This window comes from Anomaloglossus baeobatrachus, chromosome 8 (genome assembly GCF_048569485.1).
Source record: "Anomaloglossus baeobatrachus isolate aAnoBae1 chromosome 8, aAnoBae1.hap1, whole genome shotgun sequence".
Lineage (NCBI taxonomy): Eukaryota > Metazoa > Chordata > Amphibia > Anura > Aromobatidae > Anomaloglossus > Anomaloglossus baeobatrachus.
This window is the reverse complement of record NC_134360.1, coordinates 154731631-154875809: the sequence shown is the minus strand read 5'-3', so window position 1 is coordinate 154875809 and position 144179 is coordinate 154731631.

Below are 144179 nucleotides of genomic sequence, written 5' to 3'. Positions count from 1 at the left end.
CCCGAAGGACAACAGGGCGGGTGCTGGGTCTCCCAATAAGAGCTAGAAGAAAAGGAATTTACGGTAAGTAACAAAATTCCCTTCTTCTTCAGCGCTCTATTGGGAGACCCAGACGATTGGGACGTCCAAAAGCTGTCCCAGGGTGGGTAAAGAAATACCTCATGTTAGAGCTGCAAAACAGCCCTCCCCTACGGGGATGTCACTGCCGCCTGCAGGACTCTTCTACCTAAGCTGGCATCCGCCGAAGCATAGGTATGCACCTGATAATGTTTGGTGAAAGTGTGCAGACTCGACCAGGTAGCTGCCTGGCAGACCTGTTGAGCCGAAGCCTGGTGCCGCAAAGCCCAGGACGCACCCACGGCTCTGGTTGAGTGGGCTTTTAGCCCTGAAGGAACCGGAAGTCCAGCAGAACGGTAGGCTTCCAGAATTGGTTCTTTGATCCATCGAGCCAGGGTGGCTTTAGAAGCCTGCAACCCCTTGCGCTGGCCAGCGACAAGGACAAAAAGTGCATCTGAACGGCGGATGGGCGCCGTGCGAGAAATGTAGATTCTGAGTGCTCTCACCAGATCTAGCGAACGTAAGTCTTTCTCATACCGGTGAACCGGATGAGGACAAAAGGAAGGCAAGGATATATCCTGATTAAGATGAAACGAGGATACGACCTTAGGGAGAAACTCCGGAATGGGGCGCAGCACTACCTTGTCCTGGTGGAACACCAGGAACGGAGCCTTGGATGACAGAGCTGCCAGCTCAGACACTCGCCGAAGCGATGTGATCGCAACAAGAAACGCCACTTTCTGTGACAGGCGAGAAAAGGAAACGTCCTTTAGAGGCTCGAAGGGCGGCTTTTGCAGAGCAACTAGTACTCTGTTCAGATCCCATGGATCTAACGGCCGCTTGTACGGGGGCACAATATGACAGACCCCCTGTAGGAACGTGCGCACCTTAGGAAGACGTGCTAGACGCTTCTGAAAAAACACAGATAATGCCGAGACTTGTCCTTTAAGAGAGCTGAGCGACAAGCCCTTTTCCAACCCCGATTGCAGGAAGGAAAGAAAGGTGGGCAATGCAAATGGCCAAGGGGATACTCTCTGTGCAGAGCACCAGGATAAGAAAATCTTCCACGTTCTGTGGTAGATCTTAGCAGACGTTGACTTCCTAGCTTGTCTCATTGTGGCTACGACTCTTTGAGATAAACCTGCGGACGCTAGGATCCAGGACTCAATGGCCACACAGTCAGGTTCAGGGCCGCAGAATTCTGATGGAAAAACGGCCCTTGGGACAGTAAGTCTGGTCGGTCTGGCAGTGACCACGGTCGCCCGACCGTGAGATGCCACAGATCCGGATACCACGATCTCCTCGGCCAGTCTGGGGCGACGAGTAAGACGCGGCTGCAATCGGATCTGATCTTGCGTAACACTCTGGGCAAGAGTGCCAGAGGTGGGAAGACGTATGGGAGCCGGAACTGCGACCAATCTTGAACCAAGGCGTCTGCCGCCAGAGCTCTTTGATCGCGCGACCTCGCCATGAATGCCGGGACCTTGTTGTTGTGCCGGGACGCCATTAGGTCGACGTCCGGCACTCCCCATCGGCGACAGATTTCCTGAAACACGTCCGGGTGAAGGGACCATTCCCCTGCGTCCATGCCCTGGCGACTGAGGAAGTCTGCTTCCCAGTTTTCTACGCCTGGGATGTGAACCGCGGATATGGTGGATGCTGTGTCCTCCACCCACATTAGAATGCGCCGGACTTCTTGGAAGGCTTGCCGACTGCGCGTCCCTCCTTGGTGGTTGATGTATGCCACCGCTGTGGAGTTGTCCGACTGGATTCGGATCTGCTTTCCTTCCAGCCACTGTTGGAAGGCTAGTAGGGCAAGATACACTGCCCTGATCTCCAGAACATTGATCTGAAGGGTGGACTCCTGCGGAGTCCACGTCCCCTGAGCCCTGTGGTGTAGAAACACTGCTCCCCACCCTGACAGACTCGCATCTGTCGTGACCACTGCCCAGGATGGGGGCAGGAAGGATCTTCCCTGAGACAATGAGGTTGGCAGAAGCCACCATTGTAGAGAGTCCTTGGCCGTCTGGGAAAGAGAGACTTTCCTGTCCAGGGACGTTGACTTCCCGTCCCATTGGCGGAGAATGTCCCATTGAAGTGGGCGCAGATGAAACTGCGCAAAGGGAACTGCTTCCATGGCTGCCACCATCTTCCCGAGGAAGTGCATGAGGCGCCGTAAGGGGTGCGACTGGCCCTGAAGGAGGGATTGCACCCCTGTCTGTAGGTCCCGCTGCTTGTTCAACGGAAGCTTCACTCTCGCTGCTCGAGTATGGAACTCCATGCCAAGATACGTTAGTGACTGTGACGGCGACAGATTCGACTTTGGAAAGTTGATGATCCATCCGAACGTCTGTAGAGTCTCCAGCGTAGCAAGTAGACTGAGTTGGCATGCCTCTTGAGAGGGTGCCTTGACAAGTAGATCGTCTAGGTAAGGGATCACCGAGTGTCCCTGAGAGTGCAAGACTGCTACCACCGCCGCCATGACCTTGGTGAAGACCCGGGGGGCTGTCGCCAGGCCGAATGGCAGAGCTACGAACTGAAGATGGTCGTTTCCTATCACAAAACGTAGAAAACGTTGATGTTCTGTAGCAATTGGCACGTGGAGATAAGCATCTTTGATGTCTATTGAGGCAAGGAAGTCTCCTTGAGACATTGAGGCAACGACAGAGCGGAGGGTTTCCATCCGGAACCGCCTGGCGTGCACATGTTTGTTGAGCAGCTTTAGATCCAGAACAGGACGGAACGAGCCGTCCTTTTTTGGAACCACAAAGAGATTGGAGTAAAACCCTCGCCCTTGTTCCTGAGGCGGTACAGGAACCACTACTCCTTCCGCTCTTAGGGAGTCCACCGCCTGCAGCAGGGCATCTGCTCGGTCTGGATGTGGGGAGGTTCTGAAGAACCGAGCTGGAGGACGAGAACTGAACTCGATTCTGTACCCGCGAGACAAAATGTTTGTCACCCACCGGTCTTTGACCTGTGACATCCAAATGTCGGAAAAGCGGGAGAGCCTGCCCCCGACCGGAGATGCGGAGGGGGGGGGCTGGAAGTCATGAGGTAGCCGCTTTGGAAGCGGTTCCTCCATTTGCTTTCTTGGGGCGTGCGTGAGCCCGCCAGGAATCTGAGACTCTTTGCGTCCTCTGAGTCCCTTTGGACGAGGAGAATTGTGTCTTGCCCGAACCTCGAAAGGACTGAAACTTCTGCTGCCATTTTTTCTGCTGAGGTTTGCTTGATCTGGGCTGGGGTAAGGAAGAGTCTTTACCCTTGGACTGTTTAATGATGTCAGCCAATGGCTCGCCAAACAGTCTATCTCTAGATAAAGGCAGGCTGGTTAAACATTTTTTGGAACCAGCATCTGCTTTCCAGTCCTTTAACCACAAGGCTCTGCGCAAAACTACCGAATTGGCGGACGCCATTGAGGTGCGGCTGGTAGATTCTAGCACCGCATTGATAGCGTAAGACGCAAACATCTGTAAGGGACGCCACTTGCGGCCCCGCTGGATGTATGATAGCATCCACTTTTGCTAAACCAGCTGAAATAGCTTGGAGTGCCCATACGGCTGCGAATGCTGGAGCAAACGACGCGCCGATAGCTTCATAGACAGATTTTAACCAAAGGTCCATCTGTCTGTCATTGGCATCCTTAAGTGAAGCGCCATCCTCCACTGCAACTATGGATCTAGCTGCAAGCTTGGAAATCGGGGGGTCTACCTTTGGACACTGGGTCCAGCGCTTGACCACATCAGGGGGAAAAGGAAAACGTGTATCCTTAGAACGTTTAGAGAAACGCCTTTCTGGATGAGCGTCGTGTTTCTGGATTGACTCTCTGAAATCAGAGTGATCCAAAAAAGCACTCAATTTACGCTTGGGATATAGGAAACGAAACTTCTCCTGCTCTGCAGCTGCCTCCTCTGCAGAAGGGGCTGGGGGAGAAATATCTAACAGTCTATTGATGGCTGAGATAAGATCGTTTACCATGGCGTCCCCATCCGGGGTATCCTGATTGAGAGGGGTTCCAGGATAAGACTCCTGATCACTCTCTTCAGACGCATCACAGAGCGACTGATTGCGCTGAGACCCTGAACAGTGTGATGACGTTGAGGGTCTTTCCCAGCGAGCTCGCTTAGGGTGGCTGGGGCCATCATCTGAGTCATAATACTCAGCCTGGGAAGCCGGGGACCCCCTTGCAGTCTGGATTAAATCCAACTGAGGGGGATTAGAGGACAGAGACCTCGCCGTGTCCATAGACTGAGCCCCAGGCATGGATTGCAAGGATTCAAGGATTTTTGTCATAGTCACAGACATTCTATCAGCAAAAACTGCAAAGTCTGTCCCTGACACCGGGGCAGGACTTACAAGCGTCTCAGCCTGGGTCACTACCTCTCCGGACTCCGGCTGGCGAAGCAGCACCGGATCTGAGCATTGCACACAATGGGGGTCTTTGGAACCTGCTGGTAGAGCAGCCCCACATGCAGCACACGCAGTGTACACAGCCCTAGCCTTGGCAGCCTTGCGTTTTGTGGATGACATGTTGCTGCCTCCTCAGAGCGATCTGGGGTATCCAGCCAGGAAGCGACCTCACAGTGCAAGAAATAAATAAATATATATATATCTGGTGACACAGTACACCAATACACACTGAGGCACTAGAGGGGCCAGCTGAAATGCCGCTTACCGCCCGCTTAAGAGCGGGTGTGTGATCTCCAAAAGCCCCCTAGTCCAGGTCTCCCAGAGCCTTGCGTCCTTCCTCCAGCCAGACCGCACGTGTAATGGCTGCCGGCGTCCTGGAGAGGAGGGGGGGCGGGCCCTGGGCGTTCCTGGCTAAGAGCGGGAAGCCTGCTTCCCTCTGTGCCAAGTGAGAGGGCTGGAGCATGTAAATCAGGCTCCAGCCCTCGTCGCTGCCGTGAAACAGCGTCTCTCCCCTACCCTGATTGACAGGGTGGGGGCGGGAACGAAGCGGCACTAGGCCGCAAAAGCCGGGGACTGGATTTATAAACGCCGCCGCCGTAAAAGCGCGGTCGGCGTGTCCCCGGCGCACTACAAGTCACAGCAGCGCCGCCGGTCCAGTGGAGGTCGGCGCTGCGTTCCCACAACACAAAAGTCCCCCAGTAAACTGCAGGAACACCAACTCCATCGTTACGGTCCCCGGCGCACTACAACACCCAGCCAGCCCGGAGTGTGTCTGTGCCTGCCGGGGACACAGAGTACCTGTATGATGCAGGGCCATGTCCCTGATTGTACTCCTGCTCCGAATCCATCAGGTGCTATGGGTCTGTGGATGGAGCCCGGCGTCAGAGCTTAGAGGCCGGCAGGATCCCACTTCCACAGAGCCCTACAAGGGGATGTGGAAGGAAAACAGCATGTGGGGCTCCAGCCCCTGTACCAGCAATAGGTACCTCAACCTTACAACACCATCCACGGGTGAGAAGGGAGCATGCTGGGGGCCCTATATGGGCCCTCTTTTCTTCCATCCGAAATAGTCAGCAGCTACTGCTGACTAAAATCTGTGGAGCTATGCGTGGATGTCTGACCTCCTTCGCACAAAGCTTGAAAACTGGAGAACCCGTGATACCACGGGGGGGTATAGCCAGAAGGGGAGGGGCCTTGCACTTTTTAGTGTAGTGCTTTGTGTGGCCTCCGGAGGGCAGTAGCTATACCCCAATCGTCTGGGTCTCCCAATAGAGCGCTGAAGAAACGCACGCGTTTTGCCGCGATTTGGTGCGTTTTTTTGCTGCGTTTTTGCTCACTGCGTCCTTATGCATTTTTTATCAGTGAACAAAAAAAAAAAAAGGTCTGATGTCATTTCCTTCTTCAATGTGTTCTTCATTCTCCACTAGTGTATGCAGAAGAGCAGACAGCTGCAGAACTACAAGGCTCAGCATCCTCGATCCAATAGTGTATGCAGGACAGCAGACAGCAGCTGTCGAACTACAAGGCTCAGCATCCTCCATCCAATAGTGTATGCAGGAGAGCAGACAGCAGCTGTCGAACTACAAGGCTCAGCATCCTCCTTCCAGGACTGTATGCAGGATTTCTTTGCCCCTCCAAAAAAAAAAAATGACGTGGGCTTCGCCATATTTTTGTATGCTAGCCGGGTACAGCAGGCAGGTACGGGCTGCCCCCAACCCCCAGCTGCCTATTTGTACCCAGCTGGGAACCAAAAATATAGGGAAGCCCTTTTTTTTTAAATTATTTCATGAACTTCATGAAATAATTTTAAAAAAAAAATGACGTGAGCTTCACCCCATTTTTGAGTCCAGCCGGGTACAACTAGGCAGCTGGGGATTGGAATCCACAGTGCAGGGTGCCCATGCTTTCTGGGCACCCCCGCTGTGAATTGCAGTCCCGCAGCCACCCCAGAAAATGGCGCTTTCATAGAAGCGCCATCTTCTGGCGCTGTATCCAACTCTTCCGGCTGCCCTGATGCCGGGTGGCTAGCCAGGTAATAAATGGAGTTAGGGCTAGCTGTATATTATCAGCTAGCCCTAAGCCCGAAATTCATGGTGTCACGCCGATATTAGACATGGCCAACATGAATTTCTAGTAAAGATAAAAAAAAAACACAACACAGAAAGAAGGGAATTTTGTTACTTACCGTAAATTCCTTTTCTTCTAGCTCCAATTGGGAGACCCAGACGATTGGGTGTATAGCTACTGCCTCCGGAGGCCACACAAAGCATTACACTAAAAAGTGTAAGGCCCCTCCCCTTCTGGCTATACACCCCCCGTGGGAACACGGGATGCTCAGTTTTAGTGCCAAAGCAAGAAGGAGGAAAGCCAATAACTGGTTTAAACAAATTCAATCCGAAGAACATCGGAGAACTGAAAACCGTTCAACATGAACAACATGTGTACCCGAAAAAACCAAAAATCCCGAAGGAAACAGGGCGGGTGCTGGGTCTCCCAATTGGAGCTAGAAGAAAAGGAATTTACGGTAAGTAACAAAATTCCCTTCTTCTTCGGCGCTCCATTGGGAGACCCAGACGATTGGGACGTCCAAAAGCAGTCCCTGGGTGGGTAAATTAATACCTCATGTTAGAGCTGCAAAAACAGCCCTTCCCTACGAGGAGGCAACCGCCGCCTGCAGGACTCTTCTACCTAGGCTGGCGTCCGCCGAAGCATAGGTATGCACCTGATAATGTTTGGTGAAAGTGTGCAGACTCGACCAGGTAGCTGCCTGGCACACCTGTTGAGCCGTAGCCTGGTGTCGTAATGCCCAGGACGCACCCACGGCTCTGGTAGAATGGGCCTTCAGCCCTGAAGGAACCGGAAGCCCGGCAGAACGGTAGGCTTCAAGGATTGGTTCCTTGATCCATCGAGCCAGGGTGGATTTGGAAGCCTGCGACCCTTTGCGCTGACCGGCGACAAGGACAAAGAGTGCATCCGAGCGGCGCAGGGGCGGCGTGCGGGAAATGTAGATTCTGAGTGCTCTCACCAGATCTAACAAATGCAAATCCTTTTCATACTGATGAACTGGATGAGTACAAAGAGAAGGTAAGGAGATATCCTGATTGAGATGAAAGGAGGATACCACCTTAGGGAGAAACTCCGGGATCGGGCGCAGCACTACCTTGTCCTGGTGAAACACCAGGAAGGGAGCTTTAGATGACAGCGCTGCCAGTTCGGACACCCTCCGAAGAGACGTGATCGCTACCAGAAAGGCCACTTTCTGTGAGAGTCGAGACAGTGAAACATCCCTCAGAGGCTCGAAGGGCGGCTTCTGGAGAGCAACTAGTACCCTGTTCAGATCCCATGGGTCTAACGGCCGTTTGTACGGAGGGACGATGTGACGAACCCCCTGTAGGAACGTGCGTACCTGACGAAGTCGTGCTAGACGCTTTTGAAAAAATACAGATAGCGCTGAGACTTGCCCTTTAAGGGAGCCGAGCGACAAACCTTTTTCCAACCCAGACTGCAGGAAGGAAAGAAACGTAGGCAATGCAAATGGCCAGGGGGACACTCCCTGAGCAGAGCACCAGGATAAGAATATCTTCCACGTTCTGTGGTAGATCTTAGCAGACGTGGGCTTCCTAGCTTGTCTCATGGTGGCAACAACGCCTTGAGATAATCCTGAAAACGCTAGGATCCAGGACTCAATGGCCACACAGTCAGGTTCAGGGCCGAAGAATTCAGGTGGAAAAACGGCCCTTGTGACAGCAAGTCTGGTCGATCTGGCAGCGTCCACGGTTGTCCGACCGTGAGATGCCACAGATCCGGGTACCACGACCTCCTCGGCCAGTCTGGGGCGACGAGTATGACGCGGCGGCAATCGGACCTGATCTTGCGTAGCACTCTGGGCAAGAGTGCCAGAGGTGGGAACACATAGGGCAGCTGGAACTGGGACCAATCCTGCACTAAGGCGTCTGCCGCCAGAGCTCTTTGATCGCGAGACCGCGCCATGAAGGCCGGAACCTTGTTGTTGTGCCGAGACGCCATTAGGTCGACGTCCGGCATTCCCCAGCGGCGACAGATTTCCTGAAACACGTCCGGGTGAAGGGACCATTCCCCTGCATCCATACCCTGGCGACTGAGAAAGTCTGCTTCCCAGTTTTCTACGCCCGGGATGTGAACTGCGGATATGGTGGAGGCCGTGGCTTCCACCCACAGCAGAATCCGCCGGACTTCCTGGAAGGCTTGCCGACTGCGTGTCCCGCCTTGGTGGTTGATGTATGCCACCGCTGTTGAGTTGTCCGACTGAATTCGGATCTGCTTTCCTTCCAGCCACTGTTGGAAGGCCAGTAGGGCTAGATACACTGCCCTGATTTCCAGAACATTGATCTGAAGAGTGGACTCCTGCTGAGTCCACGTACCCTGAGCCCTGTGGAGAAAAACTGCTCCCCACCCTGACAGACTCGCGTCTGTCGTGACCACCTCCCAGGAAGGGGGTAGGAAGGACCTTCCCTGTGATAATGAGGTGGGAAGAAGCCACCACTGAAGCGAGTCCTTGGCCGTCTGGGAGAGGAGGACTTTCCTGTCTAAGGACGTCGACCTCCCGTCCCATTGGCGGAGAATGTCCCATTGAAGTGGGCGCAGATGAAACTGGGCAAACGGGACTGCTTCCATTGCTGCCACCATCTTCCCCAGGAAGTGCATGAGGCGTCTTAAGGGGTGCGATTGACCTTGAAGGAGAAACTTCAACCCTGTCTGTAGTGACCGCTGCTTGTCCAGCGGAAGCTTCACTACCGCTGAGAGAGTATGAAACTCCATGCCAAGGTATGTCAGTGATTGGGTCGGTGACAGGTTTGACTTTGAAAAGTTGATGATCCACCCAAAAGTCTGGAGAGTCTCCAGCGCAACGTTTAGGCTGTGTTGGCATGCCTCTTGAGAGGGTGCCTTGACAAGCAGATCGTCTAAGTAAGGTATCACCGAGTGTCCTTGAGAGTGCAAGACTGCTACCACTGCTGCCATGACCTTGGTGAAAACCCGTGGGGCTGTCGCCAGACCGAAGGGCAGGGATACGAACTGAAGATGTTCGTCTTCTACCACGAAGCGTAGAAAACGCTGGTGCTCTGGAGCAATCGGCACGTGGAGATAAGCATCTTTGATGTCTATTGACGCTAGAAAATCTCCTTGAGACATTGAGGCAATGACAGAGCGGAGGGATTCCATCCGGAACCGCCTGGTTTTTACGTGCTTGTTGAGCAGTTTTAGGTCCAGAACAGGACGGAACGAGCCGTCCTTTTTTGGCACCACAAACAGATTGGAGTAAAAACCTTGACCTCGTTCCTGAAGAGGAACAGGGATCACCACTCCTTCTGCCCTTAGAGAGCATACCGCCTGCAGAAGGGCATCGGTTCGGTCGGGAGGTGGAGAAGTTCTGAAGAACCGAGGCGGAGGACGAGAACTGAACTCTATCCTGTACCCGTGGGACAAAACGTCTGTTACCCACCGGTCTTTGACCTGTGGCAGCCAAATGTCGCAAAAGCGGGAGAGTCTGCCACCGACCGATGATGCGGAGGGAGGAGGCCGAAAGTCATGAGGTAGCCGCCTTGGAAGCGGTTCCTCCGGTTGCTTTCTTTGGGCGTGAGTGAGCCCGCCAGGAATCTGAGCTTCTCTGCTCCTTCTGAGTCCCCTTGGACGAGGAGAATTGGGCCCTGCCCGAGCCTCGAAAGGACCGAAACCTCGACTGTCCTCTCCTCTGTTGAGGTTTGCTTGATCTGGGCTGGGGTAAGGAAGAATCCTTACCTTTGGACTGTTTAATGATTTCAGCCAATTGCTCACCAAACAGTCTGTCTCCAGATAATGGCAAACTGGTTAAGCATTTTTTGGAAGCAGAATCTGCTTTCCATTCCTTTAACCACAAGGCTCTGCGCAAAACCACAGAGTTGGCGGACGCCATTGAGGTACGGCTCGTGGAGTCTAGGACCGCATTGATAGCGTAAGTCGCAAACGCAGACATCTGCGAGGTTAAGGACGCCACTTGCGGCACTGATGGACGTATGAAAGAGTCCACCTGCTCCAGACCAGCTGAAATAGCTTGGAGTGCCCACACGGCCGCGAATGCTGGAGCAAACGACGCGCCGATAGCTTCATAGACAGATTTCAACCAAAGGTCCATCTGTCTGTCATTGGCATCTTTTAGTGAAGCCCCATCTTCCACTGCAACTATGGACCTAGCCGCAAGCCTGGAGATTGGGGGGTCCACTTTTGGACACTGGGTCCAGCGTTTGACCACGTCAGGGGGAAAGGGATAACGTGTATCCTTAAGACGTTTGGAGAAACGCTTGTCTGGATGAGTATGGTGTTTCTGGACTGCTTCTCTGAAGTCAGAGTGGTCCAGAAAAGTACTCAATTTACGCTTGGGATACCTGAAATGGAATTTCTCCTGCTGTGCAGCTGCCTCCTCCGCTGAAGGGGCTGGGGGAGAAATATCCAACAGTCTATTGATGGCCGCTATAAGATCATTTACCATAGCGTCACCATCAGGAGTATCCAGGTTGAGAGCGGTCTCAGGATTAGACTCCTGATCAGCTACCTCTGCCTCATCATACAGAGAAGCCTCTCGCTGAGACCCTGACCAGTGTGATGACGTCGAGGGTCTTTCCCAGCGAGCTCGCTTAGGCTGCCTGGGACTGTCGTCCGAGTCAGAGCCTTCAGCCTGTGACGCCTGAGACCCCCTTGTAGCTTGGACTAGTTCCAACTGAGGGGGACCGGGGAACATTGCATCAACAGTGTCCATGGTCTGAGTGACCGGCCTGGACTGCAAAGTTTCAAGAATTTTTGACATAGTCACAGACAACTTATCAGCAAAAACTGAAAACTCTGTCCCCGTCACTGGGGCAGGGTTCACAGGCGTCTCTGCCTGGGCCACTACCACCATAGGCTCTGGCTGACGAAGTGGCACAGGGACCGAACATTGCACACAATGGGGGTCAGTGGAACCTGCCGGTAGATCAGCCCCACATGCGGTACAAGCAGCATATAAAGCCTGTGCCTTGGCACCCTTGCTTTTTGCGGATGACATGCTGTTGTCTCCTCAGAGCAATAGGGTATAAGCCAAGAAGCGACCGTACAGTGCAATATATAGGTACAGACAAAAAGTACACTAAATAACACTGTGGCACTAGTGGGGTCAGCACTTTTGTGCTGCTTACCGCCCGCTAAACAGCGGGTGTGTGGTCGCCAGAATCCCTTGTCTGGGTCTCCCAGGGCTATGTCCGTTCTCCAGCTCAGACTGCATGCAGGAATGGCTGCCAGCGTCCTGTGAAGAGGGGCGGGCCGTGGGCGTGCTGCAGACAAAAAGCGGGAAACTGGCGTCCCACTGTGCCCAGTGAGAGGGCTGGAGTATGTAAATAAGACTCCAGCCCTCGGCGCTGACTATTGTACAGCGTCTCTCCCCTTCCGTGATTGACAGGGTTGGGGGGCGGGAACGAAGCGGAGCTAGGCCGCAAAAGCCGGGGACTAGATTTATGAGCGCTGCCGCCGTAAAAGCGCGGTCAGCGCGAGTCCCCGGCGCACTACAAGTCTCAGCCGCGCCGCCGCTCCAGGGGCGGTCGGCGCGGTAGTTCCCAACACAGAAAAGTCACTCAGCAAAGCTGTAGTGACTACGACCCATGCGCACAGCGCTAGTGTCCCCGGCGCACTAGTACACCCAGCAACTCTGGCGTGTGTCTGTGCCTGTCTGTACGGGGACACAGAGTACCTGAATGTTGCAGGGCCATGTCCCTGACGGCACTCAGCTCCGTATCCAGCAGGATCTCCGGGTCTGTGGATGGAGCCCGGCCTCAGAGTCTAGAGGCCGTTAAGATCCCACTTCCCCAGAGCCCTTCAGTGGGATGGGGAAGGAAAGCAGCATGTGGGCTCCAGCCTCCGTACCCGCAATGGGTACCTCAACCTTAACAAACACCGCCGACACAAAGTGGGGTGAGAAGGGAGCATGCTGGGGGCCCTAGTATGGGCCCTCTTTTCTTCCATCCGACATAGTCAGCAGCTACTGCTGACTAAACAGTGGAGCTATGCGTGGATGTCTGACCTCCTTCGCACAAAGCTTGAAAACTGAGCATCCCGTGTTCCCACGGGGGGTGTATAGCCAGAAGGGGAGGGGCCTTACACTTTTTAGTGTAATGCTTTGTGTGGCCTCCGGAGGCAGTAGCTATACACCCAATCGTCTGGGTCTCCCAATGGAGCGCCGAAGAAAATATTTTTATTAGAAATAAAACACAACACAATTAGTGACTCCATCTTTATTGAAATAAACCCCCCTCCGCAGTAATCCTGGGTCAGGGTCCCGCGCCGTCCAATCCGGATCCAATATCATCTGATCGGTTTGCTGGAAGGCAAAGCGATCAGATGATGTGTCAGGTTAAAGGATGTGAATCCCATCACACATCAGCTGATTGTATAAAAGCCGATTATACAATCAGCTGATGCATCAGTAGAAAAAAAAAAAATAATACTCACTTATGTGCTGAATTACCGGCAGCTCCCGGAGCGATTGGAGGAGTCTGATCCTGTCCGATCGCTGCAGCAGCTGCTGGTAATCAGGGATGAAGTCTCCTGACGCATCCGCTGATACCGGCCGGGCGCTCGCGTCAGCCCGAGACTCGATCAGCTGATGCGTCAGGTGACTGCATCAGGTGATCCATCGCCAGGTCCTGCAAGCAAGGTCCTGCCCCGGGGAGACTGCACACAGCCGGAGCGGGAGCGGCGATACCGTGACAGGAGCTGGGAGCGGGCATGGCACCGGGAGGCTGCACACAGGTGAGTATAACTTTTTTTTTTTTTTATTCTACTGTTAACTTTTCTTTTCGCAGCCGCTTCCACCTCCTGCCTGTACATGGCGCCGCACGGCAGCATACATGCACAGGACGGGAGATGGACGCGGCGGTGACGGTACCGGGAGGATTCACGCTTCTGTCTATACTGACAGAAGGAATCCTCTTCCTGTACACGTCACTTTACTACCCACCTCCTGCGCTTATAGCTGCGTTTTTGGTCTTAGAAACGCACCAAAACGCAGCTATTTGCGTTTCTCATTGCGTCTTTCAACATCCCATTGAACTCAATGGATGAAAAGCGCAGTGAAAAACGCGGGAATAATTGACATGCTGCGTTTTTGTGGTCACCACAAAAACGCAGCTGAAAAAAAACGCTGTGTGGGGACAGCAAAAATGAAAACTCATAGACTTTGCTGGGGAAGCAAAGTCATGCAGTTTTGAGGCCAAAAACGCACCCGAAAAACGCGCAAAAACGCCGAGAAAAACGCACCGTGTGCACATAGCCTTACTGTGTACTGCTATCCAGGCTCAAAGCAGTTTAGCAGCGTCTACCCCACTTATCCTGGACTCAGAAGCACAAGATACCAGTGGGGGATGGGAGGGTGAGAGTCTTGGGGAAATGATCCTGATAAATAGCCCTGCTGTGCCCCCTCCCCCTCCAGTGCAGAGTCTCGGGAATCAGCAGCAGGGGACAACCACTTACACCAGGCCTGCAGCCCTAGCAACCACAGCAAGCTGTACTGATGCTGATAATTCATGTGCCTCACCTGTCTTGACTTCCCAGGGGATGGAAGTCCTGTCCGAATTAAAAGACCTCCGAGCCCGCATCAATACCATCCCCTCTAGGGAAGAAATGGACATGATTGTAGCAAGGCCTGAAAAAGCGTACCGCGCAGAACTCTCTACTTTACGCGCCAATGTGCAGAAAATTGATAGCCAGGTCCAGTCTCAAGCCAATAAAATACAATCCATCCAGAGCGACGTTTTCTCTCACCAGCAAAGTCTAGATGCGCATGCTCAGCAAATACATTATCTCACAGAAGCATTAGATGATGCCGAGAATCGGGGCCGCCGCAATAACCTCAGAATCCGAGGCCTTCCTGAGGAGGTAGACTCCAGAGATCTCCCACGAGTTCTACAACGAGTGTTTAACAAAATTCTGGATGCTCCCCCTGCTAATGAGATAGAGCTGGATAGGGCTCACAGAGCTTTGGGGCCCAGATCGTCTGACCCTAACCATCCCCGGGACGTCATTTGCAGGATCCATCACTACGTGCAAAAAGAGGCCATCCAGCAAAAGCTCAGAGACGGCGCCTCAGCTCTCTTTCAAAAGGTCAAGCTCCAGATCCTGCCGGACCTATCCCGCCTCACCCTTCAGAGGAGACGAGCAATAAGACCACTTCTGGATCTGCTTAGGGCACACAACCTCATTTACAGCTGGGGATTCCCGTTCCGCCTGCAGGTACGACATGACGGCCAAATGCATATTCTTCGTTCCCCTTGGGACATTGATTCCTTCACAGCGGCCCTCCGCATCCCGCGGATTGAGATCATGGACTGGCCGGGCATCCCTCTGGAGCCCGAGGGAGGCCCGCCGCGACATCGTTCCAGAGACCGCCGTCAATGAGATAGATTAACTTTCGTCAAAAGAATCCCTGCTTCTCAGTTCCGTATAAATCTGGTTGTTTTCCTGAGTTATGGGGTGGGGGGGTCTATCTCAGGGACATTTCATTTTACAGTTTTGCCAATTGAGGTTGTGGCGTTCTACATTTGCCTGATTTTCACTGATGTCGATTAACTTTTTCTTTTAGGCTCTATGCTCTGCTGGTGTGTGGAGACTCTTATGCAGTATGAGCCCGGGGAGTCCACCTTAAGGTCCCCCTGGCCCATAAACTTGGGGACCCAGATTCGAAGCTTGACAAGATGTCTTTCTCCTGATTCTCCCTTTCTCTATGCTTTCTCTCTCAATTCTGCTTCTAGGCCATGGCTAGTGGGCTTTCACTTCTGTATCGAACACCTTAATCCGGGGCAGTAAGGGGGGCCCCTCTCCCCTTGGTAGAAAGCCTAGCCCCCCACAGGGGTCCAACGTCTTTAGGACGTTTAACTTCTTTATCCCAGCTAGTGGACTGAGTCCATTAGTCCACATCTTTTTAGTGTTCTACTCTATCTCTATCTCCTCGATCCTCCTCTCATTTAACCTCTAATCCTTCCTTCTTTCCCTTTGTTTGTTTCCTGCTCTCTCTTCCTCCTTTCAATCCTAGCTCCCTCCCCTTCCTCTCTCATCCCTCTTTTCTCTCTCCCACCCTCCTTGCCTCCCCCGTCCCTAGACTAAATACCTCATATCGTGGAGCAATGGCGCAGATTAATGTTGCCTCTTACAACACCAGGGGTCTCAACTCGCCTCGGAAGAGATCGCAAATTTTATTTGAAATGCACAAAAAACGGATCCACATACTTATGTTGCAGGAGACTCACTTCAAGGAAGGCCATCTCCCTGCACTGAAGGACAGGAACTACACCTCCTGGTTCCACAGCCCCAACCCGGCTTCCAGGTCTGGGGGGGTCTCTATTACCCTTCACAGGTCTTTGACCCACACGATTGTGGATTCCTTGGCCGACCCTGGAGGTAGGTTTCTTTTTCTGAAATTATGTATTGGCTCCACCGTATATACAATTGCCAACTGGTATCTCCCCAACAGGGATCCCTCTCGGGCCTGCGCCTCTATTCTGTCCCGTCTGGCTGAATTTTCTGAGGGCGTGTTAGTAGCTGGTGGAGACTTTAACCTCACACTGGACCCAGACATAGACACCTCGTCAGGGCGTCATTTTATACCACGCAGAAAACTTAAAGGCCCTTAAACGTGACATTCAAAATATGCAGTTGGTGGATGTATGGCGTGCCCTATACCCCACCACAAAAGATTACTCCTACTACTCCCCAGCCCATTCATCATATAGCCGCCTCGACATGATCCTCCTGAGCCAACATGTCCTGACGTGTCAGGTTGGAGCGTCTATTGGGAACCTTTCTCTCTCCGATCACGCCCCGGTCTTTGCTCACTTCACTCCTCCAAATAGCTCACAGCGCCCATGGACTTGGCGCCTCAATGAAAATTTGCTTAATGATCAATTGTGCTGTAGTGAAATACGGAGCCACATAGCTGAATTCTTGGAAAATCATGCCAGTGACCCGACTCCTCTTCCGACACAATGGGAGGCGCTAAAGTGTGTAGTTCGAGGTTTATTAATTAAACATGGCTCTAGATTGAAGAAGGAGAGGTCTTCCCTTATCACAGAGCTCCTACAGCAGATTGCCTCTTTGGAAGCCGCACACAAGCAATCCCTTTCCGCCACGGTTTATGCGGACCTCACAAAGGCTAGGGAGGGGCTGAGGGACCTTCTCGATTAAAGGTACAGGAGACAAAGGGCCAAGTTAAGTCGATATTTAGATGAGCATTCAGACAAGTGTGGGAGAGCCTCGGCTCGTTTTCTGCACCCCAGAAATGCTACTGGCCATGTTCCAAAAATCCAGACCAGGGGGGGGCCCCGACCCAAGATCCCATCCAAATTGCAAACCTGTTCCGTTCGTTCTATGATGACCTCTATAATTTGAAGGGGCAGTTTAGAGATATGCCGCCACAATCTTTCAAGCGTAAAGTTAACGAATATGTGCAGCAAACTGCACTCCCTCGGATCTCTGAAAGGGATGCGGTAGCCTTGGAAGAGGACTTTTCCACAGAAGAGATCCTCGCCATAATTAAAGCCTCCCCGAATAGTAAGAGTCCGGGTCCGGACGGATTTACCTCCAAATTTTATAAGATATTTGGTGACCAAATTGTCCCTTTCCTCACGAGGGTTTTTGGCTCTGTATCTGGAGACTCCCCCTTTGTCGCCCAGTCCCTAGAAGCACATATTAGTGTTCTACCCAAACCGGGGAAGGATCATTCATCTGTCTCTAACTACAGACCCATCTCCCTCATCAATGCTGACATCAAAATTTTTGCCAAGGCTCTCGCCAATAGACTGGCTCTACTTCTCCTCCTGCGGCCTTTTTCTCCAGCCTGCAGTCAGTTATCACGCGCTTCGTGTGGGGAGGTAAGCACCCAAGGATAGGCTTCACTACCCTTTGCAGACTTAAAAGCCAGGGGGGTGCTGGATTGCCCAACCTTAAACTCTATCATAAAGCGGCTCTACTGATGCGATTACTAGATTGGCAATATCATGGGGCCACAAAGCAGTGGGTAAGCCTAGAAGAAATGGACCACGAGATCCCCTTGCGCTACCTCCCTTGGATTAGCTCGGGCTCCAGGGGCCAGCCTCTCTCTGAGGCTGATCTCTTGAGGGCGACATTGAGGACGTGGGATTTAGAAACCAAAAGGGGTCGTCTGTCCAGGGGGCGTGGTCCCCTCTCCCCTATCTTTTCAAACCCAGATTTTGCCCCGGCAGTTGGGGCCGATGTTTTCCTGTGCCGGAGGAGGAGCGGGGACGTGCGCTTCTTTCACATACTTCAGGGATCCCCATTGCCCACATACGACTTGTTCTCTGCCTCCGCCTTGGGAGGGGCCATACCCTGGTTTGAATACTTTCAGATCAGGTCTTTCTTCACCGGATCAAGACGGGAGGCACTTTATGCTGCCCCCCCCTCCTCGTTTGAAAAGCTCTTTCTTTTGGAAGAGGCTCCGGGACATACCCGGTCCCTTATCTATAACCTTTTGATCCAGAAGGGGGATGTGGACGAGCTCAAATTTGTGGGGGGATGGAGTAGAGACTTGGGCGTGACTATCCGGGTTGAGGAATGGAGGACTTCTTTTCTTTTCACTCACAAATTTTCTAGGGCTTGTTCGGTCCAGGAAGAGTTATAAAATTCTCACCCGCTGGTACCGCTGCACTCATGCCCTACACGCAATCTTCCCTTCAGTGTCAGACAGATGTTGGCGGTGTAATCACGAGAGGGGGGATATGTTGCATATATGGTGGAGCTGTAGCCTCATTAAGCCTTTTTGGAGTGGGGTCTTCTCGGCATACAATAGCATTAGTGGGGAGGCCCTCTCTGGTTCTCCACAAATCGCTTTCTTATCTATCCTACCGGGGTCTGTTAAATCTCAGAAAATGGGACTATTGCGGTTTTGCCTAGCGGCTGCCCGAGCCGTGATCCCCAGACACTGGAGGTCCACCCGTGCCCCCGCCTTGGATGAGTGGCTTGAGGAGATGGCCTCCCTTTACAGAATGGAGAGTCTCACTGCTGAAATTCAGGATGCTACTGAAAAAGTTATTAAGATCTGGAGTCCCTGGGTCATTTTTTTGGATTCTCCGGACTTCAGGTCCCTCTTTGGGGCGAGTTGAGACTCTACCTAGATTTTTCCTGCTAGTTATTCCCAGCCCTTTCTTGCCCTTCCCCATAATCCTTTTCCCCGTCATCATTCACTTTGTCTACTTCCCTCTTTCTTTCTCTTTTTGTTTCTTTTCCTTCGACTGACCATTATGTGCCTCTATGGTATGAATGGTAAATCTTTGCTGTTTATGGTACAGCTTATGGATTTTATACTTTTATAATGGTTCAAGACAGAATGATATAAATGTTCTTAAATGTTCTTTATTGTAACAAATTGTATATGGCTACAACCATGCAAAGCCTTTCATGTTTCATTGCATTCTTGGGGGTTTTTTTTGTTTTGTATCTATTTGGGGGTTTGCCTTGGTCTGTAGCCCTGTTTATTGTAACCAACCTTAATTTTTCAATAAAAAAGAGATTAAACATAAAAATCATTGCATGTTCTACGTGGTCGCTTGCAACCCCCATAAAAAAATTTGAAAACGTAACGACTGTTGTCTCACAAATACAGTGGGGAAAATCAGTACACTGATACACTGCCAATTTAGCAATTTTTCCTACTTACAAAGAATGGAGAGGTCTTTAATTTTTATTGTAGGTACACTTCAACTGTGGGAGAATTCCCCTCAAAATCCCCCCCAAAAAGCCAGAATATTTAATAATAATTAATTTGCATTTTATTGCATGAAATAAATATTTTGATCACCTACCAACCAGCAGGAATTCTGGCTCTCACAGATCTGTAATTCTCCTGTCAGCTTCCGATGTAGCAGAGCTGAAAGCGTCGTGGGACCTTGCGTGGATTACGTCGGACCTGGAGATGTTTTCGAGGGGTTAATAAAGTGGTGAAAGAGGGTGTTTTTTTGTCTTTCATTCCAAATAAAGAAAATAAACACACATCCAAAAAATCCTTTAACTTACAGGTAAATCATGGAAGGTATCTCGAGGAGACGCCTGCCATGATTAATCTAGGACTTAGTGGCAGCTATGAATATTTCAAAAAACTGACCCGCACATCCTACAAGTGTGTATAGGTGCCAGCTGAAAAAACCTAGCAAATACAAAATGGATACAGCCGCACACTAAATGCCATCAATGTATAAGGGAACTCTGGTAGTGCATTACTGCTATATGAAAAAATGAGATTTTTAGTTTATGAATTGGCCAATGCATGTAAGCCCGGACACCAACGGCAAGGTAAATCTCAATTGCGGGTCAGTTTTTTTAAATATTTGCAGTGAGTTTCTTTGTGACTGAGCACTCCGCCCTATAAACCAGGCTGTGTTCATAATCCTTATACCAGGAGTCCTAGCTTCTCAGACATGGAGGTTAGTCCAGATAGTGGCATTTCAAGTTAGATTTTGAGTCTAGCTGCCCAGACATGGATGTTTTTAACCTAGATAGTGGCATTTTAGTTAGGGACCCGGAATATTGAGAGTTACCTTGCCGTTGGTTTCTGGGCTTACATGCATTGGCCAATTCATAAACTAAAAATCTCATTTTTTCATATAGCAGTAATGCAGTACCAGAGTTCCCTTATACATTGATGGTATTTAGTGTGTGGCTGTATCCATTTTGTATTAGTGGCAGCTATGGGCTGCTGCCATTAACTCCTTATTACCTCGATTGCCACCACACCAGGGCAATTCGGGATGAGCCGGGTAGGGTCCCGGGACTGTCGCATCTAATGGATGCGGCAATTCCGGGCGGCTGCTGGCTGATATTTTTAGGCTGGGGGGCTCCCCATAACGTGGGGCTCCCCATCCTGAGAATACCAGCCTTCAGCCGTGTGGCTTTACCTTGGCTGGTATCAAAATTGGGGGGAACCGCTTGTCGTTTTTTTTTCAATATTTTTTTTTTTTTACTGCTCGATGTAGACACGCCCGCCGGCGGCTGTGATTGGTTGCAGTGACACAGCTGTCACTCAGCGTGGGGGCGAGTCTGACTGCAAACAATCATGGGCGCCGGTGGGCGGGGGAAGCAGGGAATACGTGATGGATTAATGAGCGGCCGGCATTTTCAAAAGAGAAGAAGCCGCCACAGTGTGAACGCCGTGCAGCGCTGTGCCGGTGATCGTGGATCGGTGAGTATGAGAGAGGGGGTGGGAGGGAGAGACCGACATGGACAGAGAGAGAGAGATCGAGACAGAAATAGAGAGAGACCGACAGACCGACGAGAGAAAGACGAAAGATCTGCCTTTGTTATGTTAAAAAAACATGTGGATCGCAACAATAATGCAGTGCAAACACACTGCTTAACATTTTGGCAGCGATTTTCTACAACTCATTGATTTCAATGGGTGTAGAACGCAGCCAAAATGGCAAAAACAATTGACATGTTGCTTCTTCAAACGCAGAGTTTTTGACAAATTTTAAGCAACTAAAACGCTGCGTTTGTAAAAGCATCGTGCGCACAAGAAAGCCCTATTTTCCATAGACTTTGCCTGGAAATCAAAACGCAAGCAATTTGGCATTAACCCCTTCACGACCGGCAGATTTTTTGCTTTCCGTTTTTTTTTTTCGCCATTCTTTTTTTGAGAGACGTAACTTTTTTATTTTTCAGTCAATATGGTCATGTGAGGGCTTATTTTTTGCGGAACCAGCTGTACTTTTAAATGAAACCATAAGTTTTACCATACAGTGTACTGGAAAACGGCAAAAAAATTCCAAATGCAGAAAAATTGCAAAAAAAGTGCGCTAGCACTATTGTTTTTGAGAAATTTTATTCAATGTGTTCACTATATGGTAAAACTGATGTGTGGGTGTGATGCCTCAGGTCAGTGCGAGTTCGTAGACACCAAACATGTATAGGTTTACTTTTATATAAGGGGTTAAAAAAAAAATCGGAAGTTTGACCGAAAAAAGTGGCGCACGTTTTATGCCATATTCCGTGACCCGTAGCGTTCTCCTTTTTCGGGATCTATGGCGCAGTGATGGCTTATTTTTTGCGACTCGAGCTGATATTTTTAACGGTACCATTTTTGCACAGATGCTACGTTTTGATTGCCTCTTATAGCATTGTGCGCAAAAGTTGTGGCGACAAAAAACGTCATTTTGGCGTTTGGAATTTTTTTGCCGCTACGCCGTATACTGATCAGATTAATTGATTTTATATTTTGATAGATTGGGCGTTTCTGAACGCGGCGATACCAAATGTGTGTATATTTTTTATTTTTTTTAACCCTTTAATTTTCAATGGGGCGAATGGGGGGTGATTTGAACTTTTAGGTTTTTTTGTTTTTTTTTTATTTAAAACTTTTTTTTTTAACTTTTTTTTTTTTTACTAGTCCCCCTAGGGGGCTATTGCGATCAGCATTCCGATCGCTCTGCACTATCTGCTGATCACAGCTATACAGCTGTAAACAGCAGATACGCTCTCTATCTCTTTTGCTGTGCCGCTGGCACAGCGAAAGTGAAAGCAATTCATGTGTAGTACAGGAGTCATGTGCTACCATGACAACTAACGTAAGTCACGTGATCGCGTCACGTGACTTCCGGTATCGGGCGGTAAGTAAAAGTTTACCGCGATCGCGCTTATAATGGCGCTGTCACATATTGACAGCGCCATTTAAGGGGTTAAACGGCACGAGCTGATAACGATTCTGCTCGTGCCTAGGAGGCACACATCTCAGCTGTGAAAATCAGCTGAGATGTGTGCCGATCGCGGCATGCTGCCGCCAGCAGACCGCGGGCAGTAACATTATGACCGCTAGGACGTAATTTTACGGACCGCGGTCGTTAAGGGGTTAAAACGCTTCAGAAATGCAGGAAAAAAAATGAAAAGTGCGCACATAGCCTTAAACTATATTCGTGGCCACTGGTGCAAAAAGCTTGTGCCAAATTACTGCAGCAGTGTTATTTCTGGACCCACATCATCTTGCTGTCTCCTGAAGTTGCTCTATTCCTTCCATTCTAAGGGTGGCTTTACATGCTTCGATATTTGTCCCGATATCGCTAGCATGTGACCCGCCCCCATTGTTTGTGCGAAACGGGTATATCGCTGCCCGTCGCGCTCAAAATCGCGCACCCGCGTCACACATACTTACCTGCATAGCGACGTCGCTGTGACCGGCGTACCGCCTCCTTTCTAAGGGGGCGGTCCGCTCGGCGTCACAGCTACGTCACTGAGCGGCCGCCCAATGAAAGCGGAGGGGTGGAGATGAGCGGGACGAACATCCCGCCCCCCTCCTTCCTTCCGCATTATGGCCGGCGGCAGGTAGGAGATGTTCCTCGTTCCTACAGGGGTCACACACAGCGATGTGCACTGCCGCAGGAACGAGGAACAACAACGGGAAAGCGATAGTATCGATAATTGGGAGCGGACCCCCATGTCAACGAGGAGCGATTTTAAACGATTTTGCAACGATCCAAAATCGCTCCTTGGAATCACACACTACGAGATCGCTACAGCGGCCGGATGTGGATCACAAAATCCGTGACCCCAACGAGATTGCTGTAGCAAAATCGTAGCGTGTAAAGCCCGCTTAACTTTTATCTCCTTAAGGTGAAACAAGTCAATACCTGTCAGGCTATGTGCCCACGGGACTCTGTATCTGCGGATTTTTCTGCATCAAAATCCGCAGCTTTCCCCCGGAATCCGCACCTTTTCATAGGTGCGGATTTGATGCGGATTTCACGCAGATTTGACGCGGATTTTGCGTTTTTTTTTTTAACCCTAGAACGCATACCTGGGGCCTCGCAGGCCTGCTAGGTCATTTGTTTTCTATGGTAGATTGAATTGCTTGCGCGTTCTAGGGTTAATTGAATTGAATAGGCAAAATCTGCACGAAAATCCGCAACAATAATTGACATGCTGCAGATTTTTCCGCACAAAAATCCGCACGATTTCCGCTGCGGAAAAATCCGCTGCGAAGGCACAGCATTTCCCAAATGCCATAGAAATGGCTGGGGGATAGCTGTGCTGCAGATTTCTGGAAAATCCGCGGCTTTGCCGCGAGAAATCCGCGGCAAAATCCGCGCATTTTCCGCAGCGTGGGCACATAGCTTCAAACATTGTCAGTAGACTTCTTGAATTTTTCTAGCATTTGGTACAAATTAAGAGGAACGTTCTCTTTTTCTCCTGTACAATATGTCCTCAGTACCGAATGCTGTAAAAGGCCAGTGCAGGTGCCCAGCCATATTATTCACTGCTCCAACTACACGAATATTGTCTGTCCATCCAAAAAAAGCCAAAAACTATTCTCCAATTTCTCTTTCCAAAGCTCGATTTGCCACAATTTGGAATAATTCTACCAATATCAATTTCTCCTGTCACCCCATATTCTTCCAAACCTTGGGCCCAACTCCATCTCCCTTCAAAAAAAAAAAAAAAAAGATCAAAACCCACTGAACTCGAGGGATGCATGGATAAATTAGAGCACTAATCCACACAGAAACTTTGTAAAAATCTGTTAATTTTCCTCTTTTTTTAAAAATGTATAACCCTGATTTGTTGAAAAATTTTCTTCACCCTTAAGGCTATGTGCCCACGGGGAAAGTGTCCTGCGGATATATCCGCAGGACATTCCGCAGGGGCTCCCAGAAAACCGCAGCACAACTTTGTTTGTTTACATGCTGCGGTTTTATTGCAGAATGTCCTGCGGATATGCTGCGGTCATTCTGCATTGAGGATACAGTACCATGGCTTCGGCACTGCATCCTCAATGCAGAACAAGTGCTGAGTGATCGAGGAGTTCATACTTACCTCCATCAGGAAGCACTTCACTCTCCGGCTGTGTCTGTCTCCACATTCCCGGAGAAGGTGGGCGGGCCTGAACTAGCTCCGGCTGTCACATGACCGGAGCTCATGCAGGCCCCGCCCACCTCCTGCTTCCTGCTCCTGGCTCCAACGTGCTCCTCTGCACTGGAGGAAGTGACTCTGGTGTCTGCTATCAAGGCAGGTAATTATGGGACCCTGCGGAGAAATCCGCAGGAATAATTGACATGCTGCAAATTTTTCCGAAGCAAAATCTGTATTATTTCCGCTGCGTGGGCACAGCACTCCCCAAATGCCATAGAAATGGCTGGGGACTTGCTGTACTGCGGATTTTTGAAAAATCCGCGGAATTTCCGCGAAAAAATCGCGGCAAATTCCGTGAATTTTCCGCAACGTAGGCACATAGCTTAATTCAGCTAAGCTTCAGTTGCCTGAAGAAAATCTTCAATGGACTCACTGTCTGCAAAATTCAGGCAACCTAACAAAAACTACATATTTTGTCACCATCACAACCCTTTAACCCCTTAACGACCGTGGGCAGTAATATGTCCTAGCAGTCAGCGTTACTGCCTGCGGTCTGCTGCCGGCAGCATGCCGCGATCGGCGCACATCTCAGCTGATATTTACAGCTGAGATGTGTGCCTGCCAGACAAGAGCAGAATAGTTATCTGCTCGTGCCGTTTAACCCCTTAAACGGCGCTGTTAATAAGTGATAGCGCCATTATAACGACATCGGCGGTAAACATTTACTTACCGCCCGATACCGGAAGTCACGTGATCACGTGACTTCCGGTGGTTGTCATGGTAGCGCAGGGTCATCTATTGACTCCTGTAGCTCACATAAATTACTTTCGGTTTCCCTCGGCCCGGAGCCGAGTGAGGCAGAAAATTAGCATATCTGCTGTTTACAGAAATAAAAAAAAAAGAAGAAAAAGAAGAAGAAAAAGAAGAAAAAGAAGAAGAAAAAGAAGTTTTAAAAAATTAAAAAAAAAAAAAAAACTAAAAGTTAAAATCACCCCCCTTTCGCCCCACTGAAAATTAAAAAGGGTTAAAAAAAAAACCACACACATTTTGTATCGCCGTGTTTAGAAACGCCCGATCTATCAAAATATAAAATCAATTAATCTGATCAGTGAACGGCGTAGCGGCAAAAAAATCCAAACGCTAAGATTACATTTTTTGGTCACCACAAATTTTGCGCAAAATGAAAAACAGGTGATCAAAACGTAGCATCTGCGCAAAAATAGTACCGTTAAAAACGTCAGCTCGAGACGCAAAAAATAAACCATCACTGAGCCATAGATCCCAAAAAATGAGAACGCTACAAGTCACGGAATATAGCGTAAAATTTGCGCCACTTTTTTCGGACAAACTTCAGATTTTTTTTAACCCCTTATATAAAAGTAAACCTATAAATGTTTGGTGGCTACGAACTCGCACTGACCTGAGGCATCACACCCACACATTAGTTTTACCATATAGTGAACACATTGAATAAAATATCTCAAAAACAATAGTGCTATTGCACTTTTTTTGCAATTTTTCTGCATTTGGAATTTTTTTTACCATTTTCCAGTACACTATATGTTAAAATGTATGGATTCATTTAAAAGTACAGCTTGTTCCACACAAAAAATGAGCCCTCACATGACCATATTGACTGTAAAGAAGGGAATTTTGTTACTTACCGTAAATTCCTTTTCTTCTAGCTCCAATTGGGAGACCCAGACGATTGGGTGTATAGCTACTGCCTCCGGAGGCCACACAAAGTATTACACTAAAAAGTGTAAGGCCCCTCCCCTTCTGCATATACACCCCCCGTGGATCACGGGCTGCTTCAGTTTTAGTGCAAAAGCAAGAAGGAGGAAAGCCAATAACTGGTCAAACAATTCAATCCGAAGGAACATCGGAGAACCGAAACCATTCAACATGAACAACATGTGTACCCGAACAACCAAAAAAATCCCGAAGGAACAGGGGCGGGTGCTGGGTCTCCCAATTGGAGCTAGAAGAAAAGGAATTTACGGTAAGTAACAAAATTCCCTTCTTCTTCGGCGCTCCATTGGGAGACCCAGACGATTGGGACGTCCAAAAGCAGTCCCTGGGTGGGTAAATTAATACCTCAAGTTTGGACTGTAAAAACAGCCCTTCCCTACATGGAGGCAACCGCCGCCTGCAGGACTCTTCTACTTAGGCTGGCATCCGCCTAAGCGTAGGCATGCACCTGATAACGCTTGGTGAAGGTGTGCAGACTCGCCCAGGTAGCCGTCTGGCACACCTGCTGAGCCGTAGCCTGGTGCCGTAATATCCAGGACGCACCCATGGCTCTGGTAGAATGGGCCTTCAGCCCTGATGGAACCGGAAGCCCAGCAGAACGGTAGGCTTCAAAAATTGGTTCCTTGATACATCGAGCCAGGGTGGATTTGGAAGCCTGCGACCCTTTGCGCTGACCAGCGACAAGTACCAAGGGTGCATCCGAGCGACGCAGGGGCGTCGTGCGGGAAATGTAGATTCTGAGCGCTCTCATCAGATCCAACAAATACAAATCCAATTCATATCGATGAACTGGATGAGGACAAAAGGAAGGTAAGGAGATATCCTGACTGAGATGAAAAGGGGGATACCACCTTAGGGAGAAACCCCGGAATCAGGCGCAGCACTACCTTGTCTTGGTGAAACACCAAGAAGGGAACTTTGGATGACCGCGCTGCGAGCTCGGACACTCTCTGAAGAGACGTGACCGCTACCAAAAAGGCCACTTTCTGTGAAAGTCGAGAAAGTGAAACATCCCTCAGAGGCTCAAAGGGCGGCTCCTGGAGAGCAATTAGTACCCTGTGCAGATCCCATGGGTCTAACGGCCTCTTGTACGGAGGGACAATGTGACAAACCCCCTGCAGGAACGTGCGTACCTGAGGAAGTCGCCCTATGCGCTTCTGAAAGAATACAGACAGCGCTGGGACTCGTCCGTTAAGGGAGCCGAGCGACAAACCTTTTCCCAAACCAGATTGCAGGAAGGAAGGAAAAGTAGGCAATGCAAATGTCCAGGGAGACACTCCCTGAGCAGAGCACTAAGATAAGAATATCTTCCACGTCTTGTGGTGGATCACGGCAGACGTCGGCTTCCTAGCCCGTCTCATGGTGACAATGACGTCTTGAGATAATCCTGAAGACGCTAGGATCCAGGACTCAATGGCCACCAGTCAGGTTCAGGGCTGTAGAATTCAGATGGAAAAAACGGCCCTTGGGACAGTAAGTCTGGCCGGTCTGGTAGTGCCCACAGTTGGCCGACCGTGAGATGCCACAGATGCAGGTACCACGACCTCCTCGGCCATTCTGGGGCGACGAGGATGGCGCGGTGGCAATCGGAGCTGATCTTGCGTAGCCCTCTGGGCAACAGTGTCAGAGGGGGAAACACATAGGGTAGCTGGAAATGCGACCAATCCTGAACTAAGGCGCCTGCCGCCAGAGCTCTTTGATCGTGAGACCGCGCCATGAAAATCGGGCCCTTGTTGTTGTGCCGAGACGCCATTAGGGCGACGTCCGGCCTCCCCCAGCGGCTACAGATTTCTTGAGACCCGTCCGGGTGCAGAGACCATTCCCCTGCGTCCATGCCCTGGCGACTGAGGAAGTCTGCTTCCCAGTTTTCTACGCCCGGGATGTGAACTGCGGATATGGTGTATGCTCTGTCTTCCACCCACATCAGAATCCGCCGGACTTCCTGGGAGGCTTGCCGACTGCGTGTTCTGCCTTGGTGGTTGATGTATGCCACCGCTGCGAAGTCGTCCGACTGAATTCGGATCTGTTTGCCTTCCAGCCTCTGCTGGAAGGCTTGCAGGGCAAGATACCCTGCCCAGATTTCCAGAACATTGATCTGAAGGGTGGACTCCTCTGAAGAGAGTCCTTGCCCGTCTGAGAAAGGGGTACGTTCCTGTCTAGGGACGTTGACTTCCCATCCCATTGGCGAAGAATGTCCTATAGAAGTGGACGCAGATGAAACTGCGCGAAAAGGACTGCCTCTGCATGAGGCGTCTTAAGGGGTGTGACTGGCCTTGAAGGAGAGACTGCACCCCCGTCTGTAGTGAACGCTGTATGTCCAGCGGGAGCTGCACTATCGCTGAGAGAGTGTGAAGCTCCATGCCAAGATATGTCAGCGATTGGGTCGGTGTCAGATTTAACTTTGAAAAGTTTCTGATCCACCCGAAACTGGAGAGTCTCCAGCGCCACGTTCAGGCTGTGTCGGCATGCCTCTTGAGAGGGTGCCTTGACAAGTAGATCGTCCAAGTAAGGGATCACAGAGTGACCCTGAGAGTGCAGGATTACTCCCACTGCTGCCATGAACTTGGTGAAAAGCCGTGGGGCTGTCGCCAGACCGAAGGGCAGGGTTACGAACTGAAGATGCTCGTCTTCAATAACGAATCGTAGCCAACACCGGTGCTCTGGAGCAATCGGCACGTGGAGATAAGCATCCTGATGTCTATTGACGCTAGGAAATCTCCTTGAGATATGGAGGCAATGACGGAGCGGAGGGATTCCATCCGGAACCGCCTGGTTTTCACGTGCTTGTTGAGCAGGTTTAGGTCCAAAACGGAACGGAAGAGCCGTCGTTTTTTGGTACCACAACCAGATTGGAGTAAAAACCGTATCTTGTTCCTGAGGAGGAACAGGGATTACCACTCCTTCTGCCTGCAGAAGAGCATCGGCTCGGTCGGGAGGTGAGGAAGTTCTGAAAATCTAGTCGGAGGACGAGAACAGAACTCTATCCTGTACACGTGAGACAAAATGTCTCTCACCCACCGGTCTTTGACCTGTGGCAGCTAAATGTCGCCAAAGCGGGAGAGTCTGCCACCGACCGCGGATGCGGAGAGAGAGAGTTGAACGTCATGAGGAAACCGCCTTGGTAGCGGTTCCTCCGGCTGCCTTCCTTGGGCGTGATTGAGCCTGCCAGGAATCTGCGCCTCTCTGAGCCTTTTGAGTCCTTTTGGACGAGGACAATTGGGACCTGCCCGAGCCTGGGAAGGACCGAAACCTCGACTGTCCCTTCCTCTTGTTGTTTGATCTGGGCTGGTGTAAGGACGAGTCCTTACCCTTGGACTGTTTAATGATTTCATCCAATCGCTCACCAACAGTCTGTCACCAGATAACGGCAAACTGGTTAAGCACTTTTTTGGAAGCAGAATCTGCTTTCCATTCCCTCAACCACAAGGCTCTGCGTAAAACCACGGAGTTGGCGGACGCCACTGACGTACGGCTCGTAGAGTGCAGGACAGCATTAATAGCGTAAGTCGCAATGCAGACATTGCGAGGTTAAGGACGCCATCTGCGGCACAGATGTACATGTGACAGTGTCCACGTGCGCAAGACCAGCTGAAAAAGCTTGGAATGCCCATACGGCTGCGAATGCCGGAGCAACCGACACGCCGATAGCTTCATAGACAGAATTCAACCAGAGGACCATCTGTCTGTCAATGGCATCTTTAAGTGAAGTCCCATCTTCCACTGCAACTATGGATCTAGCCGCAAGCCTGGAGATAGGGGAATCCACCTTTGGACACTGGGTCCAGCGCTTGACCACGTCAGGGAGAAAAAAGGATAACGTGTATCCTTAATACGATTGGAGAACGCTTATCTGGATAAGTGTGGTGTTTCCGGATTGCTTCTCTGAAGTCAGAGTGGCCAGAAAAGTACTCAATATACATTTGAGATACTGAAAAGGGATTTCTCCTGCTGTGAGGCTGAGTCCTCCACCGGAGGAGCTGAGGGAGAAATATCCAACATTCCCTTGATGGACGCTAGAAGATCATTCACTATGGCGTAAACATCCGGAGTATCCGGATTGAGAGCGGTCTCAGGAGCAGAGTCCTGATCAGCTACGTCTGCCTTATCATACAGAGAGTCCCGCTGGGACCCTAACCAGTGATGAAGCCGAGTGCCGCTCCCAGCGAGCTCACTTAGGCTGTCTGGGACTGTCGTCCGTGTCAGAGCCTGCGCCCTGGGATGCATGGGACCCCCCCGGAGCACTGATTTGTTCCAAATGAGGGCGTATCAACATTGCCCATGGTCCGTCTGGACTGCAAAGTCTCTAAGATGTTAGTCACAGACACAGACCTATCAGCCGAAACTGCAACTCCGTCCCTGTCCCTGGACAGGGTTCACAGGTGGTTCCTTTAGCCACCTCTAGCAGAGACCCCGGCTGACCAAATGCTACGGGGGAGCATTGCACACAATGGGGACAGTGGAGCCTGCCGTGTGGAACAGTATCACGTGCAGTACAAGCAGCATAGAAAGCCTGCGCCTTGGCACCCTTTCTTTTTTGCTGCTGTTGTCTAGCCATCTAGAAGCATATAGCCAAGAATAGCGACCGTACAGTGCAATGTATAGCATACAAGCAGAAAGTACAAATGAACACTTCAGCACATGCAGTACAAGCAGCATAGAAAGCCTGTGCCTTAGCACCCTTGCTTTTTTGCTGCTGTTGTCCAGCCATCTAGGAGTATATAGCCAAGAATAGCGACCGTACAGTGCAGTGTATAGCATACCAGCATAAAGTACAAATGAACACTTCAGCACATGCAATACAAGCAGCCTAGAAAGCCTGTGCCTTAGCACCCTTGCTTTTTGCTGCTGTAGTCTAGCCATCTAGGCATAAAGTACAAATGGCATTAGTGGGGTCAGCACTTCAGGTGCTGCTTACCGCCCGCCCAAAGGCGGGTGTGTGGTCGCCCGATCCTGTAACTGGTTGCCCAGAGCTTGTCTCCCTTCTCCAGCCCAGACTGCGTGCAGGAATGGCTGCCGGCGTCCTGTGAAGAGGGGCGGGCCCTGGGCGTGCCCCAGCCAAGAGCGGGAAACTGGCGTCCCACTGTGTCCAGTGAAGGGGGCTGGAGAATGCAAAGCAGACTCCAGCTCTCGGCGCTGACTTTCTGTACAGCGTCCCGCCCCTTCCCTGACTGACAGGGCTGGGGGCGGGAACGAAGCGAAAACTAGGCCGCAAAGCCGGGGACTCGAGTAATAAGCGCGGCCGTCCTATGTGCACGGCCAGCGCGGAAGTCCCCGGCGCACCACAAGTCCCAGCCGCGCCACAGTGAAAAACACCCCGCAGCGGCCGGCGCGGCAGTTTCTAACACATAAATTCACTCAGCTAAGCTGCAGTGAATAATAGCACAAGCGCTCCGCGCTGTTGTCCCCGGCGCACTAGCACTCCCAGCAATGCTGGTGTGTGTGTGCGCGATGTGTACGGGGACACAGAGTACCTTAATGTAGCAGGGCCCTTTCCCTGACGATACCCAGCTCCATATCCAGCAGGATCTCCGGGTCTGTGGATGGAGCCCGGTCTCAGTGCCTGGAGACCGGTAAGATCCCACTTCACCCAGAGCCCCGAGGGGGGATGGGGAAGGAAAACAGCATGTGGGCTCCAGCCTCCGTACCCGCAATGGATACCTCAACCTTACAAACACCGCCGACAGAAAGTGGGGTGAGAAGGGAGCATGCTGGGGGCCCTAGTATGGGCCCTCTTTTCTTCCATCCGACATAGTCAGCAGCTGCTGCTGACTAAAACAGTGGAGCTATGCGTGGATGTCTGACCTCCTTCGCACAAAGCATAAAACTGAAGCAGCCCGTGATCCACGGGGGGTGTATATGCAGAAGGGGAGGGGCCTTACACTTTTTAGTGTAATACTTTGTGTGGCCTCCGGAGGCAGTAGCTATACACCCAATCGTCTGGGTCTCCCAATGGAGCGCCGAAGAAATAAAAAAGTTAAGTCTCTCGGAAGAATAGCGAAAAAAAAAATGGAAAGCGAAAAGTCGGCCGGTTGTGAAGGGGTTAAAGGAGCATCACTTTGACTACACATATTGAGCCCGCTTTTTTTTCCTTCCAATTTTACTTGATTCAATAATTTCTCCTCCAAAATGTTTGGCAGATCCTGATCGCCAGAACTTGTAGAAAACCCCCTTTCTTTCCGGTTTTCCCTCCATAGCTTTCAGACACTGCAGAATTAACATGTTAAATATATTTCCTTACTTACTGCATCCCTATTCATCTGATCATACATCCCCATCTAAAGAATCACTATCAGACTTACTCGACTGTTGCGGTGCTTCTTAGATTGTTGTCTTTCTGTGACTTGTGTCGCTGCTTACAGAGATTGACGCCTGTCTTCAACCCCTTCCTGCTGCTCAGTGTCCACATCTTGTTGCACTCTATCGTTGTGTTGATTCCTGCAACAAGAGGCACTGTGCGAGTATGGGTTCAAATGTGGCTTTTCCAAAATTTTGTCACTGTATTACAACTAAACTTAGAAACCTGTACATTTTTTGCCAGCTACATTAACTACTCGTCCTCATCCATCATACTAGGGTCCCTAGTGACTTGACCCTCTTGGTGTCCTCTAGAAAATCCTGGTGGCTATGCACCTGGCTACTTATCTAGTTGCCAAAGTTGGAGACTCATAACTGAAAGAATCCTTGTTTGCTAAACTGTTGGGGTGCCAATCTACCACAGACCACTTTGTGTGCTAAAAAGGGTTGTGACATAATTAACGCCAGAGTGATTCCCAGTATAATTCCTTCCTGGTGTCCACCTTATTTCCACTGAATGCTACATGCATTTCCAGCCCTATCAGAAGTGAGTGATCTTAGTTCCTATGGACACATGATGCCACCACTGCTTGTGAGGCTCTGACTGCTATCTTCCACTTTTATCTTCAATCAAAGGTTCCATGGATCTTTGCCAGTGTGCTGGGGTCACCTGCCTGTGCTGAAGACTGCACACGGTTCCTTTTTTCCCTCCTTTGATTACTCCTGGACACTGTTTCCTGGCATCTCCCAGGTCTGATTCTGTGATCTTGAATGCAGCTACAGGTAATGTACTAGTACTGTGCTTACAGTGCCTACAAGTAGTATTCAACCCCCTGCAGATTTAGCAGATTTACACATTCGGAATTAACTTGGCATTGTGACATTTGGACTGTAGATCAGCCTGGAAGTGTGAAATGCACTGCAGCAAAAAAGAATGTTATTTTTTTTTTTTTTTTTTTTTAAATTGTGAAAAGTTTATTCAGAGGGTCATTTATTATTCAACCCCTCAAACCACAAGAATTCTGTTTGGTTCCCCTAAAGTATTAAGAAGTATTTCAGGCACAAAGAACAATGAGCTTCACATGTTTGCATTAATTATCTCTTTTTCCAGCCTTTTCTGACTAATTAAGACCCTCCCCAAACTTGTGAACAGCACTCATACTTGGTCAACATGGGAAAGACAAAGGAGCATTCCAAGGCCATCAGAGACAAGATCGTGGAGGGTCACAAGGCTGGCAAGGGGTACAAAACCCTTTCCAAGGAGTTGGGCCTACCTGTCTCCACTGTTGGGAGCATCATCCAGAAGTGGAAGGCTTATGGAACTACTGTTAGCCTTCCATGGCCTGGACAGCCTTTGACAGTTTCCACCCGTGCCGAGGCCAGGCTTGTCCGAAGAGTCAAGGCTAACCCAAGGACAACAAGGAAGGTGCTCCTGGAAGATCTCATGGCAGTGGGGACATTGGTTTCAGTCAATACCATAAGTAACGTACTCCACCGCAATGGTCTCCGTTCCAGACGAGCCCATAAGGTACCTTTACTTTCAAAGCGTCATGTCAAGGCTCGTCTACAGTTTGCTCATGATCACTTGGAGGACTCTGAGACAGACTGGTTCAAGGTTCTCTGGTCTGATGAGACCAAGATCGAGATCTTTGGTGCCAACCACACACGTGACGTTTGGAGACTGGATGGCACTGCATACGAACCCAAGAATACCATCCCTACAGTCAAGCATGGTGGTGGCAGCATCATGCTGTGGGGCTGTTTCTCAGCCAAGGGGCCTGGCCATCTGGTCCGCATCCATGGAAAGATGGATAGCACGGCCTACCTGGAGATTTTGGCCAAGAACCTCCGCTCCTCCATCAAGGATCTTAAGATGGGTCGTCATTTCATCTTCCAACAAGACAACGACCCAAAGCACACAGTCAAGAAAACCAAGGCTTGGTTCAAGAGGGAAAAAATCAAGGTGTTGCAGTGGCCTAGTTAGTCTCCTGACCTTAACCCAATTGAAAACTTGTGGAAGGAGCTCAAGATTAAAGTCCACATGAGACACGCAAAGAACCTAGATAACTTGGAGAAGATCTGCATGGAGGAGTGGGCCAAGATAACTCCAGAGACCTGTGCCGGCCTGATCAGGTCTTATAAAAGATGATTATTAGCTGTAATTGCAAACAAGGGTTATTCCACAAAATATTAAACCTAGGGGTTGAATAATAATTGACCCACACTTTTATGTTGAAAATTTATTAAAATTTAACTGAGCAACATAACTTGTTGGTTTGTAAGATTTATGCATCTGTTAATAAATCCTGCTCTTGTTTGAAGTTTGCAGGCTCTAACTTATTTGCATCTTATCAAGCCTGCTAAATCTGCAGGGGGTTGAATACTACTTGTAGGCACTAAAAAAGGAGGGGAGCCAGCACTGCTTATGAATGGCATGCAACAATTTATAATATAGCGTTAGGGACCTCCCTTTAGAGATTTGCCGTGATGGGGCAGGGGGGCTCAAATCATTGATCAATCATTTGCAAAAAATCTCATTGAATTGTTACAGTAGGAATGAATTTGTGAATATTACACTTTTTATTTCTTCATTGTTTCATGCCATTCATAAGCAGTGCTGGCTCCCCTCCTTTTTTCGTTTACTTATGTTGTATGTTAGCAGTTTTTGGCAATGTCCTTGGTGCCTGAAATCCTGATTTCATCTCATGAATATGTTTATGGAGCTTGGGATCCTGGATACATCTCCTAGCAATCAATGGTGTCCATGATACTGACTACTGCTCTTGCATGTATCACGAGTGAAGATCACCCTGGTTTCATCTTCTGGCCGTGTTCATCATGAATGTCATCCTGCTGCAAATCCTGACCATCTCTAATGTCCATCATCCTAATTGCTACTCCCTGCAGAACACAATCCTGGTTTCAGCTTCTGGCCATGTTTCCAGTACCTCATTGCCTTTAGTGTGACCAATACACACCCTTTACCATGCCGTGCCACTGAAACACACTGTTTACATCAGCATGCTACCAGAGCAAACCCTTTCCCGCTGGCCTATTTGGAAGCCAAAGGAACACACACTTTCCCGCTGGCATTCTTGTGGGCCACCGGAATCCGCCCTTTCCCAATGGCGGCCCACCGGAGGCCACCATTACACATTTGCGGGCCACCGGAGCCCTCCGTTCCCAGTTGGCGGACCACCGGAGCCATCCGTTACCCGTTGGCGAGCAAATGGAGTCCTCAATTACACGTTGGCAGGCAAACGGAGTCCTCCGTTACCCGCTGGCGGGCCACCGGAGACCTCCGTTACCCGTTGGCGGGCCAAAGGCACACAACATTTCCCGTTGGCGGGCCACCGGAGCCCTACGTTAGCCGTTGGCGGGCCACCGGAGCCCTTCAGTACTAGTTGGCGGGCCACCGGAGCCCTCCAGTACCCGTTGGCGGGCCACCGGAGTCCTCCAGTACCCGTTGGCGGGCCACCGGAGCCCTCCAGTACCCGTTGGCGGGCCACCGGAGCCCTCCAGTACCCGTTGGCGGGCCACCGGAGCCCATCAACAACCGTTGGCGGGCTAAAGGCACACACCATTACCCGTTGGCGGGCCACCAGAGCCCTCCGTTACCCGTTGGCGGGCCACCGGAGCCCTCCGTTACCCGTTGGCGGGCCACCGGAGCCCTCCATTACCTGTTGGCGGGCTAAAAGCACACACCATTTCCCGTTGGCGGGCCACCAGAGCCCTCCATTACCTGTTGGCGGACCACCGGAGCCCTCCATTACCCGTTGGCGGGCCAAAGGCACACACCATTTCCCGTTGGCGGGTCACCGGAGCCCTCCATTACCTGTTGGCGGGCCAAAAGCACACACCATTTCCTGTTGGCGGGCCACCGGAGCCCTCCATTACCCGTTGGCGGGCCACCGGAACCCTCCATTACCCGTTGGCGGGCCACCGGAGCCCTCCATTACGCATTGGCGGGCCACCGAAGCCCTCCATTACCCGTTGGCGGGCCACCGGAGCCCTCCATTAGCCGTTGGCGGGCCACCGGAGCCCTCCATTAGCCGTTGGCGGGCCACCGGAGCCCTCCATTAGCCGTTGGCGGGCCACCGGAGCCCTCCATTACCCGTTGGCGGGCCAAAAGCACACACCATTTCCCGTTGGCGGGCCACCGGAGCCCTCCATTACCCGTTGGCGGGCCACCGGAGCCCTCCATTACCCGTTGGCGGGCCAAAGGCACACACCATTTCCCGTTGGCGGGCCACCGGAGCCCTCCATTACCCGTTGGCGGGCCAAAGGCACACACCATTTCCAGTTGGCGGGCCACCGGAGCCCTCCATTACCCGTTGGCGGGCCACCGGAGCCCTCCATTACCCGTTGGCGAGCCACCGGAGCCCTCCATTACCCGTTGGCGGGCCACCGGAGCCCTCCGTTACCCGTTGGCGGGCCAAAGGCACACACCTTTTTCCATTGGCGGGCCACCGGAGCCCTCCATTACCCGTTGGCGGGCCAAAGACACACACCATTTCCCGTTGGCGGGCCACCGGAGCCCTCCATTACCCGTTGGCGGGCCACCGGAACCCTCCATTACCCGCTGGCGGGCCACCGGAGCCCTCCATTACCCGTTGGCGGGCCAAAGGCACACACCTTTTCCCATTGGCGGGCCACCGGAGCCCTCCATTACCCGTTGGCGGGCCAAAGACACACACCATTTCCCGTTGGCGGACCACCGGAGCCCTCCATTACCCGTTGGCGGGCCACCGGAACCCTCCATTACCCGCTGGCGGGCCACCGGAGCCCTCCATTACCCGTTGGCGGGCCACCGGAGCCCTCCATTACCCGTTAACGGGCCAAAGGCACACAACATTTCCCGTTGGCGGGCCCCCGGAGCCCTCCATTACCCGTTGGCGGGCCACCGGAGCCCTCCATTACCCGTTGGCGGGCCAAAAGCACACACCATTTCCCGTTGGCGGGCCACCGGAGCCCTCCATTACCCGTTGGCGGGCCACCGGAACCCTCCATTACCCGCTGGCGGGCCACCGGAGACCTCCATTACCCGCTGGCGGGCCACCGGAGCCCTCCATTACCCGTTGGCGGGCCACCGGAGTCCGCCGTTACCCGTTGGCGGGCCAAAGGCACACACCTTTTTCCATTGGCGGGCCACCGGAGCCCTCCATTACCCGTTGGCGGGCCAAAGACACACACCATTTCCCGTTGGCGGGCCACCGGAGCCCTCCATTACCCGTTGGCGGGCCACCGGAACCCTCCATTACCCGCTGGCGGGCCACCGGAACCCTCCATTACCCGTTAACGGGCCAAAGGCACACAACATTTCCCGTTGGCGGGCCACCGGAGCCCTCCATTACCCGTTGGCGGGCCACCGGAGCCCTCCATTACCCGTTGGCGGGCCACCGGAGCCCTCCATTACCCGTTGGCGGGCCACCGGAGTCCGCCGTTACCCGTTGGCGGGCCAAAGGCACACACCTTTTTCCATTGGCGGGCCACCGGAGCCCTCCATTACCCGTTGGCGGGCCAAAGGCACACACCTTTTCCCATTGGCGGGCCACCGGAGCCCTCAATTACCCGTTGGCGGGCCAAAGACACACACCATTTCCCGTTGGCGGGCCACCGGAGCCCTCCATTACCCGTTGGCGGGCCACCGGAGCCCTCCATTACCCGTTGGCGGGCCACCGGAGCCCTCCATTACCCGTTGGCGGGCCAAAGACACACACCATTTCCCGTTGGCGGACCACCGGAGCCCTCCATTACCCGTTGGCGGGCCACCGGAACCCTCCATTACCCGCTGGCGGGCCACGGGAGCCCTCCATTACCCGTTGGCGGGCCACCGGAGCCCTCCATTACCCGTTAACGGGCCAAAGGCACACAACATTTCCCGTTGGCGGGCCACCGGAGCCCTCCATTACCCGTTGGCGGGCCACCGGAGCCCTCCATTACCCGTTGGCGAGCCACCAGAGCCCTCCATTACCCGTTGGCGGGCCACCGGAGCCCTCCATTACCCGTTGGCGGGCCACCGGAGCCCTCCATTACCCGTTGGCGGGCCACCGGAGCCCTCCATTACCTGTTGGCGGGCCAAAAGCACACACCATTTCCCGTTGGCGGGCCACCGGAGCTCTCCATTACCCGTTGGCGGGCCACCGGAGCCCTCCATTACCCGTTGGCGGGCCAAAGGCACACACCATTTCCCGTTGGCGGGCCACCGGAGCCCTCTATTACCCGTTGGCGGGCCACCGGAGCCCTCCATTACCCGTTGGCGGGCCACCGGAGCCCTCCATTACCCGTTGGCGGGCCAAAGGCACACACCATTTCCCGTTGGCGGGCCACCGGAGCCCTCCATTACCCGTTGGCGGGCCATCGGAGCCCTCCATTACCTGTTGGCGGGCCAAAAGCACACACCATTTCCCGTTGGTGGGCCACCGGAGCCCTCCATTACCCGTTGGCGGGCCAAAGGCACACACCATTTCCCGTTGGCGGGCCACCGGAGCCCTCCATTACCCGTTGGCGGGCCACCGAAACCCTCCATTACCCGCTGGCGGGCCCCCGGAGCCCTCCATTACCCGTTGGCGGGCCACCGGAGCCCTCCATTACCCGTTGGCGGGCCAAAAGCACACACCATTTCCCGTTGGCGGGCCACCGGAGCCCTCCATTACCCGTTGGCGGGCCACCGGAACCCTCCATTACCCGCAGGCGGGCCACCGGAGCCCTCCATTACCCGCTGGCGGGCCACCGGAGCCCTCCATTACCCGTTGGCGGGCCACCGGAGTCCGCCGTTACCCGTTGGCGGGCCAAAGACACACACCATTTCCCGTTGGCGGGCCACCGGAGCCCTCCATTACCCGTTGGCGGGCCACCGGAACCCTCCATTACCCGCTGGCGGGCCACCGGAGCCCTCCATTACCCGTTGGCGGGCCAAAGGCACACACCTTTTCCCATTGGCGGGCCACCGGAGCCCTCCATTACCCGTTGGCGGGCCAAAGACACACACCGTTTCCCGTTGGCGGACCACCGGAGCCCTCCATTACCCGTTGGCGGGCCACCGGAACCCTCCATTACCCGCTGGCGGGCCATCGGAGCCCTCCATTACCCGTTGGCGGGCCACCGGAGCCCTCCATTACCCGTTGGCGGGCCACCGGAGTCTGCCGTTACCCGTTGGCGGGCCAAAGGCACACACCTTTTTCCATTGGCGGGACACCGGAGCCCTCCATTACCCGTTGGCGGGCCACCGGAACCCTCCATTACCCGCTGGCGGGCCACGGGAGCCCTCCATTACCCGTTGGCGGGCCACCGGAGCCCTCCATTACCCGTTAACGGGCCAAAGGCACACAACATTTCCCGTTGGCGGGCCACCGGAGCCCTCCATTACCCGTTGGCGGGCCAAAAGCACACACCATTTCCCGTTGGCGGGCCACCGGAGCTCTCCATTACCCGTTGGCGGGCCACCGGAGCCCTCCATTACCCGTTGGCGGGCCACCGGAGCCCTCCATTACCCGTTGGCGGGCCAAAGGCACACACCATTTCCCGTTGGCGGGCCACCGGAGCCCTCCATTACCCGTTGGCGGGCCACCGGAGCCCTCCATTACCCGTTGGCGAGCCACCAGAGCCCTCCATTACCCGTTGGCGGGCCACCGGAGCCCTCCATTACCCGTTGGCGGGCCACCGGAGCCCTCCATTACCCGTTGGCGGGCCACCGGAGCCCTCCATTACCTGTTGGCGGGCCAAAAGCACACACCATTTCCCGTTGGCGGGCCACCGGAGCTCTCCATTACCCGTTGGCGGGCCACCGGAGCCCTCCATTACCCGTTGGCGGGCCAAAGGCACACACCATTTCCCGTTGGCGGGCCACCGGAGCCCTCTATTACCCGTTGGCGGGCCACCGGAGCCCTCCATTACCCGTTGGCGGGCCACCGGAGCCCTCCATTACCCGTTGGCGGGCCAAAGGCACACACCATTTCCCGTTGGCGGGCCACCGGAGCCCTCCATTACCCGTTGGCGGGCCATCGGAGCCCTCCATTACCTGTTGGCGGGCCAAAAGCACACACCATTTCCCGTTGGTGGGCCACCGGAGCCCTCCATTACCCGTTGGCGGGCCAAAGGCACACACCATTTCCCGTTGGCGGGCCACCGGAGCCCTCCATTACCCGTTGGCGGGCCACCGAAACCCTCCATTACCCGCTGGCGGGCCCCCGGAGCCCTCCATTACCCGTTGGCGGGCCACCGGAGCCCTCCATTACCCGTTGGCGGGCCAAAAGCACACACCATTTCCCGTTGGCGGGCCACCGGAGCCCTCCATTACCCGTTGGCGGGCCACCGGAACCCTCCATTACCCGCAGGCGGGCCACCGGAGCCCTCCATTACCCGCTGGCGGGCCACCGGAGCCCTCCATTACCCGTTGGCGGGCCACCGGAGTCCGCCGTTACCCGTTGGCGGGCCAAAGACACACACCATTTCCCGTTGGCGGGCCACCGGAGCCCTCCATTACCCGTTGGCGGGCCACCGGAACCCTCCATTACCCGCTGGCGGGCCACCGGAGCCCTCCATTACCCGTTGGCGGGCCAAAGGCACACACCTTTTCCCATTGGCGGGCCACCGGAGCCCTCCATTACCCGTTGGCGGGCCAAAGACACACACCATTTCCCGTTGGCGGACCACCGGAGCCCTCCATTACCCGTTGGCGGGCCACCGGAACCCTCCATTACCCGCTGGCGGGCCATCGGAGCCCTCTATTACCCGTTGGCGGGCCACCGGAGCCCTCCATTACCCGTTGGCGGGCCACCGGAGTCTGCCGTTACCCGTTGGCGGGCCAAAGGCACACACCTTTTTCCATTGGCGGGACACCGGAGCCCTCCATTACCCGTTGGCGGGCCAAAGACACACAACATTTCCCGTTGGCGGGCCACCGGAGCCCTCCATTACCCGTTGGCGGGCCACCGTAGTCCGCCGTTACCCGTTGGCGGGCCAAAGGCACACACCTTTTTCCATTGGCGGGCCACCGGAGCCCTCCATTACCCGTTGGCGGACAAAAGACACACCATTTCCCGTTGGCGGGCCACCGGAGCCCTCCATTACCCGCTGGCGGGCCACCGGAGCCCTCCATTACCCGTTGGCGGGCCAAAGGCACACACCTTTTCCCATTGGCGGGCCACCGGAGCCCTCCATTACCCGTTGGCGGGCCACCGGAGCCCTCCATTACCCGTTGGCGGGCCACCGGAGCCCTCCATTACCCGTTGGCGGGCCACCGGAGTCCGCCGTTACCCGTTGGCGGGCCAAAGGCACACACCTTTTTCCATTGGCGGGCCACTGGAGCCCTCCATTACCCGTTGGCCCGCCACCGGAACCCTCCATTACCCGCTGGCGGGCCACCGGAGCCCTCCATTACCCGTTGGCGGGCCAAAGGCACACACCTTTTCCCATTGGCGGGCCACCGGAGCCCTCAATTACCCGTTGGCGGGCCAAAGACACACACCATTTCCCGTTGGCGGGCCACCGGAGCCCTCCATTACCCGTTGGCGGGCCACCGGAGCCCTCCATTACCCGTTGGCGGGCCAAAGACACACACCATTTCCCGTTGGCGGACCACCGGAGCCCTCCATTACCCGTTGGCGGGCCACCGGAACCCTCCATTACCCGCTGGCGGGCCACCGGAGCCCTCCATTACCCGTTGGCGGGCCACCGGAACCCTCCATTACCCGTTAACGGGCCAAAGGCACACAACATTTCCCGTTGGCGGGCCACCGGAGCCCTCCATTACCCGTTGGCGGGCCAAAAGCACACACCATTTCCCGTTGGCGGGCCACCGGAGCCCTCCATTACCCGTTGGCGGGCCACCGAAACCCTCCATTACCCGCTGGCGGGCCACCGGAGCCCTCCATTACCCGTTGGCGGGCCAAAGACACACACCATTTCCCGTTGGCGGACCACCGGAGCCCTCCATTACCCGTTGGCGGGCCACCGGAACCCTCCATTACCCGCTGGCGGGCCACCGGAGCCCTCCATTACCCGTTGGCGGGCCACCGGAGCCCTCCATTACCTGTTGGCGGGCCAAAAGCACACACCATTTCCCGTTGGTGGGCCACCGGAGCCCTCCATTACCCGTTGGCGGGCCAAAGGCACACACCATTTCCCGTTGGCGGGCCACCGGAGCCCTCCATTACCCGTTGGCGGGCCACCGAAACCCTCCATTACCCGCTGGCGGGCCACCGGAGCCCTCCATTACCCGTTGGCGGGCCAAAGGCACACACCATTTCCCGTTGGCGGGCCACCGGAGCCCTCCATTACCCGTTGGCGGACCACCGGAGCCCTCCATTACCCGTTGGCGGACCACCGGAGCCCTCCATTACCCGTTGGCGGGCCACCAGAGCCCTCCATTACCTGTTGGCGGGCCAAAAGCACACACCATTTCCCGTTGGTGGGCCACCGGAGCCCTCCATTACCCGTTGGCGGGCCAAAGGCACACACCATTTCCCGTTGGCGGGCCACCGGAGCCCTCCATTACCCGTTGGCGGGCCACCGAAACCCTCCATTACCCGCTGGCGGGCCCCCGGAGCCCTCCATTACCCGTTGGCGGGCCACCGGAGCCCTCCATTACCCGTTGGCGGGCCAAAAGCACACACCATTTCCCGTTGGCGGGCCACCGGAGCCCTCCATTACCCGTTGGCGGGCCACCGGAACCCTCCATTACCCGCTGGCGGGCCACCGGAGCCCTCCATTACCCGCTGGCGGGCCACCGGAGCCCTCCATTACCCGTTGGCGGGCCACCGGAGTCCGCCGTTACCCGTTGGCGGGCCAAAGGCACACACCTTTTTCCATTGGCGGGCCACCGGAGCCCTCCATTACCCGTTGGCGGGCCAAAGACACACACCATTTCCCGTTGGCGGGCCACCGGAGCCCTCCATTACCCGTTGGCGGGCCACCGGAACCCTCCATTACCCGCTGGCGGGCCACCGGAGCCCTCCATTACCCGTTGGCGGGCCAAAGGCACACACCTTTTCCCATTGGCGGGCCACCGGAGCCCTCCATTTCCCGTTGGCGGACCACCGGAGCCCTCCATTACCCGTTGGCGGGCCACCGGAACCCTCCATTACCCGCTGGCGGGCCACCGGAGCCCTCCATTACCCGTTGGCGGGCCACCGGAGCCCTCCATTACCCGTTAACGGGCCAAAGGCACACAACATTTCCCGTTGGCGGGCCACCGGAGCCCTCCATTACCCGTTGGCGGGCCAAAAGCACACACCATTTCCCGTTGGCGGGCCACCGGAGCTCTCCATTACCCGTTGGCGGGCCACCGGAGCCCTCCATTACCCGTTGGCGGGCCACCGGAGCCCTCCATTACCCGTTGGCGGGCCAAAGGCACACACCATTTCCCGTTGGCGGGCCACCGGAGCCCTCCATTACCCGTTGGCGGGCCACCGGAGCCCTCCATTACCCGTTGGCGAGCCACCAGAGCCCTCCATTACCCGTTGGCGGGCCACCGGAGCCCTCCATTACCCATTGGCGGGCCACCGGAGCCCTCCATTACCCGTTGGCGGGCCAAAGGCACACACCTTTTTCCATTGGCGGGCCACCGGAGCCCTCCATTACCCGTTGGCGGGCCAAAGACACACACCATTTCCCGTTGGCGGGCCACCGGAGCCCTCCATTACCCGTTGGCGGGCCAACGGAACCCTCCATTACCCGCTGGCGGGCCACCGGAGCCCTCCATTACCCGTTGGCGGGCCAAAGGCACACACCTTTTCCCATTGGCGGGCCACCGGAGCCCTCCATTACCCGTTGGCGGGCCAAAGGCACACACCATTTCCCGTTGGCGGGCCACCGGAGCCCTCCATTACCCGTTGGCGGGCCACCGGAGCCCTCCATTACCCGTTGGCGGGCCACCGGAGCCCTCCATTACCCGTTGGCGGGCCAAAGGCACACACCATTTCCCGTTGGCGGGCCACCGGAGCCCTCCATTACCCGTTGGCGGGCCATCGGAGCCCTCCATTACCCGTTGGCGGGCCACCGGAGCCCTCCATTTCCTGTTGGCGGGCCAAAAGCACACACCATTTCCCGTTGGTGGGCCACCGGAGCCCTCCATTACCCGTTGGCGGGCCAAAGGCACACACCATTTCCCGTTGGCGGGCCACCGGAGCCCTCCATTACCCGTTGGCGGGCCACCGAAACCCTCCATTACCCGCTGGCGGGCCCCCGGAGCCCTCCATTACCCGTTGGCGGGCCACCGGAGCCCTCCATTACCCGTTGGCGGGCCAAAAGCACACACCATTTCCCGTTGGCGGGCCACCGGAGCCCTCCATTACCCGTTGGCGGGCCACCGGAACCCTCCATTACCCGCTGGCGGGCCATCGGAGCCCTCCATTACCCGCTGGCGGGCCACCGGAGCCCTCCATTACCCGTTGGCGGGCCACCGGAGTCCGCCGTTACCCGTTGGCGGGCCAAAGGCACACACCTTTTTCCATTGGCGGGCCACCGGAGCCCTCCATTACCCGTTGGCGGGCCAAAGACACACCATTTCCCGTTGGCGGGCCACCGGAGCCCTCCATTACCCGTTGGCGGGCCACCGGAACCCTCCATTACCCGCTGGCGGGCCACCGGAGCCCTCCATTACCTGTTGGCGGGCCAAAGGCACACACCTTTTCCCATTGGCGGGTCACCGGAGCCCTCCATTACCCGTTGGCGGGCCACCGGAGCCCTCCATTACCCGTTGGCGGGCCACCGGAGCCCTCCATTACCCGTTGGCGGGCCACCGGAGTCCGCCGTTACCCGTTGGCGGGCCAAAGGCACACACCTTTTTCCATTGGCGGGCCACCGGAGCCCTCCATTACCCGTTGGCGGGCCAAAGACACACACCATTTCCCGATGGCGGGCCACCGGAGCCCTCCATTGCCCGTTGGCGGGCCACCGGAACCCTCCATTACCCGCTGGCGGGCCACCGGAGCCCTCCATTACCCGTTGGCGGGCCAAAGGCACACACCTTTTCCCATTGGCGGGCCACCGAACCCTCAATTACCCGTTGGCGGGCCAAAGACACACACCATTTCCCGTTGGCGGGCCACCGGAGCCCTACATTACCCGTTGGCGGGCCACCGGAGCCCTTCATTACCCGTTGGCGGGCCACCGGAGCCCTCCATTACCCGTTGGCGGGCCAAAGACACACACCATTTCCCGTTGGCGGACCACCGGAGCCCTCCATTACCCGTTGGCGGGCCACCGGAACCCTCCATTACCCGCTGGCGGGCCACCGGAGCCCTCCATTACCCGTTGGCGGGCCACCGGAGCCCTCCATTACCCGTTAACGGGCCAAAGGCACACAACATTTCCCGTTGGCGAGCCACCGGAGCCCTCCATTACCCGTTGGCGGGCCAAAAGCACACACCATTTCCCGTTGGCGGGCCACCGGAGCTCTCCATTACCCGTTGGCGGGCCACCGGAGCCCTCCATTACCCGTTGGCGGGCCAAAGGCACACACCATTTCCCGTTGGCGGGCCACCGGAGCCCTCCATTACCCGTTGGCGGGCCACCGGAGCCCTCCATTACCCGTTGGCGGGCCACCGGAGCCCTCCATTACCCGTTGGCGGGCCAAAGGCACACACCATTTCCCGTTGGCGGGCCACCGGAGCCCTTCATTACCCGTTGGCGGGCCAAAAGCACACACCATTTCCCGTTGGCGGGCCACCGGAGCTCTCCATTACCCGTTGGCGGGCCACCGGAGCCCTCCATTACCCGTTGGCGGGCCACCGGAGCCCTCCATTACCCGTTGGCGGGCCACCGGAGCCCTCAATTACCTGTTGGCGGGCCAAAGGCACACACCATTTCCCGTTAGCGGGCCACCGGAGCCCTCCATTACCCGTTGGCGGACCACCGGAGCCCTCCATTACCCGTTGGAGGGCCACCGGAGCCCTCCATTACCCGTTGGCGGACCACCGGAGCCCTCCATTACCCGTTGGCGGGCCACCGGAGCCCTCCATTACCTGTTGGCGGGCCAAAAGCACACACCATTTCCCGTTGGTGGGCCACCGGAGCCCTCCATTACCCATTGGCGGGCCAAAGGCACACACCATTTCCCGTTGGCGGGCCACCGGAGCCCTCCATTACCCGTTGGCGGGCCACCGAAACCCTCCATTACCCGCTGGCGGGCCACCGGAGCCCTCCATTACCCGTTGGCGGGCCAAAGGCACACACCATTTCCCGTTGGCGGGCCACCGGAGCCCTCCATTACCCGTTGGCGGGCCACCGGAGCCCTCCATTACCCGTTGGCGGACCACCGGAGCCCTCCATTACCCGTTGGCGGGCCAAAGGCACACACCTTTTCCCATTGGCGGGCCACCGGAGCCCTCAATTACCCGTTGGCGGGCCAAAGACACACACCATTTCCCGTTGGCGGGCCACCGGAGCCCTCCATTACCCGTTGGCGGGCCACCGGAGCCCTCCATTACCCGTTGGCGGGCCACCGGAGCCCTCCATTACCCGTTGGCGGGCCAAAGACACACACCATTTCCCGTTGGCGGACCACCGGAGCCCTCCATTACCTGTTGGCGGGCCACCGGAACCCTCCATTACCCGCTGGCGGGCCACCGGAGCCCTCCATTACCCGTTGGCGGGCCACCGGAGCCCTCCATTACCCGTTAACGGGCCAAAGGCACACAACATTTCCCGTTGGCGGGCCACCGGAGCCCTCCATTACCCGTTGGCGGGCCAAAAGCACACACCATTTCCCGTTGGCGGGCCACCGGAGCTCTCCATTACCCGTTGGCGGGCCACCGGAGCCCTCCATTACCCGTTGGCGGACCACCGGAGCCCTCCATTACCCGTTGGCGGGCCACCGGAGCCCTCCATTACCCGTTGGCGGACCACCGGAGCCCTCCATTACCCGTTGGCGGGCCACCGGAGCCCTCCATTACCTGTTGGCGGGCCAAAAGCACACACCATTTCCCGTTGGTGGGCCACCGGAGCCCTCCATTACCCGTTGGCGGGCCAAAGGCACACACCATTTCCCGTTGGCGGGCCACCGGAGCCCTCCATTACCCGTTGGCGGGCCACCGAAACCCTCCATTACCCGCTGGCGGGCCACCGGAGCCCTCCATTACCCGTTGGCGGGCCAAAGGCACACACCATTTCCCGTTGGCGGGCCACCGGAGCCCTCCATTACCCGTTGGCGGACCACCGGAGCCCTCCATTACCCGTTGGCGGGCCACCGGAGCCCTCCATTACCCGTTGGCGGACCACCGGAGCCCTCCATTACCCGTTGGCGGGCCACCGGAGCCCTCCATTACCCGTTGGCGGACCACCGGAGCCCTCCATTACCCGTTGGCGGGCCACCGGAGCCCTCCATTACCTGTTGGCGGGCCAAAAGCACACACCATTTCCCGTTGGTGGGCCACCGGAGCCCTCCATTACCCGTTGGCGGGCCAAAGGCACACACCATTTCCCGTTGGCGGGCCACCGGAGCCCTCCATTACCCGTTGGCGGGCCACCGAAACCCTCCATTACCCGCTGGCGGGCCCCCGGAGCCCTCCATTACCCGTTGGCGGGCCACCGGAGCCCTCCATTACCCGTTGGCGGGCCAAAAGCACACACCATTTCCCGTTGGCGGGCCACCGGAGCCCTCCATTACCCGTTGGCGGGCCACCGGAACCCTCCATTACCCGCTGGCGGGCCACCGGAGCCCTCCATTACCCGCTGGCGGGCCACCGGAGCCCTCCATTACCCGTTGGCGGGCCACCGGAGTCCGCCGTTACCCGTTGGCGGGCCAAAGGCACACACCTTTTTCCATTGGCGGGCCACCGGAGCCCTCCATTACCCGTTGGCGGGCCAAAGACACACACCATTTCCCGTTGGCGGGCCACCGGAGCCCTCCATTACCCGTTGGCGGGCCACCGGAACCCTCCATTACCCGCTGGCGGGCCACCGGAGCCCTCCATTACCCGTTGGCGGGCCAAAGGCACACACCTTTTCCCATTGGCGGGCCACCGGAGCCCTCCATTTCCCGTTGGCGGACCACCGGAGCCCTCCATTACCCGTTGGCGGGCCACCGGAACCCTCCATTACCCGCTGGCGGGCCACCGGAGCCCTCCATTACCCGTTGGCGGGCCACCGGAGCCCTCCATTACCCGTTAACGGGCCAAAGGCACACAACATTTCCCGTTGGCGGGCCACCGGAGCCCTCCATTACCCGTTGGCGGGCCAAAAGCACACACCATTTCCCGTTGGCGGGCCACCGGAGCTCTCCATTACCCGTTGGCGGGCCACCGGAGCCCTCCATTACCCGTTGGCGGGCCACCAAAGCCCTCCATTACCCGTTGGCGGGCCAAAGGCACACACCATTTCCCGTTGGCGGGCCACCGGAGCCCTCCATTACCCGTTGGCGGGCCACCGGAGCCCTCCATTACCCGTTGGCGAGCCACCAGAGCCCTCCATTACCCGTTGGCGGGCCACCGGAGCCCTCCATTACCCGTTGGCGGGCCACCGGAGCCCTCCATTACCCGTTGGCGGGCCACCGGAGCCCTCCATTACCCGTTGGCGGGCCACCGGAGCCCTCCATTACCCGTTGGCGGGCCAAAGGCACACACCATTTCCCGTTGGCGGGCCACCGGAGCCCTCCATTACCCGTTGGCGGGCCATCGGAGCCCTCCATTACCCGTTGGCGGGCCACCGGAGCCCTCCATTACCTGTTGGCGGGCCAAAAGCACACACCATTTCCCGTTGGTGGGCCACCGGAGCCCTCCATTACCCGTTGGCGGGCCAAAGGCACACACCATTTCCCGTTGGCGGGCCACCGGAGCCCTCCATTACCCGTTGGCGGGCCACCGAAACCCTCCATTACCCGCTGGCGGGCCCCCGGAGCCCTCCATTACCCGTTGGCGGGCCACCGGAGCCCTCCATTACCCGTTGGCGGGCCAAAAGCACACACCATTTCCCATTGGCGGGCCACCGGAGCCCTCCATTACCCGTTGGCGGGCCACCGGAACCCTCCATTACCCGCTGGCGGGCCACCGGAGCCCTCCATTACCCGCTGGCGGGCCACCGGAGCCCTCCATTACCCGTTGGCGGGCCACCGGAGTCCGCCGTTACCCGTTGGCGGGCCAAAGACACACACCATTTCCCGTTGGCGGGCCACCGGAGCCCTCCATTACCCGTTGGCGGGCCACCGGAACCCTCCATTACCCGCTGGCGGGCCACCGGAGCCCTCCATTACCCACTGGCGGGCCAAAGGCACACACCTTTTCCCATTGGCGGGCCACCGGAGCCCTCCATTACCCGTTGGCGGGCCAAAGACACACACCATTTCCCGTTGGCGGACCACCGGAGCCCTCCATTACCCGTTGGCGGGCCACCGGAACCCTCCATTACCCGCTGGCGGGCCACCGGAGCCCTCCATTACCCGTTGGCGGGCCACCGGAGCCCTCCATTACCCGTTGGCGGGCCACCGGAGTCCGCCGTTACCCGTTGGCGGGCCAAAGGCACACACCTTTTTCCATTGGCGGGCCACCGGAGCCCTCCATTACCCGTTGGCGGGCCACCGGAGCCCTCCATTACCCGTTGGCGGGCCACCGGAACCCTCCATTACCCGCTGGCGGGCCACCGGAGCCCTCCATTACCCGTTGGCGGGCCAAAGGCACACACCTTTTCCCATTGGCGGGCCACCGGAGCCCTCCATTACCCGTTGGCGGGCCAAAGGCACACACCATTTCCCGTTGGCGGGCCACCGGAGCCCTCCATTACCCGTTGGCGGGCCACCGGAGCCCTCCATTACCCGTTGGCGGGCCACCGGAGCCCTCCATTACCCGTTGGCGGGCCAAAGGCACACACCATTTCCCGTTGGCGGGCCACCGGAGCCCTCCATTACCCGTTGGCGGGCCATCGGAGCCCTCCATTACCCGTTGGCGGGCCACCGGAGCCCTCCATTACCTGTTGGCGGGCCAAAAGCACACACCATTTCCCGTTGGTGGGCCACCGGAGCCCTCCATTACCCGTTAACGGGCCAAAGGCACACAACATTTCCCGTTGGCGGGCCACCGGAGCCCTCCATTACCCGTTGGCGGGCCACCGGAGCCCTCCATTACCCGTTGGCGGGCCAAAGGCACACACCATTTCCCGTTGGCGGGCCACCGGAGCCCTCCATCACCCGTTGGCGGGCCACCGGAGCCCTCCATTACCCGTTGGCGGGCCAAAGGCACACACCATTTCCCATTGGCGGGCCACCGGAGCCCTCCATTACCCGTTGGCGGGCCATCGGAGCCCTCCATTACCCGTTGGCGGGCCACCGGAGCCCTTCATTACCTGTTGGCGGGCCAAAAGCACACACCATTTCCCGTTGGTGGGCCACCGGAGCCCTCCATTACCCGTTGGCGGGCCACCGAAACCCTCCATTACCCGCTGGCGGGCCCCCGGAGCCCTCCATTACCCGTTGGCCGGCCACCGGAGCCCTCCAGTACCCGTTGGCGGGCCAAAAGCACACACCATTTCCCGTTGGCGGGCCACCGGAGCCCTCCATTACCCGTTGGCGGGCCACCGGAACCCTCCATTACCCGCTGGCGGGCCACCGGAGCCCTCCATTACCCGCTGGCGGGCCACCGGAGCCCTCCATTACCCGTTGACGGGCCACCGGAGTCCGTCGTTACCCGTTGGCGGGCCAAAGGCACACACCTTTTTCCATTGGCGGGCCACCGGAGCCCTCCATTACCCGTTGGCGGGCCACCGGAACCCTCCATTACCCGCTGGCGGGCCACCGGAGCCCTCCATTACCCGTTGGCGGGCCAAAGGCACACACCTTTTCCCATTGGCGGGCCACCGGAGCCCTCCATTACCCGTTGGCGGGCCAAAGACACACACCATTTCCCGTTGGCGGACCACCGGAGCCCTCCATTACCCGTTGGCGGGCCACCGGAACCCTCCATTACCCGCTGGCGGGCCACCGGAGCCCTCCATTACCCGTTGGCGGGCCACCGGAGCCCTCCATTACCCGTTAACGGGCCAAAAGCACACACCATTTCCCGTTGGCGAGCCACCGGAGCCCTCCATTACCCGTTGGCGGGCCAAAAGCACACACCATTTCCCGTTGGCGGGCCACCGGAGCTCTCCATTACCCGTTGGCGGGCCACCGGAGCCCTCCATTACCCGTTGGCGGGCCAAAGGCACACACCATTTCCCGTTGGCGGGCCACCGGAGCCCTCCATTACCCGTTGGCGGGCCACCGGAGCCCTCCATTACCCGTTGGCGGACCACCGGAGCCCTCCATTACCCGTTGGCGGGCCAAAGGCACACACCATTTCCCGTTGGCGGGCCACCGGAGCCCTTCATTACCCGTTGGCGGGCCAAAAGCACACACCATTTCCCGTTGGCGGGCCACCGGAGCTCTCCATTACCCGTTGGCGGGCCACCGGAGCCCTCCATTACCCGTTGGCGGGCCACCGGAGCCCTCCATTACCCGTTGGCGGGCCACCGGAGCCCTCCATTACCCGTTGGCGGGCCACCGGAGCCCTCAATTACCTGTTGGCGGGCCAAAGGCACACACCATTTCCCGTTAGCGGGCCACCGGAGCCCTCCATTACCCGTTGGCGGACAACCGGAGCCCTCCATTACCCGTTGGCGGGCCACCGGAGCCCTCCATTACCCGTTGGCGGACCACCGGAGCCCTCCATTACCCGTTGGCGGGCCACCGGAGCCCTCCATTACCTGTTGGCGGGCCAAAAGCACACACCATTTCCCGTTGGTGGGCCACCGGAGCCCTCCATTACCCATTGGCGGGCCAAAGGCACACACCATTTCCCGTTGGCGGGCCACCGGAGCCCTCCATTACCCGTTGGCGGGCCACCGAAACCCTCCAATACCCGCTGGCGGGCCACCGGAGCCCTACATTACCCGTTGGCGGGCCAAAGGCACACACCATTTCCCGTTGGCGGGCCACCGGAGCCCTCCATTACCCGTTGGCGGGCCACCGGAGCCCTCCATTACCCGTTGGCGGACCACCGGAGCCCTCCATTACCCGTTGGCGGGCCAAAGGCACACACCTTTTCCCATTGGCGGGCCACCGGAGCCCTCAATTACCCGTTGGCGGGCCAAAGACACACACCATTTCCCGTTGGCGGGCCACCGGAGCCCTCCATTACCCGTTGGCGGGCCACCGGAGCCCTCCATTACCCGTTGGCGGGCCACCGGAGCCCTCCATTACCCGTTGGCGGGCCAAAGACACACACCATTTCCCGTTGGCGGACCACCGGAGCCCTCCATTACCTGTTGGCGGGCCACCGGAACCCTCCATTACCCGCTGGCGGGCCACCGGAGCCCTCCATTACCCGTTGGCGGGCCACCGGAGCTCTCCATTACCCGTTAACGGGCCAAAGGCACACAACATTTCCCGTTGGCGGGCCACCGGAGCCCTCCATTACCCGTTGGCGGGCCAAAAGCACACACCATTTCCCGTTGGCGGGCCACCGGAGCTCTCCATTACCCGTTGGCGGGCCACCGGAGCCCTCCATTACCCGTTGGCGGACCACCGGAGCCCTCCATTACCCGTTGGCGGGCCACCGGAGCCCTCCATTACCCGTTGGCGGACCACCGGAGCCCTCCATTACCCGTTGGCGGGCCACCGGAGCCCTCCATTACCTGTTGGCGGGCCAAAAGCACACACCATTTCCCGTTGGTGGGCCACCGGAGCCCTCCATTACCCGTTGGCGGGCCAAAGGCACACACCATTTCCCGTTGGCGGGCCACCGGAGCCCTCCATTACCCGTTGGCGGGCCACCGAAACCCTCCATTACCCGCTGGCGGGCCACCGGAGCCCTCCATTACCCGTTGGCGGGCCAAAGGCACACACCATTTCCCGTTGGCGGGCCACCGGAGCCCTCCATTACCCGTTGGCGGACCACCGGAGCCCTCCATTACCCGTTGGCGGGCCACCGGAGCCCTCCATTACCCGTTGGCGGACCACTGGAGCCCTCCATTACCCGTTGGCGGGCCACCGGAGCCCTCCATTACCTATTGGCGGGCCAAAAGCACACACCATTTCCCGTTGGTGGGCCACCGGAGCCCTCCATTACCCGTTGGCGGGCCAAAGGCACACACCATTTCCCGTTGGCGGGCCACCGGAGCCCTCCATTACCCGTTGGCGGGCCACCGAAACCCTCCATTACCCGCTGGCGGGCCCCCGGAGCCCTCCATTACCCGTTGGCGAGCCACCGGAGCCCTCCATTACCCGTTGGCGGGCCACCGAAACCCTCCATTACCCGTTGGCGGGCCACCGGAGCCCTCCATTACCCGTTGGCGGGCCACCGGAGCCCTCCATTACCCGTTGGCGGGCCACCGGAGCCCTCAATTACCTGTTGGCGGGCCAAAGGCACACACCATTTCCCGTTAGCGGGCCACCGGAGCCCTCCATTACCCGTTGGCGGACCACCGGAGCCCTCCATTACCCGTTGGCGGGCCACCGGAGCCCTCCATTACCCGTTGGCGGACCACCGGAGCCCTCCATTACCCGTTGGCGGGCCACCGGAGCCCTCCATTACCTGTTGGCGGGCCAAAAGCACACACCATTTCCCGTTGGTGGGCCACCGGAGCCCTCCATTACCCATTGGCGGGCCAAAGGCACACACCATTTCCCGTTGGCGGGCCACCGGAGCCCTCCATTACCCGTTGGCGGGCCACCGAAACCCCTATTACCCGCTGGCGGGCCACCGGAGCCCTACATTACCCGTTGGCGGGCCAAAGGCACACACCATTTCCCGTTGGCGGGCCACCGGAGCCCTCCATTACCCGTTGGCGGGCCACCGGAGCCCTCCATTACCCGTTGGCGGACCACCGGAGCCCTCCATTACCCGTTGGCGGGCCAAAGACACACACCATTTCCCGTTGGCGGGCCACCGGAGCCCTCCATTACCCGTTGGCGGGCCACCGGAGCCCTCCATTACCCGTTGGCGGGCCACCGGAGCCCTCCATTACCCGTTGGCGGGCCAAAGACACACACCATTTCCCGTTGGCGGACCACCGGAGCCCTCCATTACCTGTTGGCGGGCCACCGGAACCCTCCATTACCCGCTGGCGGGCCACCGGAGCCCTCCATTACCCGTTGGCGGGCCACCGGAGCTCTCCATTACCCGTTAACGGGCCAAAGGCACACAACATTTCCCGTTGGCGGGCCACCGGAGCCCTCCATTACCCGTTGGCGGGCCAAAAGCACACACCATTTCCCGTTGGCGGGCCACCGGAGCTCTCCATTACCCGTTGGCGGGCCACCGGAGCCCTCCATTACCCGTTGGCGGACCACCGGAGCCCTCCATTACCCGTTGGCGGGCCACCGGAGCCCTCCATTACCCGTTGGCGGACCACCGGAGCCCTCCATTACCCGTTGGCGGGCCACCGGAGCCCTCCATTACCTGTTGGCGGGCCAAAAGCACACACCATTTCCCGTTGGCGGGCCACCGGAGCCCTCCATTACCCGTTGGCGGGCCACCGAAACCCTCCATTACCCGCTGGCGGGCCACCGGAGCCCTCCATTACCCGTTGGCGGGCCAAAGGCACACACCATTTCCCGTTGGCGGGCCACCGGAGCCCTCCATTACCCGTTGGCGGACCACCGGAGCCCTCCATTACCCGTTGGCGGGCCACCGGAGCCCTCCATTACCCGTTGGCGGACCACCGGAGCCCTCCATTACCCGTTGGCGGGCCACCGGAGCCCTCCATTACCTATTGGCGGGCCAAAAGCACACACCATTTCCCGTTGGTGGGCCACCGGAGCCCTCCATTACCCGTTGGCGGGCCAAAGGCACACACCATTTCCCGTTGGCGGGCCACCGGAGCCCTCCATTACCCGTTGGCGGGCCACCGAAACCCTCCATTACCCGCTGGCGGGCCCCCGGAGCCCTCCATTACCCGTTGGCGGGCCACCGGAGCCCTCCATTACCCGTTGGCGGGCCAAAAGCACACACCATTTCCCGTTGGCGGGCCACCGGAGCTCTCCATTACCCGTTGGCGGGCCACCGGAACCCTCCATTACCCGCTGGCGGGCCACCGGAGCCCTCCATTACCCGCTGGCGGGCCACCGGAGCCCTCCATTACCCGTTGGCGGGCCACCGGAGTCCGCCGTTACCCGTTGGCGGGCCAAAGGCACACACCTTTTTCCATTGGCGGGCCACCGGAGCCCTCCATTACCCGTTGGCGGGCCAAAGACACACACCATTTCCCGTTGGCGGGCCACCGGAGCCCTCCATTACCCGTTGGCGGGCCACCGGAACCCTCCATTACCCGCTGGCGGGCCACCGGAGCCCTCCATTACCCGTTGGCGGGCCAAAGGCACACACCTTTTCCCATTGGCGGGCCACCGGAGCCCTCCATTTCCCGTTGGCGGACCACCGGAGCCCTCCATTACCCGTTGGCGGGCCACCGGAACCCTCCATTACCCGCTGGCGGGCCACCGGAGCCCTCCATTACCCGTTGGCGGGCCACCGGAGCCCTCCATTACCCGTTAACGGGCCAAAGGCACACAACATTTCCCGTTGGCGGGCCACCGGAGCCCTCCATTACCCGTTGGCGGGCCAAAAGCACACACCATTTCCCGTTGGCGGGCCACCGGAGCTCTCCATTACCCGTTGGCGGGCCACCGGAGCCCTCCATTACCCGTTGGCGGGCCACCGGAGCCCTCCATTACCCGTTGGCGGGCCAAAGGCACACACCATTTCCCGTTGGCGGGCCACCGGAGCCCTCCATTACCCGTTGGCGGGCCACTGGAGCCCTCCATTACCCGTTGGCGAGCCACCAGAGCCCTCCATTACCCGTTGGCGGGCCACCGGAGCCCTCCATTACCCGTTGGCGGGCCACCGGAGCCCTCCATTACCCGTTGGCGGGCCACCGGAGCCCTCCATTACCCGTTGGCGGGCCAAAGGCACACACCATTTCCCGTTGGCGGGCCACCGGAGCCCTCCATTACCCGTTGGCGGGCCATCGGAGCCCTCCATTACCCGTTGGCGGGCCACCGGAGCCCTCCATTACCTGTTGGCGGGCCAAAAGCACACACCATTTCCCGTTGGTGGGCCACCGGAGCCCTCCATTACCCGTTGGCGGGCCAAAGGCACACACCATTTCCCGTTGGCGGGCCACCGGAGCCCTCCATTACCCGTTGGCGGGCCACCGAAACCCTCCATTACCCGCTGGCGGGCCCCCGGAGCCCTCCATTACCCGTTGGCGGGCCACCGGAGCCCTCCATTACCCGTTGGCGGGCCAAAAGCACACACCATTTCCCATTGGCGGGCCACCGGAGCCCTCCATTACCCGTTGGCGGGCCACCGGAACCCTCCATTACCCGCTGGCGGGCCACCGGAGCCCTCCATTACCCGCTGGCGGGCCACCGGAGCCCTCCATTACCCGTTGGCGGGCCACCGGAGTCCGCCGTTACCCGTTGGCGGGCCAAAGACACACACCATTTCCCGTTGGCGGGCCACCGGAGCCCTCCATTACCCGTTGGCGGGCCACCGGAACCCTCCATTACCCGTTGGCGGGCCAAAGGCACACACCATTTCCCGTTGGCGGGCCACCGGAGCCCTCCATTACCCGTTGGCGGGCCACCGGAGCCCTCCATTACCCGTTGGCGGGCCACCGGAGCCCTCCATTACCCGTTGGCGGGCCAAAGGCACACACCATTTCCCGTTGGCGGGCCACCGGAGCCCTTCATTACCCGTTGGCGGGCCAAAAGCACACACCATTTCCCGTTGGCGGGCCACCGGAGCTCTCCATTACCCGTTGGCGGGCCACCGGAGCCCTCCATTACCCGTTGGCGGGCCACCGGAGCCCTCCATTACCCGTTGGCGGGCCACCGGAGCCCTCCATTACCCGTTGGCGGGCCACCGGAGCCCTCAATTACCTGTTGGCGGGCCAAAGGCACACACCATTTCCCGTTAGCGGGCCACCGGAGCCCTCCATTACCCGTTGGCGGACCACCGGAGCCCTCCATTACCCGTTGGCGGGCCACCGGAGCCCTCCATTACCCGTTGGCGGACCACCGGAGCCCTCCATTACCCGTTGGCGGGCCACCGGAGCCCTCCATTACCTGTTGGCGGGCCAAAAGCACACACCATTTCCCGTTGGTGGGCCACCGGAGCCCTCCATTACCCATTGGCGGGCCAAAGGCACACACCATTTCCCGTTGGCGGGCCACCGGAGCCCTCCATTACCCGTTGGCGGGCCACCGAAACCCTCCATTATCCGCTGGCGGGCCACCGGAGCCCTACATTACCCGTTGGCGGGCCAAAGGCACACACCATTTCCCGTTGGCGGGCCACCGGAGCCCTCCATTACCCGTTGGCGGGCCACCGGAGCCCTCCATTACCCGTTGGCGGACCACCGGAGCCCTCCATTACCCGTTGGCGGGCCAAAGGCACACACCTTTTCCCATTGGCGGGCCACCGGAGCCCTCAATTACCCGTTGGCGGGCCAAAGACACACACCATTTCCCGTTGGCGGGCCACCGGAGCCCTCCATTACCCGTTGGCGGGCCACCGGAGCCCTCCATTACCCGTTGGCGGGCCACCGGAGCCCTCCATTACCCGTTGGCGGGCCAAAGACACACACCATTTCCCGTTGGCGGACCACCGGAGCCCTCCATTACCTGTTGGCGGGCCACCGGAACCCTCCATTACCCGCTGGCGGGCCACCGGAGCCCTCCATTACCCGTTGGCGGGCCACCGGAGCCCTCCATTACCCGTTAACGGGCCAAAGGCACACAACATTTCCCGTTGGCGGGCCACCGGAGCCCTCCATTACCCGTTGGCGGGCCAAAAGCACACACCATTTCCCGTTGGCGGGCCACCGGAGCTCTCCATTACCCGTTGGCGGGCCACCGGAGCCCTCCATTACCCGTTGGCGGACCACCGGAGCCCTCCATTACCCGTTGGCGGGCCACCGGAGCCCTCCATTACCCGTTGGCGGACCACCGGAGCCCTCCATTACCCGTTGGCGGGCCACCGGAGCCCTCCATTACCTGTTGGCGGGCCAAAAGCACACACCATTTCCCGTTGGTGGGCCACCGGAGCCCTCCATTACCCGTTGGCGGGCCAAAGGCACACACCATTTCCCGTTGGCGGGCCACCGGAGCCCTCCATTACCCGTTGGCGGGCCACCGAAACCCTCCATTACCCGCTGGCGGGCCACCGGAGCCCTCCATTACCCGTTGGCGGGCCAAAGGCACACACCATTTCCCGTTGGCGGGCCACCGGAGCCCTCCATTACCCGTTGGCGGACCACCGGAGCCCTCCATTACCCGTTGGCGGGCCACCGGAGCCCTCCATTACCCGTTGGCGGACCACCGGAGCCCTCCATTACCCGTTGGCGGGCCACCGGAGCCCTCCATTACCTGTTGGCGGGCCAAAAGCACACACCATTTCCCGTTGGTGGGCCACCGGAGCCCTCCATTACCCGTTGGCGGGCCAAAGGCACACACCATTTCCCGTTGGCGGGCCACCGGAGCCCTCCATTACCCGTTGGCGGGCCACCGAAACCCTCCATTACCCGCTGGCGGGCCCCCGGAGCCCTCCATTACCCGTTGGCGGGCCACCGGAGCCCTCCATTACCCGTTGGCGGGCCAAAAGCACACACCATTTCCCGTTGGCGGGCCACCGGAGCCCTCCATTACCCGTTGGCGGGCCACCGGAACCCTCCATTACCCGCTGGCGGGCCACCGGAGCCCTCCATTACCCGCTGGCGGGCCACCGGAGCCCTCCATTACCCGTTGGCGGGCCACCGGAGTCCGCCGTTACCCGTTGGCGGGCCAAAGGCACACACCTTTTTCCATTGGCGGGCCACCGGAGCCCTCCATTACCCGTTGGCGGGCCAAAGACACACACCATTTCCCGTTGGCGGGCCACCGGAGCCCTCCATTACCCGTTGGCGGGCCACCGGAACCCTCCATTACCCGCTGGCGGGCCACCGGAGCCCTCCATTACCCGTTGGCGGGCCAAAGGCACACACCTTTTCCCATTGGCGGGCCACCGGAGCCCTCCATTTCCCGTTGGCGGACCACCGGAGCCCTCCATTACCCGTTGGCGGGCCACCGGAACCCTCCATTACCCGCTGGCGGGCCACCGGAGCCCTCCATTACCCGTTGGCGGGCCACCGGAGCCCTCCATTACCCGTTAACGGGCCAAAGGCACACAACATTTCCCGTTGGCGGGCCACCGGAGCCCTCCATTACCCGTTGGCGGGCCAAAAGCACACACCATTTCCCGTTGGCGGGCCACCGGAGCTCTCCATTACCCGTTGGCGGGCCACCGGAGCCCTCCATTACCCGTTGGCGGGCCACCGGAGCCCTCCATTACCCGTTGGCGGGCCAAAGGCACACACCATTTCCCGTTGGCGGGCCACCGGAGCCCTCCATTACCCGTTGGCGGGCCACCGGAGCCCTCCATTACCCGTTGGCGAGCCACCAGAGCCCTCCATTACCCGTTGGCGGGCCACCGGAGCCCTCCATTACCCGTTGGCGGGCCACCGGAGCCCTCCATTACCCGTTGGCGGGCCACCGGAGCCCTCCATTACCCGTTGGCGGGCCAAAGGCACACACCATTTCCCGTTGGCGGGCCACCGGAGCCCTCCATTACCCGTTGGCGGGCCATCGGAGCCCTCCATTACCCGTTGGCGGGCCACCGGAGCCCTCCATTACCTGTTGGCGGGCCAAAAGCACACACCATTTCCCGTTGGTGGGCCACCGGAGCCCTCCATTACCCGTTGGCGGGCCAAAGGCACACACCATTTCCCGTTGGCGGGCCACCGGAGCCCTCCATTACCCGTTGGCGGGCCACCGAAACCCTCCATTACCCGCTGGCGGGCCCCCGGAGCCCTCCATTACCCGTTGGCGGGCCACCGGAGCCCTCCATTACCCGTTGGCGGGCCAAAAGCACACACCATTTCCCATTGGCGGGCCACCGGAGCCCTCCATTACCCGTTGGCGGGCCACCGGAACCCTCCATTACCCGCTGGCGGGCCACCGGAGCCCTCCATTACCCGCTGGCGGGCCACCGGAGCCCTCCATTACCCGTTGGCGGGCCACCGGAGTCCGCCGTTACCCGTTGGCGGGCCAAAGACACACACCATTTCCCGTTGGCGGGCCACCGGAGCCCTCCATTACCCGTTGGCGGGCCACCGGAACCCTCCATTACCCGCTGGCGGGCCACCGGAGCCCTCCATTACCCGTTGGCGGGCCAAAGGCACACACCTTTTCCCATTGGCGGGCCACCGGAGCCCTCCATTACCCGTTGGCGGGCCAAAGACACACACCATTTCCCGTTGGCGGACCACCGGAGCCCTCCATTACCCGTTGGCGGGCCACCGGAACCCTCCATTACCCGCTGGCGGGCCACCGGAGCCCTCCATTACCCGTTGGCGGGCCACCGGAGCCCTCCATTACCCGTTGGCGGGCCACCGGAGTCCGCCGTTACCCGTTGGCGGGCCAAAGGCACACACCTTTTTCCATTGGCGGGCCACCGGAGCCCTCCATTACCCGTTGGCGGGCCAAAGACACACACCATTTCCCGTTGGCGGGCCACCGGAGCCCTCCATTACCCGTTGGCGGGCCACCGGAACCCTCCATTACCCGCTGGCGGGCCACCGGAGCCCTCCATTACCCGTTGGCGGGCCAAAGGCACACACCTTTTCCCATTGGCGGGCCACCGGAGCCCTCCATTACCCGTTGGCGGGCCAAAGGCACACACCATTTCCCGTTGGCGGGCCACCGGAGCCCTCCATTACCCGTTGGCGGGCCACCGGAGCCCTCCATTACCCGTTGGCGGGCCACCGGAGCCCTCCATTACCCGTTGGCGGGCCAAAGGCACACACCATTTCCCGTTGGCGGGCCACCGGAGCCCTCCATTACCCGTTGGCGGGCCATCGGAGCCCTCCATTACCCGTTGGCGGGCCACCGGAGCCCTCCATTACCTGTTGGCGGGCCAAAAGCACACACCATTTCCCGTTGGTGGGCCACCGGAGCCCTCCATTACCCGTTAACGGGCCAAAGGCACACATTTCCTGTTGGCGGGCCACCGGAGCCCTCCATTATCCGTTGGCGGGCCACCGGAGCCCTCCATTACCCGTTGGCGGGCCAAAGGCACACACCATTTCCCGTTGGCGGGCCACCGCAGCCCTCCATCACCCGTTGGCGGGCCACCGGAGCCTCCATTACCCGTTGGCGGGCCAAAGGCACACACCATTTCCCATTGGCGGGCCACCGGAGCCCTCCATTACCCGTTGGCGGGCCATCGGAGCCCTCCATTACCCGTTGGCGGGCCACCGGAGCCCTTCATTACCTGTTGGCGGGCCAAAAGCACACACCATTTCCCGTTGGTGGGCCACCGGAGCCCTCCATTACCCGTTGGCGGGCCACCGAAACCCTCCATTACCCGCTGGCGGGCCCCCGGAGCCCTCCATTACCCGTTGGCCGGCCACCGGAGCCCTCCAGTACCCGTTGGCGGGCCAAAAGCACACACCATTTCCCGTTGGCGGGCCACCGGAGCCCTCCATTACCCGTTGGCGGGCCACCGGAACCCTCCATTACCCGCTGGCGGGCCACCGGAGCCCTCCATTACCCGCTGGCGGGCCACCGGAGCCCTCCATTACCCGTTGACGGGCCACCGGAGTCCGTCGTTACCCGTTGGCGGGCCAAAGGCACACACCTTTTTCCATTGGCGGGCCACCGGAGCCCTCCATTACCCGTTGGCGGGCCACCGGAACCCTCCATTACCCGCTGGCGGGCCACCGGAGCCCTCCATTACCCGTTGGCGGGCCAAAGGCACACACCTTTTCCCATTGGCGGGCCACCGGAGCCCTCCATTACCCGTTGGCGGGCCAAAGACACACACCATTTCCCGTTGGCGGACCACCGGAGCCCTCCATTACCCGTTGGCGGGCCACCGGAACCCTCCATTACCCGCTGGCGGGCCACCGGAGCCCTCCATTACCCGTTGGCGGGCCACCGGAGCCCTCCATTACCCGTTAACGGGCCAAAGGCACACAACATTTCCCGTTGGCGGGCCACCGGAGCCCTCCATTACCCGTTGGCGGGCCAAAAGCACACACCATTTCCCGTTGGCGGGCCACCGGAGCTCTCCATTACCCGTTGGCGGGCCACCGGAGCCCTCCATTACCCGTTGGCGGGCCACCGGAGCCCTCCATTACCCGTTGGCGGGCCAAAGGCACACACCATTTCCCGTTGGCGGGCCACCGGAGCCCTCCATTACCCGTTGGCGGGCCACCGGAGCCCTCCATTACCCGTTGGCGGGCCACCGGAGCCCTCCATTACCCGTTGGCGGGCCACCGGAGCCCTCCATTACCCGTTGGCGGGCCACCGGAGCCCTCCATTACCCGTTGGCGGGCCACCGGAGCCCTTCATTACCAGTTGGCGGGCCACCGGAGCCCTCCATTACCTGTTGGCGGGCCAAAAGCGCACACCATTTCCCGTTGGCGGGCCACCGGAGCTCTCCATTACCCGCTGGCGGGCCACCGGAGCCCTACATTACCCGTTGGCGGGCCACCGGAGTCCGCCGTTACCCGTTGGCGGGCCAAAGGCACACACCTTTTTCCACTGGCGGGCCACCGGAGCCCTCCATTACCCGTTGGCGGGCCAAAGACACACACCATTTCCCGTTGGCGGGCCACCGGAGCCCTCCATTACCCGTTGGCGGGCCACCGGAACCCTCCATTACCCGCTGGCGGGCCACCGGAGCCCTCCATTACCCGTTGGCGGGCCAAAGGCACACACCTTTTCCCATTGGCGGGCCACCGGAGCCCTCCATTACCCGTTGGCGGGCCAAAGACACACACCATTTCCCGTTGGCGGACCACCGGAGCCCTCCATTACCCGTTGGCGGGCCACCGGAACCCTCCATTACCCGCTGGCGGGCCACCGGAGCCCTCCATTACCCGTTGGCGGGCCACCGGAGCCCTCCATTACCCGTTGGCGGGCCAAAAGCACACACCATTTCCCGTTGGCGGGCCACCGGAGCTCTCCATTACCCGTTGGCAGGCCACCGGAGCCCTCCATTACCCGTTGGCGGGCCACCGGAGTCCGCCGTTACCCGTTGGCGGGCCAAAGACACACACCATTTCCCGTTGGCGGGCCACCGGAGCCCTCCATTACCCGTTGGCGGGCCACCGGAACCCTCCATTACCCGCTGGCGGGCCACCGGAGCCCTCCATTACCCGTTGGCGGGCCAAAGGCACACACCTTTTCCCATTGGCGGGCCACCGGAGCCCTCCATTACCCGTTGGCGGGCCAAAGACACACACCATTTCCCGTTGGCGGACCACCGGAGCCCTCCATTACCCGTTGGCGGGCCACCGGAACCCTCCATTACCCGCTGGCGGGCCACCGGAGCCCTCCATTACCCGTTGGCGGGCCACCGGAGCCCTCCATTACCCGTTGGCGGGCCACCGGAGTCCGCCGTTACCCGTTGGCGGGCCAAAGGCACACACCTTTTTCCATTGGCGGGCCACCGGAGCCCTCCATTACCCGTTGGCGGGCCAAAGACACACACCATTTCCCGTTGGCGGGCCACCGGAGCCCTCCATTACCCGTTGGCGGGCCACCGGAACCCTCCATTACCCGCTGGCGGGCCACCGGAGCCCTCCATTACCCGTTGGCGGGCCAAAGGCACACACCTTTTCCCATTGGCGGGCCACCGGAGCCCTCCATTACCCGTTGGCGGGCCAAAGGCACACACCATTTCCCGTTGGCGGGCCACCGGAGCCCTCCATTACCCGTTGGCGGGCCACCGGAGCCCTCCATTACCCGTTGGCGGGCCACCGGAGCCCTCCATTACCCGTTGGCGGGCCAAAGGCACACACCATTTCCCGTTGGCGGGCCACCGGAGCCCTCCATTACCCGTTGGCGGGCCATCGGAGCCCTCCATTACCCGTTGGCGGGCCAAAGGCACACACCATTTCCCGTTGGCGGGCCACCGGAGCCCTCCATTACCCGTTGGCGGGCCACCGGAGCCCTCCATTACCCGTTGGCGGGCCACCGGAGCCCTCCATTACCCGTTGGCGGGCCAAAGGCACACACCATTTCCCGTTGGCGGGCCACCGGAGCCCTCCATTACCCGTTGGCGGGCCATCGGAGCCCTCCATTACCCGTTGGCGGGCCACCGGAGCCCTCCATTTCCTGTTGGCGGGCCAAAAGCACACACCATTTCCCGTTGGTGGGCCACCGGAGCCCTCCATTACCCGTTGGCGGGCCAAAGGCACACACCATTTCCCGTTGGCGGGCCACCGGAGCCCTCCATTACCCGTTGGCGGGCCACCGAAACCCTCCATTACCCGCTGGCGGGCCCCCGGAGCCCTCCATTACCCGTTGGCGGGCCACCGGAGCCCTCCATTACCCGTTGGCGGGCCAAAAGCACACACCATTTCCCGTTGGCGGGCCACCGGAGCCCTCCATTACCCGCTGGCGGGCCATCGGAGCCCTCCATTACCCGCTGGCGGGCCACCGGAGCCCTCCATTACCCGTTGGCGGGCCACCGGAGTCCGCCGTTACCCGTTGGCGGGCCAAAGGCACACACCTTTTTCCATTGGCGGGCCACCGGAGCCCTCCATTACCCGTTGGCGGGCCAAAGACACAGACCATTTCCCGTTGGCGGGCCACCGGAGCCCTCCATTACCCGTTGGCGGGCCACCGGAACCCTCCATTACCCGCTGGCGGGCCACCGGAGCCCTCCATTACCTGTTGGCGGGCCAAAGGCACACACCTTTTCCCATTGGCGGGTCACCGGAGCCCTCCATTACCCGTTGGCGGGCCACCGGAGCCCTCCATTACCCGTTGGCGGGCCACCGGAGCCCTCCATTACCCGTTGGCGGGCCACCGGAGTCCGCCGTTACCCGTTGGCGGGCCAAAGGCACACACCATTTCCCGATAGCGGGCCACCGGAGCCCTCCATTACCCGTTGGCGGGCCAAAAGCACACACCATTTCCCGTTGGCGGGCCACCGGAGCTCTCCATTACCCGTTGGCGGGCCACCGGAGCCCTCCATTACCCGTTGGCGGGCCACCGGAGCCCTCCATTACCCGTTGGCGGGCCACCGGAGCCCTCCATTACCCGTTGGCGGGCCACCGGAGCCCTCCATTACCCGTTGGCGGGCCACCGGAGCCCTTCATTACCAGTTGGCGGGCCACCGGAGCCCTCCATTACCTGTTGGCGGGCCAAAAGCACACACCATTTCCCGTTGGCGGGCCACCGGAGCTCTCCATTACCCGTTGGCGGGCCACCGGAGCCCTCCATTACTCGTTGGCGGGCCAAAGGCACACACCATTTCCCGTTGGCGGGCCACCGGAGCCCTCCATTGCCCGTTGGCGGGCCACCGGAGCCCTCCATTACCCGTTGGCGGGCCACCGGAGCCCTCCATTACCCGTTGGCGGGCCAAAGGCACACACCATTTCCCGTTGGGGGGCCACCGGAGCCCTCCATTACCCGTTGGCGGGCCACCGGAGCCCTCCATTACCCGTTGGCGGGCCACCGGAGCCCTCCATTACCTGTTGGCGGGCCAAAAGCACACACCATTTCCCGTTGGTGGGCCACCGGAGCCCTCCATTACCCGTTGGCGGGCCAAAGGCACACACCATTTCCCGTTGGCGGGCCACCGAAACCCTCCATTACCCGCTGGCGGGCCACCAGAGCCCTCCATTACCCGTTGGCGGGCCACCGGAGCCCTCCATTACCCGTTGGCGGGCCAAAAGCACACACCATTTCCCGTTGGCGGGCCACTGGAGCCTTCCGTTACCCGTTCGCGGGCCACCGGAGCCCTCCATTTTCCGATAGTGGGCCATCGGAGCCTTCCATTACCTGTTGGCGGGCCACCGGAGCCCTCTATTACCCGTTGGCGGGCCACCGGAGACCTCCATTATCCGTTGGCGGGCCAAAGGAACACACCATTTCCCGTTGGCGGTCCCCTGGAGCCCTCCATTGCCCACCGAAGCCCTCCATTACCTGTTGGCGGGCCACCGGAGCCCTCCATTACCCGTTGGCGGGCCACCGGAGCCCTGCGTTACCCGTTGGCGGGCCACCGGAGCCCTCCGTTACCCGTTGGCGGGCCACCGGAGCCCTCCGTTACCCGTTGGCGGGCCACCGGAGCTTTCCGTTGCCCATTGGTGGGCCGAAGGCACACGCCATTTCCCGTTGGCGGGCCACCGGAGCCCTCCAGGACCCGTTGGCGGGCCACCGGAGCCCTCCATTACCCGTTGGCGGGCCATCGGAGCCCTCCATTACCCGTTGGCGGGCCAAATGCAGACACCATTTCCCGTTGGCGGGCCAAAGGCACACACCATTTCCCGTTGGCGGGCCACCGGAGCCCTCCGTTACCCGTTGGTGGGCCAAAGGCACACACCATTTCCCGTTGGCAGGACACCGGAGCCCTCCGTTACCAGTTGGCGGGCCAATGGCACACACCATTTCCCGTTGGCAGGCCACTGGAGCCCTCCAGTACCCGTTGGCGGGCCACTGGAGCCTTCCGTTACCCGTTCACGGGCCACCGGAGCCCTCCATTTTCCGATAGTGGGCCATCGGAGCCTTCCATTACCTGTTGGCGGGCCACCGGAGCCCTCTATTACCCGTTGGCGGGCCACCAGAGCCCTGCATTACCCGTTGGCGGGCCAAAGGCACACACCATTTCCCGTTGGCGGGCCACCGGAGCCCTCCATTATCCGTTGGCGGGCCAAAAAAAAACACACCATTTCCCGTTGGTGGTCCCCTGGAGCCCTCCATTACTCGCTGGCAGCCCACCGAAGCCCTCCATTACCTGTTGGCGGGCCACCGGAGCCCTCCATTACCCGTTGGCGAGCCACCGGAGCCCTCCATTACCCGTTGGCGGGCCAAAGGCGCACACACCATTTCCCATTGGCGGGCCACCAGAGCCCTCCATTTTCCGATAGCGGGCCACCGGAGAACCCAATTACCTGTTGGCGGGCCACCGGAGCCCTCCATTACCCGTTGGCGGGCCACCGGAGCCCTCCATTACCCGTTGGCGGGCCAAAGGCACACACCATTTCCGGTTGGCGGGCCACCAAAGCCCACCATTTCCCGTTGACCTGTCACCGGCACACATTTCCCATTGGCGTAAGCTGCAGTTTTGGTTTATTTTTCCACAAACTGCCTTTTTTTCCTTTCCCAACTAAGTTCACATTTGTGTTGTTTTGCACCTGTCACAATCAGTTGTGTGACTGATGCAACGGATGCGTTGCAGATAGTGGCACAACTGATGTGAATGATGCTGCAAAAAAAAAGATCCGTTTTTGTGGGTTTTTTTGTTTTACTTTTTTACCGGCGGCCGGCTTTTGTGAACGGTCAAACTGATCGCCCGGCAGCCGGCTTTTATGAAAGATCAGCTTATCGCCCGGCAGCAGCCTTTAAAAGCCGGTTGCCGGTCGATTAACTGATCGTTCACAAAAGCCGGCTGCTGAGTGATCAGCTGATCGTTAACAAAAGTCGGCCGATCAGCTGATCATTCCGGACGCTGGAACTGAATTTACCGTCGATCATAGTTGTTTACTGTGCGCATGTTCACAGTAAAAAAACAATCCACCGCACACAAAAAAAAGTTATACTTAGCGTTGCTCCCGCCTGACATTCAGTAAACGACTGATCAGTCATGTGGCGGATGTAACACAGGGCCATCAGTCACAATCTGTTGCTAATAAAACTCTGGGGGAAAAAACGGATTTCTGCATATTTTGCAGGATACCGTAATTCCTCAAGGCTACGTATTGTGACTGATGCAAAACAACGAAGTGTGAACTTAGCCAAAGTCTGAGATTTCAGATATTCTGTGTGGACGATGCTAGGGTTTTTTGGAGGTGGAGGGCTGCAATCTTTGTGGTGACAACAATTTTTTTTGCATTTTTCACCCATTGGTAATCAAAAACTGCATGGTCAAAACATGGTTCAAAACTGCATGCGTTTTTTGGCCACATTGTGTATTTTTGTGGTTATGACAAAATTGCAGCATGTGGCCTTACCCTTAATTATTTAGCATGTATTTTGAGGTCTGCAACTCTGCCTTCTATAGTTTGGGCTAGTCTCATGCACTGCCCTACCCTGCCTGAAGCGGTTGTTCTCATAGCAGTGTAATGACTACTAAACATATGAAAACCATTCTCTGCATAAGAAAATAAAATACTAAAAAGGTTTAATATCTTCTCTACCTAGTAGGTGTTCTTCAGAAGGAGCTTTGACCTTATACATTCCATCAAGTTAAATTCTCTGGTGGCACTTTTAAAGACACATACTAAAGTGGGATTACAATATTCCCCCTCCAAGTCAAAATTAAAGTGAACCGGTCATCAGAAATTTAGCTATAAACCTAAAAGTTCCCCCCTCTGCAGCTCCTGGGCTGCATTCTAGGAAGCTTCCTATAGTTTTTGTGGCCCCTTTTATTCCAAAATAAATACTTTACAAACTTGTACCTTTTCGTATGCAAATTTCTTAAATCTTCCATGGGGGCGGGCTGCCTAATGTACGTTGCTGTCCTCCTGCCGATTTACGCCGCCCCCGAACGCTGAATTTCAAACCTCAGGACGCCGCCCCTAGGCGCCCGTGGTCCCGCGCATGCGCTGTGCTACTGTAGCGGTGCCGTGCACTGCGTGCACGTGTGACCGCTGGTGACGCTTTTGCGCGGGCACCGACTGCTCCGTCCGCTCCTCCCATCTATTTCCTGCTGCTGAGCAGGATGGGAAGGAGGTGACGTCCGGTCATCTGGCCAGCGAGCGTTTGCGCAGAACGCTGGAGGAAGAGGGGAAAGTGTGGTCACGAGGTTATGGGCGGCACTTGCTGATGACACTCACAGCGCCGCCCATAACCTCGTGCCCGCGCAAAGTGTCACTAGCGGTCACACGTGCACACAGTGCACGGCACCGCTACAGTAGCACAGCGCATGCGCGGGACCACGGGCGCCCAGGGGCGGCGTCCTGAGGTTTGAAATTCAGCGTTCGGGGGCGGCGTAAATCGGCAGGAGGACAGCAACGTACATCAGGCAGCCCGCCCCCATGGACGATTTACGAAATTTACATACGAAAAAGGTACAAGTTTGTAAAGTATTTATTTTGGCATAAAAGGGGCCACAAAAACTATAGGAAGCTTCCTAGAATGCAGCCCAGGAGCTGCAGAGGGGGAAACTTTTAGCTAAATTTCTGATGACAGGTTCCCTTTAAGGCTAAAACTACAACCCCACCAAGTGTTATAGATTCTAACAAAATCTAATAGGTACAGGAAAACATACATCTTACCTCTGCAAAGCCTAAAATGACGACTCGGATAAATCTCTTCCTATACATATTTTGGCTTTGAGTGAAGTTGCTCACTTCTTCTATGCATCTGTCCTGCATCAGAGGCCGTATTTGCCTGAAAATTGCTGAATGACAAAAAGTAATTTAAAATTAGTTAATATTTAATATCTACTTTACATCAATTCTGAAACTCCCTTTATTAACATATTAGAAGGTTTAAGCGTTCTAACGCTGCATGTGATGCTAAACACTTTAGGGTATTTTCACTTAGGCCTCTCAAAGTCTCTTCAAAAGTGATGTGTACCCTAAAAAAACATGGTTTTGTAAATTTTGTTGGAAAAATGAGAAATTGCTGATAAACTTTTCGTTAACCCTTCCAACTTCCTACCAAAGAAAAAAAAAATATGAGATTTCAAAAATTGTGCTCATGTAGAGTAGACACGTGGGAAACGTTATTTACTAACTATTTGGTGACATAAGTCTCTGGTGTAGCCCCTTCACCCATGGGCGATTTTCCGTTTTTATATCTTGCCCCCCTTTTTTGAGAGCAGTAATATTTTTTATTTTTCCGTGAATCTTGCCATATGAGTGCTTGTTTTTTGCGGGACAAGTTGTACTTTTAAATAAAACCATGAGTTTTTTCATACAGTGTACTGGAAAACTGCAAAAAAACTTCCAAGAACGGAAAAATTGCAAAAAAAAAACCTGCAATTGCGTGATTGTTTTTGGGGCATTTTATTCACTAAATGGTAAAATTGATGTGTCTGTGTGATGCCTCAGGTCAATACGAGTTTGTAGATACCAAACATGTATAGGTATATTTTTAACTAAGGGGTTAACATTTTTTTAGAAGTTTATCACAAAAAAAGTGGAGCACTTTTTGCACAACCTGTGGCATTCTCATTTTTCAGGATTTGGGGCTCGGTGATGGCTTATTTTTTTGCATCTCGAGGTGATGTTTTTTAACGGTACCATGCTTGCTCAGATGCTATGTTTTAGGTGCCTGTTATTGCATTTTGCTCAGAATTTGCGATAACCAAAAGAAGGGAATTTTGTTACTTACCGTAAATTCCTTTTCTTCTAGCTCTTATTGGGAGACCCAGACGATTGGGGTATAGCTACTGCCTCCGGAGGCCACACAAAGCACTACACTAAAAAGTGCAAGGCCCCTCCCCTTCTGGCTATACCCCCCCGTGGTATCACGGGTTCTCCAGTTTTAGTGCCAAAGCAAGAAGGAGGAAAGCCAATAACTGGTTTAAACAAATTAACTCCGAGTAACATCGGAGAACTGAAAAACCGTTCAACATGAACAACATGTGTACCCGCAAACAACAAAAACATCCCGAAGGACAACAGGGCGGGTGCTGGGTCTCCCAATAAGAGCTAGAAGAAAAGGAATTTACGGTAAGTAACAAAATTCCCTTCTTCTTCAGCGCTCTATTGGGAGACCCAGACGATTGGGACGTCCAAAAGCTGTCCCTGGGTGGGTAAAGAAATACCTCATGTTAGGGCTGCAAAACAGCCCTCCCCTACGGGGGTGTCACTGCCGCCTGCAGGACTCTTCTACCTAAGCTGGCATCCGCCGAAGCATAGGTATGCACCTGATAATGCTTGGTGAAAGTGTGCAGACTGGACCAGGTAGCTGCCTGGTACACTTGTTGAGCCGAAGCCTGGTGTCGTAATGCCCAGGACGCACCCACGGCTCTGGTTGAGTGGGCTTTTAGCCCTGAAGGAACCGGAAGCCCCGCAGAACGGTAGGCCTCTAGAATTGGTTCTTTGATCCATCGAGCCAGGGTGGCTTTAGAAGCCTGCAACCCCTTGCGCGGACCAGCGACAAGGACAAAAAGTGCATCGGAACGGCGCATGGGCGCCGTGCGGGAAATGTAGAGTCTGAGTGCTCTCACCAGATCTAACAAACGTAAGTCCTTTTCATACCGGTGAACCGGATGAGGACAAAAGGAAGGCAAGGATATATCCTGATTAAGATGAAATGAGGATACGACCTTAGGGAGAAACTCCGGAATGGGGCGCAGCACTACCTTGTCCTGGTGGAACACCAGGAAGGGAGCCTTGGATGACAGAGCTGCCAGCTCAGACACTCGCCGAAGCGATGTGATCGCAACGAGAAAAGCCACCTTCTGTGACAGGCGAGAAAGGAAACTTCCTTCAGAGGCTCGAAAAGCGGCTTCTGGAGAGCAACTAATACCCTGTTGAGATCCCATGGATCTAACGGCCGCTTGTACGGGGGTACGATATGACAGACCCCCTGTAGGAACGTGCGCACCTTAGAAAGACGTGCTAGACGCTTCTGAAAAAACACGGATAGTGCCGAGACTTCCCCCTCAAGGAAGCCGAGCGACAAGCCCTTTTCTAACCCCGATTGCAGGAAGGAAAGAAAAGTAGGCAATGCAAATGGCCAGGGAGACACTCCCTGAGCCGAGCACCAGGTTAAGAAAATCTTCCACGTTCTGTGGTAGATCTTAGCAGAGGTGTACTTCCTAGCCTGTTTCATGGTGGCAACGACCCCTTGAGATAATCCTGAAGACGCTAGGATCCAGGACTCAATGGCCACACAGTCAGGTTCAGGGCCGCAGAATTCCGATGGAAAAACGGCCCTTGGGACAGCAAGTCTGGCCAGCCTGGTAGTGACCACGGTCGGCCGACCGCGAGATGCCACAGATCCGGGTACCACGATCTCCTCGGCCAGTCTGGGGCGACGAGTATGACGCGGCTGCAATCGGATCTGAGTTTTTGCGCAGTACTCTGGGCAAGAGTGCCAGAGGTGGAAACACATATGTGAGCCGGAACTGCGACCAATCTTGCACTAAGGCGTCTGCCGCCAGAGCTCTGTGATCGCGCGATCGTGCCATAAATGCCGGGACCTTGTTGTTGTGCCGAGACGCCATTAGGTCGACGTCCGGCACCCCCCAGCGGCGACAGATTTCCTGAAACACGTCCGGGTGAAGGGACCATTCCCCTGAGTCCATACCCTGGCGACTGAGGAAGTCTGCTTCCCAGTTTTCTACGCCCGGGATGTGAACTGCGGATATGGTGGATGCTGTGTCCTCCACCCACATGAGGATTCGCCGGACTTCCTGGAAGGCTTGCCGACTGCGCGTCCCTCCTTGGTGGTTGATGTATGCCACCGCTGTGGAGTTGTCCGACTGGATTCGGATCTGCTCTCTTTCTAGCCACTGCTGGAAAGCTAGTAGGGTAAGATACCCTGCCCCGATTTCCAGAACATTGATCTGAAGGGTGGACTCCTGCTGAGTCCACGTCCCCTGAGCCCTGTGGCGGAGACAAACTGCTCCCCACCCTGACAGACTCGTATCTGTCGTGACCACTGCCCAGGATGGGGGTAGGAAGGATCTTCACTGTGACAATGAGGTGGGAATAAGCCACCATTGCAGAGAGTCCTTGGCCGTCTGGGAAAGGGAGACTTTCCTGTCCAGGGAGGTTGACTGCCGGCCCATTGGCGGAGAATGTCCCCTTGCAGTTGGCGCAGATGAAACTGCGCAAAGGGAACTGCCTCCATGGCTGCCACCATCTTCCCTAGGAAGTGCATGCGGCGCCTTAAGGGGTGCGACTGGCCTTGAAGGAAAGACTGCACCTCTGTTTGCAGTGAACGCTGCTTGTTCAGCGGAAGCTTCACTATCGCTGATAGAGTGTGAACTCCATGAGATACGTTAGTGATTGAGTCGGTGACCGATTTGACCTTGCCAAATTGATGATCCACCCGAAAGTCTGGAGAGTCTCCAGCGTAACATTCAGGCTGCGATGTCATGCCTCGAGGGAGGGTGCTTTGACGAGTAGATCGTCCAAGTAAGGGATCACCGGGTGTCCCTGAGAGTGCAAGACTGCTACCACTGCTGCCATGACCTTGGAGAACACCCGTGGGGCTGTCGCCAGACCGAATGGCAGAGCTACGAACTGAAGATGGTCGTCTCCTATCACAAAACGTAGAAAACGTTGGTGCTCCGTAGCAATTGGCACGTGGAGATAGGCATCTTTGATGTCTGTTGAGGCAAGGAAGTCTCCTCGAGACATTGAGGTAATGACGGATCGGAGGGATTCCATCCGGAACCGCCTGGCGTTCGCATGCTTATTGAGCAGATTTAGGTCCAGAACAGGACGGAAGGAGCCGTCCTTTTTTGGAGCCACAAAGAGATTGGAGTACAAACCCTCGCCCTCGTTCCTGAGGGGGGACAGGGATCACCACTCCTTCTGCTCTTAGAGCGTCCACCGCCTGCAGCAGGGCATCTGCTCGGTGGGGAGGTGGGGCCGTTCTGAAGAATGGAGTCGGAGGACGAGAACAGAACACTGTCCTGTGCACGTGAGCACAATGTCCGTCACCCACCGGTCTGTGACCTGTGGCAGCTAAATGTCGCCAAAGGCGGAGGAGTCTGCCATCAACCGCGGATGCGGAGAGAGAGAGAGAGCTGAGAGTCATGAGGAGACCGCCTTGGTAGTGGTTCCTCCGACTGCCTTCCTTGGGCGTGATTGAGCCCGGCCGGAATCTGAGCCCGTCTGAGGTTTTGTAGCCCTTTTGCACGAGGACAATTGGGACCTGCCCGAGCTTGGGAAGGACCGAAACCTCGACTGTACTTTTAGGACAGCATTAATAGGGTAAGTCGCAGTGCAGACATTGCGGAGTTACGGACGCCTCTGCGGTACAGGTGTACATGTGCTCAAGGCCAGCTGCGCAAGAACAGCTGAAAAGGTTAGGTTGCCTATACGGCCGTGAATGCCGGAGCAACCGACACGCCGATAGCCTCCTAGACAGATTTCAACCAGAGTCCATCTGTCTGTGAATGGCATCTTTAAGTGAAGCCCCATCTCCAGTGCAACTATGGCTCTAGACGCAAGCCTGGAGATTGGAGAATCCACCTTTGGACCCTGGGTCCAGCGCTTGACCACGTCAGGGGAAAAGGGATAACGTGTATCTTAAAAACGTTTGGAGAAGACGCTTATCTGGTAAGCGTGGTGTTTCTGGACTGCTTCTCTGAAGTCAGCGTGGCCAGAAAAATACTCAATATCCGTTTGAGATACTGAAAAGGGACTTCTCCTGCTGTGAAGCTGACTCCTCCACTGGGGGAGCTGAGGGAGAAAGATCCAACCTTCCATTGATGGACGCTATAGGATCATTCCGTATGGAGTTACCATCCGGTGTATCCGGATTGATAGCGATGTCAGGATCAAAGCCCTGGAGAGCTGCCTTATCATACAGAGAGTCCTCCTGGGACCCCCCCCGTTCCAAATGAGGTTGGTCAGGAAGATTGCCCATGGCCTGTCTGGACTGCAAGTCTCTATCTTATGACAATATATCTGTCGAAACTGCAACTCCGTCCCTGTCCTTGGACAGGGATGACAGGTGGTTTCTTTGGCCACGACTAGTAGAGACCCCGGCAGACGAAGTGCTAGAGACCCCGGCAGACGAAGTGCTACAGGGGAGCATGCACACAATGGGACGGTGTCATGAACAGCATCCCATGTAGTAAAAACAGCACTGAAAATCTGTGTTGCTTTTTTGCCGCTGCCGACTAGCCATCTAGAAGTATATAGCCAAGATTGGTGACTGTACAGTGCAATGTATAGCATACAAGCATAAAGTACAAATGAACACTGCAGCGCAAGCAATACAAGCAGCATAGAAGCCTGTGCCCTGGCACCTCTGCTCTTCTGCTGCTGTAGACTAGTCATCTAGGGGAATATAGCCCAGAAGAGTGACCATACAGTGCAAAGTATAGCATACAAGCACAAGTACAAATGCACACTGCAGCCCATGCAATACAAGCAGCATAGAAAAAAACCTGTGCCCCAGCACCCTTGGTTTTCTGCTGCTGTAGTCTAGCCATTCCAGGAGAATATAGCTAATACTAGCGACTGTACAGTGCAGTGTATAGCATACAAGCATAAACACAAATGAACACTTCAGTACGTGCAATACAAGCAGCCTAGAAAGCCTGTGCCTTAGCACACCTGCTTTCCTGCTGCTGATGTGTCGCTCTCCAAGCGGGCATATAGCGACCTATGCAGTTAAAATACACATGTACACACTGCAGTATATATTGGGGTCAGCACTATGTGTGCCGCTTACCGCCCGCCTATAAGCGGGTGTATGGTCGCCACCGTCCTGCCTGGTTGCCGAAAGTCCGAGCTCGGACTGCAGTAATGGCTGCCGGCGTCTTCCCCAGCTCGTGTGAGGAGGGGCGGGCCGTGGGCGTGCCCCAAGTCAGAGCGGGAATCCGGCGTCCGACAGTGTGCAGTGAGAGGGCTGGAGCATGTAAATAAGGCTCCAGCCCTCGGCGCTGCTGATTGCTCAGCGTCTGTCCCCTTCCCTGAATGACAGGGAGGGGGCGGGAACGAAGCGGCACTAGGCCGCAGAAGCCGGGGACTGGATTTATAAGCGCCGCCGCCGTAAAAGCGCGGTCGGCGCCCAGTCCCCGGCGAACTACAAGTCCCAGCCGCGCCGCCGCTCCCGGAGCGTCCGGCGTGGTAGTTCCCAATACACAAAGTCACTCAGCAAAGCTGCAGTGACTGTAACCCTTTACTGTCCCCGGCGCACTAGCACACCCAGCAAGTCTGGAGTGTGCTGTGCCTGTGTGTACGGGGACACAGAGTACCTGTAATGGTGCAGGGCCATGTCCCTGAACGGTACTCCAGCTCCGTATCCAGCAGGTTCAAATGGGTCTGTGGATGGAGCCCGGCGTCAGAGCTTTGAGGCCGGCAGGATCCCACTTCCTCAGAGCCCCCCAGGGGGATGTGGAAGGAAAGCAGCATGTGGGCTCCAGCCTCCGTACCAGCAATAGGTACCTCAACCTTACAACACCATCAACGGGTGAGAAGGGAGCATGCTGGGGGCCCCATATGGGCCCTCTTTTCTTCCATCCGAAATAGTCAGCAGCTACTGCTGACTAAAATCTGTGGAGCTATGCATGGATGTCTGACCTCCTTCGCACAAAGCTTGAAAACTGGAGAACCCGTGATACCACGGGGGGGTATAGCCAGAAGGGGAGGGGCCTTGCACTTTTTAGTGTAGTGCTTTGTGTGGCCTCCGGAGGCAGTAGCTATACCCCAATCGTCTGGGTCTCCCAATAGAGCGCTGAAGAAATACTTAACTTTGGTGTTAGGATTTTTTTTCTGCTACGAAGTTTAGTGATCAGATTAATTAATTTCATATTTTGATAGATCAGGCATTTCTGAATGCTTGTTCTTTTCTGCTGATCAGAGCTGCACAGCTCTGACCACCAGAAATATTGAGCTCATTACAGGCTGCGGTCTGTTAGCTATAACAGGAACTACGTCATCATGGCAACAGGAGTCATCCCATAACCCGTCGCTACCATGGCAACCATTGGCTCCCCATGATTGCGTCATGGGGCTTCCAATGGCGGCGGGGAAAGGCGATTTACCCGCTGCGGACATTTACATTGCGCTGTCACATTTTTAAAGCATGCTCTAAGGCAAGGGTGGGGAACCTTTTTTCTGTCGGGGGCCATTTGGAAATTTCTACCAACCTTCGGGGCCGCACAAAATTATCAATGTTTAAATGACCCTGCTATATTGGGTGAAGCAATTAATTAACTGGGGGCATGGGGCTGGGGGCACAGACACCACTGGAGGGGCTGGGGGCACAGACACCACTGGAGGGGCTGGGGGCACAGACACCACTGGAGGGGCTGGGGGCACAGACACCACTGGAGGGGCTGGGGGCACAGACACCACTGGAGGGGCTGGGGGCACAGACACCACTGGAGGGGCTGGGGGCACAGACACCACTGGAGGGGAGGCACAGACATCACTGGGGGGAGGCGCACACAGGACTGGGGGGGGGGCTGCACACAGGACGGGGGGGGCTGCACACAGGACTGGGGGGCTGCACACAGGACTGGGGGGGGCTGCACACAGGACTGGGGGGGGCTGCACACAGGACTGGGGGGGGCTGCACACAGGACTGGGGGGTGCACACAGGACTGGGGGGGTGCACACAGGACTGGGGGGTGCACACAGGACTGGGGGTGTACACAGGACTGGGGGGTGTACACACAGGACTGGTGGGGGGGTGCACACAGGACTGGGGGGGGTGCACACAGGACTGGGTGATGGGCTGCACATAGGATTGTGTGGGGGTGCACACAGGACATTGGGGGGCTGCACACAGGACTGGGGGAGGGGTGCACACAGGTTTGGGGGGGTGCAAACAGGACTACTGGGTGATGGGCTGCACACAGGACTGGGAGAGGGGTGCACACAGGACATTGGGGGGCTGCACACAGGACTGGGGGAGGGGTGCACACAGGACATTGGGGGGCTGCACACAGGACATTGGAGGGCACACTGCGCTGAGAGTTTCATGCAACTCTGGGGGAGAAGGTTTACAGAACTGGTGTGGGGAGGCACAAAACATTGGGCAGGGCACATAGCAGCAGAGGGTCGGCGCTGGACTCATAGCAGCATTGCATTCACATCACCGGAGTGCAGGAGCCGGACACACTGCATCAGAAGGAGAAGGCAGGCACTGATCTCCGGAGGGCAGGGGGCGGATACACAACGCTGGAAGCTGTGAGGCTGCTGTAGACCCGCCCACAATTGGCACTGGCCGACGGGAGAACACATTGCAGCACAAACAGCAATGTGTGGAATTAAAGGGCCGGCGGCAGCAAGACCGCGGTGACAGCACCAGCACTGCCTCCCCCGGGAATCTGCCCGGGGGCCACATAAAAAGCTCATAGCGGGCCGGAGGTTCCCCACCCCTGCTCTAAGGGGTTAACAGGTGTGGGTGGATTGCAGAACCCTTTAAGTCACATCTCTGTTCCAATATTGGTAAGAAGTTAAGGGCATAAAAATTCAAAGTTTGAAAATTGCAAAATTGGCTCAGTCATTACAGGGTTAAAGGGAACCTGTCATATGCAATATGCACCCAGAACCACGAGCAGTTTGGGTGCACAGCGCTAATCCCTGCCTGACAGTGCCAGCATCTAGTACAGGGGTCATGAGGCCCCTGAGGCAGCTGCTTGTGGCCCCTGATGATCACGGTCTATGGTGCAGCCATCTACGCTTTTCTTCAGATAATTGATTTCCTCTGCAGAACTTCACCAATGACAGCCGCAGGCCAATCAGAGACCAGCAGGTGATGTCAGTGTATGAAGTCACCTGCAGGCCTCCGTTTTGCCGGCGGCTGCCATTCATAATGCTCTGCAGGATAGTTGCTGTGTGCGGTGGCGGAAATTAATCATATAAAGTAAAGCGCAGATGGCTGCGGCCCTCGGCATATAGCCGTGCTTTTCAGGGGGACTGCAGGCCACAAGAAGCAGGAAAGAGGATACTGAGGGAACGAAGGACAGATGAGAAGAACCTTTATTTGTGTGTATGTGGAAACGCCATAATGGGGCATAAATAGGGGCTATTACTACAGGATGGGGGCATTGCTAAAAGAAGGGGACAAGGATGGACACATTACTACAAGATGAGGACAAGATGGGGAAATTATTACAGGATGGGGACAAGATGAGCACATTACTACAGGATGGGGACAAGGATGAGCACATTACTACAGGATGGGGACAAGGATGAGCACATTACTACAGGAGAAGAACAAGGATAGGTACATTACTACAGGATGGGGACAAGAGGGAGATATTACTATGGGGGACAAGGATGGGCATATTACTCTACAACATGAGTACCAGGATGGGAACTTTCCTACAATATGTTCGCTAAAATGACTATATGGTGCTAATTTTAAAACTTACGAGGGGATAAAATGTAGAAAAAATAATTTAAAATAAAATCATGACTTTTTTTACCACTAAAAACGCTTTTTTATATTATAAAACAAAAAAGTGGAGGTTTGTTATAGTAAACAAGCGAATAATGTTAAAAAAAAGTGATCCAAAAAAAACTGATTGATTGCTCTCAGTGAGAGAAACAAAAATTACAATTTTTGTAGTTGTGATACCTTTTAATGGCTAACTAAAATAAAATATGATGTTATAAAGCATTTCAAAGTTCTGCGGTACATTCTGCGGTACATTCTGCGGTACAAAACTGTATCACTAAAAATGTCACTTTGTCATGCAAAGAATGCAGCAACCCAAATATTTTGGTGTTTTTTTTATGTGCTGCTATTATACTCAGCCAAGTTTGAGACCCCTAATCTAGTAGGACACAAAAAAATCTTTAGAAAAAGTATTTCTAAAGATCCTTCATGATATGCTAACGGAAGCAGGGACTAGTCGCAAGGGTGTTAGTTCCCGCGCTCATTCCGACCTCTTACCATGCTGCTATTCAATGCTCATTGCTAGCGTCATCATCAGAGTGAGTCGCATACTTTGATACTTACGATGATAAGAATGCCGTGCACTTCCAGTCTTGAACACTATGAAGCTGGGTGTACGCATCCCGGCTTCAAAGAGGTCTAGTGCGCATGACTAGACGTGCCAAGACTATGCTCACTGACCCCAAGCCCAGCGATCTGAAGCGGTCACAGCGGCAACAGGTACGTGCGTCACCGTTGATGACGCTGGCAATGAGCACTGAATAGCTTGTTAGCATGTCCCTGTGGGCGTGCTAACATACTAAGATGGAATGAGCGCAAAAACTAATGCCCTTGCGACTAGTCCCTGCACTCTTAGAAAAAGTATTTTTAAAGATCCTCTTTGATATTCTGACCAATCTCTTTACGTATGCTACTAGGTGCTGGGACAGTTAGGCAGGATTTAGCAATATGCACATAAAACTGTCGTGGTTCTGAGTGCCTGTTGCACCTGACAGGTTCCCTTTCAGGGAGAAAGGCAACAAGCAATGTTCAACTCAAGTCAGCTAGTAAAGCATCACCAAAGAGTATACCCAGCGTTTGGAGACATGCATGGCTTCCATACTTCATGCACCCATTAACTGCAAAGGATTCTCTACAAAATTATTAACCCCTTTACAACCAAAGACGTACTGGTATGTCCTTGGCCGTGTCTACCCATGCGGGAGCCCGCAATAATCCCCGCACAATTCTGCTGATCTGATCAGTAGACATGTGCAGCTAACAGGCGCAGGTGGATCAGACTAGTAAAACAAATTAATTTATTTTTTTTTTTTACAAAATTTGAAACAAAATCACTCCCCTTTTGCCCCACTGAAAATAAACAAACAATTTAGAAAAAATACACATTTAGTATCGCTACGTTCAGAAATGCCCAATCTATCAAAATATAAAATCAATTAATCCGATCGTTACATGGCATAGTGAGAGAAGAAGGGAATTTTGTTTACTTACCGTAAATTCCTTTTCTTCTAGCTCCAATTGGGAGACCCAGACAATTGGGTGTATAGCTATGCCTCCGGAGGCCACACAAAGTATTACACTAAAAGTGTAAAGCCCCTCCCCTTCAGCCTATACACCCCCCGTACTGCTACGGGCTCATCAGTTTTGGTGCAAAAGCCAGAAGGAGGAAAAAATTATAAACTGGTTTAAAGTAAATTCAATCCAAAGGAATATCGGAGAACTGAAACCATTTAACATGAACAACATGTGTATACAAAAACAGGGGCGGGTGCTGGGTCTCCCAATTGGAGCTAGAAGAAAAGGAATTTACGGTAAGTAAACAAAATTCCCTTCTTCTTTGTCGCTCCTAATTGGGAGACCCAGACAATTGGGACGTCCAAAAGCAGTCCCTGGGTGGGTAAATAATACCTCATAATAGAGCCGTAACGGCTCCGTCCTACAGGTGGGCAACTGCCGCCTGAAGGACTCGCCTACCTAGGCTGGCATCTGCCGAAGCATAGGTATGCACCTGATAGTGTTTCGTGAAAGTGTGCAGGCTCGACCAGGTAGCTGCCTGACACACCTGCTGAGCCGTAGCCTGGTGTCGCAAGGCCCAGGACGCTCCCACGGCCCTGGTAGAATGGGCCTTCAGTCCTGAGGGAACCGGAAGCCCCGAGGAACGGTAGGCTTCGAGAATTGGTTCCTTGATCCACCGAGCCAGGGTTGATTTGGAAGCTTGTGTCCCTTTACGCTGGCCAGCGACAAGGACAAAGAGTGCATCGGAGCGGCGCAGGGGCGCCGTACGAGAAATGTAGAGTCTGAGTGCTCTCACCAGATCTAACAAGTGCAAATCCTTTTCACATTGGTGAACTGGATGAGGACAAAACGAGGGTAAGGAGATGTCCTGATTGAGATGAAAAGGGGATACCACCTTAGGGAGGAAATCTTGGCGGACGTTGGTTTCCTAGCCTGTCTCATAGTGGCAATGACCTCTTGAGATAATCCTGAAGACGCTAGGATCCAGGACTCAATGGCCACACAGTCAGGTTGAGGGCCGCAGAATTCAGATGGAAAAACGGCCCTTGAGACAGCAAATCTGGTCGGTCTGGCAGTGCCCACGGTTGGCCGACCGTGAGATGCCTCAGATCCGGGTACCACGACCTCCTCGGCCAGTCTGGAGCGACGAGGATGGCGCGGCGGCAGTCGGCCCTTATCTTGCGTAACACTCTGGGCAACAGAGCCAGAGGAGGAAATACATAAGGAAGCTGAAACTGCGACCAATCCTGAACTAAGGCGTCTGCCGCCAGAGCTCTGTGATCTTGAGATCGAGCCATGAATGTTGGGACCTTGTTGTTGTGCCGTGACGCCATTAGGTCGACGTCCGGCATCCCCCAGCGGCAACAGATCTCCTGAAACGCGTCCGGGTGAAGGGACCATTCCCCTGCGTCCATGCCCTGGCGACTGAGAAAGTCTGCTTCCCAGTTTTCTACGCCCGGGATGTGAACTGCGGATATGGTGGATGCTGTGGCTTCCACCCACAGCAGAATCCTCCGGACTTCCTGGAAGGCTTGCCGACTGCGTGTCCCACCTTGGTGGTTGATGTAAGCCACCGCTGTGGAGTTGTCCGACTGAATTCGGATCTGCTTGCCTTCCAGCCACTGCTGGAACGCTTTTAGGGCAAGATACACTGCCCTGATCTCCAGAACATTGATCTGAAGTGAGGACTCTTGCTGAGTCCACGTACCCTGAGCCCTGTGGTGGAGAAAAACTGCTCCCCACCCTGACAGGCTCGCGTCCGTCGTGACCACCGCCCAGGATGGGGGTAGGAAGGATTTTCCTTTCGATAATGAGGTGGGAAGAAGCCACCACCGAAGGGAAGCTTTGGTTGCTTGAGAGAGGGAGACGTTCCTGTCTAGGGACGTCGGCCTCCTGTCCCACTTGCGTAGGATGTCCCATTGAAGAGGACGCAGGTGAAACTGCGCGAAAGGGACTGCTTCCATTGCTGCCACCATCTTCCCCAGGAAGTGCATGAGGCGCCTCAAGGGGTGTGACCGACCTTGAAGGAGAGATTGTACCCCTGTCTGTAGTGAACGCTGTTTGTCCAGCGGAAGCTTCACTATCGCTGGAAGAGTATGAAACTCCATGCCAAGATATGTCAGTGATTGGACCGGTGTCAGATTTGACTTTGGAAAATTGATGATCCACCCGAAACTCTGGAGAATCTCCAGAGTAACGTTGAGGCTGTGTTGGCATGCCTCTTGAGAGGGTGCCTTGACCAGCAGATCGTCTAAGTAAGGTATCACTGAGTGACCCTGAGAGTGGAGGACCGCAACTACTGTAGCCATGACCTTGGTGAAAACCCTTGGGGCTGTCGCCAGGCCGAACGGCAGTGCCGCGAACTGAAGGTGTTCGTCTCCTATGGCGAAGCGCAAGAAGCGCTGATGCTCTGGAGCAATTAGTACGTGGAGATAAGCATCCTTGATATCGATCGATGCTAGGAAATCTCCTTGGGACATTGAGGCGATGACGGAGCGGAGGGATTCCATCCGGAACCGCCTGGTCCTTACGTGTTTGTTGAGCAGTTTTAGGTCCAAAACAGGACGGAAGGACCCGTCCTTCTTTGGAACCACAAACAGGTTGGAGTAGAAACCGTGACCCTGTTTCTGAAGAGGAACCGGGACCACCACTCCTTCTGCCTTCAGAATGCCCACCGCCTGCAGAAGAGCCTCGGCTCGCTCGGGAGGCGGAGATGTTCTGAAGAATCGAGTCGGAGGACGAGAGCTGAACTCTATCCTGTAACCGTGAGACAAAATGTCTCTCACCCAACGGTCTTTTACTTGTGGCAGCCAGGTGTCGCAAAAGCGGGAGAGCCTGCCACCGACCGAGGATGCGGTGTGAGGAGGCCGTAAGTCATGAGGAAGCCGCCTTGGTAGCGGCACCTCCGGCGGTCTTTTTAGGGCGTGATTTAGACCGCCATGCGTCGGAGTTCCTCTGATCCTTCTGAGGCCTTTTGGACGAGGAGAATTGGGACCTGCCCGTACCCCGAAAGGACCGAAACCTCGACTGTCCCCTCCTCTGTTGGGGTGTTTTTGGTTTGGCCTGGGGTAAGGATGTTTCCTTTCCCTTGGATTGTTTGATGATTTCATCCAATCTCTCACCAAACAAACGGTCGCCAGAAAATGGCAATCCAGTTAAGCACTTTTTGGAAGCCGAATCTGCCTTCTATTCCCGCAGCCACAAGGCCCTGCGTATTGCCACCGAATTGACGGCTGCAACCGCCGTACGGGTCGCAGAGTCCAGGACAGCATTAATAGCGTAGGACGCAAATGCCGACGTTTGAGAGGTTATGGACGCCACCTGCGGCGCAGACGTACGTGTGAGTGCGTCAATTTGCGCCTGACCAGCTGAGATAGCTTGGAGTGCCCATACGGCTGCGAATGCTGGAGCAAAAGACGCGCCGATAGCTTCATAGATGGATTTCAACCAGAGCTCCATCTGTCTGTCAGTGGCATCCTTGAGTGAAGCTCCATCTTCCACTGCAACTATGGATCTAGCCGCCAGTCTGGAGATTGGAGGATCCACCTTGGGACACTGAGTCCAGCCCTTGACCACGTCAGGGGGAAAAGGGTAACGTGTATCCTTAAGGCGCTTGGAAAAACGCTTATCTGGATAAGCTCGGTGTTTCTGGACTGCCTCTCTGAAGTCAGAGTGGTCCAGAAACATACTCTTTGTACGCTTGGGAAACCTGAAACGGAATTTCTCCTGCTGAGAAGCTGACTCCTCCACAGGAGGAGCTGAGGGAGAAATATTCAACATTTCATTGATGGACGCAATAAGATCATTCACTATGGCGTCCCCATCAGGAGTATCAAGGTTGAGAGCGGCTTCAGGATCAGAATCCTGATCAGCTACCTCCGCTTCATCATACAGAGAGTCCTCTCGCTGAGACCCTGAACATTGTGATGATGTCGAGGGAATTTCATAGCGAGCTCGCTTAGTCGGTCTGGGGCTGCGGTCCGTGTCAGAGACCTCACCCTGGGATCCATGAGACACCCCGGGAAGACATTGCTGTTCCCACTGAGGGGAACCAGGGGACAATGATTCCACAGTGCCCCTGGCTTGAGATGCCGGCCTGGACTGCAAGGCTTCTAATATCTTAGCCATAGTCTCAGAAAGTCTTTCAGTAAAAACTGCAAACTCCGTCCCTGTCACCTGGACAGTGTCAACAGGTGGTTCTCCCTGGGCCACCCCTAGCAGAGGCTCCGGCTGAGAAAGTGCCACAGGGGCCGAGCATTGCACACAATGAGGGTCAGTGGAACCTGCCGGCAGTATAGCCGTACATGCGGCGCAGGCAGCATAGTAAGCCTGTGCTTTGGCACCCTTGCTATTTGTGGACGACATGCTGTTGTCTCCTCTGAGCAATACAGGAGGGTATATAGCCACAAATCAACAGTGCACCCTACAGTGTAAAGTATAGACTATAATCATATAAACTATAAATACACTTCTGCACTAGTGGGGCCAGCACCACAGGTGCTGCTTACCGCCTGCGCAAAGCGGTTGTGTGGGCACCAGAATTCCTGCCTGGGTCTCTTTGAGCTTGTCTCTCCTCTCCAGCGTTAGCAGAGCTGAGAGGAATGGCTGCCAGCGTCCTGGGGAGAGGAGGGAGCCGTGGGCGTGACCCAGAAAAGTGCGGGAACTGGTGCCCCACTGTGCAGAGTGAGGGGGGTGGAGTATGCAAAGCATGCTCCAGCCCTCAGTGCTGCCGACCTGTACAGCGTCCCGCCCTTCCCCTGACTGGCAGGGCTGGGGGCGGGAAGAAAGACACAAACACACTCAGCGACGCTGAAGTGTATAGTGGCACAAATGCAGCCAGCGCTGCTGTCCCCGGTGCACTAGCACACCCAGCAATGCTGGAGTGTTGCTGTGCGCGGTCCCCACGGGGACACAGAGTACCTCCAAGTAGCAGGGCCATGTCCCTGAACGATACTCGGCTCCTATCCAGCAGGGTCCTCAGGAGCTGTGGATGGAGCACGGTCTCCTGTGCCTGGAGACCGATGGGATCCCACTTCACCCAGAGCCCTAATTGAGGGATGGGGAAGGAAAGCAGCATGTGGGCTCCAGCCTCCGTACCCGCAATGGATACCTCAACCTTAACAACACCGCCGACAAGAGTGGGGTGAGAAGGGAGCATGCTGGGGACCCTGTTATGGGCCCTCTTTTCTTCCATCCGACATAGTCAGCAGCTGCTGCTGACTAAGCTGTGGAGCTATGCGTGGATGTCTGACCTCCTTCGCACAAAGCATAAAAACTGATGAGCCCGTAGCAGTACGGGGGGTGTATAGGCTGAAGGGGAGGTGCTTTACACTTTTAGTGTAATACTTTGTGTGGCCTCCGGAGGCATAGCTATACACCCAATTGTCTGGGTCTCCCAATTAGGAGCGACAAAGAAATAAAAATTCCAAATGTCAAAATTACGATTTTTGGTCACCGCAACATTACATTAAAATGCAATAACAGGCGATCACAATGTTGCATTTAATCAAAAAATGGTAGAAGTAAAAACGTCAGCTCAAGACGCAAAAGTGTCTGACTAAGCGACTGAGCCCCAGATCCCGAAAAAGGAGAATGCTACGGGTCTCGGAAAAGGGCGCAAAGAAGGGAATTTTGTTTACTTACCGTAAATTCCTTTTCTTCTAGCTCCAATTGGGAGACCCAGACAATTGGGTGTATAGCTACTGCCTCCGGAGGCCGCACAAAGTACTACACTTAAAAGTGTAAGGCCCCTCCCCTTCTGGCTATACACCCCCCCGTGGGAGCACGGGTCCCTCAGTTTTAGTGCAAAAGCAAGAAGGAGGAAAGCCAATAACTGTTTCAAAAACAAATTCAATCCGATAAACAATATCGGAGAACGTAACTTATCAACATGAACAACATGTGCACCCGAAAAACAAATACCCTCAGAAAAAACAGGGCGGGTGCTGGGTCTCCCAATTGGAGCTAGAAGAAAAGGAATTTACGGTAAGTAAACAAAATTCCCTTCTTCTTTTTCGCTCCTAATTGGGAGACCCAGACAATTGGGACGTCCAAAAGCAGTCCCTGGGTGGGTAAAAGAATACCTCGCGATCGGGCTGTCAGGCAGCCCTTTCTTACAGGTGGGCCACCGCCGCCTGCAGGACTTGTCTACCTAGGCTGACGTCCGCCGAAGCATAGGTATGCACCTGATAATGCTTGGTACAGGTGTGCAGACTCGACCAGGTAGCCGCCTGGCACACCTGCTGAGCCGTAGCCTGGTGCCATGATGCCCAGGACGCACCCACGGCTCTGGTAGAATGGGCCTTCAGCCCTGAAGGAACCGGAAGCCCAGAAGAACGGTAGGCTTCAAGAATTGGTTCCTTGATCCACCGAGCCAGGGTGGATTTGGAAGCTTGCGACCCTTTACGCTGACCAGCGACAAGGACAAAGAGTGCATCCGAGCGGCGCAGGGGCGCCGTGCGGGAAATGTAGATTCTGAGTGCTCTCACGAGATCCAACAAATGCAAATCCTTTTCACATTGATGAACTGGATGAGGACCCAAAGATGGTAAAGTGATATCCTGATTGAGATGAAAGGAAGATACCACCTTGGGAAGAAACTCTGGAATTGGACGCAGTACTACCTTGTCTTGGTGAAACACCAGGAAGGGAGATTTGCAAGATAGCGCCGCCAGCTCTGACACTCTCCGAAGAGACGTGACCGCCACCAGAAAAGCCACATTCTGTGAAAGCCGAGAAAGGAAATCTCCTTCATAGGCTCGAAAGGTGGCTTCTGGAGAGCAATTAGAACCTTGTTCAGATCCCAGGGTTCCAATGGCCGCTTGTAAGGGGGAACGATATGACAAACCCCCTGCAGGAACGTGCATACCTTAGGAAGTCGCGCCAGGCGCTTCTGAAAGAATACGGATAGCGCAGAGACTTGTCCTTTAAGGGAGCTAAGCGACAAACCTTTTTCCAACCCAGACTGCAGGAAGGAAAGAAAAATAGGCAATGCAAATGGCCAGGGAGAAACTCCCTGAGCAGAGCACCAAGATAAGAATATCTTCCACGTTCTGTGGTAGATCTTGGCGGAGGATGGTTTCCTAGCCTGTCTCATGGTGGCAACAACATCATGAGATAAACCTGAGGTCCCTAGGATCCAGGACACAATGGCCACACAGTCAGGTTCAGGGCCGCAGAATTCAGATGGAAAAACGGCCCTTGAGACAGCAAGTCTGGACGGCCTGGTAGCGCCCACGGTTGTCCTACCGTGAGATGCCACAGATCCGGGTACCACGACCTCCTTGGCCAGTCTGGAGCGACGAGAATGGCGCAACGGCAGTCGGACCTGATTTTGCGGAGCACTCTGGGCAACAATGCCAGAGGTGGGAACACATAAGGTAGTCGGAACTGCGACCAATCCTGAACTAAGGCGTCTGCCGCCAGAGCTCGGTGATCGTGAGACCGTGCCATGAAAACCGGGACCTTGGTGTTGTGCCGTGACGCCATCAGGACGACGTCCGGCATCCCCCAGCGGCGACAGATCTCCTGAAACACGTCCGGGTGAAGGGACCATTCCCCTGCGTCCATGCCCTGGCGACTGAGAAAGTCTGCTTCCCAGTTTTCCACGCCTGGGATGTGAACTGCGGATATGGTGGATGCTGTGTTTTCCACCCACTTCAGAATCCGCTGGACTTCTTGAAAGGCTTGTCGAGCCACTGTTGGAAGGCTCGCGGAGCAAGATAGACTGCTCTGATTTCCAGAACATTGATCTGAAGGGTGGACTCTCTCTGAGTCCACGTACCCTGAGCCCTGTGGTGAAGAAACACTGCTCCCCACCCTGATAGGCTCGCATCTGTCGTGACCACCGCCCAGGATGGGGGTAGGAACGACTTTCCTTTTGACAATGAGGTGGGAAGAAGCCACCATCGGAGAGAGTCTTTGGTTGCCTGAGAGAGGGAGACATCCCTGTCGAGGGACGTCGACTTCCCGTCCCATTGGCGGAGAATGTCCCATTGTAGAGGGCGCAGATGAAACTGCGCGAAAGGGACTGCTTCCATTGCTGCCACCATCTTCCCTAGGAAATGCATGAGGCGCCTCAAGGAGTGGGACTGGTTCTGCAGGAGAGATTGCACCCCTGTCTGCAGAGAGCACTGCTTGCCCAGTGGAAGCTTCACTATCGCTGAGAGAGTATGAAACTCCATGCCAAGATATGTTAGTGATTGGGTCGGGATTAGATTTGACTTTGAAAAGTTGATAATCCACCCGAAACTCTGGAGAGTCTTCAGTGCTACGTTCAGACTGTGTTGGCATGCCTCTTGAGAGGGTGCCTTTATAAGTAGATCGTCCAAATACGGGATCACGGAGTGACCCTGCGAGTGCAGGACAGCTACTACTGCTGCCATGACCTTGGTGAAGACCCGAGGGGCTGTTGCCAGCCCGAAAGGTAACGCTACGAACTGCAGGTGTTCGCTTTCTATAACGAAGCGTAGAAAACGCTGATGCTCTGGCGCAATAGGCACATGAAGATAAGCATCTTTGATGTCTATTGATGCTAAGAAAGCTCCTTGAGACATTGAGGCTAGGACGGAGCGTAGAGATTCCATCCGGAACCTCCTGGTTTTTACGTGTTTGTTGAGCAACTTTAGATCCAGGACGGGCCGAAAGGACCCGTCCTTCTTTGGCACCACAAACAGATTGGAGTAAAAACCGTGACCTTGTTCCTGAAGAGGAACGGAAGTCACCACTCCTTCCGCCTTTAGAGCGGCCACCGCCTGCAGCAGAACATCGGCTCGGTCGGGCGGTGGGGAAGTTCTGAAGAAACGAGTTGGAGGACGAGAGCTGAACTCTATCCTGTACCCGTGAGACAGAATGTCCGTCACCCAACGGTCTTTGACCTGTGACAGCCAAATGCCGCCAAAGCGGGAGAGCCTGCCACCGACCGAGGATGCGGAGAGAGGAGGCTGAAAGTCATGAGGAAGCCGTCTTGGTAACGGTTCTTCCTGCTGTCTTTTTTGGGCGTGACTGAGTCCGCCAAGAATCTGAGCCTCTCTGATCCTTTTGAGTCCTTTTGGACGAGGAGAATTGGGACCTGCCTGAGCCTCGAAAGGACCGAAAACCAGACTGACCCCTCCTTTGTTGGGGCTTGTTTTGTCTGTGTTGAGGTAAGGATGAGTCCTTACCCTTGGAGTGTTTAATGATTTCATCCAAACGCTCCCCAAACAATCGGTCACGAGAAAAAGGCAAACTGGTTAAGCACTTCTTGGAAGCAGAGAAGGGAATTTTGTTACTTACCGTAAATTCCTTTTCTTCTAGCTCTTATTGGGAGACCCAGACGATTGGGGTATAGCTACTGCCCTCTGGAGGCCACACAAAGCACTACATCAAAAGTGCAAGGCCCCTCCCTCTCTGGCTATACCCCCCCGTGGTATCACGGGTTCTCCAGTTTTAGTGCCAAAGCAAGAAGGAGGAAGCCAACAACTGGTTTAAACAAATTAACTCCGAGTAACATCGGAGAACTGAAAAACCGTTCAACATGAACAACATGTGTACCCGCAAACAGCAAAAACAATCCCGAAGGACAACAGGGCGGGTGCTGGGTCTCCCAATAAGAGCTAGAAGAAAAGGAATTTACGGTAAGTAACAAAATTCCCTTCTTCTTCAGCGCTCTATTGGGAGACCCAGACGATTGGGACGTCCAAAAGCTGTCCCTGGGTGGGTAAAGAAATACCTCATGTTAGAGCTGCAGAACAGCCCCCCCCTACGGGGATGTCACTGCCGCCTGCAGGACTCTTCTACCTAAGCTGGCATCCGCCGAAGCATAGGTATGCACCTGATAATGCTTGGTGAAAGTGTGCAGACTCGACCAGGTAGCTGCCTGACACACCTGTTGAGCCGAAGCCTGGTGCCGTAATGCCCAGGACGCACCCACGGCTCTGGTTGAGTGGGCTTTTAGCCCTGAAGGAACCGGAAGCCCAGCAGAACGGTAGGCCTCTATAATTGGTTCTTTGATCCATCGAGCCAAGGTGGCTTTAGAAGCCTGCAACCCCTTGCGCGGACCGGCGACAAGGACAAAAAGTGCATCGGAACGGCGCATGGGCGCCGTGCGGGAAATGTAGATCCTGAGTGCTCTCACCAGATCTAGCAAACGCAAGTCCTTTTCATACCGGTGAACCGGATGAGGATAAAAGGAAGGCAAGGATATATCCTGATTAAGATGAAACGAGGATACGACCTTAGGGAGAAACTCCGGAATGGGGCGCAGCACTACCTTGTCCTGGTGGAACACCAAGAAGGGCGCCTTGGATGACAGAGCTGCCAGCTCAGACACGCGCCGGAGCGATGTGATCGCAACAAGAAACGCCACTTTCTGTGACAGGCGAGAAAAAGAAACTTCTTTGAGAGGCTCGAAAGGCGGTTTCTGGAGAGCCACTAGTACTCTGTTCAGATCCCATGGATCCAACGGCCGCTTGTACGGGGGCACAATATGATGATCCATCCAAAAGTCTGGAGAGTCTCCAGCGTAGCCTGTAGACTGAGTTGGCATGCCTCTTGAGAGGGTGCCTTGACAAGTAGATCGTCTAGGTAAGGGATCACCGAGTGTCCCTGAGAGTGCAAGACTGCTACCACCGCCGCCATGACCTTGGTGAAGACCCGGGGGGCTGTCGCCAGACCGAATGGCAGAGCTGTGAACTGAAGATGGTCGTCTCCTATCACAAAACGTAGAAAACGTTGATGTTCTGTAGCAATTGGCACGTGGAGATAAGCATCTTTGATGTCTATTGAGGCAAGGAAGTCTCCTTGAGACATTGAGGCAATGACAGAACGGAGGGTTTCCATCCGGAACCGTCTGGCGTGTACATGTTTGTTGAGCAGTTTTAGGTCCAGAACAGGACGGAATGAGCCGTCCTTTTTTGGCACCACAAAGAGATTGGAGTAAAACCCTCTCCCTTGTTCCTGAGACGGTACAGGAACCACTACTCCTTCCGCTCTTAGGGAGTCCACCGCCTGCCGCAGGACATCTACACGGTCTGGGTGTGGGGAGGTTCTGAAGAACCGAGCTGGAGGACGAGAACTGAACTCGATTCTGTACCCGCGCGACAAAATGTCTGTCACCCACCGGTCTTTGACCTGTGACATCCAAGTGTCGTAAAAGCGGGAGAGCCTGCCCCCGACCGGAGATGCGGAGGGAGGGGACTGGAAGTCATGAGGTAGCCGCTTTGGAAGCGGTTCCTCCATTTGCTTTCTTGGGGCGTGAATGAGCCCGCCAGGAATCTGAGTTTCTTTGCGTCCTCTGAGTCCCTTTGGACGAGGAGAATTGTGTTTTGCCCGAACCTCGAAAGGACTGAAACTTCTGCTGCCACTTTCTCTGCTGAGGTTTGCTTGATCTGGGCTGGGGTAAAGAGGAGTCTTTACCCTTGGACTGTTTAATGATGTCAGCCAATGGCTCGCCAAACAGTCTATCTCTAGATAAAGGCAAGCTGGTTAAACATTTTTTGGAACCAGCATCTGCTTTCCAGTCCTTTAACCACAATGCCCTGCGCAAAACTACCGAATTGGCAGACGCCATTGAGGTGCGGCTGGTAGATTCTAGGACCGCATTGATAGCGTAAGACGCAAACGCGGACATCTGCGAGGTAAGGGACGCCACTTGCGGCACCGCTGGATGTAAGATAGCATCCACTTTTGCTAAACCAGCTGAAATAGCTTGGAGTGCCCATACGGCTGCGAATGCTGGAGCAAACGACGCGCCGATAGCTTCATAGACAGATTTTAACCAAAGGTCCATCTGTCTGTCATTGGCGTCCTTAAGTGAAGCGCCATCCTCCACTGCAACTATGGACCTAGCTGCAAGCTTGGAAATCGGGGGGTCCACCTTTGGACACTGGGTCCAGCGCTTGACCACATCAGGGGGGAAAGGATAACGTGTATCCTTAGAACGTTTAGAGAAACGCTTTTCTGGATGAGCGTCGTGTTTCTGGATTGATTCTCTGAAGTCAGAGTGATCCAACAGAGCACTTAATTTACGCTTGGGATAGAGGAAACGAAATTTCTCCTGCTCTGCCGCTGCCTCTTCTGCTGAAGGGGTTGGGGGAGAAATATCTAACAGCCTATTGATGGCTGAGATAAGATCGTTTACCATGGCGTCCCCATCCGGGGTATCCAGATTGAGAGGGGTTCCAGGATTAGACTCCTGATCACTCTCTTCAGACACATCACAGGGAGACTGATTGCGCTGAGACCCTGAGCAGTGTGATGACGTTGAGGGTCTTTCCCAGCGAGCCCGCTTGGGGTGGCTGGGGCAATCATCTGAGTCATCATACTCATCCTGAGAGGCCGGGGACCCCCTTGCAGTCTGGATTAAATCCAACTGCGGAGGATTAGAGGACATAGACCTCGCCGTGTCCATAGACTGAGCCCCCGGCATGGATTGCAAAGTTTCCAGGATTTTTGCCATAGTCACCGACATATTAACCGCAAAAACTGCAAAGTCTGTCCCTGACACCGGGGCAGGACTTACAGGCGTCTCAGCCTGGGTCACTATCTCTCCTGACTCCGGCTGGCGAAGCAGCACCGGATCTGAGCATTGCACACAATGGGGGTCCTTGGAGCCTGCTGGTAGATTAGCCCCACATGCAGCACACACAGTGCACACAGCCCTAGCCTTGGCAGCTTTGCGTCTTGTGGATGACATGCTGCTGCTTCCTCAGAGCGATCTGGGGTATTCAGCCAGGAAGCGACCTCACAGTGCAATAAATCAATAAATATCTATGTCCAGTGACACAATACACTAACATACACTGAGGCACTAGAGGGGCCAGCTGAAAAGCTGCTTACCGCCCGCTTAAGAGCGGGTGTGTGGTCTTCCAAAGCCCCTCAGTCTAGGTCTCCCAGAGCCTTGCGTCCTTCCTCCAGCCAGACATGCATGTAATGGCTGCCGGCGTCCTGAGAGAAGAAGGGGGGCGGGCCCTGGGCGTTCCTGACCAAGAGCGGGAAGCCTGCTTCCCTCTGTGCCTAGTGTGAGGGCTGGAGCATGTAAATCAGGCTCCAGCCCTCCTCGCTGCCGTGAAACAGCGTCTCTCCCCTACCCTGATTGACAGGGTGGGGGCGGGAACGATCGGAGCTGCCGGCGTCCTAGGCCCAAAAGCCGGGGACTAGAGTTATAAACGCCGCCGCCGTAAAAGCGCGGTCGGCGTATCCCCGGCGCACCACAAGTCACAGCAGCGCCGCCCGGTCCAGTGAGGGTCGGCGCTGCGTTCCCAGAACACAAAGTCCCCCAGATAACTGTAGGAACACCAGCTCAGTGTACGGTCCCCGGCGCACTACAACACCCAGCCAGCCCGGAGTGTGTCTGTGCCTGCCGGGGACACAGAGTACCTGTATGATGCAGGGCCCGGTCCCTGATGGTACTCCTGCTCCGTATCCATCAGGTTCTAATGGGTCTGTGGATGGAGCCCGGCGACAGAGCTTTGAGGCCGGCAGGATCCCACTTCCACAGAACCCCCAAGGGGATGTGGAAGGAAAAACAGCATGTCAGGCTCCAGCCCTGTACCAGCAATAGGTACCTCAACCTTACAACACCATCCAGGGGTGAGAAGGGAGCATGCTGGGAACACTATATGTGTCCTCTTTTCTTCCATCCGAACTAGTCAGCAGCTACTGCTGACTAAAATCTGTGGAGCTATGCATGGAATGTCTGACCTCCTTCGCACACAAAGCTAAAACTGGAGAACCCGTGATACCACGGGGGGGTATAGCCAGAGAGGGAGGGGCCTTGCACTTTTGATGTAGTGCTTTGTGTGGCCTCCAGAGGGCAGTAGCTATACCCCAATCGTCTGGGTCTCCCAATAGAGCGCTGAAGAAATCTGCTTTCCATTCTCTCAACCACAGGGCTCTGCGCAAAACCACGGAGTTGGCTGACGCCACCGCCGTACGGCTCGTAGAGTCCAGGACAGCATTAATCGCGTAAGACGCGAATGCAGACATTTGAGAGGTCAATGGTGCCACCTGCGGGGCAGATGTACGTGTGACCGAGTCGACTTGTATAAGCCCAGCTGAAATAGCTTGGAGTGCCTATACGGCTGCAAAAGCTGGCGCCAACGACGCTCCAATAGCTTCATAGATGGATTTCAGCCAGAGCTCCATCTGCCTGTCAGTGGCATCTTTAAGTGCCGCTCCATCTTCTACTGCAACTAAGGATCTAGCTGCAAGCCTGGAGATTGGAGGGTCCACCTTGGGACACTGGGTCCAACCCTTGACCACGTCAGGGGGAAAAGGATAGCGTGTATCTTTAAGCCGTTTAGAAAAACGCTTCTCAGGATAAGCGTGGTGTTTCTGGATTGCATCTCTAAAGTCAGAGTGGTCCAGAAAAGTGCTTAATTTACGCTTGGGATATCTGAAATGGAATTTCTCCTGCTGTGAAGCTGCCTCCTCCTCAGTAGGAGCTGGCGGAGAAATATCTAACATTCTATTGATGGACGCTATAAGATCATTCACTATGGCGTCACCATCCGGTGTATCCAGATTGAGAGCGGACCCAGGATCAGAATCTTGATCAGTTACATCCGCCTCATCACCCATAGATTCGTCCCGCTGGGATCCTGACCAGTGAGACGAAGTTGAGGGCCCCTCATAACGAGCCCGCTTAGGTTGTCTGGGACTGTCGTCCGAGTCAGAATCGTCACCCTGGGGTGCATGTGACACCCCCGGAGCTTGGAAGTGTTCCAGCTGAGGGGGACCAGGGAGCAATGATGCCACAGTGTCCATGGTCTGAGTTACTGGTCTAGACTGCAATGTTTCAAGAATCTTTGACATGGTCATAGACAATCTGTCAGCAAAAGCTGCAAACTCCGTTCCTGTCACCTGGACAGCATTCCCAGGTGGTACACCCTGGGTCACGTCCAGCAGAGGCCCCGGCTGTGCAAGTTGCACAGGAGCCGAGCACTGCACACAATGGGGGTCAGTGGAACCTGCCGGTAGAGCAGCCCCACATGCGGTACAGGCAGTATATAATGTCTGTGCCTTGGCACCCTTGCGTTTTGCGGACGACATGCTGTTGCCTCCTTGTAATCTAGGAGGGGGTATAGCCGAGAATCACCAGCGACCGTACAGTACAAAGTATTTGCAAACACAAAATACTCAGTATACAAATGGCACAAGTGGGGGTGAGCCCTTGAGGCTGCTTACCGCCCGCTGAACAGCGGGTATGAGGCCGTAGAATCCCGTGTCTGGGTCTCCCCGTCTCCCCTCTGCAGCTCAGCGTGCAGGCAGGAATGGCTGCCGGCGTTCTGTGAAGAGGGGCGGACCGTAGGCGTGCCACAAACAAAGAGCGGGAAACTGCGTCCTACTGTGCCTGGTGTGAGGGCTGGAGTATGTAAAAACGACTCCAGCCCTCAGCGCTGATGCTCTGTACAGCGTCCCGCCCTCCTCCTGACTGGCAGGTGCGGAGGCGGGAACGAACGAACTAGGCCGCAAAAAGCCGGGGACTGTAGTAATAAGCGCGGCCGTGATATATGCACGGCCAGCGCGGAAGTCCCCGGCGCACCACAAGTCCCAGCCGCGTCGCAGTCCCAGCGGCCGGCGCGACCGTTCTCCCTGAGTCTACCCACTCAGCTAAGCTGAAGTGAGGAAATGGCACAAGCGCAGCAGCGCTGTTGTCCCCGGCGCACTAACACACCCAGCAATGCTGCGGTGTGCGCGCGTATGCACGGGGACACAGAGTACCTTGACGGAGCAGGGCCATGTCCCTGACGATACTCCGCTCCATATCCAGCGGCTTCTCCAGGGGCTGCGGATGGAGCACGGTCTCAGTGCCTGGAGACCGGTAAAATCCCACTTCGCCCAGAGCCCTAATGGGGATGGGGAAGGAATCAGCATGTGGGCTCCAGCCTCCGTACCCGCAATGGGTACCTCAACCTTAACAAACACCGCCGACAGAAAGTGGGGTGAGAAGGGAGCATGCTGGGGACCCTAGTATGGGTCCTCTTTTCTTCCATCCGACATAGTCAGCAGCTGCTGCTGACTAAACAGTGGAGCTATGCGTGCGTGTCTGACCTCCTTCGCACAAAGCAAAAACTGAGGGACCCGTGCTCCCACGGGGGGGTGTATAGCCAGAAGGGGAGGGGCCTTACACTTTTAAGTGTAGTACTTTGTGCGGCCTCCGGAGGCAGTAGCTATACACCCAATTGTCTGGGTCTCCCAATTAGGAGCGAAAAAGAAAGCGCAATTCTTGTTTTGGAGAAACGTCTGATTTTTTTTCACTACTTAGATAAAAGTAAAACAATACATGTTTGGTATACACAAATTCATACTTATCTGAGACATCATACTGATACGTCAGTTTTACCATAAAGTGAACTTTGTGATTTAAAAAGAAAAAAAAAAAAAAGTGGCATTTCACAATTTCATCACAATTGGAATTGTTTTCCCGTTTTCCTGTACACTACATACAAGTGCTTCTCAATAAATTAGAATATCAAAAAGTTAATTTATTTCAGTAATGCAATACAAAAAGGGAAACATTATATAGTCATTATACACAGAGTGATCTACAGTATTTCAAGTGTTTATTTCTGTTAATGTTGATGATCATGGCTTACAGGGAATGAAAACCCAAAAGTCATTATCTCAGAAAATTAGAATATTATATAAGACCAACTGAAAAAATGATTTTAAATGCAGAAATGTTGGCGCCTACTGAAAAGTCTACAGTAAATGCCTTAATACTTGGCCGGGGATCTTTTTGCATGAATTACTGCATCAATGCGGCGTGGCATGGCGGTGATCAGCCTGTGGCACTGATTAGGTGTTATAGAGGCCCAGGTTGCTTTAATAGCAGCTCGTTTACATTGTTTGGTCTAGTTTCATCCTCCTCTTGACAATACCCCATAGATGCCCTATGAAATTTAGGACAGGCGAGTTTGCTGGTCAATCAAGCACAGTGATACTTTGGTTATTAAAAAGGCATTAATACTTTTGGCAGTGAGGACAGGTGCCAAGTCCTGCTGGAAAATGAAATTTCCATCTCCAAAAAGCTTATTGGCAGAGGGAAGCATGAAGTGCTTTAAAATTTTATGGTAGACGGCTGCTCTGACTTTGCTCTTGATAAAAGTCAGTGGACCTACACCAGCAGATGACATGGCTCCCCAAACCATCACTGATTGTGGAAAATTCACACTAGACCTCAGCAGCTTGGATTGTGGCCTCTCCACTCTTCCTCCAGACTCTGGGAACTTTATTTCCACATGAAATACAAAATTTACTATCATCTGAAAACACCTTGGACCACTGAGCCACAGTCCAGTTCTTTTTCTCCTTGGCCCAGGTAAGACGCTTCTGGCCTTGTCTATTGGTCATGAGTGGCTTGACACAAGGAATGTGACACTTGTAGCCCATGTCCTGGATATGTCTGTGTGTAGGGGCTCTTGAAGCACTAACTCCAGCAGCGTCCACTCCTTGTGAATCTCCCCCAAATTTTTGAATGGCCTTTTCTTAACAATCCTATCAAGGCTGCAGTTATCCAGTTGCTTGTGCACTTTTTTCTACCATACTTTTTCCTTACACTTAACTTTCTATTAATATGCTTAGATACAGTACTCTGAACAGCCAGCTTCTTTAGCAATGACCTTTAGTGGCTTACCCTCCTTGTGGAGTGTGTCAGTGACTGCCTTCTGGACATGTCAAGTCAGCAGTCTTCCCCATGAATGTGTAGCCTACTGAACAAGACTAAGGGACCATTTTAAACACTAAGGAAGCCTTTGCATGTGTTTTGTGGTAATTAATCTAATTTTATGAGAAAATGACTTTTGGGTTTTCATTGGCTGTAAGCCATAATCATCAATATTAAAAGGTAAGGTGTCGTGTTTTTTTATTTTTGTATTAATAATAGTGATTATGAAATAAAGTACTTTTAACACAAAATAAATTTACAGTTTATTTAATTTAATTTTACTGAAGCACTGGGGGCTGACATCTTGGATTTGCTGTGAATAACAACATTACCTCAAATACAGCAGCCCTCTGTGCATAGAAGACCATTGTCGGGCTGCGACCTTATACTTTAACACAGAAACCGCTTCTGCTGTGAACTGGACATGCCCCCTGGGCTGTCCAGATCACAGCAGAAGGAGGAGAGCTCCACCATCTTTGTGGAGCTCACAGCGTATGCGGTGTGTTGCACTTTCCCCCATTCACTCACTCTGGCTGGGGTGCGTACAGGCGCCGGGCAGCGGTGATTGCAATTGCACCGTAAGTGACCCTGGCTGCTCCCCACCCCGCCACTTACCCTCTACTCTGACACTCACCACCCCCTCCCGTTGCTCACCACCATTGCTCACCACCCCCTCCATCGCTCACCACCACCCCGTAACTCACCACCCCCTCACACGCCATTTGCCATGACCCCTCTCCGCCGCTCACCCATGTGTGCTCTCCTCGTATCTCCGGTCCTTGCTGCTAAATACGGTGATCACTGAAAGGACAGGCTGCCGGGGACACAGATCTGAGGTGAGTGCATTCAGCTGGGAGCGGTGATCGCGGCGTGACATCTGTAGTACAGTGCCGCTCAGGCTGCAGACCACCCCTCCTTGCCGCATGTCACCTGGACCTCCAATCCCGGCCGGAAGCACAGTATATGGGGGCACTTAATACAATGGGGCATTGCGATGCAGTGGAGCACTATGCAGCACAGTATATGGGCGCACTGGATACAGTGGGGAATTGGGATACAGTGGAGCACTATGCAGCACAGCATATGGGGGCACTGGATACAGTGGTAAATTGGGATACAGTGGAGCACGATGCAGCTGTCCTTAGTGAGACATTAGGATCACTATGCGGTCACCAGCAAAATGGCTCCGCACTGTGATCCTAACTTCATTCTCTCTTATCGTTTTGGAAACACCCAGAATGGGAGGGGGAGGTGTGACATCACACACGAGAGCAGATTCCACCATCTTTTACTGCAGCTGTAATGGGAGCTAGTTCTACAGTAGGATTTCAGCAGCTGCTCCCCCTAGTGGTTAAGAGTGGAAAATATCAAACTTTTACATTTTTTTTCTTTTATTTTGAACAATTAAAAACATTCTAATATTTAAACAAACATTAAAAACATTAATACTTTACATTTTTTCTGTTGTTGATTTTTATTTTTTTTCGACACTTTCCCTTTAACAGGAACAACTTGAAATAGATCCCTCTGTGTAATGACTCAATATGAGTTTCACTTTTTGTATAGAATTTTTGAAATAAATTTACTTTGATGATATTCTAATTTATTGAGATGCATTTTTAGTGAATGCTTCAGCACTTCCAGTACTCTTCCCACTATTCAGGAATTAGAGTCACGATCTACAGCACTCCTCGTGCATTGTTTACTATCCGGTGAGTCAGAACCACATCCTACCATGTACTTCGTACTGGGTATAGCAGCGGTTAATACCCTGTCCACCATCCACTGAAGTAAATGCACCATTCACCACGAATCCCATGGCAGATCACAGCGGCAGACTCTCTGCTCTGACCTCTACCTAGTGAGTCAGACCCACCCTATACCTCAAATCTCGTGCCTGTGGTAACAACAAGCTATGGCACTGTCCACTAGCAGTAAGTTGTTTTCTCATTTCCCATGAGCCTCATGGCAACCGCAGAAATTTTTCTATCCACTATATAGTGAGGCGGTCTTGTCCAGCTGTCATAATTGACGAAGTCGACCACAGCAGTGGTCTAGAGAATCCCTACGCTATTTAGTCAGTTACACCTGGCAGTGTCTTCATGGCGTTGCAGAGCAGACTTCCATGTACTCTGTCCATTAGTCAGGGCCAGCTCCTGCTGCGTTCCACATTGTAATTTGTAGCGGTGGTTCAAATATGTTATGCCCACCATAGGGAAATGCTCTCTCACAACCACCGCAACCCATATGGTAATCTGCGGCAGAGGTCTCCGTATTCTGCTTAGACTCCCCACATAGCAGATCGCAGGGGTCAAGCAGCTTTGAGCAATGCCTTTGCTTTAGCTTTCTAATCTTTGGATCGGTTACTTAAGTTTTCTTTCTTACAGAGGTGGATTATATCATATCCTACACAGGTATGGATTATATTATATCACATCCTGCACAGGTATCAGGCATGGCACAATCAACCTTTTCGTTCAAGAGCCGGTTCCCAATCATTATGAGAGCGAACAAGATTCTTCTACAAGATTCACCATGAGTGGACCGCTTTCTCCTACAGGAACACGTATCCTTCTTTCGTACTTTCCAAGTGATGCTCACCGGATTGTACATAATACGGACTCCTTACTTACAAATCTCCAGCTGCTGGTTGTCACAACAAAGTCATCTTCGCCTCTTTTGCTTTCAGCAGCTATTCTTCCAGGGCCCCTTTTATGAGTTGTTGGACCTCAGGGAGCAGGTCAGAGTCAAGTAAGTCAGTTGTTTTTCTTCCTACAGCTGCAGACAGGGTCGCTGCATCATCACGCTGGGCATCTCGTCAGAATATACGATCCTACATCCAGAAGATCTCTTAGCTTTTCTCATTCAAGGACTACACCTTCCTTAGTCTGCACCTGACAAGGGTTCTCATTATCGGCCCTTGCCCGAGTCCCACTAGGTTAGACAAAGCATTCCCCGATATGGGAAGTCTCAGGTTTTTTATTCACAGCTCTTCCGGGTTTGGTGGCTCTTCTGTAACGCTTGTTCCTCTATTTCTTCTATTACGCCACCCCTTCTAAAGGTGAAGTCTCATCTATCAAGGTTGATCCCCAGGTATCCCAGGGCCATTTCTATCCCTTTGCTTCCCTACTTCTGGAATCTACTGGAAGTCTCTTCCTTCATGTAGGATCTGTGTTTTCCCATGGGGCAGGTTTGTGGAGTTTTTTTTTCCTCCGGTGGCCTGATGAGTTTCTTGTCAGCTATATAGCCAGCATAGGCCACAGAAGGCTCCTGGCTTCCTTATTCTGCCTTCACAGGCATTAGGACTCTCCTCTCTAGCCTCCTGTGAATCCCTTCTAAAGGGTTCGTTTTCTTCAATCAAGGTAGTCTTCTCCCAGCCTACCTACGGCTTAGTAGCCCGGAACATATCTCTGTTCATGGGTGCAGGAGTATCCTTCCAACCTAGGGCCTACTAGCCGAGAACAGGTCTCTGTTCAAGGGTGCACGAGTTCTCCTTTCCTTACCTACCCTCTAGTCCCCAAAATCTCTTCTTTGATGCTCCTTCAAGGTGACCGCGGCTTCTCCTGTTGTAGAGGTTAATCTGGTACCAAGGATAACATCGGGTAGTCTTCCCTTCACTTAGGAACTCAGCTAGTCACAAGCTCATTACACTGTCATCACTACAGAGGATGCGCACCCATTTGGACATCCTTGTCCAAGTTTGCCTTCCTGCAAAGCGTCTCAGGTTTTTTAGTTCGATGACATCTGAGTCATTTTACTGGGCTTCCTTTCAGGTTTCCAGGTCTGGTCAGAACCCAGTAGTCTCCTCAGAAGCTTCATCTCATCATCCAGATTGTTGTAAATCTAGGCAGGGTAGCCTCCATCCCCCTCCTGCTGTCGGACTCAGACTACATTTTGTTCCTCAGCGTCTCTGTGGGTCAGGTCCCTACCCTCACGGCTCTTTAAGGGAATCTCTCTGTCGCAAGTTAGGTCTCCCCTGGGACGTGATCACGCTTTGCAAAATTTCTATCGCCACCCAGGGGTCCAAGGGTTCTTCATGCGACTTAACTTTCCATAGTATAACCCTCTCTGATGACCAATTCATGTAGACATCCTCGCCTCTTGCCTTGTTCCAGTAAGGTGTTTTCAGCCAATGATCACTTTCTTGGGCATGATCAATTAAAAAAGCCCTATCAGCCACCTTACCTTTCCTTCTTCATCCCCCTCTCTTCTAGGTGGACTTGCTCTTTTTTCTTTTCCTTCAGGACTTATCGAGTACAGTCAAACTGCAGCTCCAGGCTACGATCTGTATGGAACAGCCTCTTTAGTTTCTCGAGGTTGTCCTTGAAACGTGTGTGTTTTATGCTTCTCCTTTTGTAACACAGGCGCGCCCAGTTTTTCCTTTTGTAACGTAGTGGTTACTTCTTTTGTAACCCAGACATTGCATACTAGCTACAAGTTTTTTTCCTTGTCTGTTTTTACAGCCCTGAGTATCCAGGTGATATATCGGTGTTTTGGGTCTTTTGGGTGCCCCAGGACGCCCCTAAATCTTTCTCGAGCTTCTCTTCATGATCTGAGGAGCCGTCCTTCGGCAAAGGATGGAGTGCCTTCTCCAGCACACCAGGCTCCTTTCTCCTGTTTCTAAGTTCTCATCGTGCATTGCCTTCGGGTTTCCATCACCAGCTTTTCAGCTGCCTCTCAGTTACCTGTAATTTCACTAACAGATTCTCCTGAAGACTCCTCTTCTTACCTTTCCCTTAGTAGCTGAGACCTAGGCTGAGAGGTTTCTTCTTTTACAGTTTTTAGCGAATTTTTTTTCTTCTGGTTCTCCTGTTATCTAGTCCTACTCTTCTCACCCTTGGAGACAGCTTTAGGACATGCCACAGTTTCCTGTGTCCCCCAATGAAGCGATCGAGAAAAGTAAATTTTAGGTACTCACTGTTAAATCTCTCTCAAAGCCTTCATTGGGGACTCAGCACCCGCCATTTCTAAATTGTTTTTCTGTTGGGTCAGTTTGTACTCTAACTCAGGTTGCTTCTCCTACTGCTTTTACACAACTAATCAGCTCAGCTCTAGTGTTGAGCAGACCCGGTATGTAAACGTCCAGATCCGCGCGGTTTCAGCGCTATCTCCGGGCCGGACCCGGACGCGGGATTCCGGGTGCACGATCCGGAATTGGCAATTAATGAAAATGAAAAAAACCAATAAATAAATGAACGTTTCATACTTACCGACACTCGGTGTCATGGCGGCATACTGCTTCCGGGTCGCGCTTTCACTTACTGTGCTGTGCATGCAATCACCCAGCTTTCCGTGTTTTCCCCGCCCACCGGCCGCCCTCTCAGCTGTGATTGGTTGCAGGCTGACGCGCGCCCCCGGCCTGTGACAGTCTGCTGCGGTCATCGCTAATGGCGGCTCCGTAATAGGCTGCACTCAGAGCGGGAAGTCTTCTCTATAGCTGCTCGCTCGGAGATGCAGCAGAGCTGGAGGTGTCGGCTTGGGATACTGTGTGGATTACACCGGACCTGGAGGGCTGTGTTTGGGCTTAATAAAGTGGTGAAACAGGGTGTGTTTTGTACTTTGTTTCAAATAAAGGATTGTTCTCAGTGTCTGTGTTTATTTACTGTCACTTACAGGTTTGTGTAATGCAGGTATCTGATAGACGCCTGTGCCATCACACAAAGCTAGGGTTTAGCAGCAGCCGTGCGCCGCTGCTAATCCTGCTATTACCCCGACTGGCACCGCATCACGCCTCCGGGAAGAGCCGGTATCGCACACTGGTATTGTCACATCTAATAGATGCGGCAATACCGGGCGGCAGCGGGCTGAAAATATACCAGCCCCCAGCCGACGTTATCATGGCTGGGGATGAAAACTGGGGGGACCGCAAGTAGTTTTTTTTAAATTATTTATTTAAAAAAAAAAAAGGAAGCATTTTTTTCTACGCCGCAGTCACACTTGCGAGGAACTCCCGCGAGTCTGACATCGCAGAACAGCTGCAAACTTCTGACAGGAGCATGCATGTGTTTCTAGGTACATGCACGCTCATGTCCAGACAGCAGCAGGCTGTGCCGGGTGATGTCAGATCCATCTGACAGCTGGTGCAGACGATTTGAGCACCAAATGTGCACCTCCTGGAAAAAAAACGCAGCAAAAATCGCGGAAAAATAACCGTGGCAAAAACCGCGACAAAAACCGTGGCATAAAAATTGTGTCAAAACACCGCGGTTTTTTTGCCAGGAGGTGTAGATTGGATGCAGGAATATGGTGTAAAAATCTCAGCATCAAATTTGCATCCCTTGGCCCCCAAAAATAAAAAAAATAAAAAATAAAATATTCTGCCAGCAGGTGGAAATTTGGTGTAGACGATTTCAGCACCAAATGTGTACCTCCTGGCAAAAAACCGTGGCAAAAATCGTGGAAAAATAGCCGCGGCAAAAACCGCGGCATAAAAATTGCGTCAAAACACCGCGTTTTTTTGCCAGGAGGTGTAGATTGGATGCAGGAATATGGTATAAAAATTTCAGCACAAAATCTGCATCTCTTGGCCAAAAAAACAGCGATTTTTCTGCTAGGAGATGCAGGTCTGTGAACTCAGTGACCTCCACCTGAGGTCAGGTTACCTGCGATCACAGATGACGGACCGTGGGAACTTCCAGCAGTGACCGCAAATGACCTGAGTGACGTCACCGCTCAATGCGCAGCTCATTCATCCTCTGGAACTCACAGAGAGCGGTCGGTCGTGCCGCGCTCTGTGATATTCAGATGTAGCAGAGCTGAAGCGGCGTGGGACGTCGTGTGGATTACGTCGGAGCTTTAGGGTGTTTGGGCTTAATAAAGTGGTGAAGGAGGGGATGTTTGTACTTTATTCCAAATAAAGGATTGTTCTGTGTGTCTATGTTTATTTACTTTCATTTACAGGTTTGTGTGATGCAGGTATCTGATAGACGCCTGTGCCATCACACAACCTGTGGTTTAGTAGCAGCTGTGCGCTGTTATTAACCCCTGCTATGGCATCGCATCACGTCTGCGGGAAGAGCCGGTATCGCACTGGTATTGTCACATCTAATAGATGCGGCAATACCGGGCGGCTGTGGGCTGGAATACCAGCCCCCAGCCGGCGTTATCTTGGCTGGGGATGAAGATTAGGGGGAACCGCACGTCAGGTTTTTTGTTGTTCTTTTTTTACTTTCACCGGATTCACACATGCGAGGGGCTCACGCGAGTCTGCCATGGCATCACCCGGCAAAGCCTCGCAAGTGTGACTCTGGGCACTGTATACACAGCACAGATACAGCGCGACAGCTGGGGCTGCAGCCGCACGCTATAACTGTGCTGCCGAGTGTTTATTTTTACCACCGTGAACTGACCGACAGTGCACTGCTTTCCCCGCCCACCAGCCGTCATGGTGCCTGTGATTGGTTGCATATATAAATATAACACTGCACTCTCAATGCCCATTGAGAGTGCAGTGTTATATTTATATAAGATTTTTCAGGGATTTTTGATCCTCTTACACTAGCACCTCCCCCATACTTCTAATTCTAAGTGTGTGCACACTATTTTCTTATATTTGTGATTGGTTGCAGTCAGCTGACACTCAAGAGTGGGGGCGCGTCTAGCTGCAACCAATTACACGTGCTGGTGGGCGGGGAAAACAATGAATATTGAATAGTCGGCTCCGGAAGGTAAAAGCGTGACCCGGAAGGAGTGTGCCGCCATGTCAGCGACTCGGTGAGTATGCCACGCTCCCTCCTACCACCCTATCCTGTCCACAAACGTTTTTAATCTCCGGATTCCGGTCCCCATTGACTTGTATGGGCACCGGATTCCGGAGCGGATCGGACTTATTTTTAAGTCTGTCAATGATCTGCTGGCCCCGGATTATTGGCCGTTCGATCAACACTACTCAGCTCTAGTTGGTGGGTGTATACTACTGAGGAGAAGCCACTTTTTCATACCATAGTGTCAGCCTAGTGGCAGCAGCATACACCCATGGTTTCCTGTGTCCCCCAACGAAGGCTCAGATAAAGAGATTTTACTGTGAGTACCCAAAAATCTATATTTTACAAAAATTAATGTTTTTGTATCGCCATATTCTGAAAGCTGTAACTTATCTGTTTTCCCGAATTGAACCACATCAGGGCTTATTTTTTAAGAGATGGTTTGGCATTTTCATGGTTATTTTTACAACTTAATTTATTTATTACATATGTCTTTTTGATTGCTTTTTAGTCACTTGTTTGTGTGTCAGTATAATGAAAAAATGCCATGTTTGTCATCTGTTTTATTATGTTTTTACGGAATAAGTAACGTGACATTTTTATAGATCAAGTAATTCCGGAAATTGTTATACCAATTATGTGCACATTTCTTTTTTTAACACAAATGCTGCGCTTTTAGTGGCGAACTGTATTTTCGTGATCAATCCCTGTAGTGATAGTGCCTAGCGCTGGGATTTAAGGATTACACAGACCCCTGAATCTAATAGTTTTGATGGAAATTAAATGGTTAAGTTTTCATATTTCTTACCTAGTAACATAGGCAGGTTGGATGCGGTCCAATCCATTTGCTGCTCGCTCTTTCTCCTGGTTATGATTGGTTAGCCTGTAATAAAGAGTGGGCAAAAAAAGTATTTAATTGCGGTCAGTCATCAGCTGTTCTCAGTCACAACTGATGGCTCAGAATATGTCACCCGCCCACCCTCATTATTCATGCTTGTCATGTGTTTTTACTAGAGGGGTAGAATCGCCCATCTGTTTAAGTGGCTTTTGATTATTTTCATGAATTAAATAGAGAATTATTCTTGTTACAATTGGGTTTCTAATAAAATATTTATTGCTCGAGTACCATATTTTTCGTTTTATAAGACGCACCGGATTATAAGACACACCCCAAATTTTAGAGCAAAAAAAGTGAAAATAAATAAATAAATAAAATAAATAAATGGGGTCAGTCTTGTAATCCGGTCGTGTCTTACTGGAGGGAGCAGTAGCGGTGGTGGAGGAGTCACAGTAGGCAGGGGCGCTGGGTGTACCAGAAACTGTAGGCTGTGCTGGTGCAGCGGCGGAGGCTGGGGCTGCGGCAGAGGCTGCCGTGCTGGTGCAGCTGCTGCTGCGGCTGGTGAGGTCTTCAAAGAAATGACACCCGGAGTCAGCGCAGATTGAGCTCTAGGCTCAATGGCAAGCAGATATCTCATCTGCGCAAGCGCCACCTCTGGGCAGCATTTTTTTGATGTCCACTGGAGGGAGATCAACGGGCCGGAGGCGGCGCCTGCGCAGATGAGAGCTTGAGCAGAGAGCTGCATCTGCACACACGCCGACTCCAGGCGGCATTATTTGAAGTGCTCACCGCCTGACCCGCAGCGCCAGTCCACCCGCCGGAAACCTCGCACAGCGGTCCAGCTACCGGAGACCCCGCACAGCTGCTGCAGACACCGCACAGCCGCCGGAGACCCTGCACAGCGGCTGCAGGCACTGCACAGCCCCCCCCAGCATTCCCACGGCCTCTTGCGACCACTCTCCACCACCCCGGTAAGCTACATACAGATTATAAGACGCACCGCTCACTCTCCTTCCAAATTTTTGGAAGAAAAAGTGTGTCTTATAATCTGAAAAATACGGTAACTCTTAAAATCACCACGGCCATTTTATCCAAAATGTTGTTTTAGTTTCAGTTTATTGTATGCTTTTGTGTGTTATAAGAGTGAGTACTATGTTATGATATGTATGCAAATTTTATTTACTTTTTCACTTAGTCCCACTGTAGGACATGATTTTTTTCACTTTGATCACTGATCTCATGTGCTGCTGTCTACCATGAATGACGATAACATCACAATGCTCTGCCTGCCGGGGGCTCTCCTGAGTGGCAGCATGTATTTCCATGCAGTTGTCACTCTTGGGTCAGGAGAGCCGCCAGCCCTTCGTCGTCTGTGTTATACGGCTGTCTGACTGCGCCGCAAGAGTGATGTATGTGTTATATACCAAGTGCTACTAATAAAACCTTAAACTCAACCCACAAAAACAAGTCCCCACTCAGGTCCGTCATCTGTTAACGGAAATCTAGCACAAAGGCTCTAGAATAGGGACTAAAGAAGTTCTGCAACATCTATTCCTATTCTGCTAAATCTAAATTACCTCCTCTACTGCAGTTAGGCTATGTTCCCACGATTAGCATCTTATGAAGGAATATGGAGCAATCAACCCCCAAAAAGATTAAGAAAAGTATTGATACAAGCCAATTTATATAGAAAAGAATACATTTTTATTGAATAGTTTCTAAAACTAAGCAAATTATAACAATATAAAGTAGCAATGGGTCAATGGTCAGGGCACAAAATGAGACCGCACCAAGGACAAAAATATTGTCAACTGTTATATATTGCGGATTAAATAAACTAGTTACAAAATGTTGATAGTCGGGGGATAATCAAGTTTCAAGAGAAAAATAGCAATGTGATTTGACCACTAGGTGGCCCCCACAGATCCAGGCATAAAGCTCACATATTTGTCAGGTAAACCCTAATGCAATGTGAAGGAGGGCCATGTATAGAAAATAGTGTTATAGAGATACCGTATTTTTCGGACTATAAGACGCACTTTTTCCCCCCAAATGTTGGGGGAAAGTGGGGGTTGCGTCTTATAGTCTGAATGTAGGGCTCAGGGGAATGAGGGTACTGCGGTGGAGCGGGACATCGGCGGCACGAGCAGACTGTAGCAGCACCTGCCGTACCACGTGGACCCGCTCATTTAATATGCACGGCCATCATATCGCCCATCATCTCTCAGCGCTGACACCGACACTGACAGGTGGGCGGGGTGATGGGCGGGGAATGCACGCATATTATACAGCCTGCCCGCATGATCACCCCTGGCAACTACAGCCTGGAGTGATCATGTGCGGCTGTATTCACTGCCCCCCGCGCATCATCATCAGCGCGCGGTGCAGTGAATCAGTACACTCACCGGCCACGATCCCTGCAGCACCACGATGTCCTCCTGTCTGTGCCAGCGGCGGCTGTGTGGAGACTAGCAGTGTGCACAGCGATGACGTCATCGCTGTGCGCACGTGTCCACACGCAGCCGCCGCCGGCACAGACAGGATGACATCGCGATGCTGCAGGGAACGGGGACGGCTTCACACTCCAGTGGCGCTGCTGCTGGCACAGACGGAGGAGGAGCGATGCTGCAGGGAGTGAGGTAAGGGGAGTATGAACGTTTATTTTTTTTTATGTGCCACAGGATGCGGGCCGTATACCAGAATGGGGGTGTATAGCAGCAAGGGGATATATAGCAGGATGGGGGTATATTATCAGCAGGATGGGGGGGTATATTATCAGCAGGATGGGGGGTATATTATCAGCAGGATGGGGGGTATATTATCAGCAGGATGGGGGGTATATTATCAGCAGGATGGGGGGTATATTATCAGCAGGATGGGGGGGTATATTATCAGCAGGATGGGGGGGTATATTATCAGCAGGATGGGGGGGTATATTATCAGCAGGATGGGGGGGTATATTATCAGCAGGATGGGGGTATATTATCAGCAGGATGGGGGTATATTATCAGCACGATGGGGGTATATTATCAGCAGGATGGGGGTATATTATCAGCAGGATGGGGGGGTATATTATCAGCAGGATGGGGGGTATATTATCAGCAGGATGGGGGGTATATTATCAGCAGGATGGGGGGTATATTATCAGCAGGATGGGGGGTATATTATCAGCAGGATGGGGGTATATTATCAGCAGGATGGGGGTATATTATCAGCAGGATGGGGGTATATTATCAGCAGGATGGGGGTATATTATGAGCAGGATGGGGCCATATGCCAGGATGGGGTATATAGCAGGATGTGTCCAGATGCCAGTATATAGCAGGATGGAGGCTATACCAGGATGAGGGACATATACTGTATATACATGGCAGGAGGATCATTACCAGGCTGGGGTACCTTAGTAGAGAATTTGGGGACATTACCCCCATAACAGTGTCAGCAGCAGATCCTCGCCCCATAACAGTGAGCCATGACCACATTTTTTGCTTAAAATTTTATTTTCCTATTTTCCTCCTCTGAAACCAGGGTGCGTCTTATGGTCCGGTGCATCTTATAGTCCGAAAAATACGGTAATATGCAAAGACAACAGTATAAATTGACCAAGTATGAATAAAGTGACAAGTGCTTAGCCATATAATAATGTCCTTACATGCGTCAGCCCGACATGCATTTCGTGTTGGCTTTCGGGGGGGGGGCTGCATTCCCACGACTAGTATTTGCTGGGTTTCTTCTCACGTTGCAGAATTTCTGCACCTATTATGTAAAATAAAATAGGTTACTTGGGTTTTTGTGTGCGTCTTTTTAACATGGAGGTTCCCTTCTCAGCTTTATATCAAATTGTGATCGCCCATCCACCAATGACAAAGCAACGCCTGCAGATGTGGCCCTAAACCAACAGAATTGCGACAGTGCTTACACAATGAGCTCCTGGGAGGCAGAATCCAGTCAGTCTCTGTATCAGCACTTTTAGTTTTTATTTGGTTTGGATGTGCTAAATAATTGTGTCATTTGCCCAGTACATTTCAAGGTGTACCCCCTCCCCTTCATCTTCGCCTCCAACCTGTCAGGATGGTGTTAATAAGCGCAAATCATAGCTTGATCCTTCTTCTCTCCACTCATTGTAAAGAAGAGGTAAGTCTATGGGTTTGGGTTAGAAGGTCGCCATGTCATGGTAGCACAAGGCATAATTACATATATAACTTAAAATTAAATAAATAAAAACCAAAGGACAGTGTGGATGAAAAATGGCCGTGATGGTTTATTAAGAGTTACCAAAATTAATTAAGCATCAAAAATACCAAAAACCATGTAAAAGTATTTAATCCAATTTATACCATATAACATCATTTTGACCCAGAAAATTCAACCAAATCCACCCAGAATAACGGGGTGATTTTTCCCACTAATAAAACATCACGACAATGAAGCAGCATATACAGGGGCGGGGAAGGGGGGGGGGGGCTTCAATATTCATCAGCTGGACTGACAGCTGACAGGACTGTCAGTCTTAAATACTCTTCTTTCCCGCACAAATTTTTCATAAGCCAATCACATCAAAGGAAAAGAAGGGAATTTTGTTTACTTACCGTAAATTCCTTTTCTTCTAGCTCCAATTGGGAGACCCAGACAATTGGGTGTATAGCTATTGCCTCCGGAGGCCACACAAAGTATTACACTTAAAAGTGTAAGGCCCCTCCCCTTCTGGCTATACACCCCCAGTGGGATCACTGGCTCACCAGTTTTAGTGCCAAAGCAAGAAGGAGGAAAGCCAATAACTGGTTTAAAGACCAATTCAATCCGAGGAAACATCGGAGAACTGAACCATACCACATGAACAACATGTGAACCCGAAAAAACAGAAAAACCCCGAGAAAACAGGGCGGGTGCTGGGTCTCCCAATTGGAGCTAGAAGAAAAGGAATTTACGGTAAGTAAACAAAATTCCCTTCTTCTTTTTCGCTCCTAATTGGGAGACCCAGACAATTGGGACGTCCAAAAGCAGTCCCTGGGTGGGTAAAAGAATACCTCGTGATAGGGCCGTCAAACAGCCCTTTCCTACAGGTGGGCAATCGCCGCCTGAAGGACTTATCTACCTAGGCTGGCGTCTGCCGAAGCGTAGGTATGCACCTGAAAATGCTTGGTAAAAGTATGCAGACTCAATCAGGTAGGTGCCTGACACACCTGCTGAGCCGTAGCCTGGTGCCGTAATGCCCAGGATGCACCCACGGCTCTGGTAGAATGGGCCTTCAGCCTTGAGAGAACCAGAAGCCCAGTAGAACTGTAGGTTTCAAGAATTGGTTCCTCGATCCCCCGAGCCAGGGTGGATTCAGAAGCTTGCGACTGTTTACGCCGACCAGCGACAAGGACAAAGAGTGCATCCGGGTGGCGCAGGAGCGCCATGCGGGAAGTAGAACCTGAGTGCTCTCACCAGAACCAACAGATGCAAATCCTTCTGAAATTGATGGACTGGACGAGGACACAAAGAAGGTGAGGTGATATCCTGATTGATATGAAAGTGGGATACCACCTTAGGGAGAAATTCCGGAATCGGACGCAGAACTACCCTGTCCTGGTGAAGGACCAGGAAGGGAGATTTGTATGAGAGCGTTGCTAGCTCGGAAACTCTCCTAAGAGACGAGACCGTTACTAGAAGGCCACTTCCCGAGAAAAGCGGGAAGGGAGACCTCTTTCAAAGGCTCGAAAGGCGGCATCTGGAGAGCAATTAGAACCTTGTTCAGATCCCAGGGCTCTAACGGCCGCCTGTACGGAGTGCTGAGAAGACAAACTCCCCGTAGGAACGTGCGTACCTGAGGAAGTCGTTTCTGAAAAAATACAGATAGCGCTGAGACTTGTCCCTAAAGGGAACTGAGCGACAACCCTTTTTCCAACCTAGATTGCAGGAAGGAAGGAAACATAGACGATGCAACCGGCCAGGGAGAAACACCCTGCGCCGAGCACCGAGATAAGAATATCTTCCACGTCCTGTGGTCAATCTTGGCGGACGTTGGTATGCTAGCCTGTCTCATGGTGGCAACCACGTCCTGAGGTAATCCTGACGACACTAGGTTCCAGGACTCAATGCCACACCATCAGGTTGAGGGCCGTAGAATTCAAATGGAAGAATGGCCCTTGAGACAGCCAGTCTGATTGGTCTGGTAGTGCCCCCGGTTAGCCTACCGTGAGGCACCACAGAACCGGGAACCACAACATCCTCGGCCAATCTGTAGCGACGAGGATGGCGCGGCCGCAGTCGGACCTGATCTAACGCAGCACTCTGGGCAACAATGCCAGAGGTGGCACATAAGGTAGCTGGAACTGCGACCAATGCTGAACTAAGGCGTCTGCCGCCAGAGCTCGATGATTGTGAAACCGTGCCATGAAGCTGGCACATTGTTGTTGTGCCGTGACGCCATTAGATCGACGTCCGGCCTCTGTCAGCGGCGCCAGATCTCCTGAAACCCGTCCGGGTGAAGAGACCATACCCTTTCGGCCACACCCCGGCGACTTAGGAAGTCAGCTTCCTAGTTTTCCACGCCTGGGATGTGAACTGTGGATATGGTGGATGCCGTGTCTTCCACCCACATCAGAACCTGCCGGACTTCCTGGAAGGCTTGCCGGTTGCGCGTTCTTCCTTGGTGGTTGATGTATGGCACCGCTGTGGAGTTGTCCGACTGAAGTCGGATTTGCTTGCTTTCCAGCTGCTGTTGGAAGGTTTGTAGGGCAAGATACACTGCTCTGTGTTCAAGAACATTGATCTGAAGGGTGGACTCTTGCTGAGTCCACGTACCCTGAGCGCTGTGGTGGAGAAAAACTGCTCCCCACCCTGATAGACTCGCGTCTGTCGTAACTATCGCCCAGGATGGGGATAGGAAGGACCTTCTTTTTGACCATGAGGTGGGAAGAAGCCACCACCGTAGAGATTCCTTGGCCGCCTGAGAAAGAAAGACGACTCTGTTGAGGGAGGTCGACTCCCCGTCCCATTGGCGGAGAATGTCACATTGTAGTGGACGCAGATGAAAACTGCGCGAAAAGAACTGCCTCCATTGCTACCATCTTACGTAGGAAGTGCATGAGGCGTCTCAATGTGTGCGACTGGTTCTTAAAGAAGAGATTGCAGCCCGTAGTGACTGCTGTTTGTCTAGCGGAAGCTTCACTATCGCTGAGAGAGTATGAAACTCCATGCCTAGATATGTTAGCGATAGGGTCGGGGTCGGATCTGACTTTAAAAAGTTGATGATCCACCCAAAACTCTAGAGAGTCTCCAGCGCAACGTTCGGGCAGTGTCGGCATGTTTCCTAAGAGAGTGCCTTGACAAGTAGATCGTCTAAATATGGGATCACAGAGTGACCCTGAGAGTGCAGGACTGTGACTACTGCTGCCCTGACCTTGGCGAAGACCAGTGGGACTGTCGCTAGCCGGAAGGTAGAGCTACGAACAGAAGGTGTTCGTCTCCTATAACGAAGCGTAGAAACGCTAGTGCTCTGGATCAATCGGCACGTGTGGATAAGCATCCTTGATGCGTAATGATGCTAGGAAATCTCCTTGGGACATTGAGGCGATGACATGGCGGAGGGATTCCATCCGGAACCGCCTGGTGTCCACGAGCTTGCTGAGCAGTTTTAGATCCAGAACGGGACGGAACGGCCCGTTCTTATAGGCACCGCAAATAATTTGGGGTAAAAACCGTGACCTTGTTCCTGAAGAGGAACGGGGGTCATCACTCTTTCTGCCTATAGAGTGCACCCTGTTTGCAGAAGAGCAGCGGCTCGGCCGGGAGGTGGAGAAGTCCTGAAGAATCGAGTTGGAGGACGAGAAGTGAGCTCTATCCTGTACCCGTGAGACAGAATGTCTCACACCCAACGGTCATTGACCTATGGCAGCTAAATATCGCCAAGGCGGGAGAGCCTGCTACCGACCGAGGATGCGGAGAGAGGAGGCCGCAAGTCATGCGGAAGCCGCCTTGGAAGCGGGTTTTCAGACTGTCTCTTTTTTGGGCGTGACTGAGCCCGCCAAGAATCTGAGCTCCTCTGATCCTTTTGAGTCCACATTGGACGAGGAAAAATGGGACCTGCCCGAGCCTCGAAAAGACCGAAACCCCGACTGCCTCCTGCTCTGTTGGGGTTTGTTGTGTCCGGGCTGAGGAAAGGATGAATCCTTACCCCTGGACTGTTTAATGGTTACCTCCAAACGCTCACCAAACAGTCGGTCAGCAGAAAAAAGCAACTGGTTAAGCACCCTTTTTTGGAAGCAGAATCTGCCTTCCATTCACTTAACGAGCAGACCAGGCTCTGCTTAAAAACACGGAGTAGCGGAGGCTACTGCCGCACGGTTCGCAGAGTCTAGGGCAACCTGAATCGCGTAAGAAACAAATGCAGACATTTGAGAGGTTAAGGATGCCACCTGCGGCACAGATGTACGTGTAACCGTGTCAATCTGTGTAAGACAAGCTGAAATAGCTTGGAGTGCCCCAAGGGTGAGAATGCTGGAGCCAACGGTGCGCCGACAGCCTCATAGATGGATTTAGACCAGAGATCCATCTGTCTGTCAGTGGCATCTTTAAGTGCAGCTCCATCTCCCACTGCAACTATGGATCTAGCTACAAGCCTGGAGATTGGAAGATGCCGCTTGGGACACTGGGTCCAGTCCTTGACCACGTCAGGGGGCAGGGATAACGTGTATCCTATGCCGTTTGGAGAAGCGCATATCTGGATAAGTGTGGTGTTCCTGGACTGCCTCTCTGAAGGCAGAGTGGTCCAGAAAAATACGTGAAGCTGACTCCTCCACTGGAGGAGCTGGGCGAGAAATAACCAACATTCTATTGATGGACGCTATAAGATTATTCACTATGGCGTCACCATTAGGTGTATCCAGATTGAGAGCGGTCTCAGGATCAGAATCCTGAGCCGCTACTTCCGCCTCATTACACAGAGAGTCCTTCTGCTAGGACCCTGATGAAACCGAGGGCCGCTCATAGTGAGCCCGCTTAGGCTGTCTGGGACTGACGTCTGTACAGAGCCGTGACTCTGGGATGCGTGTGACATTCCCGGAGCTGTTAGTTGTTCACACTGAGGGGGGCCATGGATCAATGATTCAACAGTGCCCATGTTGTGAGAGACATGTCCGGACTGCTAGGCTTCTAGTATCATAGCCATAGTCTCAGAAAATCTGTCAGTAAATACTGCAGACACCGTCCTCATCCTCTGGCCATTAGCAGAGACTCCGGCTGAGTTGGATACAATGGGGGTCTATGTAACCTGCCGGCCGTATAGCCGTACATGCTGTACCGGCTGCACAGAAAAACATGTGTTTCTGCACCTTTGATTTACACAGAGAATATGCTGATAACTCCTCCGCACAATCCAGGAGGGTATATACAACGTGCGACCAAACAGTGCAATGTATATAGTACAAGCATATCTATAAGTGCACTTCTGCACTAGTGGGGTTAGCACCACAGGTGCTGCTTAACGCCTGTTGCAGCGATTGTGTGACTATCAGAATGCCAGGGTCTTCCACACTTGTCTCTGTTCGTACAGAAACTGACACTAATGGCTGCCGGCGTCCTGTGTAGAGAAGGAAGCCGTGGGCGTGCCTGAGAAAGTGCGGGAATCCGGTTTCACAGTGCACACAGTGAGAGGGGTGGAGTATGCAAAACATACTCCAGCTCTCAGCGCTGCTGTGCTATGCAGCGTCACGCCCCTACCCTGACTGTCAGGCCTGTGGGCGGTAACGAAGGGAGACTAGGCCCAGAAGCCGGGGACTCGAGTTAATAAGCGCGGCCGTCATATCAGTGCTGGCCGGCGCGGAAGTCCCCGGCGCACCACAAATCCCAGCGGCGCCTTAAATAAAAATGGCAGCGGCGGTTAGCGCGGTAGTCACCCAATACACTAACACACCCAGCAACGCTGTGGTGTGCGATGGCACTAGTGCGGACAGCGCCGCTGTCCCTGGCGCACTAACACACCCAGCAGTGCTGCCGTGTGTCTGCGCGGTCCCCACAGGGACACAGAGTACCTCCATGTAGCAGGGCCATGTCCCTGAAGATACTCCGCTCCATGTCCAGCAGATACCAGGGGCTGTGGATGGAGCACGGCCTCAGTGCCTGGAGACCGATACAATCCCACTTCACCCAGAGCCCTGTAAAAAGGGATGGGGAAGGAAGCAGCATGTGGGCTCCAGCCTCCGTACCCGCAATGGGTACCTCAACCTTAACAAACACCTCCGACATGAAGTGGGGTGAGAAGGGAGCATGCTGGGGGCCCTCGTATGGGCCCTCTTTTCTTCCATCCGACATAGTCAGCAGCTGCTGCTGACTAAACAGTGGAGCTATGCGTGGATGTGTTGCCTCCTTCGCACAAAGCACAAAACTGGTGAGCCAGTGATCCCACTGGGGGTGTATAGCCAGAAGGGGAGGGGCCTTACACTTTTAAGTGTAATACTTTGTGTGGCCTCCGGAGGCAATAGCTATACACCCAATTGTCTGGGTCTCCCAATTAGGAGCGAAAAAGAAAAGGCGCGCAACAGCTGGTACAGACCGGATATTCTAACTGATCGCGTTACACCGCAGAACCAAGTAGAATTCAAATATATTAACTCTTTCATCACATAACTTACTCATGACATAATCCTATGATGCCTGTGCGACCATGGCAATCCCCTGCTAAGCGCTATTGTTTTTTTCATTAGAAGAGCTCAAATGTATATAGTAAAAGTAGCAGACTTCACATTATGTATTCCTTAGCATTCGTAGAGTTCCGTTCTTACAAATGTAACATTGATGGGGCTGTCCATTATTTACACAATCTCTTCTTAAATACTATATTCCCCCTGTTAAATAAAAGCACTGTATACTCATTCCCGTACTGGCACCATATCTCCAGTGCCACATCAGTCCTGCAGTCAATGAGCAGCCGCCATCGATCTGCTGTGCTCTTACATACTTCAAACATACTTTGGACGTCTGAGGGGTGCGACCAATAGCAGCCGCTGATTGGCTGCAGTGCTCACTTGGTGGGGAGTATATAGTGTTTTTACTTCACAATGGGGAATATAGTATTTATAAAGTGAAAACATCTTTAAAAAAGGACATTTTTGTGTACTCACCGTAAAATGTCTTTCTTGGAGCCTTTCATTGGGGGACACAGACCGTGGGTTATATGTTGTCTGAGGGAAGGCTTGACACTAAATTTAAAAAGAGTTAGCTCCTCCTCCCACAGCATATAACCCCAGCTAGGCGGGAACTAGCTCAGTTTGGTGTAAAGCAGTAGGAAAAGGATAACCAAAACCACAAGGGTGGGAGCTGTGTCCCCCAATAAAAGGCTCCAAGAAAGACATTTTACGGTGAGTACACAAAAATGTCCTTTCCTTTCTCGCCTTTTCATTGGGGGACACAGACCGTGGGACGTCCCAAAGCAGTCCCTGGGTGGGAACTGAACTAATAACAGTGTATAACATTAGACTAAGGCGGGCTTTGCACACTACGACATCGCAGGTGCGATGTCGGTGGGGTCAAATTGAAAGTGACGCACATCCGGCATCGCATGCGACATCGCAGTGTGTAAAGCCTAGATGATACGATTAACGAGCGCAAAAGCGTCGTAATCGTATCATCGGTGCAGCGTCGGCGTAATCCATAATTACGCTGACGCAACGGTCCGATGTTGTTCCTCGCTCCTGCGGCAGCACACATCGCTGTGTGTGAAGTTGCAGGAGCGAGGAACATCTCCTACCGGCGTCACCGCGGCTTCCGTAGGTTATGCGGAAGGAAGGAGGTGTGCGGGATGTTTACATCCCGCTCATCTCCACCCCTCCGCTCCTATTTGCCGCCTGCCGTGTGACGTCGCAGTGACGCCGCACGACCCACCCCCTTAATAAGGAGGCGGGTCGCCGGCCAGAGCGACGGTCGCAGGGCAGGTGAGTGCATGTGAAGCCGGCGTAGCGATAATTTTCGCTACGCCAGCTTTCACAAGATATTGTACCTGCGACGGGGGCGGGGACTATCGCGTGCGACATCGCAGCATCGGCTTGCGATGTCGCAACGTGCAAAGCCCGCCTAAGAGCTAACAACTGCAACTGCAGTGAACTCATATGAAAACACTGTCAGAACCGAGCAGTGGCCACTTATAAATGGGCCACTGCCGCCTGAAGGACTTGTCTTCCAAGAGCAGCATCCGCGGAGGCATGCGTATGCACTCTGTAGAATTTTGTGAACGTGTGCACACTGGACCAGGTAGCAGCCTTGCAAAGTTGGGCCGCCGAGGTCTGATGGCGGATAGCCCAGGAGGCACCCACTGCTCCTGTAGAGTGGGCCCGCACAGATTGAGGGGGAACGGCACCTCGTGCTTTGTATACCTCACAGATGGCGGTCCTGATCCATCGAGAAATCGTGGATTTAGACGCCGGGTCGCCCTTCTTGTGTCCTACTGGGAGGACGAAAAGGGCATCGGACTTGCGCAACGGCGCTGTTCTGGAGATGTAGATCCGCAGAGCCCTGACAAGATCGAGATTGTGAAGGGCTTTCTCTAAGGAGTGGACTGGGGCCGGGCAGAATGACGGCAACACAATGTCCTCGTTCAGGTGGAAAGAGGATATGACCTTCGGAAGGAAGGCGGGGGAAGACCGAAGGACCACCTTATCATGATGGAATATCAAGTAAGGTGAACGACAGGCAAGAGCTGCCAGTTCGGACACTCGCCTGATAGAGGTGATAGCGACCAAAAAGGCAACTTTCCAAGACAGTCGCTGGAGAGAGATTTCTCTCAGAGGTTCGAAAGGAGGAAATTGAAGGACTCCGAGAACCAGATTCAGATCCCAGGGATCTAAGGGGTGGCGATAAGGAGGGACCAAATGCGCTACCCCTTGAATAAAGGTACGGACCTGAGGGCTTCTGGAAAAAAAAAAATCGACAAGGCAGAAACTTGTCCTTTAAGGGTACTGAGACCAAGACCCGAGTCCAGACCGTCTTGCAGAAAGGCAAGAACATTAGGGATTGAAAAGGTCAGGGGTGACCGATTATGACGGTCACACCAGGAAAGATAGGTCTTCCAGGTCCTGTGGTAAATGCTGGCGGAGGAAGGCTTCCGAGTATTAAGCATGGTATGAACTACCCTAGAAGAAAAACCCGATCTGGCTAGAATCAGGGATTCAAGTGCCACGCCGTCAAATGCAGCTGTGCTGTATTCTGGTGGAATATTGGCCCTTACGATAGAAGATCCGGGCAGTCGGGAAGATGCCAGGGAGTGTCGCTGAGAAGTTGGAGGAGCTCTAGGTACCAGGCTCTCCTGGGCCAGTCCGGGGCCACGAGGATCACCGGAATTCCCTCCGCTTTGATTTTCTTGATTACTCTCGGAATGAGAGGGAAGATGTAGGGTAGGCGGAACTGCGACCATGGAAAGACTAGAGCGTCGGAGCCGAGCGCTAGCGGGTCTCTCGACCGAGATATGAAGGGATGTATCTTGGCATTCATTCGAGACGCCATGAGGTCCACATCCGGGAGACCCCAACGTAGAGTGATCTGATGGAACACTTCGTCGTGGAGAGACCATTCTCCTGCCGCTAGACCCTGTCTGCTGAGAAAGTCTGCAGCCCAGTTGTCTACCCATGGGATATGGACAGCTGAAATGATGGGGATGTGCTTCTGCCCAAAGAAGAATTCTGGATACCTCCTTCATCGCTGCCTTGCTGCGAGTTCCTCCCTGACGGTTGATGTAAGCCACGGCCGTGGCATTGTCTGACTGGATCCGAACAGGGAGGCCCAGTAATAAGGGTTGAAGATTCTGAAGGGCCAGAAATATGGGTCTGATCTCCAGAACATTGATGAGCAGAGAGCGCTCGGAAGGAGACCAGCGTCCCTGAACAGTGTGGTGGAGAAACACCGCCCCCCAGCCTATCAGGCTGGCATCCGTCGTGACTACCTGCCAGTGGACCGGGCGGAAGGACTTCCCTTGAGATAGGGATGAGGCTTGAGTCCACCAGGCGAGGGAGCTGAGCGCAGACCGAGACAGGCGGACTGACCGGTCCAGGGAAGCTGGATTCTTGTCCCAGGAGGATAGAAGATCCAGTTGTAGAGGGCGCAGATGGAATTGGGCAAAGGACACGGCTTCTATGACCGCCACCATCTTGCCTAACACTCTCATTCCGTTCCGAAGAGATGTGTGACGGCGAGAGCGGAGGGATTGGGCAGCCCGGTTCAGGGAAGACCTCTTGTCCTCTGGAAGGAAAACCCGGGACTGAGCCGTGTCTATCAGCATACCTAAAAAGGTGATGCGCTGATGAGGAATGAGGGATGACTTGTTCAAATTGACAAGCCACCCTAGCCTTGACAGCGTGTCTAGGCAAATCTGCACGCTTTCTGAGCAAACGTGAGGAGAGCTTCCTTTGACAAGAAGGCCGTCCAAATAGAGAACGACCAGGATTCCACTGGGGTGTAAAATGGACATGGCGGCCGCCATGACCTTTGTGAAGACCCGAGGCGCAGTGGCCAGCCCAAAGGGGAGGGCCCTGAATTGGAAAGGACGGTGTCCTACGGCAAAGCGAAGGAACCGTTGATGAGAGACACATATGGGAATGTGTAAATAAGCATCTTGAACGTCTATGGAAGCTAGGAATTCTCCAGGTTCCATGGCGGCTAGTACTCAGGGTGGATTGATTTAAATCACGCCGATTTAAATCATGATTTAAATCACGATTTAAATCAAAAGATTTTTTTCTATTTAAATCGGATCGATTTAAATCATGATTTTAATCATGATTTAAATCACTGATTTAAATCAAAAGGTTTTTTTTTAATATAAATCACGATTAAAATGAGAAGTGAGAGCAGTGTGCATGTGTGCCCATAGTTACACGGACGAAACTAGGGGCAACGATCTAACGCCAGGGTGAGGGGGAGACCCCAAAGTAAGTAAAAATCTTTTTTGTTTTACTATATGGCAATAGGTAGGTGTTTAAAAAATTATCTGAGGCGGAAATCAACTCTGCAATGGAGTGGCTCGCCAATACTAACCATGACATTGTGGCAACTGTGCTGAAATTGAAGTGTGAATCTGCACCATTTCAAAAATACATGTTTGCAGATAACGTCGTTAATGAACTAAAACCACTGGACTGGTGGAAGTCGCAATCACTTGTTCTTCCAGCAAAGATAATAAATCTAGCTACTCAGCTACTGACTGCATCGGCTTCATCCGCAGGAGTAGAGAGATTGTTTTCTTCATTTGGTTTTGTGCACACAACAGTCCGAAACCGCTTAGGAACTGCTAAAGCAGGACAACTGGTTTTCCTATTAAAAGTCCTAAATAAACAGTAGGCTTAAAGGACTGATGTATTCACTGAAGATGTTTGCTTACTTCAAACGTTAGAGATAGGCTATTGTTAAAAAGTACTTACTCTCTGTAGTTCAATTCTGAGTGTTTAATAGTGCAAATAAAAATTATTAGGTTTCATAATCAACTGTTTTAATATTTTTATTTGTGTAAAACAATTAGATTTGCAAAAAGACAAAGTTTTGCTTGTGTACAACTTGATTAAAAAATCTGATTTAAATCAAATGATTTAAATCAAAAAAATCTGATTTAAATCAAAAAAATCTGATTTTTTTGATTTTTTTAAAAAAAATCAAGATTTTTATCCACCCTGCTAGTACTGCTCTCAATGATTCCATTCGGAAAGTTCGAATCCGTACGAATTTGTTCAGCCGTTTGAGGTCCAAGATAGGGCGGACAGAGCCATCTTTTTTGGGAACAACAAAAAGGTTTGAGTAGAAACCTTTGCCACGCTATTCCAGGGGCACTGGAATGATAACGTTTGCTTTTTGTAAAGAAGCTATGGCCTGAAATAAGGCCCGGTTTTGCGTTTCGGAACTTGGGAGACGAGAACGCAGAAACCTGTTGGCTGGCAGGGAATGGAAATCGATCTTGTAACCTGAGGTGACGATTTCTCGAACCCAGGCATCGTGAGTGTGGTCCAGCCAGATATCCCGAAAAAGCAGAAGCCGCCCTCCCACAGGAGTCGGATCTGCGGGATACCTGGCGTCATGCTGAGGGGGCCTGTACAGAGCGAGGTCCTTTGGATTTAGGCTGCTTGGAGTGGGAACGCCAAGACGAGCCTCTTGAGGGACCGGATCCTTGATCTGAGCGTTGGGACGGTCCTTGGGCCGATGGCTTTTGGGGGGCAGGCCGAAAGGACTACCTGCGCCAAGAAGATTTTTTGAAATTTCTGGCTACAGGCCGCTTTTGTGGTAGAATGGTACTTTTACCACCCGTCGCCTCAGATATGAGCTTGTCCAGGGATTCACCAAATAGACGAAGTCCCTGGAAGGGAAGTGTGGACAGGGACTTCTTGGAGGCACTGTCCGCATTCCAGATCTTTAGCCACAGAACCCTGCGGGCGAAGACAGCATTGGCTGCCGTTAGGGCTGACCAGCTGGCTGCATCTAGAGAGCCGTGAAGAAGGTAATTAGAGGCGAGAGAGAACAAATCAAGAATCTCAAGAGCCTCCGGAGGAATATTGCAAGGGCGAAGCAACTTGCGCAGATTCCTACTCCACACGCTCATAGCTCTTGCCACCCATGTCATGGCAAACAGGGGGCGCAGAGAGGAGCCCAAAGCCTGAAAAATAGATTTGACCGCAGCATCAACTGCGCGGTCGGACAAGTCCTTAAGAGACGCGTTGTCTGAAACAGACATAACCGTGTGTTTAGCCAGTCTGGATACTGGCGGATCCACAACGGGGGGTACCGACCAGGGCTTAACCATTTCCGGGGGAAAGGGATAAGCGAATGAAGAGGAGGATTTTTTATTAAACCTCCTATCAGGGTAATCTCACCGTTTAGATACGATTTGATGAAAAATCAGATCCTGGGCAAAGGACTTAGGAGGCTTCTTGGCTCGCTTGATTGCCGACTGAGAAGTCGGGTCCGAGGGCTGATCAGAAATCGACAGAGAGTGATTGACAGCCGCTATCAGAGTGTCTTCCATATGCCTAGACTCAGAAGGGACATCTGAATCAGAGTCAGAGTCTCGGAAATCGTGACTACTAAAGGTCACGGAGCCGGAGTCAGACTGACCATCGTGTGAGTCAGAAGAGGCGGAGTGGTCGCAATGGCGCCTTTTGGAGACAGCCTTTTTACGTACTGCGGATGATACACCAGACAAAAGCGTGCTCCTCTGAGGGAGCTGAGCCGGGGGGAGGCTGTGAGAGCCTGTGGAAGGCTGAGATATCTGAGCGGCCAGGTCATCTAACCTTTTAGACATCAGAAGAGCCCATGCAGGGATAGCCTCATCAGACGGGGGTGCTGCCTGAATGGCGGCCGGGGCCGAACCCACAGATTGCACGACCCCCTGGTCCGGCAACGCCTGTTGTGACATTGTAGTAGGGGCATCGCAGCCTCGGCAGAGTGGATAGCTTCGACCATTGGGAAACGAGCTTCCACAGGTGGTACAAGCATAGTACAGGTCCATAGAGGATGCCTGGGAAGCTTTATCACCCTTGCGGTTTTTACGCATGTCAGCAACAAACGTACAATTATACTGTGAGCCTTTAGCAGTATTACACTACTGTGGGTGAGGAGCTAGTAGCAGTATTAGAAAGGGACTGCTATAAAGATGGTATATACCAATAGTAAAATGGCACACACTGCCAAACAGTCAGTATATACCTGCAAGCACAGCTAGTATATACCGCTGAAAGCTGATATACACCGCCAGCCAGCAGGCACACACCGCTAGGAAGACAGCGATATACCACTGAACAGAGCGGTATATAGTGCTGCAGAGTTGCAGAGCCAAGGAGGCAATCTCACCCAAGTCTGCTCCCCACGTGTAATGGCGTCCAGGATTCTCTGGCAGCGTGGAGGGGAGAGACGGCCCACTAGAGGGAGCGGCTTCTAGAGCAGTGGAGGGGGCGTTGCTAAACATGCAGGCCGACGCCGGGAGCTAAATTAATGCTGCTTCCCCGGGATCACGGCCTGCATCGCCCCACCAGCGCCTCCTCAGGCGGCGGTTTGGATGCAGGGGACGGGTACACGTCGTCTCCCTACCTGCCCTTGCTCCGTCTGAAGATACGTCGGTCCTGGGATGCGGAGATCTCGGGGACGCATCTTCGGCTCAGGGCTAGCAGGCTCTTGGCTCTCCCTAGCCCTCTGGAGCTACCTCTGTGAGGTGCTTCCAGGGAGCCTGGAGGGGTACACAGACCCGACCACTTGGGCGCGAGGGAAGACTGACGGCTTTTGCACGCCAGGTTTCCTCTGCCCGTACACGGGGGGGAACGGGGGTGAGCACACCCTGGTATTGCCCCATAGTCAAAAATAGAATAAAATCACAAAGAAAAGAAATAAATAAACAAAAAACATGAGCTGGCCTGGGGCTCAGGCCAGACGTGTCAGCCTCCCTGCTGACACTAAAAAGAACAGAGCTAGTTCCCGCCTAGCTGGGGTTATATGCTGTGGGAGGAGGAGCTAACTCTTTTTTAAATTCAGTGTCAAGCCTCCCCTGGAGACACCATATAACCCACGGTCTGTGTCCCCCAATGAAAAGGCGAGAAAGGAAGAATTATATGACACTTACCTTTTCGCTTGGCTTCTTAGGAAATTCGGCGCAGGCTGAATCTGTTGAAGAAAAACAATGCAGCGTATTTAGGATTCAAGTTCAGAGAACTTTGAAGCAATGATAAGGCCGACCGGTCACATCAAAAATGGCGCTTCATTCAGATGTCTATCAGGTATGAGTTCTATTTCCGCACTTTTCACTAGAAGTCACTGCCATTATACTTTATAAAGGTGTTCACATGTCTGCCCCAAAACATGGGGACACATTCATATATGATCCAAGTCAAGAATTAAATTCGACAAACAGAAGTCTTTGAGTGTGTGGGAACATAAAAAAAAAAAAAAGCGACAGCACTCGAATCTGCCCATTTATTCTAATCTGTCCAGTGTCACTTCATGTGGTAATAGCCCTGGAACGCTCCTAAATATCTTAGCGATTCTGAGACTGTTTTTTCATGACACATTAGGCCATGTGCGCACTAGAAAGTGCCTTTTTTTTTTTAAGAAAAAAAACGGACCCTCTTAAAGAATCCCACACCCGCGGTAAAACGCACCAAAACCACGACGAAATCCGCATGCGGTTTTATCACGGTTTGCCGCAGATTTTGTGCGGATTTTCCGCAAGTTGGTCCCTACTTATTTTTACCATTATCTAGGGCAAAAACTGCAGGTACCTGCGGAAAAGAAGTGACATGCACATTAATTCCGCAGCAGAAAATCCGAGGGTAAAAAAAAAAAAAACAAAAAAAAAAACCTGCAGTGTGCGCACAGTATTTTTTTTCTTTTTAAAACCCATAGGATTTGCTGGGGAATCACTGCAGCAATGTTAGACACATTTTCTGCAGCAAATCCGCGGCAAAATCCACAGCGAGCGCACAGGGCTTTACTTATATACTTTATACTTTATGGTAGCAGTAACTTTAGGTCAATCAGTTTTTCATTTCTTTTTGTGAAAATTTAGAAAAAAACTTTATCAAACTGACTGCTTATATCTAGAGATGAGCTGACTCGTAGATGAATGGGACTGGCAGGTCCCTGCTAATTTTTTAAAAAAAAATCCGGTTCCAGTCTGGAATCCGGTACCCATATAAGTCTATGGGGACCAGAATACGGCGATTAAAAAATGTTGGTGGAAGGGATTGGGGGGGGGGAATAGGAGTGGACGCGGTGTACTCAGCAAGGCTCCGTGTCATGGCTGTATACCCCTTCCAGGTTGCGCATTCACTTCCGGCGCTGCGTTCTTCTAGATCGTGCACAAAAAATAAAAAGATTCATGCCGGAATGTACGGGCTCCTTCCAGGTATGATGTAATTTGTCACATGATAGGGGAGGAGTGTTCAAAATGCAGCCCGGTGTTTTCCCAGATGGAATAAGCATTCTTTTTCTAAGTCCACGTGGGCATGGAGTTGTTTATAATAGAAGCAGGGATCTGGGGGTAAGACCCCTAGATGGGGAACTCAGGATGAGGAGATCTGTGCCCGCTCACACAAAGGAGTGCTGCACATCTCATGAACCAGGAGGTTCAGGATGAACAAATCTCTGCACCCACTAACGGAGGAGTGCTGCACATCTATTCATGAACCGGGTCCGGGTTCGCTCATCACTACTTATATCCCTAACCCTTTAATGACCAGGCCATTTTTATTTTTTGTACTTTTGTTTTTTTCCTCCACTTTTAAACTACGATCTCATGGACGAAAGGGAATAGTATAAATACATTTACAAAAATGCATCACACTAGGAATAGGGAAATACCAAGCGAACGGCAAATAGGGAGGGGAGGAAAGAGGGGAACCCTTTGTCTAGGGAAGGAGGAGATGGAAACCCCTGATAAAACCTTCTGCTGGCCCCTGGCGTCTCTAGATAGGTATCCTGCTTGGCGCACTTGCAATCTGAACCGTATACAAATAAACTATCGCCAGCAACAAACCAAAAGGGTAAGGTTATGTTCACACTGGGCATTTTTACTCCATACTAAAAAAACGCTGCTTTTTACAGTCCCTGCAAAGTCTATGAGATTTCTGAAATCTAAACACACACACACACACACGTCAGGATTTTTTCCTGACGGTTTTGTGAACCACCTCCGGATTTGCAGCGTTCTGAAAAGAATGAACATGTCAATTCTTTTCAGCGCTTTTGCTACGGTTTTCACCCTTTTGACAGGTGGACTTGAAGATCCCCTGCGAGACCACCTGTCACTAGATACCTGGAATTGATCCAGGGTATCTGGCCGGCACTTAAATGGTGCTGTATATAGGGGGCTTGGAGCAGGCGCGATATATTTACCGAATCCCCGTCTCCTCCTGTTCCCTGCTCATTCCACATTCACTGCTTTCATCTGTGATTGGTTGCAGTCAGACACGCCTTCAGCATCTGACTGCAACCAATCACAGGCCCGGTCTGCGGGTCTATACAGAGAATGAGTGAGCCACTCATTCAGCAGGGACCTCACTCAGACAATTCCCAGTTACAGGTATCGCTGTCACCGGGAATCAGCTGAGTTAAGTGACCACTGATCGTCTGGCTCATTCATCCTCTGGAGATCACAGCGGGCAGTCCTGTTGTATGGCCGCTCGATGCGATCTTCAGATGTAGCAGAGCTGATTGCCGTGGGACCTCATGTGGAAAACATCGGACCTGCAGGGGTGATTATGGGATTTATAAAGTGGTGAAAGAGGGGGCCTTTTTGTATTTTATTTCAAATAAATTATTTTTTCGGTGTTTGGTAATGGGGGGTGTTTCATAGACTCCTGCCATTACCAATCTAGGGCTTTGTCGCAGCTAGGAGCTGCAATTAACCCCTTATTACCCCGATTGCCACCGCACTAGGGCAATTCGGGAAGAGCCGGGTAAAGTGCTGGTATTGTCGCATCTAATGATTGTGACAATCCTGGGTGGCTGCAGGCTGATATTTTTAGGCTGGGGTCTCCAGCCTGAGAATACCAGCCCCCAGCTGTGGGAATTATTTGGGGGGACCGCACGCTGTTTGGTTTTTTTTTTAATTAATTAAAAACACAGCATGGGGTCCATCTTATTTTGATACCCAGCCAAGATAAGCACAGCTGGGGGCTACAGCCTGTGGCTGTAGGCTTTATTTGTGCTGGGTAGCATAGGAGGACCCTACGTAACATTTTTTATTTTATTTTTTACTGTACAACAGACCCGCAGACTCCAGTGGAGGGGGGAAGCAGTGAATATGCATGAGGTTAATGAGCAGCATTGGAAGTAGGCGGGGCCATGGGAGCAGGTACGATGATCCTAGAATATATGGCTCCTTCCAGGTTAGTGGGCGTGAATGGCTTGGTTAGTGAGCTTGGAGATCAATCATGCTTCGCGCCCCCCTGCATCCCATGTGATCAGGCCCCTGCCTGATAAAGACATCATACCTTGGAAGGTGCCCATACACTACCATCTACTGGAAACTGGTAAGTATAGAGTGCTTGCTTTACTTTTTTCTTTCTACCTTTTTAAAAGCCGGCTGTCAGCCGATTCCTCACAGAAGCTGGGCGATCAGCTGATTGCTCACAAAAGCCAGACGGCTTTTGTGAGTAATCAGCTGATCGCCCGGCTTTTGTGAGCAATCAACTGATCGTTCAGCCGCCAGCCGATCAGCTGATCTTCATAAAAGCCGGCCGATCAGCTGATTGGCCGCCGGAAAGAGATTCCCTGGACATAGATTTCACACAAGCAATGAGCATGCTCAGTGTGAGACAACGCAATTCGTCACTAAAAAAACGTTCCATGCTGCGTTCTATCTGGCCGGCGCTCAGTCAAAATAACAACTCAGCATCAGCCGGCGGATGCAACGCAGACACAATAGTCGCAATCCGTCGTCCATACAAGTCTGTGGGAAACAGCGCAAGCCGTTAACGGCTTGCGCTGTTTCCCAAAGCGGCGGATTGCAACTAACGCAAATGTGAAAGTACCCTTAGATATGCTTCTGCAGAGAGCTCTGTGCGGTGCCAGCAATTCATTCAAATTAAATAAAGTGCTGACTACTGCGGGAACCGTCAGCAGCCGCGATCGTCACAGGGTCCACAGGCCGCAAGAGGAAGCCTGAGTGACCAGATGCGGCTGGCGTGTTTGAGACCCCTGGATTAAGGCATCTAATATAGGATATGGATTACAGGAACCATGTCCTGTGGTCTAGTGAGACTAAGATAAACATTGGTTCAGACGATTTTAAGGGTATGTGGCAGCAACCAGGTGAGAAGGACAAAAACAACTGTATCTTGGCCAATGTCATGTATGGTGGTTGGAGTCCAAGAATTTATTAATCCTTTAGGTGCTTCACAAGAACTAGGGCAATGTGGAAGGAAAAAATGAAATGCCCCATGTGTGTTCAAAAGCTACTTTTGAGGCACAGTACAATGTGAAGAAGGGAAGGAGCAGCATATTTGGAGTTTATATTTAGTTAGAATGATTTGTGGGTGCCATGTCACATTGACAGACCCCCTGAGGTGCCAGAACAGCAGAAACCCCCCATAAGTGACCCCATTTTACAAATTGCAACCCTCAATGAATTCATCCGAGGTGCAGTGAATAAATTGACACACTATAAGTGTGTCAAAAATGATATACTATTGGGCAGTGAAGAAAAATTAATTACAGTACATTTTTACGACCAAAACGTTGTTTTAACGCCAGATTTCCAATTTTCACAAGGGGAATAGGTAAAAAAAAAAAACAGGCCCTATAATATGTTACACAATTTCTCCTGAACATGGCAGTACCCCACATGTTACTGTACAGTACTGTACTGTTTGGCAGCACCACATGGCTCAGGAGGGAAGGAGCACCATTTGAAGAGCTCCTAGGTGCAAGAACAGAAACCCTCTCAAGGTTCAAATTTTGGAAATTACACCCCTCTGGGATTTCATCTACTTGTATAGTGACGTTTTAGACTCTGGCATACATTCATGAAGTCAAACGCAGCGAATGTTGCAAAATTAAAAACTGCAAATAAGCCCTTGTTGTTCCCAGTACATTGTAGTGCCCGTACATTGTGCCCAGCCCGTGCTTCTAGAAACCTGCACTCCGTAAATTAGGAGGGCGTCCTCACTAAAACAATATCAAATATTTGAACACTAACTGTGGTTTATGCCCATCGTGGGGTTCAGAAGGGAGGGAGGCATTTGGATTTGGGAACACAGGTGTTCTTGGACTTTTTCTTTGAGGGGGGGGGGGACGACTATGCTATTTGGTGGCGATTTTTGGTAAAGAACATGTTGGATCAATTCACGTTTATTCTGTGCACTTACAATCAGGTTTTCCATCTATATCTCCGACATACATGATTCAGTTGAAAACCCACGTGGATCCATTCACTTATGAGGAAGCAGAGTTACTCCCGGACTCTGTTTGGCCTCAGTTCAGCGGTTTCTGACTTTCAAAAAGGTGAACAAAACTGTTGAAGACCGTACTTTTGTGTACGCCGAAAAAGACGCACAAAAAGATGGACAACGCCGTACCACAGGCCCGACGGGAGTTCAAAGTGACCCCCTCATTTTCAGATAGGAATTTTGTCTGAATCACGTTATTCAAAGATTTGGGTATGTGCCCACAATACTGCGGAGATGTGAGGCACATACCCAAAGGTGAATGCAGTGTCCATGTCCACGATCATGGTTCGATATGGATCACGGCATTTAGGGGTTTAACAAGCCAAGGACAGAACGGACATTATCCCTGGCTGTGAGGGTCTGGGCACTACTGTCGGGAAAGCAGAGGCCCCAGCGGTGATCGGACCAGGCACAGCTCCTGTGTCCCTGCGATCCAATGACATACCTATATGTCCTTGGTCGGGAACTACTTCCCTCCCATGATGTATAGGTATGTCAATTAAAGGAGTTGTCCGACAAACTCAAAAATTTTTGGTAAGCTAATCTGTGCTGTATTGTCATATAAATCACCCCTACATTGTTATTTTTTGTTTTCTAACTTCTGTTCCTCTTGAATTATCCCTTTAGTCTCTGCAGCTCCTTGTTTACATTCAGCTCCAGCAAACTGACCACTTCCTGTGCAAAACCTCAGTCAGAGCTGGCACCGCCCGGCCTCAGTGTCCAGCCTCGCCCCCTGCACACACATTCCCTGTCAGTATTCAGCCTCAGCACTGACCTGTTATCACTACAGCATTGCAAAGAACAGCCCCACATCAGGCTCTGCACCACACACCACATCGGGCTCTGCACCACACACATGGCTCTGCACACCACACACACACGCACATCGGACTCAGCACCGCACCGCACATCGGGCTCTGCACCGCACACGCACATCGGGCTCTGCACCGCACATGCAGATCAGGCTCTGCACCGCACACGCACACATATGGCTCTGCACCGCACACGCACACATATGCCTCTGTACCGCACGCGGCGCTCTGCACCGACCCCCCCATTCCCATAGGGAACACATGTAGGGAGTACATACTCACCCGTCCTCTGTCTCCGCCGCTCCTGCACGTTCGCGCGCTGTCTGTGCTCTGGCCATATCAGCACAGTAGTGACGTCACCGCTGTGCTGAAGAGAGCACAGACAGCGGGACAGTGATGAGAAGCAGCGCTGCGCTGCTTCTCATCAGCGCTTTCAAATGTACCGGCATCGGTGATCTGTGATGCCGGTACATTTGAATGTGCAATCCTGAGCAGGGGGCCCGGTGCTGGCGGTGACACCACGGCAGCCGCCACCAGGCCCCTCCCCCAGGTCACGGACCCCACAGCAGTGCAGGGGGAGGTTGTGGGCAGAGTGCGGGGGAATGTGTGGGAGGGTGCAGGGAAGGGGGCAGGGCTCATTGCACTGTAGCCGCCCAGCAGGGAGGCGACATGCTGTTCCAGATTTGCATGTCAACATGGCCCTGCCCATGTTGACATGAAATGACCGGAAGCAGCAAAATCGCGGCAGGAGCAGTCACATGACCACTCTGAGCCGGGGGAGAGGGGCTGACAGCAGGGCAGGTAAGTGGTCTCTATCTACTTACCTGCCCCAATGTAGCCCAATAGGGAAATAAAAAAAAAAATGTCAAAGAAGCCGGATAACCCCTTTAATTCTAATGACCACACACCCAAAAGTAGTGTCAGAGTTCCGGGATTTCCAGTTTTCTTCTGAAGAATCTTGCCCTTTGTTAACATGGAGTTTTCTGTTCTGTTGCCCTACTTCCTGTTCATCTGTTTAAAAGCCGCCCCTTAGCTTAGTCTAGTTGCCTGAGTATACTGCTTCCTGTGTACTCCTGCCCTGCTGCTCTCATCTCCTGATTGCTATTTGGATCCGGTTGAAACACCCGACACCAGCTCTGGACTTCACCTGTCTCATCAAGCTGTGCTCGGACTCTGTCTGCCGTCTCTGGTCGGCACTTCTGCCCGGTCCCTTCCGTTTCATATCCACCCTAGGACTCACATCACGTACGGACATTTTTTGGACTATACTTGTTGCCCTTTCGTGTCCCGGCTGCTGCGCATTTAGGCCTTCTGGGGTGATTGCCAGACAGCCCCTGTATAGGGGTTCGCTCCTGGTGGTCTCCCTGGCGGAGTCCGGTGCAAGGTCCCGGGAATTCCCCTTTGCTCTGAACCCGGCAGGTTTATGTGTTGTGTTATGTTATGTGTTATGTGTTTATGTTTTTGTGTTTATGTTCTACAGTGTATATTCTGTTCTGTGCACATATTGTGGTTACATATTATAAAACGTCTTTGCACCAAGAACCCGTCTCTGGTTGTCATTGCCCTAACGCAATCGAAATCCTCAGTACATACAATAGTATTACAAGTAGTTTGCAAAAAGTGTTTAAAGTTTATTAACAAATGTGGTACAGGGAAGTAGGTGGTGTCGGGAATGATCGACTAACACAACATTTCGACCCTGCATGGGTCTTGTTCACGTTGTCGCTCAGATATGGAGGGCAAGAGGCGCTCCCGTGCCTATATCCATAAGGCTAAATGCGCACGCTGCTTCTTTTTCGTGTTCACAAACTGCAGCCAAAACTGCACCTTGTCAGAGAGAGCCTGGAAATGTCACAAAAAATGTAGGTGCGTTTTTGGCTGCAGTTTTGTCAACATTTGTTTCATGTATTTTTCAGTTCAAATAAGCCCATAAAGCTTGAATTGAAAAAAAAAAATTAGAAATAAATAATTAAAAAAAAAACTGGCGTGCGGTCCCCCCCAATTTTAATGCCAGCCAGATAAAGCCATACGGCTGAAGGCTGGTATTCTCAGGATGGGGAGCCCCACGTTATGGGGAGCCCCCCAGCCTAACAATATCAGTCAGCAGCCGCCCAGAATGGCCGCATCCATTAGATGCGACAGTTCTGGGACAGTACCCGGCTCTTCCCGATTTGCCCTGGTGCGTTGGCAAATCGGGGTAATAAGGAGTTATTGGCAGCCCATAGCTGCTAATAAGTCCTAGATTAATCATGTCAGGCGTCTCCCCGAGATACCTTCCATGATTAATCTGTAAGTGACAGTAAATAAACACACACACCTGAAAAATCCTTTATTAGAAATAAAAAAATACAAACCAATTCCCTCATTACCAATTTATTAACCCCGACAAAGCCCTCCATGTCCGGCGTAATCCAGGATGGTCCAGCGTCGCTTCCAGCTCTGCTGCATGGAGGTGACCGGAGAAGCAGCAGACACCGCCGCTCCTGTCACCTCCACACAGCAACTGAAGACAGCCTCGCGATCAGCTGAGCTGTCACTGAGGTTACCCGCGGCCACTGCTGAATCCAGCGGTGGCCGCGAGTAACCTCAGTGACAGCTCAGCTGATCGCGCTACTGGGTGGAGCTGACAGGAGCGTGGAGGACGGGACTTTCAGCGGTGGCGGTGGCAGTGAGTGGGGTCCATCATCTCCCCTGTGCGGGGACAGCGGTACTTCGGGGAACACGTGGAGGACGGGACTATCAGCGGCGGCAGCGAGAGGGGGATGGACATTGGCAGCTGAAAACATTGATTTTTCCCTCTCGCTGCCGCCGCCACTGATAGTCCCGTCCTCCACATCATCTCCCCTGTGCGTGCACGCTGGGGACAGTGGTACTTCGGGGAACACGTGGAGGACGGGACTATCAGCGGCGGCGGCAGCGAGAGGGAAAAATCAATGTTTTCAGCTGCCAATGTCCATCCCCCTCTCGCTGCCGCCGCCGCTGATAGTCCCGTCCTCCACATCATCTCCCCTGGGGACAGCGTTACTTCGGGGAACACATGGAGGACGGGACGGGACCACTTGCCTGACCTCACTTCCTGATAAATCACCTGCGTTTTTGGTACCAAAAACGCAGGTAAAATGCACCACTTTTGATTAGCATGCATTTTTCCTGCGTTTTTGATGCCCTCATTGATTTCAATGGGTGACAAATGTTGACAAAAACGCAGGAAGAATGAACATGCTGCATTTTTTTTGTCACAAACTTTTGACAAAAAAAACGCTGACAAACTGCAATGTGCGCATGACAAATCTGACTTCTCATAGACTTTGCTGGGAAGTCAGATGTCAAAGTTCTGCTGACAAAACTGCAGCCAAAAAATCAGCAAAAAAGCAGCAAAAAAAAGCAGCGTGCGCATGTAGCCTTAGTGGTAACCAATGGTGGGTACTTTGAATGATGTAATAAGAAAATAGGTATCTTCTGAGTCCTTGTCAATATAACGCACCAGCGTCTTGTAGTGACAGGGTTCTACTTGTTATATAGCCTTGAGGATGGACATAGTGACTTAAAATGTTCCCACGTCTTGTAGTGGCAGGGTTTTTCTCATTATATAGCCTTCAAGATCAAGGTGATAAATCTGACACTGCAGCGTCTTGTAAGAGCAGGGTTCTGACAGTTGTATAGCCTTGCAATTGGAGAAGGTTGACATAACGCACTAGCGTCTTGGAATGAAGGGTTTTCTATAATTACTTAGCCTTTAAGACAGGGGTGGGGAACCTTTTTTCCGTCGGGGGCCATTTGGAAATTTCTAACAACCTTCGGGGGCTGCACAAAATTATCAATGTTTAAATGACCCTGCTATACTGGGTGAAGCAATTAATTAACTGGGAGCATGGGGCTGGGGGCACAGACACCACACGCGGGGCTGGGGGCACAGACACCACACGCGGGGCTGGGGGCACAGACACCACACGCGGGGCTGGGGGCACAGACACCACACGCGGGGCTGGGGGCACAGACACCACTGGAGGGGCTGGGGGCACAGACATCACTGTGGGGGAGGCACAGACATCACTGTGGGGGAGGCACAGACATCACTGTGGGGGAGGCACAGACATCACTGTGGGGGAGGCACAGACATCACTGTGGGGGAGGCACAGACATCACTGTGGGGGAGGCACAGACATCACTGTGGGGGAGGCACAGACATCACTGTGGGGGAGGCACAGACATCACTGTGGGGAGGCACAGACATCACTGGGGGGGGGCTGCACAGACATCACGGGGGGGGGGGCTGCACAGACATCACTGGGGGGGGGCTGCACAGACATCACTGGGGGGGGGCTGCACAGACATCACTGGGGGGGGCTGCACAGACATCACTGGGGGGGGGGGCTGCACACAGGACTGGAGGGGTGCACACAGGACTGGAGGGGTGCACACAGGACTGGAGGGGTGCACACAGGACATTGGGGGGCACACAGGACATTGGGGGGCACACAGGACATTGGGGGGCACACTGCGCTGAGAGTTTCATGCAACTCTGGCGGAGAAGGTTTACAGAACTGGGGTTTAGGCACAAAGCATTGGGCAGGGCACATAGCAGCAGAGGGTTGGCGCTGGACTCACAGCAGCATTGCATTCACATCACCGGAGTGCAGGAGCCAGACACACTGCATCAGAAGGAGAAGGCAGGCACTGATCTCCGGAGGGCAGGGGGCGGACACACAACGCTGGAAGCTGTGAGGCTGCTGTGGACCCGCCCACAAAGTAAGCACTGGCCGACGGGAGAACACATTGCAGCACAAACAGCAATGTGTGGATTTAAAGGGCCGGCGGCAGCAAGACCGCGGTGACCGCACGAGCACTGCCTCCCCCGAGAATCTGCCTGGGGGCCACACAAAAGGTCATGGCGGGCCGCATGCGGCCCGCGGGCCGGAGGTTCCCCACCCCTGCTTTAAGATGAATATGATTAATTTGACTGATTTTTGTGGTAGTAGAAACACAGCCACCAGGATTCAGGCGCAGGAGCTCAGATCTTTAAGGCAGTACCCTGCCATTACAAGGCCCTGGGACGTCAGAGTAACCATATTCATCTTAAAGGCTAAGTAATTATATCTCCATCCTCAAGGCTATATAACAAGTAGAACCCTGTCACTGCAAGACGCTGGTGCGTTATATTGACCAGGACTCAGAAGATACCTATTTTCTTATTACATCATTCAAGGTACACCCCATTGGTTACCACTAATGGATATAGGCACGGGAGCGCCTCTTGTCCTCCATATCTGAGCAACAACGTGAACAAGACTCATGCAGGGTCGAAACGTTGTTTTAGTCGCTCAATTCCCGACACCACCTACTGCCCTGTACCACATTTGTTAATAAACTTTGACCACTTTCTGCAAACTACCGTACTTCTGAGTGTGGTGATTAGAATTGATTGACTTTGTGGGATTCTCATCCCCTCTACCAGCACCTCTACCCTGACTGAGAGCACGCCATACAGCATCTTTAGGTATGTTACTGGTCATGAAGGGGTTAAACTATTGGTCATTCCCACCAAGATCGGCAGGTTTCACTCTACTGTGTATGGGGACCTAGTATAATATTAATCCTTCCACCATAGTGGACTGTGTGCCGCAGAGCAGACATTTATGATGGGACACAATAAAAATGATGCAATAGTAAACGTTCAATCTGACCATACCTCTACTGTACTGTGTAAGAAGCAGCAAATTGTCAACTTGTTTAATTGACGGAAAATTCACTGTATTTTTTACCTGATATATGTCTTGTGTTTGTGCCATGTAAAATATATTTGATATAAATATACGTATGTCAATAATATTGTACAAAAACATGACATAGATCATATACTGCAGGCACCTCTGCTCTGTTCATTGCCTATGGGACTGTTGGAAAGACATAATGAAGAGCTCTTTATCTCCGCCAGTGCTATAGACAATGAATGGAGCAGGGGTGTGCATGCTCAGCCTGTGTTTTGAAAGCCTTGTTTTCCAATCTTTGGATCTTCAGCTATTAGTAAGTTATTTCCTAGTTTGTTGCTAGGGGATAACAATAACGTCCTTCTTTGGGAATCCACTTTAAGGCTGTGTTCACACACTGCGTTTTTTGTGCGTTTTTGCTGCAGAAATTTCTTGAGAAATTCTTGTAACCTTTCTGCAGACATTCCCTAGCCAAACCTATGGCAAAATAAATTAGCTGTGTGCACACTGAATTTTTTTCTTAAGAAAATCTACTGAAAGAATTTTCTTAAGATAAAGAATGAGCATGTCACTTTTTTTTCTGCAGCTAACTGCGTTAGTTACCATAGATAATGGCACAATAACACAGGGAGCAACCAGCGGTAAAAATGCACCAAAAACGCACCAAATCGCGGTAAAAGTGCGCTAATCCTTCACTCAAGAAATTTTCTTAAGAAAAATCCTTTTTCTAGTGTGCACATAGCCTAAAGGGGTTTTCTAGTTTAAGGCCCTGTGCGCACTAGGCGTTTTTACCCGCGGTTTTGCTGCAGAAATTTCTTGAGAAATGCTTGTAATCTTCCTGCAGACATTTCCCAGCAAAACCTATGTGGAAAAAAAAAATAGCTGTGCGCACACTGCGTTTTTTTCTCATGAAAATTCTTTCTGAAGATTTTCTTGAGAAAATGTGCATGTCACTTCTTTTCTGCAGGTAGCTGCGGTATTTCACTCCATTCACTGTAATGTAATCGCGAAATACCGGGGGTATACCGCAGGTAGCAAATGATGTGCAGCATACCCGCGGTATAGCCGTGATTTACTGCGGTAATGCTCATCGCTGCCTGCGGTTTTGCAGGAAGTGAGGTCATTATGACAGAAAAGGAAGCGGAGCAGAGTAAAAACACACAGATCACACTCCCTGGACGCCGCACAGAAGCGCTTCCGTGTGACCTCCAGGTGCCCGTGCAGTCTGTCCCGCTCCAGCCCCGCAGCTGCCTGCACAGCAATGTCAGTGTCTGCCCACAGTATCAGCAGCTTGTCACCCTGCAGTGCTGGCAGCCGCGGGGATGACGGGCGCTGCTGTCAGGAGGTGAGATGAGATCATTACCTGCTGTGATGATCTCCTGCCTCCTAAAGTCACCGCTGTCACTGCCGTCTATGCCCGCAGCCCGAGACTGTCACTAGCGGTGACATCACGGGCTCTCGCGATACTGCTGAGAACGCGGCGGGCATAGAAGACAGTGACAGCGCTGATGGCAGGACTGCAGGAGATCATCACAGCAGGTAATGATCTCATCTAACCTCCTGATGGCAGCGCTCGGCATCCCCTGCAGTGACCTGGGCTGACCTCATGATGTTAGCTCAGGTCACTGCATTACTCTCCCAGCCAATGGGGAACCTTCTGTTCTTCATTGACTGGGACAGTGACTATGGTATGGTTCGGCATGTGACCCCCTTATTGGATTATGCCGGACCCGGATTTGATTGTTCTTGTCAATAAATTGGTGAAAAAGGGAATGTGGGGAGTGTTTTTTCAAATAAAACTTTTTTTGTTGTCTATTTTTTATTTCTTACTGACTGGGTTGGTGATGTCGGGTATCTGATAGACGCGTGACATCATGAACCCCAGAGCTTGATGCCAGGTGACATTACACATCTGGCATCAACCCCATATATTACCCCGTTTGCCACCACACCAGGGCAACGGGATGAGTTGGAGCAAAGCGCCAGGATTGGCACATCTAATGGATGCGCCACTTCTGGGGCGGCTGCAGCCTGCTATTTTTAGGCTGGGGAGTGTCAAATAACAGTGGACCTCCCTAGTCTGAGAATATCAGACCCCAGCTGTCCGCTTTACCTTGGCTGGTGATCTAATTTGGGGGGGACCCCACGTTTTTTGTTTTAAATTATTTATTTAATGTAAAATAACAGCGTGGGGTGCCATCTGTTTTGGATTACCAGCCAAGGTGAATCTGCCAGCTGTGGTCTACAGGCTGCAGTCGTCTGCTTTACCCTAGCTGGCTACAAAAGATGGGGGGACCTCACGTCATTTTTTTTTTTAATTATTTATTTTTTGGCTACATACAAGGCTAGGCACCCTTTAGTGCCACATGAAAGTCACTAAAGGGTGCCAGCTTAGAATATGCAGGGGGGTGGGACATTATATATGTCTCTCATCTATCTATTCATCTATCCATCTTTCCCTCTATCCATTATCTATTATCTATATTATTTATTGCAGTTCAGCATAAAAAAACGCAGGGACCAACCTGTGGAAAAACCGCGGAAAAAACGCATGCGTTTTTCCCGCGGTTTTGGTGCGGTTTTTTACCGCAGGTGCGGTAACTTCAACTCCCAGAAGTTTCTCAAGAAATTTTCTTGAGAAAAATCACTTTTCTAGTGCGCACATAGCCTAAGAGATGCAGAAGGATTTAGAACAATTTGCTCTTTACTTCCCCTCCCCTGGTCCATCACTGATTCTCTGCCGCTGGCTGCTATTTGTTTCCAGCACTGTCAAATTGATAGCAGCACTGCAGGAAATTAGTGAGAAAAGAAGCTGAGCTCAATGACTGGCTGTCAACGTGATGCAGACAATAAAGGCAAAGTCAGTGTTGGACCCAGGGAGAGTGAGTAAAGCAAAAAGTTTGTTGTTTTAAAACAAATTGCACCTGCAGCCATGGGTTTTGAAACCTTTAGTCCTATAATCTAGGCTGTTTTCTAATATATTTGCTTTGAAAAATTACTACCGATCCCCATCTGCATTAACGGCTACTGCGAGGGGGGGGGGGGGGAATTCCCTAATTTCCTGTCTTAGGCTATGTGCGCACGTCGCGTAAAAACATGCAGTTACGCTGCGCTTTGTAGCGCAGCGTAACTGCATGCGTCCTGCGTCCCCTGCACAGTCTATGGAGACTGTGCAGGGGCCGTGCGCACGTGGCGTTTAAGAGCGCAGCGCTTCGGCTACTGCCGAAGCGCTGCGCAAAAAGAAGTGACATGTCACTTCTTTCCTGCGCTTTGCCGGCAGCTCCTGCTCTGTCTATGGCAGGAGCTGCAGGCAGAGCGCATGGAATCGGCGCTCACTACGGACATTTCTGCAGCGATCTAAAGCGCACATGTGCTCTTCAGATCGCTGCAGAAATTTCTGCAGGGCTTGTACGCAACGTGCGCACATAGCCTAATGATGATTCACTTCGGTACCCCAGTGCATGCTGGGATACTCAAACGAAGCATCACCAGAGGAAAGAGGATGCGGTCACTTCCACAGCCTCTGCCCCTCCCTGAAACCAAGTGTCAACAGTGAAACTCGTTTCATGTCTGTCCCTGAGTGTTTTCCTAGGGCAGTGCGTCCCCCAGCGTCTTGTGCGATGAGCTCAGCATCTGGATTGTTGTCAGCTTCTGAATAGTAACAAGCCGGCAGCAGAAAGGTGTCACTATTCGCAGCAACGCAGGAGATCAGTGCCCTGCAGGTGATGTCACTGGTCTCTGCCACTACGGATGCAGCGCTCATCACACAGGGGAGACACTTGACACGCACACTCCAGGGCCTTGGGCACTCGGAACCGAGCCGGACTAGTCCGGGGACGTCAGCACTGGCGGTGCTCAGCTCCATGACCCTGGCGGTGTCTTTTCAAGTGATAAAGGGAGATGATGATGGGAGTTATAGTCAATATTAATTAAAGTTTGTGATGCCACCTGTGGATTGCGGCTATGGGGCCGCGGCAGCTGGACGGGACTCCCGGGGCTGGTGTTGTGGCAGTTGAGGTGTTTCTTCTCCCCACAGGTGGAGCGGGTAACCCCGGGGCAACCGTTAGGAGAGTCTGTGGTAGGGACCGGGTAGCCTTTAGGGTGCTGGGCCAGGAGGTGGACAGTAACAGACACAAACAAGGATTTCTTTACCTTCTCCTTTACTTGGCTTAACTGATGAAGTCCAGCCTGTTACAGGTGGTGGTGGCAGTCCGGTAGCCTGGAAGCAGTCTGGAAAACTCACACTAGCCAGGAGAGTAATGAGGCCTGATCCCTACACTCTGTCTGTTTATGCAGGGCCCCGCTACTTCAGCTATGCTGAGGCCCATTCCGCTGTTCTCTGAGGTCATTTTTATCTCACCCATATGACAGGCTGTGTGGACCGACGCAGGTTCCGCTCTGCTGGTTGCGGCTCCAGGTCCTGGCTCTGCAGCTGTGTCTCCAGGTGTGGGGTGGGCAGGAGACCCAAAGTTCTGCATGGATGCATCCACCGGTACTCGAGTGGTCCCGAACTCTGGTATTCGGTTTTCAAGCGGTGACTTCGTGCCGAGTTGGCTGTGCTCCACTCCCCGATGTCCTTCTCTTCTTTGCCTCGCTGCGGACCGTACTTTACTGGGCTGAACGGACCGGCTCCAATCCCAGCTCGTACGTCCACACTACTCGACCTCTCTCACTCAGCTCTCCTCAGGACTGACTGACTCTGCCCCCAGGTCAGAGCTTAACCCCTTCACGACCATGGACGGATATATCCGTCATGGAGCGTGTCCCGTTAAGCCCCGACCCTGCCGCGGGCAGGCGGCAGCGGTCGGCACACATATCAGCTGTTTTCAACAGCTGACATGTGTGCCTGCATGTTGCGAGTGGAATCGCTTCCACTCGCAACATTTAACCCCTTAAATCTCGCTGCCAAAGTCTGGCAGCGAGATCTATATGCGCGCGGCCATGATTTTTACTTACCGCCGCCCCCACCGGAAGTCACGTGTGTGAATGTGACGCCCTGGACTAGCCAGGTAGTCACAGACATGCCAACACACACACACCCACCCTAGGCAGTTACAGCAGCCAAACACAAAACCCTTGTTGCCTCCCTCCAGAGTCTGATGTCTACACCAGGTGGGGCGGAGCCAGACGGTTGGCCCCACCCACCAAGGAGTTCACAGACCTGGAGGCGGGAAAAGTGACAGTTTAGTTTTGGAGCAGGAAGTGAGAGGAGTGAACACTTGGGTGTCTGGGTTGGAGCCCAGACACTAACAGCAAGGTTGGCAGACGGTGGTGGCCGTCTGCAGGAGTTAGTGGAACTCCGCAGAGCCGTAAGGACCGGGTCGGGCGTCGGCCCCCCGGTACTGGACCGGGGAACGGAGTGAAGCTAAGCACACAGGCAGGGCCATCGGACCCCGACCAGGCTTGGAGCCGCTGTCAATAGTCAAATCCGAATGTGACAGGAACCCCAGGGGTTTCTCAACTACTAAAGTCCCGATTGAAGGCAACTGTCCACCCAGAGAGGATATACAGCCACCGCCACAGGCTAGAGATCCAACGGCCAGCGCCTGCGGGCAAAACGGGCTCCTACGGCACTACGACTACCGGTGGGCAACCACAGGAGTCAAGAACATTCTAAAAGGTGCAGGAAAAGACAGCCACCATCAGCCGTCCGGGGAGAGCACACCAACAATACTGCAGCCGGCTGCGGGACCCGTCCATCCGGCCGTTTTGGTTTACAAGAGACTCTGTCAGTGATTGTCTGAGTGAGTACACCAGTGCCGTCAGGCACCACGCCGCGCTGTCCCTGCAACCCTGCACCCCAGCCATCCAGCCTCCCAGTTACACCATCGGGCCCCGGGATCACCTACCCCTGCCCACGGAGGGGACAACATCTTAGCTCCACCCTACCATCTCTCCCGGGATCCCCGTTACCAGCAGCGGTGGTGCCATTATCACCACGACCCGTGGGTGGCGTCACGAACAATCTCCCTAACCAAACCACCATCCCCATTTCACTCACGGGTGAGGAGCGCTGCTAGAGTCCCCGGGTCCGGTCCACCGCTCGAGCCACCGAGCAGCAGCAGAAGCCCCGGACCCGAGCGTGGCGAGCGCATCCCCTCCACCCGCGACATGATCACGTGACTTTCGGTGGTTGCCATCGTAGCACAGGGTCATGTGATGACGCTTGCAGCTATGAAGTTTCACTTTTATTTTCCCTTAGCCGGGAGCAGAGAGAAACAGGAAGTGACTGAATCTGCTGTTCACAGCTGTATAGCTGTGATCAGCAGATAGATAAGAGCGATCGGATTGCTGATCGCTATAGCCCCCTAGGGGGACTAGTAAAATAAAAAGGTTTTAAAAAAATAAAAAAAAAAACCTAAAAGTTCAAATCACCCCCCTTTCCTCCATTGAAAATTAAAGGGTTAACAAATAAATAAATATACACATTTGGTATCGCCGCGTTCAAAAATGCCCGATCTATCAAAATATAAAATCAATTAATCTGATTGGTAAACATTGTAGTGGCAAAAAAATTCCAAACACCAAAATTACGTTTTTTTTGGTCGCCGCATGTTTTACGCAAAATGCAATAACAGGCGATCAAAACGTAGCATCTGCGCAAAAATGGTACCATTAGAAACGACAGCTCGAGACGCAAAAAATAAGCAGTCACTGAGCCAT